A 121,896-nucleotide genomic window follows, 5' to 3' on the forward strand; every position below is an offset into this window, starting at 1 on the left:
AGAGTTAAGGGGCCAATACAGAATAGTGAGGCCCCTTGGGACTGGATCAGGCCTGAAGGGCAAGGGGAGGAGATGGTGTGGCTGGAAACTGTGGGAGCTAGAGTCATGGGACAGGGGCCTTCCGACAGAAGCCAGGGCCACAGACGCATGTGATTGCTGCCAGAAGCGCAGTAAAGCAGGCAGGAAGGCAGTGGCATGGAGTGGGGAATATGTCAACCTGGGATCTCTTCCCAGTGCCTTCCATTGGCCCCACCCAATAAGAAGCCAAAGGGATAGGGAGCCTAGTGATGCAGTTATAGAGGACACAGAGGGCAAAGAGCAGGGCTGGGAAGGGATGGTGGAGGCATGTGGAAAAGAACCAGGGCCCAAATCTCAGGTCTTACCCGGTCTTTCCCCCATTCTCCGTGGGAAGACTTTGAATGGCTTGGACCTGGTGGTACACTCCCACTGAAGTCCCCAGCCATGTGGGTGACAATAGGAATAATGAAGATGGTGACGTTATATTGTTTATATAACCAGATTCTCCCGCAATGATATCTGGTTACCTGGAGCATCTTGGACAGCATCTGAAGGAGCCAGGGTGAATTCTTGGCATCTTTCCTTTGAGATTGCTTTTAGATACAGATTTGGACCCTGTTCTGCCTTTTTCCTGAGTGGTAACACTAGCTTTCTGTCAGTCCTTTGAGAGTTAGAAGACTGGGATAAATTTAGACCAGAGAGTTATTGTACCAGAGCCAATATTTTAAACACTTGATTTTTTACATGACCTTGACCTCTGTGCCTTGTATAACCACTTATTTCTTGTCCTCGGCTTGACCAGCTTCTCATTCTCTCGCCCCCATGCACATGTGTCTCTCCGTGCCCCTGGCAGCTCTGAAGAGTTGGTGTGGTCAGTGAGACTGGATGTTGGGCTGTGCTCAGTTCCCACTCCATCAGATACCATCACTGTCAAAACAAAGTCAGCTATGTGAAAGCCCTCACCATTCCCCCTGCCTCCTTCTGGAATGCACTGTTCTGACTCCACGTAAAAAGCAGCCATTTATAAGCATGAGTTGGTACAGAAAACAAGACACAAAACCACAAAAGTGAATATGACATGGCATAGCATGAAACCGGAGCTGTAAACAGGGAGACAGAGATGAAATCATAAACAAGATGCCTTTTCAAGATTAATACCCATGAGATATGAGGGCCAAAAAATTGGACCTCAGGTATTTCTTTTACTTTTCTGCATATCCACACTCACTATGGAATTACTATCAATAGCTGACTTGCTTCTGGCATTTAAAAAACTCTTTAAACAAATGTGACCATGCCTTTTAGCATTACTGAAAAAGAAAAAAGAAGGGAGGAGGGTATAGTTCAGTGGTAGAGTGCTTGCCTAGCACGCACAAAGTCCTATGTTCAACCTCCAGTACCTCCACTTAAAAAATAAGTAAATAAATAAACCTAATCACCCCCCAAAAAAGGAAAATATATATATATATTTCTTACCCTGCAATAAAAAACTCTTTAATAGGTCATGAAATTAATTTTTAATAGAGTATGGACAGCGTTTTTCAAAACAGTGAAATAGAGTGAAAACCATCATAAGCATCAGAGTGTATTGCACAGAGCAAAGTGTTGGATAATGCAGGCAGGCAAACGTGTGCTGGGTGTGAATGTAGGATGCGCTCTGCCCTGGGCCTCCGTGTTGAGAGTTGGCTGGGTGTCAGGGCACTTGGGCACTGGTTCCAGCACAGCTCTTAAATCTTCCAAGTGGCCTCCTCTAGACAGCTGTCCTCTCTGACCTTGGTATCTTTATATGAAAGTGATACATTTGGACCGAATGAACCATAAGAGCCTTTCAATCTCCCAATTTAACACGTATCTATTGAGTACTTACTAGATGCTAAGTATTGGGGGTTTAGCAGCAAGATCTTGCCCTCCCTGAGTTTGTATTTTGGTGGTGGGGGGGGTGATGTCATACAATAAACAAACAAATGAATAGATAAAATGCTGGGTGGTGATAAGTGCAAAGAAGAAAGATAAAGCAAGATAAGGGAGCTATAGAACAATGAAGGGAGGGGATGCTGTTTTAGATGAAGTGGGCGGACGAGGCCACTCTGATAAGGTAGAGACCTTAAGAAAGTGAAAGGATCAAGGCACACAGATATCTGGGGAAAGAATAGATTCTGCCCAGACTGAAAAGTGCTTGCCTTGTTCCAGGAAGAGGCCAGAGTGGCTGGAGCAGAGTGAGCCAGGGGTAGGGGCAGGGGAGCATCAGAGGGAGGGGCACAGGGCCAGTGAACATGAAGCCTGGAGAGGGTGTGACCTGATCTGACTTATATTGTAAAAGGACGCCTATAGATTGTAGGAGGTTAGTTAAGAAGCTTCTAGAATACTCCAGAAGCAAGATAATGATGTCTGGTTCTAGGATGGTAGAGAGTGGAGGTGAGAGGGATTCTGAAAATATTTTAGAGGTAAAGCAAGTAGAATTTGCCAATGGTTTATATAAGATGTGAGGGACAAAGAGGAATATACAGTGACTTCAACATTTGAGACCTGAGCTGCTGGAAATGAAGAGTTGTGATTTACAGAGATAATGAAGAAGATGAGAGAAAAAGGTTTGAGGAAGAGAGGTGAGGAGGGAGATGCTTATGAGAAGTCAGAAATACAAATCTGGAGAGAGGCCTTTGGGAGTAATCAGCACAAGATGATATAGAAAGTCACAGGGCTTGGATCGGTGACCTAGGGAGGAGTCGAACAGAGATTACAAGAAGCCCCGGGCCCCTCCTACATAGAGACCCAGAGGATGAGAAAGGACCAGCAAACTTGATTTGACCCTGTGACTCCTTCCAGAAGAGGTTGCTCAATGAGGAGAGGCAAGTCTGGAAAATGTGAATTTTGTTTTGAAATAATGAGTATGACTTTCCTATCAATCATTGCCAAACCCATCATTCCTGATTGCAACAAACATAACATCTTGCGCCAACCTAGGTAGAGGACTGCTGGCAGGGTAAATGGAAATATGTATCAATGGACTCGGATTTTCTTCCAGTTTCTTGGTGTTATGAAAAAACTAGGTGAATTAGAGCTTATTTGCTTTCAGCAAATGATTCCCAGCTGGAAGACATTGATTTCCAGGGCTTCCCCAGCAGCCCCCAAGCTTTGCAGGGAGGCTGCAAGACTGGGTTTCCCCATCTTGGCTCCAGTCAATGCCACAAAGATTAATTGCAGTACCAAGTTGTGAACTCTCCTGAGAATTCCTCTCTTTCCCTGAAGGCCAGAGAGACCTGCCTCGTGATGGAAGCTTCAGCACATGCTGTTTCAGTGCTTTCTCAGGCTGCAGAAAAAATTTGAAGAGAATCAAATGTAACCCTTGATTCATTAAAATGTGTCCTGGGGGAGGGGTGGTGGTGTGGGGTATAGCTCAGTGGTAGAGTGCATGCTTAGCATGCATGAGGTCCTGAGTTCAATCCCCCGTACCACCATTAGAAAAAAAAAAGTCCTCTGGAAAAAGGATTCCAAAATGTAATGTTCATCAAAACATGTGGGACTGCAGGGTGTGTCTTTCTGTTAGTGCTGGATTTCGACTGGAATTTCTGTGGGCCATTTGGCTGCAGCAGCAGTTGGAAGGCCGTGGTGACCACGCCAAGATTAGAGGGGAGAGCCACGCATGGCTATATTAGGAGCAGCCACAAAAGGAACTAGCAATTTTTGCACCTCAGGAAAACTTCCTAAACTGCTCCCCCCAACCCAATTGATTGTCCTTTGCTCTTTGGGCCTCCTTCCTTCCCCCTAGCAACAAATTCTCTGATTCAATTGTGACTTCTCTAGACACCTAAGCCAGGATGCCATGTATCCCAGAAACTGTACCTTGGGCCTCACCCTGCCTCTCCTCACCCTCTTTGCCCTTAGAGCACCAAACTCCTGAAATATACTACGCCTGGCCTGCAAGATGGTTGACTAGACTTGGAGGCTCACCACCTAACAGACTCAGTATGGTTAAATATTGCCCAAATCAAAAGTGAAACCCTGCTGAATGTTCTCCAGCCTTTTGAGAGCATACTTGTCAGGGTGAGGGGATAGCTGGCAGCTCTGCTCCCCTGATCAGAAGGGTGGACAGAGAACAATGTTGGAACCAATCTACAGCCCAACAGAGAGTCTGTTTCTGTTCCTGGCTGTACTGCCCTCCCCAGACTAGGCATTATTTTAAAAAGTCCTTCCCTAGTTTCCTGTTGCCTATAACACAGGGGCTGTCCTTGGTGGCCTCTCACCCAAATCATTACACCATTTAGACTTTCCATAATAGTAAACCCATATCCTCTTAAATGTCCCCTGGGCACGCATGTGCTTGCGTGCACATACACACACACACAAACACTCATCTAACATTCTATTCACTACAGCCTCAAGGTCTTTACCCCCAAAGTCTTCCCACATCTCTGGGCCTTTGTCCCAGTCTTTTCCTTGTCCCTTAGCTTTCAAATCCACCTTCCCAAACCCTAAATTACCCTGTCCTCTGGGCCATCAGGGCTTGCCATAGTCTGCATGGCACTCAAGCTGGCTGTGTGGGCCCCTGTCTACCCCCGCCCTCTCCCCAATGTCCAAGCACACGGGAGGCTGAGCTCTTTGAGTGCAGATAGCACTGACATCAGTCACATGTCAGGGGCTCAGGCACTTTCACAGAATCAAATTAAAGGAGACTCTGCTAATTCAAAATGGTACCAGGCTAGCAGCTCCCATCTTAGTTTCTGCTACTTTCCTGTATAAAGACTCCAAAAAAGATAGAAAACCTGGCACGTGGCCTTGGACTTGGGCACATCAAAGGCCCTCCAACTGTGGTTCCAAATAGATTGTGCCCAGGGACTTGGTCAAGGCAGCTACCTGAGCATAGGCTTAGAAAGGAGACCCCCTTTCCTCCCTTTGACCCAGTAATTCTCTTGCTAGGAATTTATCTTAAGGAATAATTAAGTATGCTGATAAAGATTTAACCACAAGGGAAAACAGGAACAATGTACATGCCTACAAGAAAGGACAGGCTGAAAAACTGAGGTAAATCTGTGTGAGAGTGTACTGTATATCCAATAAAAACTATGTTCTAAGGTTATGTTTGTTGACATGGAAAAATGTCCATGATTTATCATTATTAGCAAAAAAAAAATTCAGGTTATAGAATAGAATATGTCGTCCAATTTTTATAATAAAAACCTACCATTGATACATGCAGAGGATAAAGTCTGGAGGAATATACGTCGGAGTGCTGACAGTGGCGATCTCTTGGTAATGGAATTATGGCTAATGGTTACTTGCTTCTTTTAGCCTATTTGTTTACTTCGACAATGAACATGTACTTCTCCATTAATATATAGAGGGTATTAATAATAAATAGAGAAGCAACAGAGTGCCATGCAAGCTGTCTCTTTTCTTCTAAGCTCCAAGACCTGGTCTCTGAGTTTCAATTTTGGCTGTCAGGAACGGGTGCCGATCTTTTGACAGCAGATTTCATCTGCCAATAACTTGCTGCAGGATCCTGGAGAAAGTTCCTTAACTTTTCTTTTTCTGTAAAATGTGCATAAAAATAGTGTCTAAGATGGGGGGAGGGTATAGCTCAGTGGTAGAGCGTGTGCTTAGCATGAACAAGGTCCTGTGTTCAATCCCCCATACCTCTGTTAAAAAATAAACAAAAATAAATAAACCTAATTACTTATCCTGCAAAAAATAAAAAATAAATAAATTCATTTAAAATTTTAAAATTACCTCCTTGCCCCCTCCACCAAAAAAAAAAAAAAGTGTCTAAGGCAATTCTATGGAGAAAAGAGTCTCCCAAACACAGGGTGCTGGAACCACTGGACATCCACGTGCAAAAATATGAATCTAAATACAGACCTTATATCCTTCACAAAAATTAACTGAGAATGGATCATAGACCTAAATGTGAACCACAAAATGTCAAAACTCCTAGAAGATAACATAGGAGAAAATCTAGATGACCTTGGGTATGGCCATGACTTTTCAGATACAACACCAAAGGCAAGATCCATGAAAGAAAGAATTGATAAGCTATATTGCATTAAAATTTAAAACTTCCGCTTCGTGAAAGATGCTGTCAACAGAATGAGAAGACAAGCCACAGGCTGGGACAAAATGTCTGCAGAAGATACAGCCAATAAAGGACTGTTATCCAAAACAAAGAACTCCTAAAACTCAACAATAAGAAAACAAAACAACCTGATTAAGAAACAGATACCTGTGGGGAGGGTATAGCTCGGTGGTAGAGTGTGTTCTTAGCATGCAGGAAGTCCTGGGTTTAATTCCTAGTACCTCCATTAAAAACAAAAACAAAACCAGAAGTACATGGGTATTAGCACTTTCTGCTCAACTTTGCTGTGAACCCAAAGCTGCTCTAAGAAAATAGTCTATTAAAAAAATCTGTACCTCACTGGGTTGCTGTGAGAGTTAAATGGCTTTATTCTCGCAGAGCTGTTCGAATAGCTCCTGGCAAATAGTAAGCATGCAATACATTTTAGCTAAAATTAAGTCAAATCAACACACACATACACGAGAAGAGGTTTTTTTTTTTTTTAATGCAAATGAAAAAGACTTTCTATCTGGATGGAAAAGTCTACGGACTTCATGCCTAAAACTCGCAGAACCTGGCATATTCTAGATGCTTAATTGTGAACAGGTAAGCAAAGGACTCGATCCCTGATTTAAACCTGAGAATAAATGAAATTGCTTAGGGAGAAAGTGTGGCATGAGGAAAAGTGTGGGCCCGGGTTCGGGTCTTCCACCTCTAAATGTCATAATCAGCTAGAGAGAGAGAGAGAGAGAGAGAGAGAGAAACAGGTGAAGGAGACTGAGAAATGGCCAGATGGGAATAAGGAGTGTTTGGTGTCTGAAAACCAAGAAAAGAGAGTGGTTCAGGAAGGAGGAAGTGGCCGGCTGTGCTGGGTGCTCTGCTGAGAGGCCAGAGCAGAGGGGGTGTGAGGGTGTCCCTCAGGTGACAGAGATCTCCATGACTGTGGTAGATGTGGCTGCGGTGGAGTGGGAGGGGCTGAAGAATGACTGACAGGTACTGAAACAAGACGGAGTGAAGACAACTTTCAAGAACCTTGGGAAGGAAGCAAAAAGGCATTAGCAACCAGAAGGGAAATTTAAGACACAAGAAAGTTTATATTTATTTTGCTATTAGGATGGAGTGCCTGAAGCAGGTCTTCTTTGATTTGGGGGGATGTGGAGGTAATTATGTATATTTACTTATTAATTTGTTATTGGAGGTACTGCGAATTGAACCCAGGACCTTGTGCACACTAAGCAAGCACTCTACTACTGAGCTATACCCTCCCCTGCGGGAGCAGGTTTAATCGAACACTGATGAGAAAGGATGCTTTCTCCATGTCCATGAGGGGCAGGAAGAGCATGAGGCAGGTGGGAGGGTGAAACAGTCCCCATCAGAGACTTTTCTTCTTTGTGCAGTAGGAAGCCAGGCCATTTGCAAAGACTGAGGAGAACTGGAAGAGCTGTGTGGTTCAGAACAGGGTGGAGAGGGTCTGACAGGCTGAGCAGAACAGCCATAGATGGCAAATGATAGACTGTGGGATCCTTATACTGCTGCATTCCTTCCCCAAGTTCTTCCCATCTCTGTTTCCATAGCCAAGGATACTGAGACCCAGAGAGAGAAAGCCATTTGTTCACAGTCACACAGCACATTAGGGTCAAAACTTTGCTTGGAGTCAGGTGTTTGGACCTCCAGTTGAGGGCACGGCCGTTCTACGGCAGCCATCACCTTTCCTGTGTCTGCTCTTCACCGAGTGCTGTTCTGTCAGGCTCTTTTCAAAGGACGGGCTCCTGAGTCTTACCTGATGTTGCATCATGCCTCTGCCTTGCCATGCAAAGCCTTGCATAGAGAGGGGACCCAAGCAGTATTTTCTCAGCTAATGAATGATTAGAAATCAGGCTGTCCTTCTATTTTGCTCTTCTTAAAGGCAACTCCTTCCTTATGGAATCCTTCTTCCTCCCTCACCCCTAATTCAGAATCAGCCAAGAGGAGAGCAGAATGAGCACCTCATCTCTTTGTCCTCTAGGATAACAGATGCCAATTCCTATAGTATCTGCTCTCCTACGCTGGGACACGGATGATATATTTACTTATGTACACTTCATCTTGTTCTGGAAAAGATTGAATGTTCCTAGGGTGCATGCGTTGCTAAAAAAAAAACCAGTCCTTGTGTTTATGGCGGTTGTCCCAATGCTCCACATAACTGGATCTGTCTCTCACAGATTCTACTAATTAATGGGTGGCATTTCCTCAGGGGCCTGGGAACTCACTTATGTAAGTGAATGCAAAATAGATGGCTCATTAGAATTCCCACCCCCAAAACTTGTCACATTATAAAGATAGAATCAGGAAGGAGCAATCATTAATTATCCACTCAGGAGGCTAGCTGAACTAATATATACATCTTTACTGTTACACAGAGGTAACCGTATTCAAATGCCAATAGAGGTCCTATAACCTTGCTCTGGTGGGTACTCAGATGACAGAATCAGAGATGCAGAGAGCGTAATAGGGTGGACCTCTGCTCTAGGCTTGGGTCCATCACTATCTTTCTAAATCTCATCTCTTTTGGGTCTGTTTCTTGTTGGACCTGATAAAATGAAGTAAGAACTTTTGTAATACAAACTATTTCTGCCTGTGGACCAGGCCTCACGGGGCTTTGATGTCCCCTCAGGCACAGCAACCAGCCGCTTGTCCTCAGGGCAGTCAGCGCCTATTAGTGAGCCAGAGGAGAGTGGCGCCACTGGTCAGATCACTCCCCTGTGACCTGCGGGAGCTCTGTGTCTGGTCCTGGATGTGCGTCCTGGGGTCTGAAACTCTGACTGGAGCACTGGAATGCAAGGTAAACTGATAGGCGTGTTTAACCTAGTGACATTAAATGTTCCTCATCACTTTTTTTTTTTAATGGAGATACTGGGGATTGAACCCAGGACCCTGTGCATACTGGGCAGGCACTCTACCACTGAGCTGTTACCCCCCATCCCCCCATCTCTTTTTAATAGCTGTGCAGGACTGACTCTGAAAGATGTTTCTAAGAAACTCAGTATTTGAACCTCTCTATAGGTTTGGCTAGTGGATTATATATGAAGATAAGGCAAAGATCAAAAAATAACCTGACTGGGAAAAAACAGTCTTCCTGTACTTCTGTTTCATTTCCATTTCCTGAGCCCCCAAACCCTTACCATGAGCAGGGGACTATCCCCAGGCAGGTGTGCAGGCCCAGGCCAGGGTGGATCAGAGCATGAGGAGCTTGCAGAAAGAGGGGTGAACTATCCTCAGCTGAGGGACCCCCAGCCTCTGGGCTCACAGGATCAGGCTACCAGGTCCTGGGAAGGGAGCTGTTCCTCCAGAGCAGGAATGAGTATTCTGCCTGGAACACACGAGTATCCAGGTTGCCAGAAAAGACTGTTAATTCTGTGGTTGTAGGTAGGACTTTTCCAAGCACTGGGAATTTCAAGGTGGATAAAACATGATCCATGTCCTCAAGGAGTACACAAGCGGCTGGTCCTGAAGACGAGCTCTGTCTAGGCCTGGGAGGTCCCAAGAGAGCATCCAAAATCAAGTTCCTGGACAGGCCAGACCCTCAATATCCTTGGCCCTAGCAGTGTTGTTCCAAGAAGGCCTGGAAAGCCAGTTAGAATTTGCTCCTCTGCAGTCAGTGGACTTTACTGCAGTAACCACTTTCCTCTCTAACCAGGCACAGCTTTATTAGAATGCTAGAAAATTATTGTTTCCTTTTAACTTTCTACTGATGATGACTCCTATTCACTCATTGTCTTTAGTTCCCAATGGAGGAAGGAAATAATAAGGTGCCTTCAGGCACCTCCCCTGCCTTTTAAATTATGAAGTGCACCACATTCACAGAAGAGTCTATGGACGGTTTAACACTAAATAACAAAGGAAAGGTTACCCACGTGGGCCTGAAGCCCAGCTGTGTGCCCCTCCCCAGTCTCTGCCTCCCCTGACTACTCCCATCTCTCTAGGTAACCACTGTACTGATGTTTATGTTAATCATTCCAGTTCTCTTTACAGTTTTTTTTGGGTGTCTGTTTGGAGGGGTTTTTTTGGGGGGGTAGGTAATTACGTGTATTTATATATTTATTTTTAATGAAAGTACTGGGGACTGAACCCAGGATCCTGCACATACTAGGCATGCACTACCACTGAGCTGCACTCCCCCCACTTCTTTGCAGTGTTACTCACCATGTCACACATCCCTAAGCAATCTATGGCTTAGAGCTGAGTGACACAAACCCAGCTGTGTAAGGAAAGAACGTCACTGACACCATCAGATGGGGTTTCCCAGTGAGACAGGCTGACTGGCATCACTGGGGGGCAGTATAGCTTCAGCTCTCCTGAGTTTTCAAAAGCTTCTTCTGGGGAAGTCAGAGGGCAAAGCCATAAGTAGAGGCTGATTCAGGATTTGTGGGGCCTGAAGATTATATAATTTGGAGGACTCTAAGAAGATTATGAGTTCAAATTTTCAAATGTTGAGTTATGCACAGGGCTTTGAGAGGGACACATATGAGTAAGGGGCTAATGGTTCATGAGATGCTGGTAGATAAGTCCCTGGCCATGAGGGCTCACCTGTGTCCAGGCATCTGGGAGATCTGCAGTGTGGGTGAGGCACTGAACAACTGGAAGAAATAGGGTCAGAAGGACAGGGCTGCTTTGTATTTTCTGCTTCTAAGCTTATCGTATCCCATGTCCAGCTCTTAAGAGTAGGTCAGAGAAGAACACTTCAGAAATGGGGGTGTTTTGTGAAGTGAGGGTTCTCAGCTGATCCTCTAGAAGCAGAGCATAGAGAGATGAGTAGGAATTTCCTTAATTATGATGAAGCCATGACAAACACAAACAAACCTGTCCTCAAATTTAAGCGAGGGTGTACTGTCAGTGGGGATTTTGGTGATGACAGTTCTCACCATGTCTGTTTCTTAGTTAATCTCTGTATCTGGTATATAGCTATTATTATGGGATTTCCTTTTACCATCCTCTGGGGAAATCCTTGTCTCTCTCCTGTTTTAGATCCTCCTCCTTGCTTTATTCTGTCTTTGAGTGGAGAACATTCTTCAGTAGCTTCCTGAGAAAGGATAGGTGAAACATTTTGAGATATTACATACTTGAAAAATGTTTTTCCCACTCACATTCTCAATTGGTAGTATGGCTGGGTATAGAATTCTAGATTGGAAATGACATTCTTCAGAATTTTGAAGGCTTCATTGTATTGTGGCTTCTAGTGCCATTCTGATTCCTAAACTTTGTATATGACCCACTTTTTTTCCTCTCTAGAAGCAGTAAAATCTCTTGGTCTCTCAATGGTACCAGCCACTTACGGATTCTTCAATCTGGCAGTTCATTCTATTCTTGAACAATACCATTGGTTGTTTCTCCTCCTTTTTTATCTGTCTTTTTCTGGAAACACTGCTATTTAGATATAAGTCCTTCTGAAATTGTACTCTAATTTCCTCCTTTTTCTCTCTTACTTTCTGTCTGTCTTTTTGCTGGGAAATTTCCCCAATGTTATATTCCAACTGCTGTGTTGAGCTTTTTATTTTTACATAGGCAGATAATTTTCCTTTCATACTTTCTTATCATTTTCTTTCTAACTACAAAAGTATTATATTCACATTATTTAAAAATTAAGTATTACAAAGATACTTTACATAGAAAGGAAAAGACTTCTCTAGTTCCATTTAGTAAATCATGAAACAGGATAGGGTCCAGAAATAGACCCATGCATAATATCCTAAACCTTTGTATATGAACAATATTGCATATTTATTTTCAATAAAGATACTGTGTAGTAATAAATGTGGCCTCCAAAGGATTTTACTTCCTGAGAAGCAACCTCTAAACCCTTGGAATTTCCTGAGCAATAGGGATGTCTTTGTTTTTCATGGTGGGCCCTGGAACTACACCTGGTATTTTATGTCAGTGAGATGACTCAGAGTGCAGACTGGCCATATAAGAAAGACCAAGCATGTTATTAGGGGCTTGGGGCTTTGAGTCACATGATACCAGCCAAAACTCCAGGGATGAGAGGGCTGGAGATGGAAGTCAACCACCTGGGCAATTGTTCAATAAATCATAATGGAACCTCAGTACAATCTCCAGGCACTAAAGCTCAGGTAAGTTTCTTTGGTTGGCAATACTCTGTGCATATTAGCACATATCAATGCCAGTAGGGTCACACATCCCTGATGATGAGAGAAGTATTGTATTTGAACACTCCCAGATTTTGTCCATGCATCTCTTCCTTTGGCTGGTTTTAATTTGTATGCCTTTGCTATAATAAAACCATAATTGTATGTATAAAGCTTTCTTGAGTTCTGTGAGTCATTCTAGCAAAATATCGAATCTGAAAGTGGTTTTGGGAAAACCCCAAACTTGCAGTTATTGTCTGAAGTGAGGGCAATTTTTGGTGACTGTTCCCTCTGACTGTGCAGTTTGGAAAACCCCTTAGAGATGCCAAGGCAATTCAATAAGAAAATGGCATTTGTTCCCACAAGTGGTACTGCAGTCAATTGATATCCATATGTAAACAAATGAACCTCAATACTTGCCTCATACTATATACAAAAATGAACATGGAATGAATTGGAGCTATAAATGTAAGAGCTAGAAATATAATATTTCTAGAATAAAAAATAAGTGAAAATCTTTGTGACCTGGGGTTGGGTGTATATTAATATATAGGAGATCACAAAAAGCAGGAAAAATGGATGAATTGGACTTCATCAAAATTAAAAGTTTTGTTCTTCCAAAGACACCGTTAAGAAAATGAAAAAGGCAAGCCACAGGCTGGGGGAGAATACAGTTTACGCTTGAACAATGCAGAGGTCAGGGACATCAACCTCTTCGCAGTTGAAAACCCATGTAAAATTTTATGTTTGTATCCAGATGTAACTACTGGGGTCTCCTGTGGACTGGAAGCCTTGCCCATAACATGAACACTTGATTAACATTTATTTTGTATGTTATTTGTATTATGTACTGTATCCTCACATTAAAGTAAGTTAGAGAAAAGAGAAGATTATTAAGAAAATCATAGGAAGAGAAAATACATTTACGGCACTATTCTCTATCAGTACTGTAAGTTTAGGACATCACTTTATAACATGAATCATTTGTGTATCAGTACCTGCACCAATATTGTCTTATATGATGCAAAGCACTGTAGATGTTGTATGTATTACCAACACAAGACATTAAAAATGAAAAGATAATATGGAAAAGAAATTCATAGTTACTTAAAGGTATAACAATTTATGCAGTGATAATCAGGAAGCAGCAATATGATTGCTTTGTGGTAGCCTAGTATGGTTGACAGTTGCTTCATGGTAGCCTAGCCTAGACACTAATGAATGAATCGTTATACAATTTTTATGGCATGCAGTATTACAGTCATACTCATAGTACAGGAGTAGAAACATTGTTACATTTTCTAATAAGCCACTTACATGTGATAGTAGGCTGATGCACAGTTACTCCAAGTATGAGAAAGAGAGAGAGGGAGGCATACTGTATAGTAATGTAACTTTTGAAAGCAGATCTATAAGATAGTAAGAAAATGAACACATTATTAACTTTATATTAAGTATCACTCACCTTCTGCCTATGTAAGGATTGGCTATCCACTTCAATACAAGTCTTGCACATGATGTTCTACATAATGAATCCTTAGGTAGTGATGTTGATGGTGACCCAAACACTTCTCATAGCTTTTGCCATGCACTTATTAGGTTTTCATATGAAGACACAACAGATGTTTATTAACTGTACAGCATAATAGTTATTTGCTAGTCATTAGGTAGAAGTGGCTTTTCATAAAGGTCTTCATCCTCGTCGTCCTCAGGTTGAGTAGGCTGAGGAGGAAGTGGAGAAGGGGTTGGGGTTGGTCTAGCTGCCTCAGGGGTAGCCGAGGCAGAAAAGATGGAGGAGGTGGAAGGGGAGACAGGAGAGGCAGGTACATTCAATGTAATTCTACAGAAATATATTGCAATTTCTGACTTTTTTCTTTTTCATTTCTCTAAAAATGTTTCTAGGTAATCTCAATCCTTTTTCTACCATTTGCTTTTGTTTCAATGCCCAAATAACTGAATGGTATAGCCATAAAAGAAGTTGAAAATAGTCTTGAATAATCAGAACCCTTCTGCCGAATTGTCTAATGTCAGTTTGTTTCCTAGCACTGCTTCTTCTGTGTCTTCTTCCTCATCGTCTGGCACTGATTCGAAAGCAGTCATCCCCATCAAGTCATCTTTTGTTAATTCCTCTGGTGTGCTGTCTGTTAGCTCTTGAATGCCTCCAAGATCCATATCTTGAAACCCTTCAACCCCTACCTTTTATTCCACATTCACAATCTCTTTCCTGGTTTCTGTGATAGGCTCTGTCATAAATCCTGTGAAGTCATGCACAACATCTGGGCAGTTCTCTCCAGTAGGAATTTATTGTTTTGAGCTTGGTGGTTAATAATGGCATCTTCAGTGGTGTAATCATTCCAGACTTTCATGATGTTCTCTCTGCTCGGGTTCCCTTCTGGAGTGTTGACAATCTTTCCATAGGGTACCATGTGGAATGAGCCTTATGGGTCCTTATGACCCCTGATCTAGAGGCTGAATTAGAGACGTTGTGTGTGGGGACAAATAAACCACTTTGATGGCTTCAGTATTGAACTCATGAAGTTCTTGGAGACCAGGGGCATTGTCTAACATCAAAAGAACTTTAAAAGACAGTTCCTTACTAGTAATGTACTTCTTGACTTCAGGGACAAAGCATCAGTGGAACCAATCCAGAGAAAGTGTTCTTGTTGTCTGAGACTTCTTGTTATACAACCAAAAGACTGGCAGTTGGTGTTTATCTTTTCCCTTCAAAGCTCAGGGGTTAGCAGCTTTATAGATAAGGGCAGTCCAGATCATGAACTCCACTGCATTTGCACCAAACAGTAGAGTTAGCCTATCCTTTTGTTTTTTTTTCAAATTTCAGACCTTTTTTTTTTTTTTTTTTTTTTTTACTTTTTTGTTTGTTTTTGGGGGGGAGGTAATTAAGTTTGTTTGTTTGTTTATAAGTGGAGGTATTGGGGATTGAACGCAGGACCTCATGCACGCTAGGCACCCGCTCTACCACTGAGCAATACCCTCCCCTGCTGTTTCCAGTCTTTGGCTGTGCATTGAAGGATGAATAGGAGTTAACCAGGTAAAGAAAGGTTGTGGATTAAATGGAATGAAAAATGTGTACAAAGGTACCAAGGCAGAAGAAAGAAAAGTCAATTCAGGGGTCATGTGAGTAATATCAGATGGCTCCACCCAAAGAGCACAGGAAAAGAGAAGCTGGAGCGAGTTCAGGAGTGGATGGTGTGGATGTTTGTTTCCCATTTTGTCTTGTTAAGACACACACACACACACATTGCATTTGGCTTCCCCCACTTTACTAACCTTTGGTTTCTAGTGGAGTCTAGAAGGGGGAATGTTTCTCATTAAGAAGCAATGCCTAGACGTTGCCTAGGGGCCCCCTAGTCAACTCATCAGCAAAAACTCAGGAAAGGTTGAGAGGGATTTATTATGAATAACAAAAGACTTTCCTCTCACCCCCATCACTCAAGAAATTATAAGGGTTTTAGAAGCTCTTGTATCAGGGAACTGGAGATGAAGACCAAATATCAATGTATTTCTTATTATATCACTATGTCACACCTTCCTGTTATTTGCTAAACATAAGTGGGTGCCATTTTTTAAAAGTGAAGAGTTCCTGGGGGTGGGGAGGGAAGGTGGTTATAGCTCAGTGGTAGAGCTCATGCTTAGCATGCATCCTGGCTTTAATCCCCAGTATGTCCATTAATAAATAAATAACAGAAAGGCTTTGTATGTATACACCATAAAATGCTGTATAAATTGAAGGGCTTCGCTCCATTTGTGTATACAATAGACCTAGAGCTTAAAGTGGAGGAGAAACGCTGGCCCTCCTCATTCCACCTGTCCCCCCCATACAATTGGCCTCTGCTGGACATGTTTTCAAGGCAGTAAGCAGTTTCTGAGGGCCTGCAATGTGCCAGAGGCTGTACTGGGCACCTAGGAGGGAAATGGAAGATTGTGAAGACTCTTGCCTTGTAGGGAAGTTTATAGCCCGGGGGAAAGGAACAGATGTATAAAAAAAAAAATCACACTAATAAAAGGAATCAATGATGCATTGAAACAGACATGTAGTAAAGCTATGGAGAAAGGGGGTGGTGCTAATTTTGCCTGGAGCGAAATTGAAAGGAGCCCTGCAGAATGGGAAGGATGTCCAGGCAAAGTTTGTTTCTTTCTCCCTTTTCGTCAAAGGAAGAGAGAATTCCAGGGTTCCTCTACTCTGGACTTACCACCTGGGCTCTGTACCAGCTACTCCAAAAAGAGAAAAGGCCATGTCATTCATTCATCCCTTTCCCCGGTACCGGATGAAGTAGCTAATGTGTGCCAGGAGCGCTGCCCGCTGGGCCTTTTCTGGCTGTTCTCTCTAATTCTGGTAACAACAGAATTGTGGTTGAGTTGAGCATTAGCCCCATTTGCCTAAGGAAACTGGGTTTGGAGCTAGGACTTGTCATGGTCACATAGCTAGACAGTGGCTGAGCCAGACTGGTGCTGACTATAACTTTAAAATCTACTGTCTCCCCTCTACTCCACACAGCTGCCTTGGGCCTGTGTCATAAGGCCGTGCGATGTTGTGTGGTGCACTCAAGCATACACACATAGCAGACGTTTGATACTTGTGTAGTGAATAAATGGAAAAATGAAGAAAATAATAAAAGACTAAACTTCCCAGTATGGGTGGCTCCTAGGAAGCCTGCCCCTGCATCCTGCAGAATGAATTCATCTTCCTTGCTATTGCCATACCAACAGCCAGACCCCGGGGTGCAGAGGGACTCCCCTCAGGCACTGTCTGGTGAAGTGTAGATGTGCCCAGTCAGAAGCCATGCTTGTACCTGAAGAGTCACGGCACCACCTCTCGTCCTTTCTGCTAGACTTTGTCACCATCTGCTCTGGGTTGTCACCACATGTGGAAAGATCTTGCTTTGCCTACAAGGCTATAAGCTTCCTGAAGATAGGAGTCCCATCACTGTTACCAAACTGAACTTGGGTCAGCTTGCCAAATGCACAGCAAAGCCAGTCTGCTGACACCAGTGGGTGGTGATGAAAGAAAGTACAGCTTTTATTGTGCCAAGCAAGGAGAGTGGGGAGCTCATGCTCAAAAGATCCAGACTCCCTGATGGCTTTCAGGGAAGGGTCTTTAAAGGTAACACCATTACGGGTGAGGGTCACAGAGTGCATGAGCAGCTAGTGGACATTCTTCTGATTGGTTGGTGGTAAGGTAACAGGGTGGTATTTGGGGATCTTAATCATCAACCTTCTGGTTTCCACCAGTCTGGGGTCTACATGCTTGTGGAAATATGTGGTCACCATTCTCCACCAGCTTGGCGAGTTGGGGGAGCGTGTCTTAGTTTCTGAAGAACCACCTAAAGACATGCGTCAGATTGTTATCTATGTCCCTTCAGGAGGAATTGGGAGTCCTGTGACTCTGTTTTTCTAATCATTAACTGTTTGAGTCTCTTTTTTGGAAACATGGGGAAGGCCAAACAAAAGAAGCAAGGGAGATGGAGAGGCTTTTGTACCCCAGGGGCCCTGCTGGGTTTCAGTACCCCCTTTTCTTTGATATTCCTCAATCCTGATGGGAACAGGAGTGGGACAAGAAAGGGGATACAGTTCGGAGAGAGAGGTTAATCATAAACTTAGTAGGGGAACTCGGTTTTAGGGGGACTTGGTTTCCTCACCACCCTGCTCCCCACAGTCCCTGGGACAGACACCCAACAGCTGGGGGAACTACAGCAGCTCTAAAATAGGGACCACCATCCACCACATTCGTAAAGATTTACTGAAGCAGAGTTGTGACTTGAAGCCCTTTAAAGTATAATGTCAAAAATGATACAAATTCTATTTACAAACCAAAAACAGGCTCATGGATATAGAAGACAAACTATGCTTACCAAAGGAGAAAGGGTGGGATAAATTAGGGGTTGGGAAATAACAGACATATGTTTACTATATATAAAATAGATAAACAACAATGACCTACTGTATAGCACAGGGAACTATATTCAATTTCTTGTAATAACATATAATGGAAAAGAATCTGAAAAGAAAACACGTATTATGTATGTATATGTGTAACTGAATCACTTTGCTGTACACCTGAAACTAACATTGTAAATCAACTACACTTCAGAAAAATTTGAAAAAAACTATAATGTCAAGTACAACTATTGTTATTATTAGAGTATGCACTTGATAAATGTTTAACAAATGATTAACCAAAGATGTGAAAAAAAGTGTGATGGGAATAAGTGTTCCAGGAATTCAGATTAATGTAGGGGGAAGGGTCAGTGAAGAAGGGAGACTGGAGGGTGGGAGGATTTGTCTGCATAGGAGTATGGGAATGGGAGTGGCAGTGGGGTAAAATTTCCAGAAAGGAAAAAAATTGCACCAGCATTCAGTTCAGCAACAAGCACTATTTGTTGGCAGCAACAGCCTGGTTGCTGGAGTCCTCTAAAGGATCCTATAAGGAAGCTGGGTTTTGGTAGCTCAATGACAGCTCATGCCGATTAAGAGTCACTTTGCGCTGGGCCCTTAGCTAAGTATTTTATGTGGGTGACTTCCTTTAGTCCTCACAACAGCCCCACGAGGTGGTTACTGTTATGATCTTGCTCAACTAAGAGGTCAGGAAATTGAGGCACAGAAGTTCATTAACTTACCAGAAGTCTAGTGAAAGCCCAACCACGCAGTTATTTAAATGCCCAACTAGGACTTTGAACTTCCACAGTGGCAGAGGGGAGCTGCTCAAGGTTCATGGACAGAGAAGTAACATAGTAATATGGGTGCTTCAGGAAAAAAGCACTACAGTTTGGTAATTTGGACTTTGGCAACAATCTACCTGTTTTTTTTTTTTTAAATACACTGCTACATCATTCTTTTTATTTTTTTTTAGGGAGAGGGAGGTAATTAGGTTTACTTATTTATTTAATTAATTTTTAATGGAGGTACTGGGGATTGAACCCAGGACCTTGTGCATGCTAAGCTCACCCTCTACCACCAAACCACTGAACTATGCCCTCCCCTGCTGATCTGGTTTTTTTAAATCCCAGTTCTGCCGCTTGCTAGCTGTGCAATCTTAGACATATTATTTAACTGCTCTGTGTCTCTGTTTTCTCATTTCTAAAATTAGGGTAGTAAAAAATCCAAGGGTTTTATGAGGAGTAAGTGAGGTAACAAATGTAGAGCACTTAGAAACAGTGGTGGCACACATGTGTATGACAACCGTTAGTTATGATTAATATGTTAGTTATCTGCTGGATGGACTGGAGAGAGGTCAGAGGCAGGGAGGCCAGCAGGAGGCAAGGCTGAAGCAGCACTGCCCAGGGTGATGGCAACTGGAATAAAGAGTAATATATTTTAAAGTAAGATTCAGTAAGATTCATTAGCTGGAAATGTGGGATAAAGAAGTTAATAATGACCCTCAGATTCCCAGTCTCATTAACTGGGAGTAAAAGAGCTTCTGATAGCAATAGGAACTCGGAGAGGAGCTAGTTTTGGGGGGCCAAGACCATACTTTGGGAAGCCATGTCAAGAGGACCCTGGGTTCTATTGCTAGCTCTGCCACCAGCCCCCATATCACCTTGGCAAAAGTCTCCTTCCTTCTCTGGGCCTCAGTTTTCCCATCAGTAAAATGAACCTTTTACACTTGACATCTGAAAATTCTCTCTCGACTCCAATTCTACCTGAGAGGGCCCTGAAAAGAGAATGATGCTGATGATCTGGCTCAGGCTTTTTGAGGTTCAAGTGTAGGTGACTGGAGGAAGGCAATAATAGAAAAGGACTCCCCCTTTTACTTTCTAAAAAATTGGATTATAATTGACATACAACACTATGTTAGTTTCAGGTGTACAATGTGGTGATTTGGTATTTTTATACATTACAAAATGATCACCATGATAAGTCTATTTATCATCTGTCACCATGTCACCATACAAAGTTATGACAATATTATTGACTATATTTCCTGTGCTGTACATTTCATCCCTGTGACTCCTTTATTTGGTAACTGGAAGTTTGTACCTCTTAATCCCTGTCACCTCCTTTACTCAATCCACCACCCCTCTCTCCTCTGGCAACCACTTATTTGTTCTCTATATCTATGAGTCTGTTTCTGTTCTGTTTTATTTATTAAATCCCACATATAAGTGAAATCTTATGGTATTTGTCTTTCTCTGATTTATTTCACTGAGCATTATATCCTGTATATCCATCCATGTTGTTGTAGGGGCAACATTTCCTTCCTTTTATGGCTGAGTAAAATATATATACACACACACACACACACACACACACACACCATATCTTCTTTATCCATTCATCTATCAACAGGCACTTAGGTCTCTTCCATATCTTGGCAATTGAAAATTATGCTGCAATGAGTATAGGGGTGCATATATCTTTTCAAATTAGTGTTTTTGTTTTTTTGGAGAAATACCCGGAATTGGAATTACTGGATCATACGGAGTTCTGCTTTTAATTTTTTGAGGAGCCTCCATACTGTTCTCCATAATGGCTACACCAATTTACAATCTCACCAACAGTGTATGAGGGTTCCCTTTTCTCCACATTCTTATCAACACTTATTATTTGTTGTCTTTCTGATAATAGCCATCCATTCTAACAGGTGTGAGGTGGTCCCCCTTTCTTTATGCCCCCTTAAATGTTGCACCTCAGACCCTGCAATAGCATCCTCAGCCAGGCTCTCCAAAACAGCCTGTCCCAAAGATCTTTGCACCTTTCAGGAGATTCTGGGAAGCAGTGTCAGAGAAAGTCAAGTTCAATGTTTATTTGATTTAGATGCACTCTCTACCACTAGATTGGTTCCTGTCTCAAGCTTTGTTGTGCTACCAGATTAGAGAATAAAGGGAAGGTTGTTTTTAAAAGTTCATTGTCCTTAGCACCAGCATCAGGGACACAGCGACAGGGAAACTGGAACCCTCGGTGGTGGCAGCAGCCCAGGAGAGCTCATGTTTACCCAGAGGGCACCCCGACAGGGTGGAGCATCACCTGGCCAGACTCAGGCTGGAGCTGGCCCTAGGCAGGTGCGTGCGGCACACCTTCTGTTCAGACGGGCTGTGGGAGACCAGGCAGGCGCTTCTCTGAGAAGAGCTGCATCTTGAAATAGAGTTTCATATAAAGTAAAATAGAATGACAAAACCAAGGCTGAATAATGAACGTGCTGAATGCAGGCCAATCAACTTACATAGAAACAAACACCTGCAAAAACATTTTTTTCAAATAAAGCACTATTTCCACAACATAGCAGAAGAGTGCTGCACCGAGGAGGCGCCGCCTCCTCCTTTTTTTAAGCTGACAACCGTGCTTAGTCCACTTTCTTCAGGTCGGACAATAGTTGGAAATTAAATTTAGGAATTAAATTAATTCTAACATAGTGATTGATAGTCATTTAAAAACCTCTAATTGGCTCTCAGACTTAATGATTAGAGGCAACTTTGACATTAAGTAGGCTCTTTTAAGTTTACACAGAATCATCACTGTATGTCACTCTTGTCAGCAAATATTTATCAGGCATTTTTGTATTAAATAAGATCCAATTTGTTAAAAGTATTTCAAACACTTTAAAGCACTCTGCAAAGATGTTAGTGTGCTTGATGTAATCAGAGACTCCAAAAATATCATGCCCCACATTTTACAGATGGGGAAACCGAGGCCTTGAGAAGCAAAGACTTACCAACGATCTTTCCCTGTTTTTATATTCAATGTTTTTTTTTAATTTGTATTTATTTATTTAAATTTTAGGGGGGTGTAATTAGGTTTGTTTGTTTGTTTATTAATGGAGGCACTGGGTATTGAACCTGGGCCCTTGTGCATGCTGAACAGGCACTCTACCACTGAACTATGCCCCCCTACATCTTTCCTTATTTTAAATGGTAGTGCCAGGCTGTGATGATTCAAGGAGATGAAACACAAGCAATTGACAATCTAGCTCAAGAGAGAGGTCACTGAGGAAGGAAATCCATGGTGTTTAATTCGTTTGTGCTCCATTCAAACAGCATACCTGATGCTTCTGAGGGTGAACTGGAAACCTAGGAGCCCCAGTCTTCCATGCAAGTTTGGAGAGACAGTAGTGGCACCAAGAGCAAAGAGGGCAGAGAAGTAAACACATGGCTCCCTGGAGAGATGGCGGGCTCCTGAAAACGGATGGTGTGTTTCCTGAAACAAGTGGCCAGTCTCTAGAGAGAGGCCTGGGAGGTCTCTAGGGAGACCAGCACCCACAGGAGACTTCAATGACTGGCTAAGTATCAATACAGAAAACATGGGGAAAGAGTGGGGCTTGGTGTGGGGAGAACCCATCCTCTGCCCAAATCATCCCACTGAAGTCAATCTCAGTGAAATAATCAGAAATATGGATAAAGCTTTATATGCTCCAGAATTCTTTGTAATTGCCTCTGTTCTCCTCATTTCTCTCTTCCCTCCTTTCAGCAGTCATACTGAAATACTTGTAGTTCCTCTAAACATGCTGCATCCTCTTTCATTTCCCTAGGCCTTTATATATATTTCTATCGCCTTTCACTTTTCATTCTTTACCATCCTTCTAGAGTGAGCTAAGTGTCACTTCCTTCCAGAAACATTTTCTGTCACTAAATCTTTCGGTTAAATTGCGTCTCCTCAAAATTCACGTGTTAAGGCCCTGACCTCACCCAAAGCCTCAGACTGTGACTGTGTTTGGAGATAGGGCCTTTAAAGAGATGATTCAGTTAAAACGAGGCCCTTAGGGTATGATCACCCCATCTGACTGGTGTCCTTCTAAGAAGAGGAAACTAGGATGCACAGACACCGGAGGTGCACACACACAGAGGAAAGGCCGCATGACGGCCAACTGCAAGACAAGGAGAGAGAACTCAGAAGAAACCAAACCTGCTGACACCTTCATCTTGGAGTTTTAGCCTCCAGAACTATGAGAAAATACATGTCTGTTGTTTGTTACCCAGTCTGTGGTACTTCTTGGTCCAAACGTTCCTCTTTGGGCTATGGTAACCCCTTGTGCCTCCTTTTGTCACCTTGTTTTAATTGTGGATGTCTGCTTCCCAGTTACTTTTCTTCCACCTTTTGAGTTCCTGGAAGTCTAGACTTACTAGACTGTTATATCCTCAAACCCAGCCCAGTGTCTGACTCCTGAAAGGAGTTTATTAAACTCTTGTTCAATAAATACAGAATGAATTAATTAGTATGAACAAAACCAGTAGGCAATGTAAATGATAAGCAGTGAGGAACAGGGTTAGCAAATTCTAGCTAATTCATATGACTAAAACAATGCTTACAACAAATTTTTAATAATATGGGAGAAGTGCTTATGTTCTTACCTTGAGTAAAAAAAGGTAGGATAACAGATTCTACCTTCAGGATAAGCACAACCCTATTAAAATGAATCAAAAGTAACTCACAGGAAATATGCAAACTGTTCATAGGCTTTATGGATTTGTTTGTTCTAGTTCTTGCTTCTTATTTTGGAAATTTGTACCCATGGTGTTTCCTACTGAAAGTCAATCTGTACTTACTTCCTTTGTTATGGCTCTCTTTCTGTATTTCAATTTTCTGGTTTCTTATTTCTGTTTTCCTAGACTAGACTATGAGCTCCTTGGAACAGGAGCAGTGTTTTTATACTATTGTCTCCCTGGTGCTTGGCACATTCTAAGTTACTAAACATTTAGTCATTCACTAAATAATTCTTCAATGAATCATGGCAACAACAACCATAAAAAAAGAAAGTTTTTTTTTTAAAGGAAGCTTTCATTAAACTTTTTTCCTTATGTCTGGCAATCCAGAAATATGTGAGCAGAGGTGATGATGTGTCGTGATGAATGGAGGCCAGAGATGATTCAAATAACTCTGCATCGAAAAAAAAGGATGAGATTTGACCACAGAAAAGAGCAGGATTTTGTACTCTGGGAAAACTCTCTGAAAGTGCAAAATGCCAGGGATAGAGAAAGAAAACCTGACCATATTTTGCCCGTCTTTTTTTTGTCAAAATCCCTTTACCAGTCAGTTAATTTGTTCATCTAAAACTTGAGGTCATGGTGAGATAATACATGCATGTTTACAATGAAAATTACTAGCAAAACACAGAGCGTTTAGTTGCCACACTAACATTTTTTGCTCTCTGAAGCTTAGCCTCAATTTCTGGTGAAATTACTAAATTTTTGGTGAAATTACTCATTACTAAATGAGTTTAGTATGAATACCCAAATTCACACTTGTAGATGAGAGTGAACCTGTCTCCATAAATACTAGGTTAAAGTCTCCTTCCGAAGTTTAAAAATGGGAGATTGGAACTTCTCAAGCCACAGGTATGGAAACAAGGTCAAGATCAAATCCTGGAAGGACCATGGGCAAATCCTCACACTAAGTAAGAAAATTTATTAGAGTGTTTGAAGGTCACAGGTGATACGGAAAAAATAAACAGTGGGACCACGTATTGTTGAGATTGCTGGTGGAGGGAGTTGCAGTATTAAACAGATGGCCTCATAGAGAGACCAGAGCAGAAGCGAGAAAGTGAGGCAGTTTGCCAAGCAAATGTTTGGAGGAAGCGCACTGCAGGAAGGATGAGCAGAGCAAAGGCCCTAAGGTCGTGTGTGCCGGCTGTACCAGAAGAAGCCCAAAGGGACCATGTGGCAGGTGAGCTGTGAACCTGGATAGGATGGTAGGAGGGGACAGCACAGGAGTAAGCGGGCAGGGAAGCAGATCAGGTAGGCTTTGTAGCCTGCAGAAGGACAGTTTTGCCTTTTCTAGTCTACACAGAACTAGAAGAGGTCAACTGACTGAACAGACAAGTTGGTTCTTTGAATAAGCAGAATGGAATCCCGGGAGTCAGATTTGGACTTTGCTCCTCTACCATTAAGTTAATTTACTCCCCTTGGACAAGGCCTAGTTCAGAGCTTCCATCTCCAGGGTTGAATTAAATCATTCCTAAGGCTCCTTTCTTTCAGTTCTAAGGTCCTGTGACCTTTAGGCAACCGTCTCCAACATGTGGCTTGAGCCATGGGGCAATGTCTTGTAGTTCAAAAATCTCATATCTGCAGCCATCAGACCTAAAGTCTTCAGACAAGCCTCTAGGCCTCAGCCCTTCTGAAGTCAGGGGACCTCCTTGAAAAAACTGGATAAGAACTACATAGAAAGGTAGAGCTACGTTTGCACACAGGTTGGTGCTCCCAGCTGTAAGGAGTTCATGGGGCCCGAGAAGCATAACCACAGACCCCTCACCCACCCACCCAAAGTGATCTCTGGGCTACTCTAAGAATCAGTGTATTAAGGAGGCTTGTTAATTTCCCCTCAACTTCCTATGAAATATGAAAGTGTTCCATACATTCAGAGAAATTGAAAGAATAGTCCAACAAATGCCTTCACATCTTCCATTTAAACTTTTTAAAATGTTAATATTTTACTGTATTTATTTTATCTATTTATCTTCTTGTTGTTGTTGACCTATTTGAAAGTTGCAGGTATCATGGTACTTTATCCCAAAATACATTCTGCAAGATGTCTCTTAAGAATATGGACAATCTCTTATTATACCACAGTGCCATTACCATATCTACGAAAACTAAAACTGATCCAAACGAAATTCAAAATTCCCTTCACTCTAAGAATCCTTTTACATACTACCAGGATTCCCATCAAGGTTCCCATATTGCATTTGATTATTTATCATGTTGGGGGGTGTATTTTACTCTAAAATAGTTTCTCCACGGTTTTGCTTTTGGGTTGTTTATTTTTAAGATACTACATTTTGGAAGAGTTCAGACTGGTTGTCTTATGGAATGCCCCCACTTTTGGATTTGAATGATTATTTCCTACTAGTGTCTAACTCATTCCTCTATCTCCTGCATTGCCTGTAAACAGGAAGTTAGATCTAATGGAAATTTGTGAGTTTTCATTAGATTAAAGTACAATGTAATCTGGGAAGGAGTAATCCATTTTCTAGGTATTGACTGAATTAAACACCGTTTTAAGTTGTTGGCACTTTAGGACATGCATCTCATGCATCTAGGGAGAGAGAGAGGGAAGGAACTTCTGGCAGGGAGAGGAACAGCACTGAGTTTGGAGTTTAGCCCCAAAGTTGATCACATTCCCTCCTAAGTTTCCTCATCTGAAGTTTTGAATGATAATAATTTCCTTTTTACTAAATTGTTGGGCTCAAGTAAAATAATAGATCAGAATATTCTTTTTTGTGTGTGAAATGAGAAAGTAGCTCAGCTTCAGGGACTGACGTCCAGTTCAGAGAGTCCTTGATTCATCTCAAGTGAGCAAAGTATGAATCTATCCATCCATCCATTCGTCCATCCATCCACCCACCTCCCTACCTATCCATCTAGAGTGATGAATTTTTGATGCTTCTTAAGAGTTATTGGAAAGACTGGTGGGGGTCAGTTTTTCAATAATGATTTAAGATTTAATCAGGGGCAATTTTGCCCTCCAGGGGACATTTGGCAAAGTCTGAATACATTTCTGGTTGTTAAACTGGGAGGCTGCTACCAGCATCTAGAGGTGGAGGCCAAGATGCTGCTAAATATCCTACAACACACAGGACATCCCCCCCAGCCCCCAACCAAAGAATTATCCTGCTCAAAATGTCAGTTGTGCTGATGTAGAGAAACCTTGATCTAACATATGGCACAATTAAATATTGAACCTTGGTCCAAAATCCTGGACCAATCTTTCAAATGAATATTGGGATTTGAAGTGACTTACGCCAAAATTCCATGCCATAAAATAGAAAATTATGAATAGAAGAAGAAAAACAGAAAGAAAAAAAAGGAGATAGAAATATGTTAATCATTTCAATCAACATAATTGCTACTGGGTTCAACTGAGCTTTCCCCAAGAAATCACTATCAGTTGTATAATTTTGGTTATTAAAAAGGTTAATTCCCAAGGGACATTGCTTTTCTAAAAATAATTACAAGATATAATTTTCATAAAGTATTTTATAATACAGGGAGCAGTGAGTGACCTGATGATGAGATGGGCAATATTCTCAGTATTTGCACAAAAAACACAGAAGTAACTTCCATATGGCTATTTATGACAGCAACTTAGATAAAAACTATAGGGAAAATATTCAGACGAAACTCCATTAGGGTGATTCTGTGAGGCACTGGATTAATGTAATTCTATTTGGGGCCTTCTGGTCGTCTAATCTGATTAAAGAATTGAGTTCTGGTACCTGGAGGAATATGATTTAAGTAAAGGCACAACTAAACAATGGCCTGGATCCCTTATTATGTTATTTAACACTCTTTGTAAATACACTATTTAAAAAAATAACTTTATTGAGGTATTATTCCCATACCATAAAAATCACCCTTTTAAAGTATACAAGTCAATGGCTTATGGCATATACACAGAGTTGTACAACCATCATCACTAATTTCAGAATATTTTCATTACCCCAAAAGGAAACTCTGTACACATTGGCAGTTACTCCCTCTTTATCCTCCTGGGACCCCCTTCCCGAGTCCCTGGCAAACACTGGACCACTTGCTGTCTCTGTGGATTTGCCTATTCTGGACATTTCATATAAATGGAATCATACAAGATGAAGCCTTTTGTGACTGCCTTCTTTTACTTACCATTATGATTTCAAGGCTCATCCATGTTTCATTCTTTTTATTGCCAAATAATATTCCATTATATACTCATTCATCAGTTGATAGACATTTGGATTGTTTCCACTTCTTGGTTATTATGAATAATGCTGCTATGAACTTTGCCATGAATGTTTTTATCATGAAAGCACATTGAATTTTGTCAAATACTTCTTTTCCGTCTGTTGAGATCATGTGGTTTTTGTCTTTTATTCTTTTAACGTAGTATATCACATTTATTGATTTTTATATGTAAGATCAACCTTTACTTTCCTGGGATAAATCCTACTTGGTCATGGTGTAAAATCCTTTTTCCATGTTACTGGACTTGATTGTTAAGTATGTTAAGGATATCTGTGTCTATATTTATAAGGGATATTGGTCTGTAATTTTCTTGCAATGTCTGTCTGGTTTTGGTTATCAGATTAATCCTGGCCTCACAGAATGAGTTGGGAAATGTGTCCTCCTGTTTTATTTTTTGGAAGAGTTTGTGAAGAACTGGTATTCTTCTTTATTGTTTGTAGATTTCATCAGTGAAGTCATCTGGTCCTAGGCTTTTCTTTGTGGGCACTTTTAAAAATTACTAATTCAGTCTCTACTTGTTATAAGTCTATTTAGATTTCTGCTTCTGCTTGAGTCAGTTTTGACAGTTTGCATCTTTCTAAAAATGTATCCATTTTGTCTAGGTACCTAATTTGTTGGCGTACAATTATCATAATATTCCCTTGCACATCTTTTTATTTCTGGAATATAGGTAATGATGTCTGCTCTTTCATTCTTGATTTTGGTTAAGTTGAGTCTTCCTTCTTTTATTCTTTGTCATCTGGCTAAAGATTTGTCAGTGTTACCAGAATTTTCTAAGAATCAAGTTTTTGTTACATCGGTTTTCTATAATGCTTTTTTATTCTCTATTCAAGCTATTGTCACTCTAGTCTTCATTACTTCCTTCCTTTGTAGGTATACTATTAAATGTTTGCACAATATCCCATCATGTGGATGTGCTATAAATTACATTCAAATTTTGCTTACTATTTTTGGGCTTTAGGGTTTCCCTTCCTCCATTTTTCCCTTTATAAATGATGTCTAAGTGACCAACTCTGTGTAAGCATTTTCTCTGTTTCAAATTTTTGTACAGGGTTGTAGTTAAAAGAGAAGTGGCTTTGAAGGGACATGCTGGTTTACCCCCCTATTTTACATTGGACAAGTTATTTATCCTTAGGTTTCTTCATCTGTGATTCTTTCTTGGTACCTAGCTTATGTTATTAGGTTTCTATCATTGAAATATCTAGGGCAGAGGATGTGAACATTTCTAAAGAAACTTGATACATAAATAAATATTTTTATTAGTTCCTCTTATACAAAATAAGAAAAGGAAATAAATGCAAATATGTTAGGAGTCACTTCCAAAGTTCCAAAATAGGTATTTGAGGGATGTGATGGTCTTTTTCATTTGCCGATTTGGCTCAACTACAGTTCCCAGTTATTCAGTCAAACATTGATCTAGATATTGCTGTGAAGGTATTTTTTTATATGATTAAAATTCTTAGTCAGTTGACTTTTAAGGAAGGGAGATTATCCCAGATAATCAACTGGTTCAATCTGGGGAAAGGTCTTAAAAGAAGAGCTGACTCTTTCCTGGAAAAGAAGAAATCCACCTGAGACTTCCAGCCTACCTGAAAGAAAAAGTTAAGAATTCTAAACCTCCCTCTTCTATATTTATTAATGTTGTGGCGAATTTATTCAGTATTTATTAAATGGCTACTACCTACTGTTTATCGTTCTAGTTGCTGGGGCTACAGGAATGAACAAAATAGAGAAAATATCTGTCTGCAAGGAGGTTACAGAGCAACAATAACAATATTGACCACCTGCTACCACAGCCACATGACGGGGGTAAGAAAGTGCCGAAGACTAGACCTTCTCTCTTGGAGCCTGTAATTAGTCTGGGAATATTTTAATTGGCATGAGGGAGGGTGGAGCTGAGCATGATTTTTATTTGTAGGGACATAACTTCTAGTGAAGAGATAAAATCAGGTGTTTCAGAAACCCAAAGGAGCTATTAGCTATTCCTTGGAGGAATATTTCAGATCTTTAGGGTCCTGAGACTTCTTTAACTTCATGTATATTTTAAAAATGAAACTAAGTTCGTAAATGTATTTAAAGGGATCCTAAAGAAATCACATAAGCTTACAAAATTATAAAGGGAACTTTTAGTAAAGCCCCAAGAGGTTTCACTTTGGTTTTCTTTGCAGGCAATATGAGCTATTTAAGTATATTTAAGGAGTCTAGTGACAAAGAACAACGTGGAAATGGTGAGATGTGTTTGGTATTCTCCATCTTAACGCCTTGCTCTTTTTGTGCCTGCAGCTCTTGTGGAATTTGCAGAACCTCAAGCTGTTTGGACTCTGCTTTCTAGACTGGATTAGATTACAGGTAACTGTGGTGGAGGCATATTTTGGATCAACTCACTTTTCAAATGTTTCTGAAAGGAATTCTTTGTCAATTGGACTTCCATGCAGTCAATACTGTCTTAATTTACCAATTTTGGTGAGGCTTTTTTTTTTTTTTTTTGAGGAAAAAAAAACAAAGAAGAGCAATTTTTTTTTTCCTTTATTACTATAAAGAAGCAACTGTCTTCAGCAAACAGCTGATAACAGCCTTCTGGCAATCTTGAGATACTGACCCATGGTTTATGGTGGGATGAAAATCTATCAGTCTGCATGGGGCAATCACACCGGCCCATCTGAGCTACGATCTTTTCACCTTCACCAAGCAATTCTGTTTTGTTGCTAGGAGCCTAAAGGAAACATTCACCTGGAGCTGGGCTTGTCCCTCCTTTGCTCTTAGAAGCCAGAACTGCCAGCTCTGAAAATAGGTCATGAGTGACTCGCAGTCCTGGAGAGGCTCACAGGAAGTAGCTGCAAAGGTCAGGGGAAGTTTTTAACGACTATTTAAGAGGCCAGTGAATAATAGGCTTTCAGGAGTTTCTCTGCTTGGCACCTGAAACAGCCACGTGGAGGAGTTGCCTCGGAGACAGAATGACACGTGTGGAGATATGAGCCTGATGCCTGGGTTCCATCCAGGAGGTGCCTTTGCTCTGCTGTGTAAAAAGCCCACAACTATATAGAGAAGTCATTTTGCAGAACTCAAAAGGATAATCATGAGGAATTTACAGGATTAACTTCAAAAACCCAATACGATATCCCCAAGTGGAAAGTTAAGGCTGGGATGAGCAATCTATGAATTGACTCCAACCCTGAGATGTTGGGGCCCATGAAGTCAGATATCTGTGTCTATTAATACATATTTTGGTGGATCATTTTTACTGAAGTTTACACCTTAGTGCTATTTCACTGGCACAACTGTTTTAGGACAAATGTCAGGGTATGGTCCCTGGGCACTACTAGGCTCTTAATAATAACCATTGTCTCACCCCTTACAAACAGGCAGGATACCACAGAGCAGGGGTAAGCCAACTTTTTTGGTAAAGGACCAAGTATTATAAATATTTTGAGCTTCTTGGTCATATGGTCTCTGTTACAACTACTCTGCTCTGCAGTCATAGGCAACACGTAAATGAATGAGTACGGCTATGTTCCAACAAACTCTGTAAAATCAGTTAGCTGATTCTGACTGGGGGCCCTAAAGACTGAAAGCCCAGACTTTGGAGCCAGGTTCAAATCCTGGCACTATTACTTGCTAGATGTATGACCTTAGAGAACTTAGTTAACTTCTCTATGCCTTGGTCTTTTCACACCTCTAAACTGAAATAGTACGTACCCTACAGTGTTGTTATAAAGATTAAATAAACAAATGTGTAAAGTACTTAATGCTTAGCAGATAGTAAGTGCTATACAAGTGTTTGTTAGATAATCAACCGTCCTGTGAAGTAGGTAATATTATTCCTATTAGAATTGAAATTCAAAGAAATAAATACATTACTTCTAAGAAGGCTAAGATTTGACTTAGTTTTCCCAGGTCCAGTACAATTGCTCTTTTCTCATCAGAAGTGACATCATTATATCTAAACACATGAAAATTCCCTATAACAGCCTAAAACCACCATTTAAACGGCTGCTTGTATTTCTCCCTTCCCCGTCCACATGAGGACCTACTAGAAGCAATGGACCTACTAAAATCATTAGAGCAGATTGCTAAATTTTCAGGGGTTTTGTGAGCTGCCTAAACTGTCAGTGGCTTGAAAATGGCCATGGTGGGAGTATTTACACCACGAAATTGGCAGGTGCTACAAATAAGTGCTTTTTTCTCTTTTTTTCTCCAGGAGGACTCGTTCACTAGCACATGACTGGCTATATGCCAGCAGTGAGCACTTCTCTGAGCAGGGGTCCTGTGATCTACCCAGCGAGTTGGTAAACAATATTCACAGGCATGTGATCCACTGTATCCTAGGGCACCGTGGCCTGAGAAGAATGCCGGTCCCTGCTTTCTGTCTCGTGGCAGAGACAGAAAAGATTACGTGCTTTGCTTAGCAACAGAGATGAAGTCAGTGGTGGCCCCTGGACTCTGATTTCTAGACATCTGACTCACAGTTCTCCTCCTGTTCCTGTTCCAATACACACACACACACACACACACACACACACACACACACACACACACACACACACACACACACACACACGTATGTGGTTCAAGCTAAACAGGGACAAGATGACCTAGGAGGAGCTAAAGGAAGGAGAGAGCTTGTTAGGCCAACATTATAAAGTACTTTTAATGGTACTTTTTATAGGAAAGGCAGCAAGTGCTGTGGCATGTTTATTTCTTAAGGTGAAGTCTTCCTGAACATGTGTCCTGTAATCTTTTGTGGAAGCAGCAGAAGAAATGCAAAAGAGGGCTGGGGTTGGTCAGAATGACAGTTCGACAAATCTCTTCCTCTTGTGAAGTTGTGAAACTCATCTTTCTTCTCTATAAAATGGGAATCTTAATCATTCATTGTTAGTTTGACATTAGGGTTCTGAAACTCAGTGATCACTTGGTATCCATTTACTCAGCATACTTATTACCAAGTACCATCATGTGCTGGTTCCTCCATTAGGTGCTGAGGATCCAGACATGGGTTAGTTGGGTCCCTGCTCAAGAGGAAATCAGAGTCTGGATGCTTAAACAGATAATCCAAAGAGTTTGGATCCCAGAGGCTGGATCACTATGGCTTCTTTTGGTCACACTGATGAAGAGTTTGACCCTGGAACCAAGTTGCCTGTGTTGAATCCTGGCTTTGTGTTGTTTATTAGCTCTGTGACTTTGAGTGAATTATTTAATATCTTTTCCTATTCTGTAAAATGGATAATAATGGTACCTGCTTCCTGGATTGTTCCAAGGATTAAATGAAGTAACACATGTAAAGCTTCCTCAGTTTCTTAATCTATAAAAAATCCAGATAATAGTAACTACTGCTTTTAATATTGGCATTGTTGTAATGGTCAGATAATGTGTGAAAGTACTTAGAACTGTAGAAACAAAAAGACAAATACAACATAGACAAATGGAAGACAGACACTGAACGGGTACTTATTTGATGTTGTAAATGCAGTGAAAAGGGTGCACAGAATAGGGATTCTTACCCTGAGAGTCAGGAAAGGCATTTAACGGATATGATGTTTGGGATGGTAAATTCATTCATTCATTCATTCATTTGACCACACATTTGAGTGTCTACCATATTCCAAGCTTCATCTAGTGCTGATTCTATAGTGATAAACCAAACCAACTAAGTGTCTACCAGTAGCAGCATGAGAGATGGCTTTGGGGGAGGACAGGCAGAATGCTTTATGTGCCCTTTCCCATAACCCCAAAAGTCCTTTCCCCATTTACATATATGGACAACTAATACTTTTTAAGTCCTACATAAAGTGCCATACAAAAACAGCCTCAAGAAAACCCCTCATTTCTTCTTCCAAGTAGATTGCCACTCTTAAGCCCCTTCTAAAAAAATTATGGGGCTGTAACCCCAGAAGAGCTGTCCTCATCTTCACAAAGTTGAAGTCTTGTGGGAGAGACAGATGTTAAACACATAAACTCACAGGTAATTAAAATTGTGATAATGGTTATAAAGAGGATGAATGAAAATCATCAGAAAATAAAGTAAAGAATGAATAGCCAGGGAAGGCCTTTTTCAAGAACTGATGTATACGTATTTCAGCCAAGAGTTGAACTTGTAAGAGTTAGCCAGGTAAGGGAAAAAGGGAATGTGAGCAAGAGAAGGTAGTGCAAAGGTCCTGGGGCAGGAAAGAGTGTGGCATGTTTGAGGATCGGAGAGAAGGGCTACTGTGGTTGGAATGAGGTGAGATAGGCAGGATATAGGGTGGGAGGAAGGTAAGGGTGCAGGAGTACCAGTGAAGGGGGAGTGATGTGCAGGCCACATCCAACACTGGACTTTGTAGCTCAAAGAAGTTCACATTTTATTCTCAGTGAAATAAGAAGCAATTGAAAACCTCTATCAGAAGCTAGTCACATGCAGTCATACACGCTGGCTGCTGTGCAGCGGAAGCGGGCAGGGTGAAAGTGGGGAACTCTGCTGGGGGCTCAGACAGTAGTTCCAGGTGAGAGATGGAGGTGGTGTGGATTATTCTAGCAGAAGTAGAGATGGAGTGATGTGAAAGGATTTGAAGTGGATTTGATACTGGATTGGAAAGAATGACCCCCAGGTTTCTGGCTTGAGGAGCTAGGAGGGTGACAGTGTTTTTGCTAAGGAAGAGAAAGCCTGAAAAAGTAGCTGGTTTGGGGAAGAAGGGCAAGAGTTGAGTTTTGGGTGAGTGAATTTATGAGGTACACTGAGACATCATGTGAAGATGATATGGACGTATGGTCCAGGGACCCTAAAGTGAGACTTGGACTGCAGGTGTATATATGGTTGTGAGTTATTAATGTACATACAGATGATGTACATTAAGCTACAGTCATGGTGTTTGAGGTCATCTGGGGGAGTGAATGTGGATCAGGGCTCTTATCCTTATTTTGGGTCTCAGCCGCCTTTGAGAAGCTGATAGAAGCTATACTTCTTCCTTTAAAAGTATCTACATTCAGGTTTAAAAAATTTATAGACACCTTGAAGCCCATCCACAACTCTCGTAAGGTCCATAGATGACAAATGAAAAAAAAAAATAACCCAAACAATAAGGCTAGTTTATAGAGAAAAGTGGGCCCTGGATTGAGCCCTGGGGAGCAGCACCATTTAGAGTTGGGACAGAGGGAGTAACCACAAGAGTTGGAGATGGAGTGGACAAATAGGGAGAAGGGTGGGAACTCTCTGAAAGAGAGTTATCAAAAGTAAGAGAAAAGTGTTTCAAGAAAGGGAGATAAATGTTGTTGAGAGGGCTAGAGAGATTAGGACTGGAAAGTATCCATTGGCGTTGGCAACAGCCATGACCTCTAGGAGGACTGTACTTGTGGAGGGTTAGAGCTCTTGGGAGGAGGCATTACCCCTCTGCAAAACCTGGAGTCTGCGGGAGACACTGGATGCAGATGTAGGTTGCTGTGTAGATTTGTGGGGGTTCCCCCTTGATGGTCTGCATTTTTTCAGTGAACTAGGAGTTACCCATTTGGGGTTGTAATCAGGGGTTGGGTCTCAAAGAATTGAGTATGATCAGAGGAGGGAAGGGCTGGGCTCAGCATGTACAGAAGTCAGGGCCCAGAATCATCATGGGCCAAAAATCAACAGGCTTTCCAGAATTTCGCAACACATGCTGCACTCCCTTTCTCTTCATCCTGGACTTCTCCTTTTCTGGCTCATCTGTTCCCTTAGCCTATAAATATGCCTTTCCAGTAACTCAACAACTCCTCCCATCAGTGCCCAAATTCTCTTCTATCCATACCCAAAATATCTGTAGCAGGAAACTTTTTGAAATATTCAATTGCTCTTTTTCTTCCTATAATTTCCCCTTGTTTGGTTATGTGTTGCCTTTCTTTGGGGATTTTGGGTGCTTCTTAAAGTCTGGATCATTTAAAACCTTCGTGATCATTTAAAACCCTGAGTGCATTGACGAGTTCATCCTGGGTGCCTAGGGCGTACATGCAACATCCAGAAGCCAGGGGAACCCCCGCAGGATTTTAAATAGGAGTGCGTTTTAAATTGTTCACTCTGAAAGCAGAGTAGATGATGAATTTGGAGGCTGGAAAAGATGGCTGAAACTTTTGCTAGGGGGAATGGAGATAGAGATTTGAGGATCATTAAGGAGGTGAAATAGATGACTGGATGATTGCATAAGGCAATGGCTGAATCAAGAATGACTTACACTCATTCCCATGATGGCTATGGATGGTGGTGCCAACAGCTGAGGGAGGGGCTGCTATGAAGGCAGAGGATGAGTTCAGTTTTGGACAAGCTGAGTTTGGGGTGCCCCTGTGATATCTAGATAGAGCTGTCTGGCAGGCAGTTGGATATTAGGGCCTAACTTTTGTGGAAGAGGTCTGTGCTGGAGATAGCTGATTTGGTAACTGAAACTGTGAGGGTGAAGGTGAGTGTGGTATGTGTGGTATGAGTGGTATGACTAGAGCTCTGGACTTAGAATGGAGTCTTGCATGTAAGGCACAGATTCACAACTGGTGGCACTTAAGGATGCCATCCAAGGAGGCAGAGGCTTTATGTACTGAGATATGAGAACTGGAAGAGTGTACTCTTCTGGAAACCAAGGCAGTAAAGAGATTTCAGAGGGTGGGAGTCATCTGAGGTGTCAAATGTAGCAGAGAGATCCAGAAAGATAAGGTCTGCAGAATGCCTGCTAGATTTGGGAAAATGGAGGTCATGAGTTATTCTTGTCTGAGCTGGGTGAGGAAGGATGGGGATGGAAACTCGAATGCCAAGTGTTGAGAAATGAGGAAGTGGAGACAGGAGGAGAAACCTCTGTTTAAGAGGTCTGCATGAGAGGAAGAGAAGGGCTTGGAAGCTAACTGGAGAGGGTACTTCGAATGCAGGGTAGGCATGGTAGTTTTGTCTTTAGGACTTGAGCTTGTTTAAAGGCTGAGGGAAAACAGCCAGGAGCCAAGGAGCTGGAGAAGTAGGCAAGGAGGCTTTCAGGGTTCAACCCCCCTGAGACATCTTCTTACAGTTTGCTCAAAACTTCCACAATCCTTATCTCATTTAATCTTTTTAACACCGTGAGGGTGGGAACAGACGCTGAGATTGAGCCCAGGAGTAAGAACAGAGCTGTAGATCCATCTCGCCCAATGACTGGTCCACGCCGAGGTGCGAGGAAGTGCGCGGAAACCGTTCAGCGTCGCACAACCTAGAACACCAGGAGCAATGCGTTCCTGGCTCCTGGTTAGGTGACACTGGTGCTGTGGACTTAGGGTTCTGTGCTGCCCCAGCTGAGGTGTCACCACCTGTCGCGGACCAAGTGTGACAGCCTCTCCCTTCAAGTGTCATCTTGTGTTGTGAACCAGAGCCTGAATGCTCCTCGTCCCCGGCGAAGTGTGCCTAAGTGCGGTGCACCAGAGGTCTTGCGCCTCCTTCTTACAAGAGCTCAAGCAGCTGAGAGTTCTGTTAGCGGTAAGGTGGACGACCCTAACAGTGATGGCCGGGCCTCAAAGCCGCGGGCGAGGTGGACTCAGGGCAGAAAGATGGCGGGAGCCGCAGGCAGCAGGTGGCTGAGCGCGGTCCCCGGGCGCGTCCCCGAAAGGGACACCAAGAAAACCAAATTTGCGATTTCTACATCTGGCCGGGGCCTTGCTCGGAGATAAATCTTCTGGGAAGTATTTAATTTGCATCCAGCGCTGTCAGAGGAAACTCCTTACAGCTGATGGCGGTGGAGTGGCTCGTGGGAGCTTTCTCTTGGGTACGCCTTCCCCTAGTCCTCCGCCTAGGCAGGGCGCACAAAGTTGGTTGTTAAAAGCGAATTATGGTGTTTTGTTTTGGGAGAGGGAAGGGTGCTGCTAAGGAATGAAAAGGACCTGTATTGGGGCCAGGATTTCGCTTCCTATCCTTCAAGTACGAGCTTCCCCCGTGATCTTGGCCCTGGCCAAGTTAGGCTAGGCCCTTCTCTGGGACTCAGCTTCCCCGTTCATAAAATGGGGATTTGGACTATGATCTGGTCTTTGCAGGACCAGGATGGCAAATTCCACCTCCTCCTGCCCATAAAAAATGCTGTCCTTCTTTATTGACACCCTCTTCCCAACATACAGCTCTTCTGTAGTGCCCTCCCTCACCCTTTCTTTTCCACTCCTGCCGGAGAGGGCGGGTGCTAAAGGGGAGGAGGTGGGCGCGGCCCGACCATGGACCCGCCCACTCCGCCGGCCCCGCCCCTCCCGTCGTCCCCTCTGCTCCCCTCCGCCCTCGGCGCGGGATGAGGCAATCACGTGAGCTCACATCCGGCGCGGGAGTCCCGAGCTCGCTGCGCGCGCTCCTCCACTCTCCCGCTGCCTCTACCCGCAGCTTGATCCAGGCGCCACCGCGGAGGGGAGGGGGTCTGCTACGTTGCTGACGGCTGGAGGCCGTTTCGGAGTGCAGACCGCCCCTCTCCCCTGCCTGCTTCCCCCTGCCGCCCGCCCTTGTTCTCGCCCTGCTTCGGCTGCGTACCGCCGCCGCGGGCGCCAAGCAGGAGAGCGCGGACGCCCCTGCGCCCGGCTCGGCCCGGGCTCCGCCGCGGCGCCTCCCTCCCCTCACCCCGAGCCGCAGCGCGCGGCGGCGGCGGCGCCTCGAGCCCGAGCGACCCGCGGCCGCCGGCGCCGGCCGAGGGCAATGGGGCTGGGCTGAGGCGAGGCGGCGGCGGCAACAGCTGCGGACCCGGGCCCCGGCCCCCCGTGGTCCCTCGGCTGCTCCAGCCGGGAGGCCGCCGAGAGACGGCCCGGTGGCGCCTGGTAAGTGGCGCCGGGTTCCCCCGGGCACAGGAGGGAAGGGTGAGCGGGGCGTGGAGTCGGTGGGTGGTGGTGATGGGGGAGCTTGGAGGAGGTGAATGATACTGTCGGGGGTAGCGGTACCAGGTGAGCCTCCTCGGGCTGGGATTGGGCATCACTTCTCGGGGAAGGTGTGTGGGGAGGGGACCGCTGAGACTGCGGAATGTCCGTCTGGGACAGGTGAGGCGAGAAGGAAGGCTTCACGTTGTGAATGTGAAGGCCTGATTGGGATACGCCGCTTGAGGGGACTACGAGTGTGTGTTGGAGTTTGGGAGTGGGATGGTGGTCCAGCCCTTTTAGAAAGTCCAGGAGATGGTGAGGTCGAAGGTAGTGGTAATTGGCAGGGCGTTTGATGGGTTTGTGCGGGTGCTGACTGAAGGAATCTTGAGTTCGTCCTTAGTCACGGAGTAGTAGAGCTCCTTGCCAGTCACCGCATTGAGCTGAGTGAGGTCAAGACGAAAAGTGACTTAAGACTTGCTTAAGGCCTCTCACTTTGATTCCGATAGTGAGGACTAGAACCCAGGGTCCTTTTCTCCAATACTTCCAAGGCCACTTTCCTTCTCTCCGCTCCATTCGCAAAGTTAGTTTCTGGTGAATATGTGACTTTGTTTGGAGGGGGACTCGAGGGAATCTGGGGATTGACAGTAATACTTAAGAGTTTCCCAATTTGAAAAGCTTTTGTGACAGGTGTTTATCATTTCTTCTTCCCAGAGATCTGACAGAAACATCCTTGAATCTTGGTGTCTGGACATAGGAGGTATGAATCACTCACATAATTAACTACTTTTAATCATCAGTGTCTTAGAGCTATATTTGTTGGTTATATTAGTGCAAAATGAATGAGTATGGAGTCGTAAACCTAGAAGCAGAAATCTGTGTTTCCTACACATGATTCCAAGCTAAATGAGTAGAACATTTGTGTATGTAATGACTATTTTAGATCCATGCGTCAGGAAGTTATAATTAAAAAAAAAAATCTAAGAAGTGCAGGAATGTGAAAGATTATTGTAAAATGAACACTTTCTAAAGGCTTTGTTGCTCAAGTGAAGATGTTCTGATTGGACTGTCTTTTGAAGGGTGATTACTTAGTTAAAAGTTCTCTACCTTTGCTTAGAATTCAGCCTCTTTACCAAGGCACATGTATTCATTTTGTTTCACTGGAACATATGTGGTTTTCTTTTCTTCGGAGGATTGTTGCATTGCTGAATAGGCTACAGTTGCCAAAATAAATGTATGTGGGCATCCCATTCTGGTTTAGCGACCCTTTTTAAAGGCAGATCAGTTTCTGAGAATTGCTTGAAATAGTCAGCCTATTGTTAATATTGTTATGGAAGTTTATTTTTGCTACTATCCTTGTTTTGCATTATCCTCTATTAGATCAGGTGAGGGTGAGACAGCTAAGTGCGATTTTGGAAGGTTAGGTTATTGGGTAGGAAAAAATGATGACACTAATTGCTTTAACTTACAAGTAGTACCGTTATAAATAAGTAAAAATATTAAGTAGCGGTTTATTTTGATAAGAAAGCTGACAGGCCTCAATTTGACTTAGTGTTCAGTTATGTAGTAGGAAAGAGGAATTCTTTGTCTAGGCCAACCAGGGAGCCTTATTTGGGGTAGCTCTGGTTATTAAGATTTTAATTTACAACTGGTTTGCGATAAATAGGGTAAATTCCTATATAGATAAGGAAGTAGTTTCATAGTGATTAGAACAGAACTCTATAACCTGAATATCTAAACAGTATTTTCTGATGAGTTTTCTACTTGGTTCTCCTTATTAGATGTTAGAGCTAAAATACTTCTGTTGGTCTAGTTAGCCCTTAATAGTTATTTCATTTAGGTAACATCAGTTCCCCATCTATGTTATATTCCCAGTATGGATTCTTATGTGGATAATAATGTGTTTGCAGCTACAGCACATTGTAGCAGAAAAAGCATGAACTGGGGAATCAGACCTGAGTTTGATTTCTGACTTTTTTTTAGTAGCTATTTGACTTTGATCAATGATAATAGTTATTGAGTAATCTTACTGTATACTAAGTTTTGAAGTAAACATGACCTGAATTACCTCATTTAAGCCCCATTTTACAGGTGGGGAAACTGAAGTTAGAAATACTAAGTTGTGCAGAGTCACATAGAGCTAACCAAGTAAGCCTAGAAACAGAAACTTCTACGTCACATATGGTAAATGAGCGCTAGGACTCTGGCTGTCTATACTGTAAGTTGCTTAACTTCCCTGTTCTTCTTCTTCTTTTTTTTTTTTTATAATTAACAAAGGAGAATTTTAACACTTAGCTCAGAGTTTTGAGGATTAGCTGAGAGCCCGTGTAAAGAAAGGAGCACTCTTCTGTACATAGTAAATAGTTGCTTTCCCCCTTCCGTTCTTTATACCAAATCGGGCTCGTTTAGCGTGGTGGTTTTGTAACCATTGTGAATGTAAGGTTTTAAAATGTGAATATACTTTATTGCTAAAATTGATAGCAGTCCTAGGAGATGGGCAATGATATGGGACATCCTGTGGGACTTTGTCTTTATTCCGTATTTTTTTCCCACTGGTCTAGGTGATGGTAGAAATAGGAAGTTCATACTTGTGAATCACAACAAGGTGGTGGTTGTAATTTCTAAAATCTTAGAAGACAGAATGTAATTTCAAAATGGTATTGGTCACTTGGTTTATCTAAATCTGGGCTTCTGTTCACTGGTATACTTGGCAACCTAAGCAGTAGACCTTGTGAATGCACCCCAAGTTGAATAGGAGTTAGCAGCTTGTTGTTTGTTAAAGACAACATTCTTAAAACAGCTCGTGGTAGTATACTAAAAGAAGATATAGTGTCTGGTGTCTGACATCTCTCTGATACATAACCAGAAGGTTTGTTTCAATGATACTGTATTCTGAACGTGCTGTATAGCTCATCTTGTTGAATCTGGATCTAGGAGTTAGCTGATGGGATTTAGTCTTTGGTTTTGGAACGGAGTTTGTGTGATATGAAGCCAATTGGCCTGTTGGAGAAGAGTAAATCTGTAGCCATCAAAACTGTATTCTAATTAATCTACTTAACTAGTCCAAACAATATGCAAGAAGCAAGGAATTATCATTAAAGTCTTGAACTTTGTTGATCTTCATATTTTGAGAGTAGAGAAATAAGAGAGGATCAGAATTGGGCCACATATTTTAAGATTTAGGTTAAAAAGTAAAAGGTTCTAGGCTTATTTAATCTGGAGAAAAGTGCATATCATAAGGCAGAAGAATATCCTGAAGTTAATGGTAACTAGTAATTACAAAACTTAGAGTTAAAAACATTTGTATTAGTAAGATTAAAAATAGAGGTAATGTGAAATGTCATGAATAAATGGTAGTTGGGAAAAACAATCACTGTTATAATTGTGAATTAAAAATGTTTTTTTTTTTTTTATCATCAGTAAAAAGGCAGAAAAGTGGAATGAAGGAAAGGAAGAGCTGTCCAAATAATCAAATGTCTGAGACTGAGGAAAGTTGAGGATGGGGATTGTTAAAAAGTGTCCATAGACCACTCTCCAGAGAGAACTGTCCCAGCAGCAGACCTCCTAACATCTTAACCCTAAAGGCTCATGTTAGGGCCTTTGCTATGCCTGAGATGGTAAAACGTTAAGTCAGATAGCAAACTTGGAGACTGCCCAAACTAAAAAAGGACTTCTGTACCACACGGTGTCCCCCTGAGGGAAGAGGCCATATAGACTTACGAAACGGAGTCCCCCAAGGCATGCTACTTTGGAAGTTCCAGGTGAAAATGCATCTTTATCTCGTCCTATCACCAAAGGCCGCACACACTAGGATGAGCTGAGAATGCAGGAAGAAATACACTGTTTGAAGTCTATTTTTTGTATATGAGATGGGGTGAATGAAGTGAGTTATAATTAATCTCTTAATCAAAATTTCTCTCCTGTTGACTTTCCCACTTACTTGCTGTGGAACTTCCTTTTCAATGATCTGTTGACACTCAGGTACTAGTTAGGTAAGAAATAAAATTCTGGTTAAAGTGAATTAACTGTGTAAAGTAGAATCTCCTGATTATATGATGTGGACCTTGCTGATGTCTGTAAAATTTTTCTCAGAAATTTTTAATAAAGCATTTATATCTGTCGGGTGGTGGGGTGAAAGAGAGTTCTACCTCACTGATAGCAGGCTAGATGAATTGATTCCTATTTTAAGTTTTTCTTTTTTTTCCACAAAGGAATTTGTGAGTTGGACATAAAAATAGGGAGGTATGAGATTGGGAAATAATAATGCTGAGTGGTTGTAGGTTATTTAGACTAGCCCCTTCTTTTTACAGAAAAAGAAAACTGATGTCTGGAGAGGTAAGTGCCAGCATATGAGTGAAGGAGAAGCTTTGTCGTAGCTGGGGGGTCTTCTCACCCTCGTCTTCATATGCTGTAGTAATGGCACATCTCAAAACTCTATGTTTTGTGCTTTTTTTTTTCCTGTTGAGAACCAACTTTTAAGGATTGCTTTTGATCACTTGACAGACTTCTGTTACATTTTTAGTTTATTTTAAAATAAATCATGGAACAGCTTCCACATGTGTGTCTGGCGTGGCTTCTTTATAGGATCCCTGTTGCTCTATTTTTCCTATTGTGAAATAGGCCGAAAAATATGTTAGTGACATACTTTGATATATAAAAGAAAAAGGTTTTGGTTCCTAATTCCTTCTGATCTAAAGAGCTGAGTAAAGTGAAATCCCCTTTTATGTGGGGGCTTTAGGCCTAAACTCTTATGTAAGGTAAAAAAAAAATCTTGTGTAGTCAGAATTACCTGGAGAAAGTTCACCAGTTTGAAACTTGATTAACTGACATTGTTTTTCAATTCTCACAACAAGTTTTTCCTCCAGCTTTTAGAACAAGTTACTTTTTTGGTGAGCTGGAATCATAATTGGTTATGTGACATATATTTTGACCCATGAATAGGACTTTAGATTGACCAAGGACAGCAGGTTTAGTCTCCATGGCATGCTCTCTCTGCAATAGGGATGTAAGGGTGGGTGTCCTGCCACCAGTATTTAGAGTATTTTTTTCTCTCTTTTTTTTTTCTTATGGCACACAGATAGTTGAATTGATGTAATTAAGTCCACAGATGATGTGATTCCGTAATGTGAATAATGAAGAAAGAAATTAGGTGTTTAAAAATCTGCTATCTCTAGGGTTATACTGGCTGTTTTATATCACACAAAGAACCTAGCATAATTAAAGGGCTAAGTAATAAAGTTGGGATTATTGGGGCACTGTTGGTAATTTTTATAATTCTGGGTTGATACTCACCTACTTTCCGTATCTTTGAGAGTTAATGTCTTCCTTACTGCTAGCAAGACCTGCATTATTTTAAAACAACTAAGTAAGCTGTTCATGTTTTCCATGAAATTTAAAGTATATGAACTCCAACATCACTCTGCGGGTAGCAATGGTAAGAAAACACTGGTCTTGATAAAGAAATGTTATGGTGGTTAAAAATTTAAGTCATATGCCGTGGGAGAGGGCATGGTGTATGGGTTAAAACGTGGCCTCAGAGCCATGTACAAGTGATTTTGAATTTCAGCCTCTTCATTTACTAGCTCTGTAGTCTGGGTCAAGTACTTAACCTTTTTTAGTTTCTTCATTTGCTGAATGGAGGTACTAAAACCTACCTTAGAGAGTTGTGAGGGTAAGAGGCTCAGAAGTCGGTAACTTACTATTATTTGTTAGTTTAATAACATTTAACACATTCAAAAGAAGTTGCACTTGTGTGTGTATGTGTGTGTCATGAGAGAAAGTGTGTGGAGTGTGATTGAGGATTGCTTTTTTAAAAAACTGAAACAATAGGCAACAATGACATACTATTAAATTCAGGCTTTTCATAACAAAAATACCATGATTTTGCATCTTCAGCAACATCCTAAAAAGTTCAAGATGCTAATTTCATGTATCGCTAATGTACTTTTAATGTATATTTCTATCTTTCTCTTTGTGTCTCTGGGCATGTTTGCAGTCTTTTTCTTCCCCTGTCCTCTGTGTTACTGATCCTCTGTGTAACTGTTAACTTGTCTGTCTCCCTGGCTGCATTATAAAATTTAAAAATCTGTTTAATTATGTTTATTTAGTAGGATTTCATGTTCCCTTATTTTCATTTAGAAATTCTGATTAGTGAGATGTGTCTACATCTTTTCTTTGAAAAGAAGACTTGAAACTATTTTAATTCTGTGGCCTTTGGATTGATTTCTTTAAATGTGAGTCACTAGTTCTTCATAGACCAAAGATTTTTCATCAATCTCTAGATTATACTTTAGTTTCTTATCAGTTTTCTAAGATCATATATAATTTCTTTTTGTTCCATGATTACCTATGTTTATCTTTAAAACTTTTTTCCTTATTATTTTCCCAAGTACCCAAGATGGAGTTCTTATTTACATGCTAATTATAATGATACAATTCAGCTTACTAAGTAAAATGTAAAGTACACAGGCAAGTAGTCTAAGTAGCACTTAATTATTTGAAAGACTAGACTAACCTAGCAACTTGTTAAAGTAGATTTTTATTTCATGGGTCCTTTTGATATGAAAATATGCTTTTTATGGTTATCACTACTCTCAGAGTCAGTTGGTGAATAATTTTTAGCTAATTCATGGTTGTTTTCTGTTCAGTTTTTGGTGAGAAAAATAGAAAACTGCATAATTTTGTCCGGTTCAAAAGCATCTTAATGTGTTTTTTTCCCCAAATCTTTTCTCATCTCTAGTACAGTCCATAGTGAATGACCGTTTCCCATGTTCCTTTAAAAGTTGTGGTGATTAGCAGTTATTGTAGTGCAGAAGACAGTAAGGAAGGAAGCTGGGTTAGGGCCTCTTGGTTATGCCCTAAGATTGTGTTAGCACATCTGTTCAACACTTCTTTAGTTCCTGTCTTTGCCAAGCACAGGGCTAAATGCTGGGTATACATTGGTGAGTGAGTTCTGCCTTCTCAGAGATAGACAGTCTAGCAGGTGAACACTGCTGCATTGCACACCGTTCCCATTGTATTCTTTGGGAATGTGGTCCCTTGGCATGGCCTTGGATCTCTTTCAGTTGAGAAAAGTTCAGAATCTCCATCACATACAAGTTAATCCATATCTTTATTACATCAAACAAGGTCTTTCATCATAATCTCATTCTGTTCCATCTTCTCCCCCCACTTAATGGAGGCACTAGGGATTGAACCCAGGACTTTGTGCATGCTAAGCACGCACTCTACCATTGAGCTGTACCCTGCCCCCACTCCATCTTTTTAAACTCCATTTCCCGCCATTCCCCAGAGGCCATCCTGTGCTCCAGCCAATTTAAGTAACTTGTGTTCCCGACATTTTCTAAGATTTCTCACCTTAATACTTCTGCATATGATAATTCCCCTACTTGGATTCCATCTTTCTCTTCTTTCTTTTCTCCTCTTGACTGCTTGTTTGCTTGATGAACTTCACACCTGTCAGGTCTTAGAACAAGGAACAGCGGTTATCTAAAGTCTTTTCTGGCCCTTGCCCTCCTCTTCCTTCCTCCTGGTGTCTCTCTCTGCTCCTATGATACTTTACTGCAGCACACAGCCACTTTGATGTGTGTAATTAACTTACTTGTCTACCCTAGATTTGGCTTCTTGAGGTTAGAAATTTAATCTTTGTAATCTCTAGCATTTAACACATACTTGGCACATGTAGACAATGACATTCTAACAAATGATTCTTTCTTATGAAATAGGAAGTAGTGATAAACCATGATGATTCTTGCTAGAATGCTAATTTAATATTTACAGATAATATTTTGAAATGTACCTGGGCAGCATCTTGGTTTTCTCAATTAATTTGCCTTTTTCTAAATCATACAATGGTCTGGGGTCAGATTTCAGGATACTACTTGGTTAGGATAAAGGCACTGTTGTAAGTTCATCAGTGAGCTTGTTGGTAAAACTTTCTGTCCATAATAATGAAAAATTGACATTGATGGTATCTAAAACAAATAAAGCTTTTCAATCCAAGAAGAGTGGGGATCTATAGGATTGCCGCAGCAGCAGCTCCATCTGTGTCTCTGCCAGTAGCACTCACTGCTGCTGCTGTGCAGGAGTGGATGAAGTGACCAAGTGGGGATGCTTCAGGGAACCCCAGTCAGAAAGACTCCTGTGCTTTCTGAGTGGTGGGACTGCAGTGCCTACTCCCCATATCACCTCCATACTTTTTCTGTTGTTGTTACTTAGAGATTTCATTTTAGATTTGTCAGCTTTGAGATTTGTCAGCTTTATGACTCATTGATGTGTTAACCTCTGAACAGAATAACTTGATGAAAGAGGAATTAGTTAATGCTAATGAACGTAGTACTGTGGTGGAGGTTGCATAGGGTTACATGAGGTCAACAAGGACCTGCGAAGAGGATATTGGGAGATTCCGACAGGGCATAGGGGCGAGATGTCGGAGCATGGCAAAATCAAAATTTACTTTGTTGTGAAATTTTGCCCAGAAAAAGGGAAACGATTTTACCTCTTCCTCACACCCTATCTTGCCCTGTCTGGTTCATTCAGCTATGTTGCTGGGTACTGGTCTGGTTCCCAACTTTTAAAGTTTTTCGTCTGTAAACCTAATATTGAGGGACAAGTGTTCTGACATATACAGAGGAGGGACAAAGTGAGGAGAAGCCCTGTGCTGGAGGGTGGAAGGGACAATCAGAGCTCAGTGGGGAAGATAGTTGACCAGGGTCTGATAGGACTAGCAGGAGCTCTTCAGCTAGACTGAGTTAAAGGAAGGGCATTTTTGGCAGAAGGAACAGCATATTTAAAGGAATGGAATCAGGAAACAGTAGGGCCTTTTTAGGAACTGCAAATTGTGTTCTGTATAGATGGCGATGTAAGGTTTGTAAGAGGTGAATGATAACCATTGGTGAATGGAAGATGGTGTTGACAACTAGGCAGGGCCAGATTCTGAAGGATTTTATGTCTTCCAATCAGTTGTGACCTTGTTCTTGGAGCCCAGTTGGGGCTCTTTTCCACCCCACTTTCCATGGTAGGGAACACATAGTAGTAGTGTGTGTTTTAAGACTTTTCAAAAGTCTTGCTCTGTAAGAGGGCTGCTTAACTTTATTTAATCCAGTATTTTTCTTCAATTTATATGGGCAGGCAATGCCTTAAAAAATTTTATTTTGGAGGGACTTTTACCAGTTGGGAAATGCTGCTGCAGACAGTAGGAAGCGATTGAGATTTTAACCAGAGAGAAATGGTCGTCTCTGGTTTGTGTATTGGTTTGAATGGGAAGGCTAGAGAGGAGATCAGGACCTGAGCTGAGGCAGTGCCAGTGCAGAGAGGGCACAGTGAGATGGGTTTGAGAAAGGTAGAAATGATAAGACTTAGTGTCCAGTTGAATATAGAAGGTATGGGATAGGAAGGAGTCTAGGATGATTTCCAAATTTCCTGGCATGGCTTTTTAGGCAAATCCTATTCTTTTTTTAAATTTTATTTTATTGAGGTATAGTCAGTTTACAATGTTGTGTCAATTTCTGGGGTACAGCACAATGCTTCAGTCATACATGAATGTACATGTATTCATTTTCGTATTCTTTTTCCCCATAAGCTACTGTTCTTTAAAGGAATAGAGGGAGTTGATAGTGGCGGTGGTAGGAAGAAAGATGTTTGGACGAAAGATGAAATGAACCTATTGAATGTTAGCTGTTTGCAAACATGGATAGTAGACTTTTGAATCTGTGGGACTGGAGCTCATGAGAGATCAGTGTTGAAAATACTGATTGGTAGTTGCCACTGTAGATGGGCCAGTAGTGCCCACTCTTTGCCCGTGATACTGTTACAAAGAGAGACGCCTGGAGAGTATTAATAATTAAGAAGTGGGCAGAGGAAATAAAGGCTTGGTAACCTGGCTACCTGCCCCATGGCCCAGGCTAATGGAATAGGAAGTAGAATTCAGCAGAACTGTGGGAGGTAAAAAGGTCATTTGTGGGCTGTCTTGGGAACCTGGTCACTGTTTTCCTTATGACAGTGTATATTTCAAATACATTTTATTTCAGATGAATTTTTGGAAAACAGATTATGCTGCCCGCATGTCACTCCACGCTTGACTAAATAAAGTAGATAATGCTAGTAGAAGTATTTAGTCAACTAAAAATCCCTGTACAAATATCAGTTACTATTATTGTGGTTGACATTGTACCCAAATACATTGATTATTATTATTATTTTTTAATCCTGGATAGTGGATTACAGAATGACCATAGGAAAGGAGGACATTTAGGTTTCTATGATGGTTGTACCATGAATAAGGCCAGTATCCTCTTCCACAACAATTTGAAGTGCTGTATTATTGAGATATTTGTTAAATGTAGATGTTAAGGGCTTTGTACTTCCTTTTTATGCTGAGTCAACATGGGTAGGTCTCAAATTGGGGAAAAAGGAGTAAAGTGGAAAAAGACAAATCCACATAATTTTAAAAAGCTGATCCAAGTGCCTGTCAGTTAAAGTTGTAAATTTGCAGGATTGTACTTTTTGTGTAGAATGGTTTTCTGGTGATTTTGTGCTTCTTTACGGTTGGGTCTTCATAACATTTGAAAGAATGAACTGTGAGCCATGCTGTAGTATATAGATCATGAGTAAAAGCAATTTTGTTTTCTTGCACATGTAATACAGTAATCCTGAAGTGAACTATGCTGAGTTAATGAAGAAAAATTATTTTGAGTTTTGTTGTTAATAAGAAAGATGAGTAAGTATCTCTGGAGTCTCCGTGTGACTCCTTAACATGCTGAAGACTTAGAAGTATAATTCTCTGGAAAATCCTCCTGTTCTTCCGTCTTGTTTTTTTTCTTCTCTGCTCTTTCCTATTCCCCCACCCCTCCTCATCCTAGTCCTTTCTTTCCACTCTGCTTCTCTGTTTTGATCTTTTGTGTGTGTGTGCAAATGATTACTTTTTGTTTCAATATTCAACTCCAGTGTAATACTTTTGAATACTTTTAGTCATCGATTTAAACTCAGCATTGTCTGCCAACAGTGCACTTTCCTCGACTGAAATGATGATGCTATGAACAGTTGACACCAGCTTTGAGCATTGACCACTGCCTCACCACCAACTGCAGCAGTAAGGTTTCATCTAAGCTGCATCCTGATTTTAACTATGCTAAAATGTGGAAAGTATGAGTGTTAGAATTAATGAATGTTTAGATTTCAAAGACCATCTTTTAAATTGCTGATTGAAATGTCAAACAAGTTATTAGAGACTTGGATATAGGCACATGTGACATGGATTTCTATTTGGGATTGTTGGATCAAAGAGTGTGAAGTATGTGGCAGATTTAAATTTTCATATACTGTCAGTTGGTTTCTCACAAAGCTAGTACAGAGTCACTCTTACAGCCATGTATAAAGGTTCTCCTTATATTTTTTCTTTGTGCTGGTTTAATGGGAAAGTAATGTTTCACCACATAATTTCCTACTTTACTTCATCTTGTTCTCTGATAGGATCATGTGCTCTTTAATTGTCACTTGTTCTACAACATTGTAAGTTCCCTAAATTCTAGTCTCAGGTGATTGTGAATTTGGGAGTAATCTTTATAGAGGGAGTAATACACCTGTCTTCCCCTCATTATCATTTGTTTTGTGTTTATTGCATGTCTTCTTTTTCCACTGAGACACATGCAACAGAAGTTCTATTATAAGCAACTCCTACTTTCTCATATTAATATTTCCATTGGTACTAAAAAAAATCTATATATAATTTCTCATTTTCAATCATTCTTGATCAGTGACTGCCCTGTTAAGTGTTGTGAAAACTGTCAGCCTCTTCTTACCAGTGTTGGAATGTCACCTAGTGGTGACAGAGTGCAACAGCAGGCTGTATACACAGGCAGTACTTGCAGAGGTCAAAAACTAATGGTTGGAATGAATCATGAATTATTACAACTGTATCATTTTAGTGGAGAATTTGAAACCAGGATGGTAAAGGAACTTGTGAAACAGTTCATGTTGAATTAACTGACATTTAAGAACAAGTTAAAGCTGACTCTTGACTTCTGTACTGTTTTTTTGTATTTGGGTGGTAACGTTGTATATCCCCTATTCTTCCTAATACAGTAACGAACATGGCATATGTGCTTACTTAATACTTATAGATGAATTAGTTTGATAAAATAATTTAGAATTTGCTGCTGCTTATGCTGTGTCACTGACTAGTACTTATTATCCTCAGTGGAGCTGAAGTATGGAAGAGATATAAAAATGAAAACAGTCAACTGTAGCTTCCCAGAAATGTGCTTGTTTAAAGGAGCCTTCACAATGGCTCCTTTCCCTTGTCTGGGGTAAAGTAAGAGTAAGAGTGAGATCCAGGCAGAGAGAATGGGATGCTGTGATGGAGCAGTGTGGAGTGCTTTGGTGGTTCCTGTAAGTTCAGGCCTACAGTTGGCCATATGTGGTACAATTGCAAGTGTGTACATATACTCAGTCTTCCTTCTTTCTCTTCTTTTTTCTTTAACTGTTTTGAAATATTATTGCACGTAGATGAGAAAAGCATTCAAAAAGCACTCAAGTCTCCCTTATTCCCAAACCCACGCGTTGTCACCCTGGTAGCCATATTTTATAGATATATTTAGCCTTTGTTTGTCTTAGGGGTGGCTGCCAGTTTTCTTTCTAGGCCTTTTGGGGCCATTTTTGAATATTCATTCTTTAGGACTGGTCTTGTCACAATGAGCCTTTCCACTATTTTTAATTGTCTACTATAGCATTTTTCATAATAGGTGGTAAGATTTTGAAATCAATCTAGCAGTTATAACACTTTCATAACTCTCAGGCCTTTAGTGTGGAGTTTTGAAAAGTCTCATACATGAGAAAGATTCAAGGGGAAGTATAAAAGTTTTAAGATCAAAGTAACTTGAATCAATGAAAAAAATCTCTCATGTTAAGTAGACAAGCTTTATTTAATTATGCAAACTTAATTATGTTGTATATAAATGACTTATTTTACTCATTTCTTTTTTTTATAAAGAATAAAACATAGATACTACTTGTCAGGCCAAAGGTACCTTCTTCTATTTTTTACTGATTAAAACTATACAATTAACTATAATACTCAAAGCCATTATTTTCTCTAATGATAGTCTTATGACATGGAGTTTCTCTGAATAAAAGGGTTGATTTCTTTCTTTAAATAGTGTACATATAAAAGTGATAAAAATACATGCAAGTATGCTGGAGTGCAGGCTATTATAACTCTTAATGTTCTTCAGTTGAATCTAAGACAGATAATTGCATTATCTTTCCTAATTATAACTTATTTTTTTTTATAGGTATCACATTGTTTTGTAACATACAAAAAAAGTATAATTATACAAAGACTACACTTTACAAATGTAAATACAGTTTTGGTTTGGTGTATATTGGATACAATGGTCTTCCTTAAGCCTAAACACAGAAACAAAAGCATGTATTATAAGAGAAAGTTCAAGATGGGAAGTGATAAAATGGGTATTGAGTAGAGCTTTGTTAAAACTTAGCTGGTATGCTTGTAAAATTTCCATGTATTCATTAAATTATATTATGTCATTCTTATTGTTAGGAGCTGACTTGAAGTGTTGAGTTTTGCCTTCGTGAGTTGTCACAGTTTGGTTATTGTATTTGGGAGGTTGAGATTTTTTTCACTCTTTTAACACAAATATTTATGTAGATATTAAGGTTGTACAGTGAGTAGAGTTAGTATTTTATATTTATTGGGGCACATCTTATTTCAATTGTAATTAAATTAAGGTCATTTAATTGCTGTAGTAGTTACAAATTTAAAAATAAAATAGTATTCTGAATGCTGGCTGTGCTGTTGATACTTCAGATCTTTAAAACACACTTTGCTTTGTGGTGCTGAAAGATGGGTTTATCAAATCTTTATTTAACATGCATAGGTATGTTTAATTCTCAGGGAAAAAAACCTAGAACTACAAAACAAAGTGGGATGATTCATTTTGTCTTTCAACTATACAAGGTGACCCAAAAGTTTCAGTGCATTTTTATATAAAAAATACTATTTGAGAACTTTTATACTTACTTAGTTCTGTGAATTTTGAATAATACATTTAAAATTTTTTTTCTTACTTTAGTTTCCCAAAATTGGCAAATACCAATTAAAAAATTAAAAATACACAACTCAAAATTACTTAGAGGTTTTACTTGGGTTGAAGATCATTCTCTAAATCACCTTGTGAAATTACCTACCTTGGAATTCTAGGCACATACATAGAATTTGCCTCAAAAGCCTCCACACATACTATTAGAATATTATTACAGCGCATGAGAAACGCAGGTTTTCCATGCTTGTTGAGGCCAACTCATCTTTTAGGAAATGAGGTCTGACTAACTCTTCGTCTGGATTCAAGACTGTACTTTAAATTGTTCTTAGTAATTATACAATGTGAAAAAAATGAGTAAACTTTCACAAAAATTAGCATCAGTTTTAGTGAGATTTATTCCTGATAGCTTCACTTTGTCTTGTGCTGCTGTTTTTACTCACACAAAAAATCAAGTTCATTGTAAATGCAAGGAAGGGTTTGGTTGAGCACAATAGCCTATAAGCTGCTTGCTGTTTAGATAACATCAAGGCTGTGGCGTGCACCGCGGAACTGGGACTTCAGCGTGCTAGCTGGATAGGACTTACTCAAGCAGTAGGAGCTCTGCAGTGGCAGTCAGATGGTAGGGGACAGAGCTTCTGAAAACCCATTTGAAATTGGTGAATTAAAAAACCCTAAATCTTAATATCTTAAATCATTTTGAAAGCAGCTCAAAAAGAACCAAAACAAGTATGTGGCAGAAAATTCTCATTTGAATGGATTTTTATGCTTAGTTTTATTTTATTTTTATTGTTAACAGTTGGCTTTTGAAAGCTCTGCTAATATCAGCTTTTGAAAGGAATGATGATATAGTGTTATTGGTAAGAAAATTTTATTTGTTGTTTGTGATCTAGGAATTGACTTGATTAAAAAACACATGAACTCAAGCAAACCACTGAAGTTATACTTCTGTAAGTTAAATGGATTTTACAAGCTTGATATTAATGCTTCAAATGTCTAATTGGATAAATGGTAGAATACTATTTAATATTTATTTTCATCTTGATAAGCAATGTATTTTGAAATATGTTTATATAGATTTTTATCTTCATGATGTCAGAAATGTTAAGAGCTTTTTACTTATGTACATGTTTTTAACATTTAAATATTCATTTACAGTATGTATATGTTTTAAATGTGAGCTGTTGCAGTTGTTTCATTGGGTTTTACTGAAAGTTTATGTGAAAGGTGAATTCTTAGTAATTTCCTATGAAGTATAATATATTTAAAGAGAATAATAATTGGTGACTTTTAGAGCAACTTTTAATTTGAATTATTTAAATCATTTTTAATATTTCAGCTTTGGTAAAATTTAGTAAAACTTAAGAATTTTACCTTAAAAAATAAGCTAAATTTTAGAGAAATAACCCTTGTAAAAAGAGCAATGATATAATATGGTCAAGAATTGTTTAGAGAAGTATGAAAATAGATTGTTATAGGCAGTGTACCATGTGTGTATCTCATTTAAAATTAACAGGAGTATTTTTTGCTGTGGTCAGTTTTTAAGTGTAGAAGATAAGATGAAAATATAGTTATCTCAGACTAATGTGAACTCTATCTATCAAGAGATATTTGGGGAAAAGATTTTAAATATTTATGAGTATATGGAATGAAAGAAAACATTACATTTTAATGGTAATTCTTTTTCTAAAACTGTGAAAAGAATGTTTATCTACAGATATATTCTGCATTGAAAAATTAGGATTTACAAAAATGGGGAAGTACATCTATATTTCTAGGCAATGGATAAAAGACAAGAGTGAAGAAGAGTTAGATTCTAAACCCAGAAGTAAGAGTTTATAGATAATACATGGTACGTAATAGGTTGTCAGTGGATTTGGGACTCAGAGGCAGAGTCCTCAAGATTTATAGCCCTTGGTGCTAGGAAGGACTATTCTCTGAAAATTTTCTTCTATCTGAGAACTTCAGATGGGTGGCTATTTCATTTATTTTAAAAAAACTTTCTATTGTGGACAGTTTATACATATTAAAGAGTAGAAAAATTAGTATAATAAACTCTCATGGACCCATCACTCAGCTTTTAACTCAGCTTTAGCAGTTATCAACTCATGGCCATCCCCTAATGGATAAAGAGATTAAAATTTTTTTTTCTTTTAGTTTTTTATTTGGAAGTAAGTTCAAACTTGCAGAAAAGTAGGTATGTTTGTGTAAAGTTGTTTGTTAGGTTCCTTGATTATCCTTCTGATATCTGCATAGGCTCTCTTATTCCTGATATTGGTAATTTGTGCCCCCTACCCCTTCTCTTTGAGTTTATCTAGAAATGATCAATTTATTGATGTCAGAGAACTAGCTTTTGGTTTCATTGCTTTTTCTTCATTTTCCTGGTTTTTAATTTTTATTTATTTCTTCTCTGAATTTAAGTATTTCCCTTAAGTGTTTGCTCTGGGTATAATTTGGTCTTTTTCTGCTTTCTTAAGAACCTTACTTAAAAAAAAAAGAACCTTTTAGGAGTATACTTTGATTTATTTATTTTTCCTATCTGAGGACTACTTTTGACATTTTTTTTTGCAGTGTAGTTTTGCTGCTGATGAATTTTTTTCCATCTTTATATCTGAAAAAGCCTTTTATTTCACCTTTGATTTTAGGAGATATTTTTGCTAGGTATAGAATTCTCAGAATAGGTTCTTCTTAGTACTTCAAAGATGTTGCCTCTGTGTCTTTTTACCTGCATTCTTTTTAGCGAGATATTTAATGTCATTTTAAAAATCTTACTTTGAATGTGACGTGTCTTTTTTCTCTGCCTCCATATATATATATATATATATATATATATATATATATATATATTTTTTTTTTTTTTTTTCATCCCAGATTTTGAGCAGTTTGATATACCTTGGTGTAATCTCTTAATGTTTCTTCGTTTGATGTTAGTGGGACTTCTTGGATCTGTGGGTTCATAGTGTTTTGTCTAATCAAGAAATTTTAGGGCCATTATGTAATTACATATTTTTTGCCCCTCCTGTCTTACATGTGTGCATGTCAGGCTACTTGAGGCTGTCTCACAGCTCACTGATGCTGTTATGTTTGTTTTTTCACCCTCTATTCTTTTTTTCCTCTCTATTTAAAAATTTTTGGATATTTCTGTTACTGTGTCTTCGAGTTCATTGATTTTTTTCCCCCTGTAATGTCTAATCTTCTGTTAATCCCATCTAGTATATTTTTCATCTTAGACCCTGTACTTTTTATTTTATGTTCAAGTAAGTTCTTTATATCTTTCATGTCTCTGCTTCACGTGTTCAGTCTTCCTCTTGCTTTTTGAACATATGGACTATAGTTACAACAGGTTTTTTAATTGAAGTAATAGTTTACAAGTGTTAATTTCTGGTATATGGCATAGTGGTTCAGTTATACATATATATTCCTTTTCATATTCCTTTTCATTATAGGCTATTATAAGTTATTGAATATAGTTCCCTGTGCTATACAGTAGGCCCTTATTCTTTATCTATTACAACAGTTGTTTTAATGTTCTTGTCTAACAATTGTTACCTCTGTCAGTTCTATATCCTTTTCCGTCCATTGATTTTTCTCATGGTGGGTTGTATTTTCTTGCTTCTTTGTATGTCTGTTAAGTTTTAATTGGATGTCAGACATTGTAACTAGATATTTGGTATTCCTATAACTCTCTTTGAACCATCTCCTGTGAAGCAGTTAAGTTACTTGGAAACAACTTTATTCTTTCAAGTCTTAAAAGCTTTGCTAGGCAGGGCCAGAATGGCTTTTGGTTTAGGGCTAATTTGAACCCACTACTGAAGCAAGACCCTCTGAGTACTCCCCCTGATTCCATGCAGCTCATGAAGTTTACCACTGTGGTTGGTGGGAACAGGCACTCTTCCCAGCTCCGTGTGAGCCTGTTGCATTTTTCTCCTAATCCTTTTGGTGGCTTTCCCCCTGGTCTTGGTAGTTTCATCACACACAAGTGCTAATCAGTAATTCAGCAGGAGACTTGAGAAGGGACCACCATGCAGATTTTCAGTGTTCCTTCTCTGTACAGATCTCTCCTCTGGTGATGTGCCCTGCGAACCAAGTCACTTTGGTGCCTCCCCACACTCCCAGCTTCAACTCACGAGGCTGCTGGGCTCCCCCTGGGTTCCCTGTCCTACATTTTTTTTTTTTTAATCCTGTAAATTATTCAGTTTGTGAACTGGGACAATTTTAGAGCTCACCTAGATGCTTCCCATTCCTGTATCAGTTTCTTTCACTGTCTGACATCCAGTTCCTTGAAGACTACAGTTTTATATATTTTATCCATTTTGTTGTTTTAGGCAGGAAGGCCAGTCTGTTCCGTGTTTTTCCATCTCAGTTGGAAGCAGAAGTCTCTCCATTTAAGAATTTGAGGTACTTCCTCCTCTCAAGAAATGTATTTTAGATAATGGTGGGAACTGGGGATCAGAATTGTATGTTTTGGTTATTAAAATGGCTCTGGTGAATCCTGAGTAATGATCCTTAGATTCAGTCCAGAACTTAATGAAGAACCACAGCTTAAAGGTTAAGAACCCCAGACTGGGTTCTTTAGTGGGGACAGTGTCAGGGCAGAGTTCCTTTGCCTTATTACCCTTTGGAGGTAGGCATGTGCACATTTGAAACCTTGCAGAATTGGACTATACTTTACAGGTTCAGGCAACAGCTGATCTTTTCTACAGGGAAAGAGGTTGGACTTGCTTATTCTCCCCATAGTTCATAGCAAGGTGAATAGCCCTTGCGAATAACTGCCACCTGGAGTTGCACTGATTTGATAGAACAGTCTTGCAGTGGTGCAGTGACTCTAGTGTTGTGCTTCTCAGGGCTGTAACACTACCCTAGACTGAGAAGAAGTTGTTGCTAAATTGCCTAAAAGTTTTTGTTTGATAATATGACTTGTTTTCCTCTGAGAAACAAGATACCCCTGAGGCTTCTTTTCCAAGATGACACCAAGTCAAGTATGTTTTGTGTGTGTGTGTGTGTGTGTGTGTTTATGTTTGTAATCAAACTCTGGCATTTTATTTTTGTAGAAAGCCCTGACCCTACCTAGCCCTGACCCCACCTCCTGCGCTACCAGAAAGTAGAGAAACTTTGGGTGCCCAGGCAGGAGGCATCAGTATTTTTTATTGGTCATTTTGTTGGTGACATAGCCAAGAGATTTCAGTAGTCTTATGGGGGATTAGTTTGAAAGCCTGCAGTTGGTTTTTACTTGCTATTAATTCATATCATGTAAATGTTACATAGCTATTGCTGTCTTAGCACAAATTCTTTATTCAGTCATTCATTCAGCAAGTATTTTTTGAGTGCTTACCATGTGTCAGGCCTGTGATATACACTGGACAGATGAGTAGTGGTATAACAACTGGAATTAGGAAGGTTATTCCCACTGTGTTCTGCAGTGGTCAGCCTCGTCTAAAGCAGTGGCTCTCAAACTCTTGGGCTCAGGGCTCAGACCCTTTTACATTTTTGAAAATTATTGTGAACTCTAAGGAGCTTTTGTTTATGTGGGTTATATCTATTATTGCCACATTAGTTACAGATATTTAAGAGTATTAATTTGATAGAACAGTAATCGACCATTACATGTTAATTAACATTTTCCCCAAAAACATGTATTTTCCAAAAGCCAAAAAAAAAGAAAAAAGAAAAACTGGCATTGTTTTACATTTTTCAACTTGAATGGGTAGCTGAGTGTCTAATATTTGAATTTACTCTCTTTTTTAGTATAGGAGAAAATTTTTGTCAGTAAGTTTTCTCCTAGACAAACATCATAGTTAGTCCAAAACAGTAAGATTGCTTAGTGGACTTGGATCGGAATGGGACAGTCAATTGAGTGGTTTCCAGTAGGGGTACCCCTGCTGTAGGGATTGACAGTTGGCCAGGGATTGTCATTCATGTGTGAAGTGCTCAGTGGATGAGTCTGGGGGAGTGAAAAAGGAAGATTCTGGCTATGGTAGTTTCTCTTAGAATTTAAATTGCTTTATAGCAAAGCTAGTGCCAGTATAAATTAATTAATGAAATATGCCAAGTTTTGTGGTTGGAAGTCATGCAGGTTCAGGAACTGGCACGGCATTGAAAACGTCATGGGACTCAGCAAACACTTCAGTAACTGCTTAAGATACCAGTTAAACTTGTATCAAAACAAGATTTCTGATAGCATGAAGTTATATGTATAGTTTACTAAGACACAAAATAATGTCCTAATATTTGTTCCTTTCTTCCCTCAGTTATCTTCAGTTGTTCTGAAGCACAAGACCTTTCCAACCACTGTAGATATGGACAAAGAAGAAAGGAGGACTATCAATCAGGGTCATGAAGATGAAATGGTAACCAGCTTTTATAATTTACTTGTAAAATGTGAAGAGTTTGTTTTTCTAGGGAGGTAGAAAACTACATTAAAAAACTGCTAAAATAGATATAGTGAAACAACGACTAAATCAATCTTCATTCTGACTTGTGTTTTTTGAGCTGGGATTACGTAACATCTCTGGTTCTAGTACATTTCCTGTTTCACTTGTGAATGCTTAAAACTTACAGGAAAGAAGTATGTTGTTCCATTTGATAATTTAAGAAGTTACGTTAGCAAATACTTAACTATAATCTCAAATGCAAACCTTCTAATTTTGATTTATTAAAAAATTTAAAATCAGCTTAATAAAAACTCACCTCTTTTTTTGTGGTGTGTGTGTGGGAAGATAGGATTGTCACTTTGGAATTTAACTCCTATCATTTGAAATTTAATCATGTGATGGCCTTGTCCTGAAGGAGATCTATGGCTATAATTTGTGTCGCTGGAAGCTTGCCGTCGTCTCTGTTGGAGTGGTGTGTACTGGGGGCTTTCTTCTCCTGCTCCTCTACTGGATGCCCGAATGGCGGGTGAAGGCGACCTGTGTTAGAGCTGCAGTTAAAGACTGTGAAGTGGTGCTGCTGAGGACTACTGTAAGTCCACGTGTTTACCTGTAGCTAATGATTTGAGGAGTAAGATAATGTTGTTGTGTGTATTTTGTTCAAAATAAAATGTGAGGAGAATATCACTGCTAGGATATAACGAGGAATACTAATCCTGGTATTTTTAAAGCATCTGCGCTTGAAGTGAATATTATCCCAGTGGGTAGAGTTTAAGGGAATCTTAAAGACGATCAAATCTACCCTCTTCTCTAGCTCTTGTTGCACTGAGAGGTTAGATGGACGGCTATTCTGTCCAGGTCACCTGACAGGACTGTATCCCAGATCTCTTCTACTGTGTAGTGCTCCCACACCCCAGGTTCTTAGAAGAAATCCTGATTGGAAGCATTTTATAAGAGGCTCTAATATCTAGTCTTAGTATGTAGATGGGTAAATTACGAAGTTACTCACAATCTTCTTAGATACTCTGTCGGTGAAGTGTAACATATAAAAAGCATTTGATGTTTGAATTTATGCATCTTCGTGGAATGGTTTAACATTTAGTAAATTGGAAGTGATATTTTCTCAATTAAAGATAAGTAAATACCATGTAAAGAATGGAAATAAATATATATAGTTATATAATATGCATAATTGACTCTACCGTTTTCTCTTTTAAGGATGAATTCAGAACATGGTTTTGTGCAAAAATTCGCTTTCTTTCTGTGGAAACTCACCCATTTTCAAGTCCACAGTCTGTGGCTAATAAGATTTCAAGTGGCCGTGCGGTTCACTTACCTGAAAATCTGGCTGAAGAGAATAAAGTTGAGATGAGTAAATATTCACAGACTCAGTCACAACAGGTATTGTGACCTTAGTCTCGAAGTTTATTTAAAAACAAGAATTATTACATTTTATGCTATTACGGATAGTCTGTAATTTTGTACTTACAGTTATTTTTGTTTGAGATAAAATTCTGTGCATATAAAATGCCTATTTGTCGTTGTATATAACACAGCTTAGTTATTTACTGTGAGAAGCAGATTACATGTCATGTATATTTGCTTACATTTTAAATAATTGTTATCCCATATGCTAAATTTGTCTTAGTAAACTTAATTGTTAGCAAGTGATGATAATGCGCTTTGATGTAACATGTATGTATGTTCTACAGATTCGTTATTTCACCCACCACAGTGTAAAATACTTCTGGAATGACACCCTTCACAACTTTGATTTCTTAAGGTAAGTACTTTTCTTTTGTTTGGATTATATTATGAGTATCTTGAAAATATTCTAGATAGAAAAGAGTTCATTTTAGTGTCACATAAAATTGAAGAGGTTTTTATTACATAACTTGTATTCACTTATTCATTAATAACTCTCTGGTATTGTTTGAATACTCATTAACCACTTTAGAATAAGTCCTGTCTGTAACTTGTACCTTGACAAAATTGACATAAAAGTTAGACGCAGTATGCTCCCCAAATCCAGCTTGAGTTTGAGTTCTTTTCTTTTTGAGGATTCATCTCAGAGTGAATTTTGAGTATACCTTTAGCCTGTCAGTGTTTGAATTACCACCTTTCAATTTGCTGACAGTTCCACCCACTTGTACTTGAGGGATGGAGTGATAGACAAACATAAACTTAACTTTAATATATGAATAAGGATAGGACATTGTCAAATGCGTTAAGCCTTGGTTAAGACAAATTGGAATAATCCCTTAAAATTTATTTTTTTTGGAGGCTTCCAGTTATATAAGTACTAAGTTAACTAGGATTCTATTTTTATTGCTGCTGTTAAAGTGATGATTATAAACACTTGTGAAGTATCAATGCTTGAGAGTGCCAAAGGAATTCTTAATATTAGTGATAAAAAAAGAATTGCCTTATGAACATTTAACAAACACTGCCAATGAGCTGTCATTTTTGTTTTTTAAAAAATTTGACTTGGAGCTGATCCCTGCTGCCTTTGGAGAAGTAACGTCAGTAGGGGGAAAAAAAGTCAAACATAATTTGCTGTGTAGTCTTTGCCAACCATACCAACTTGTAGAGTTTAAACTTATCCCAGTGTTAGTGGTTAATTATGGAACTTAATGTTTCTCTCTGAAAGAAGTAGAAAAGGATTGGAGTTAAATGATTCTTTTCAGAGTTTTATGAATAATATCTCAGTTAGAATAAGCATAATTCAAACATTTGGGGGAAAAGTAGATATGTGAGTTGAACCCCTGTTTGAATTGTTCCAGATTTCTGACATTGCCTGTGACTCACACAGATTCTGCACTTCTATCCTGAGTATGTGTTAGAGGAGGGAAGGATTTAAATTGATGCTTTTGTGGAAAGAAAAATAAATGAGGAGGATTTCTTAGTGTAAAGCTTAACATTTTTTTAGGTGGATAAAAAGTAAAAATTTTTTCATCAATAGTTTGGAGTTCTCAAGTTACCCATAACTTTACCTTTAATATTATTAGCTTTTACAGCGTTGGCACAGACTTAAAGGATAATAATACTATTATATAAACTTGAGTATTGCGAGCCATCTTATCATATGATAGATACATTGGTTAACTTAGGCGTTGCCACATTTGAGACTAAGACCTTTCATTGCTGTTTATCTTAGGAATTTGAGATTTAAAAATTCTTATCCATTATCTCAATTTTTGTTAGGGGTTTCTGTTTGTAAGGAAGTCACACTTTAAAATCAGAAATATAGAAAAGTGAGGCATTAAGAAATTTGGATATTTTAAACTTTGTTTAAAGTAAAAACTTTGGATTTATTTAGGGGACTGGATGGAGGTGTTTCTTGTACGTCAATTTATGAAAAGCATAGTGCAGGACTGACAAAGGGGATGCATGCCTACAGGTAATTTTTATCCGACTCAAGTTAGATGTATTATCAAAATTCCTAAATAAAGTAGTATATACAGCCTACCCTTTTACCATATAGTTGTAATATTAACAGGTGTTTAAATATTATAACATAGTCGTTAACAACTTGTTGATATTTTATTTGGGTAAGACCATCTCTCAGTTTAAGAATTGTAAAAATGTTGAAGCTGATATTGAAGTGGATATCCCTGAAAATATACTGTATTTCATCAGTTCAAAGGTACACACTTTCCTGCATTTTAACGTCTTTAAAAGGAGACTGTGCCATACAGTGGGTGGAGTGTCATCCTTTACTTGACAGTGTTTTTAATCTTTCTCGATAGTACATAAAATCATGGTATGTCTTAACAATTGATAGCATCTTAGATTAACTGAAATATTGGGAATTGTAAGCACGAGCTCAAATTTACCACAATGAAAATTTGTAAGTTGGGAGACACAGCCTTTTTTATAGTGTTGTTATTTGCTGAAATATAAAAGTATGCTAGTGTATTACATATTGTAAAGATAAATACCATTTTCAAATTAAATTAGGAATTTTCTTGTACTCCTATAGCATGTTCTTTCAAAGGGTTGAAATATGAATTCATTCAGGCTTCTAATTCATGAAAGGCAAGAATTATTTTGTCATATAGAAAGCACTATTGTAACATAAGGAATTTAAACAGAAGGATTTAAGCAACTTTTTAAAAGCAGTTTTTAAAAAAGCCAAATGTGTAATGTTACATTTTTAGTACAGTATTTTTATTAGAAAAATAGTGTAGGATGCCTCAAATTTACTTAATGTATTCTCTTGCAAAAATAAATTGCAGTTCAAAATTGTTGAGATATATTGTATTCATGGATAGTAAAGAAAGTCTTTTGCTGACATGGTTATTATGGACTAGTGGGAAAGGTACTTGTCACACAAAAAGATAAAATGGAAACCGTATAGTTAGTTATCCAGTATTGACTATGTTGATTTAAATACTTTAGCTAGAGAATTTAAATTGTAGAAGACAACTGTTTAGAAACGTGAATGTTTAAGTTCCAAATTTAAGGAGCAGTCGGTTTGAGCTTCATCTAATGCAATGCCCTCCCTAAATTGTGCTTTTACGATACAATATAATGTAATATTCTTACTATATTTTCCTGTTATAGAAAATTGCTTTATGGAGTAAATGAAATTGCTGTGAAAGTGCCTTCAGCTTTTAAGCTTCTAATTAAGGAGGTAAGACGATTGTACTTGTCTCAACATTTGTGATCAGTAGGTTTGTCAATTGAAAAGGGCCAGCATTTAAGTAATAAGAAGGTATTCTTGGTTTTTTGCTTCCTAACTTCTCTTTGCTTATTTTTTCACTTGGAAGGTCAGAAAGATATTTCTCTGGTAGATCAATAATTCAGGGCGTGGTTATTGTTTTAATTTTTTTGCTTTTCTTGTCTGTAGATTTTTTTTTTTTTACTCAGGAAGTTGTACACCTAAAACTCGCCCTATTTTACAGATGTATACACCTGTCTTTTCTTTTCCCCTACTAATTTAAAAAAACAATTTATCATGTTTTTTTCATGCGGCACACTGTTGGGAACTAGGCATCATGCCAGAGGTTTGGAACAAAAAACGTTACGTGATAAGGACGTTGAGGAACTTGTCTTTTAGCCCGAGAGGAATGCATGTCGGTAGTTTTACTGTAGTGACTGTTCAGTTGTAAGGCCGTGGAAGGGGTGTGAATAAAGGATTGTGAAGGCTCTCCAGCCTTCCCTCTGATTTGGGGCTAAAGATTAATAATTAGCTGTGTTGGGTGAATACTTTTAGTAGAAGTTACTGATTGTTTTCCATCAGTTTCTGAGAGTGGCCATATAATGCTGCTTTAGAGCATAGCAAAGTGTAATGATTAGGAACTAGAAAGACTGGTTTGTAATGTGACTCCATCAGTAACTAGCTTTGATCATTTGAAGACCTTTCTCCCTGCTGCTCCTTTCTTGGTAAAACTGGAGTCAGTCCTTTCTAGTGCTCATTTGATTTTTAAGTAAAATGGGACTATATATGTAAAAGTGCTTTTTGAAAAGTACAGAAGCATCAGTTTTAAAACTTTGGGGGGTTATTAATAAATTGATAAAATACCATAAAATTTGAGTAAACAAAGTCCATTTTCAGGACTTCCTTTTTTTTTTTCATTCAGGTTTTAACCCTTAATTATTTCCTTAGAGAAAGCAAAACAGTATAACTTATCTCATGTTTGTCTTCTCTTTGGACTCTAGTGAACCTTTGACTTACAAGTAAATTATTGTTCCAGTTCATAATAAGTAAACATCTGTTCCATTTGGTTAAAAGTTTTGTATTGTTTAGCAGCACATTAACTATTGGAAATAAGTGTATTTTATTGCTAAAGCAGAATGAAGAACAACTAAATTTACACTCTTTAGCTGTTTCTAGCTGAATGTGTATTTGGGTTTGGTATGAATCTAAATGGATGCAAGTAATTCAAATTAAGCTTATGTTTTTTAATTTTTTTTTTAAAGGTAATGTCTTTTCCTACTTTTTGAGTAGTTATATGTTGCCCTAGCACACTGTAGAGCTTATCCTGTGGTATCTTGTTGGTTATTTCTTAAATCTGTATGGTAATACAGATTTCTTTCAATTTGACTAAAAAATCTTGTTTTTTAGGTTCTCAACCCATTTTACATCTTCCAGCTGTTCAGTGTTATACTCTGGTGCACTGATGAATACTATTACTACGCTGTAGCCATTGTGATTATGTCTTTGGTATCAATTATAAGCTCGCTGTATACCATTAGAAAGGTAAGTCTCATTTATTATGGGTTTCACAACTATATTTGTATTTTTTAATAACATGTACGATGTATAGAATGCTCCTTGGTATAAAGTAAGTACGCAATACAGTTATTCTTCTAGTTATGTGAGAATGTACTCCCTTTCCCTCCTTTTTTGAAGTGGGGAAAGGCAGATGCTTTTTAAAGTCAGAGTGTCACTTGACGGCTTCAAGGCTGAAGGGATCTATAATTGCTTCTCTTAGACTGCAATACTGGAGGGCTGATTCTGCTGTTTTCAGGGCTTGTCTCATTAAAGTGCTTCTTATTTTATCTTGAGCTAAAACATTGAATAATCTTTGAATTTTTTGGTCTTGACATTTTTAAAGGCAGAGTAATATTCATTTATTATATTAGCTTTCCTTATTTTATATTACCCTTGCTTTGTAATATCTTGAAGAGTGGGTTTATGTTAACTAGTTAAAATTTTTTCTTTCCTGATTCAGCAATATATTATGTTGCATGACATGGTGGCAGCTCACAGTACTGTGAGAGTTTCAGTTTGCAGAAGTGAAGGTAAGTACTTCAGGTTGCTGTTGGAAAAATAAACCAAAAAAGATGTCTACTAAACACTAATGTGTAAGCAAGCCCAGTGTATTATACATATTCACTCATTTCCATAAGAAATAAAAATGTGTTTAGGTTTGAAATCATATCTCTATATCAAATTCATTCATTTCTGTCAAATTGTATATTTATATAATGTGATAGGTACTACATTAGGCTTTTGAGATGCAGTGGTTAACTAAGATGGACATAGCCCTTGCTGGCACTGAACTGCAGTCTAGTTGGAAAGACAGATGGTGAACAGACACAATGAAGTGTGATAAAAGCTATGATAGGGAGAGGTCAGGGAACTTAGAGAGAGCTGATTTACTGCAGGTGTCAGGGATGGCTTCTTTGAGAAAGTATTTTTAAGTGGTTGAGTTAGCCAGGTGAAAGGTAGGTGAGAAGGTGGTAAGGTCAGGGTGAGAGAGGGAGAGAAGAGGGTTTTAAGTGCTCAGAGGCCTAGAAATTAGAGAGTTTGGTCATTGTAATAACTGAAAGAAATTCAGGGTCGCAGATGCAGCAACTAGATGGTGGACAGCCTTCTAAGGCCTGTTCAGGAATTTGGACTACTCCAGGTGCAGTGGAAAGCCATTGAGGGGTTTTAGCAGGAGAGTGATAGGATCATACTTGCCTATTTGAAAAAAATCATTCTGGCTGCCATGTTCAAACTGGTTTAGAAGAGAGTAACGTTGAAGGCATGAAATGGATCAAGGTGAGGGTTGTAGAGATGGAGAGTAGTGAGATGGGTTTGAAAGATACTTAAATGTGGGCATTGTAAAAGATTTGATGATTCATTGGCTGCAAGGTGGTAAGAGTGGAGTCAGGCTCGGGGGATGGGTGTTGGTGTCAATTAGATAGGGAACACTGGAGGAGAAGCTGGAGTGTAGGGAAGGATAATGTTTTGGACATGTTAGTTTGTCTGGTGAGGCAGTGAAGAGGTAAAAGGAGATAAAGGGGAAGCAGCACAGTGTCATGGGCCTTGGAGACAGTAGCCACTTTATCAAGAAAACCAAGTCATTCTGCATTCTTTTGGCTTAGTGTACTACATCCAAGTGTAAACCCAGTTTGGCCTTAGCAGGTTGCTTCCTTCCTTGTGCTACTTGGTCACTTGCTACTTTAGCTGGGAACATCTGCCTCCCCTAGCTGCAGCCTTAGTGGTGCTCCTCCCCTCCCAACTCTGCCACTGCCAAAGGTCCTGGGGATGCTAGGACAGGTGTACTGGGCAGTGTGTCTTCCTTGCCCCTTTGCATAGTCCAGCCCTTCACTGATACTTAGTTTCTTGGTACACCTCGGAGGGTCAGAATTTCAAGTGGCGTTAAGGCAGTAAGAGTCAAGTTTTTAAAATAAGGGATCTCATTAAGAAATGAAGATTATTATACTTACTATGTGTTAAATAGCATTAGAATTCTTTAAGTTGTTTGCTCATAGCTTAGTAAACCACCTCTACCTTTTTTTTTTTTTTAAGAAAAGAGTGTCCTACAGGCTAACATCACAAATGGTAGTTTTCTCCTCACCCATCTTTGCTTACAAACTAGTGTCAGTCTCTTCTAACCATAGTTTAATAAAATATGGGGTGGGGGTAGAATGAGAGAGAAAATGCCCAAGTATAAGGTCACCTTTTATTTGGGAAGCTCTTTTAAAAAAGTATTTAACTAACTTGGATATAATACATAAATTTCTAAGGAAATGATGAACTAGGTAAGAAATTAAAGTTCAGTTTATTTTATAAATTTGTTTTAAATAATATCTAAAGTATTTTGGGACTATTTTAGGAATATTGAGAAGACAGTGAGACATTATGGGTAGCAACAAGAAAAAGAATGCTGGTAAAAAAAGAGTTCCAATGCTGTTATCTGTTTCCATGGCATTATAGAAATCTGAGTTTATTTACCTATTGCAGGGCATCCCCTGTGTGGACTCATTGTTCGTTTACTCACAGAGCTGATAGCTGAGGCTGACAACCACCACTGTAATGAGTGCTGAAGCTTCCCACCTGTTAGGTTAGAGGGGACTTGGCATCACCAGTGTGCAATTGGCATCCTCCCTGGGGACAAACTAGCTGACACACTTAAACACCATGCTTTGTTAGCTAAAGGAATAATACTCTTATTTGTCAAAATTTTTCATCTATTGAGATTTTCCAATTGAACTCCATCCTATTTTTAACATCTTATTGCAATCAGGTGACCTTTGGACAGATCTTTGTTTGCTGTATTTTTATTCCAAATTAAAGGATATTCTTTTCAGACTTTTCTTTCTTCTTCTTTCTTTAATTCCAGAAATAGAAGAGATCTTTTCTACAGACCTTGTGCCGGGAGATGTCATGGTCATTCCATTAAATGGGACAGTCATGCCTTGTGATGCAGTACTTATTAATGGTACTTGCATTGTAAATGAAAGCATGTTAACAGGTAAGCTAAATTAAATGAGTAAAAACGAGATGAGTTATTTATAACGATATTAGGGTTAAGTAGTTACTGACTAAGCTATGTCAAAATTAACTACGCTGTTCGTGTCCTTTACTCATGAATGTCATGAATGTGATAGATACTGGAGATTTTTTTTTTATTCTGAGTGAACCAAATTCTGCATTATACTCAACTGTGATACTAAAGCACAGTGCTGGTGTTCACTGCGTCTCTTGTCCTGCTTTTGTCCATTCTTTTGAAAATGAGGAAATGATTTATAGTAAGGGAAGATGAAAGAAATGCTTTGCCCGCAGAGATTTCAGCATATTTAATTCTCACTTTGATGTGCAAAAGTGGGAATAGAGAGTTGATGTTTTTCTTAAATTGTGGGAAAATAGACTTTAAAATAACTTCCCTTCGGCAGTTCACAATCTGGAGGTAGAGCTTTGTATCTTTTTATCACATAACTAATTTTTTTATTGTCATAGTCAATCTGGCAAGAAAGTGATTCCTATATAATACATTTTTGAACTGTTAAGAGTCTGTCTTAAAACACACTCATACACATAAATATCCCCACGCACCTGCTGCCTTTGACACAAGAAGTGTGAATGCTACAGAGCATTACATTTTAATGTTAAAAAGAATTTGGCTGTTGGTTACTGTTGGAGAGAATACTGTACTCCTGCCTTGCTCAGTTGCCTGTTCTCTTCCTACTTGTGTGTGTGTGTGTGTCTGTGTGTATGTATCTGTGTGTGGCAGGGTGGGGGTGGTTAGGAGGAGGAGATCATCATATGTTGTGTGTGCTTGGGGTTGCAGAATACTTCCCGAGTTAGTTCTAGAGGTACCAGAACAGGTGCTGGGGTGACAGCAACAACCTCGTCTTCTTATTTGAAGCGTGTTTCAATTATTTCCAAATGTTTACCTTTGAGTCACAGATCACTTCAGGAATTACCGTAGAAGACAAGATTTGATATTTCTGGGTAAGGAAATTGATAGACAAAAAGCTAATTGATTAGGCTATGTCATTCACATGGGAGGACTCAACTATTGTCGATAGTATGATAACATTTAGGGTATTTAACAACTCAATATTTGTGTGTTTGATACTGATTTCTATGCTTTAATTTATGATTTTTTTTTTAAAGGAGAAAGTGTTCCAGTGACAAAGACTAATTTGCCAAATCCTTCAGTGGACATAAAAGGAATGGGAGATGAATTATATAATCCAGAAACACATAAAAGACACACTTTGTTTTGTGGGACAACTGTTATTCAAACTCGTTTCTACACTGGAGAACTTGTCAAAGCCATAGTAGTTAGAACAGGTAGAAAACATTTAATCTATTCTTGCATGGTTTAGTATGTTTGTTGCCTATTGAATGTTTAAAAAGAGATTTTGTTTTGGGAGATAATCCTCATTTTCTTATAAAAATACTGTATAGTCATTTTCTTCTTTAATTTTTTTTAAAAGGATTTAGTACTTCCAAAGGACAGCTCGTCCGCTCCATATTGTATCCCAAACCAACTGATTTTAAGCTCTACAGAGATGCCTACTTATTTCTACTATGTCTTGTGGCAGTGGCTGGCATTGGGTTTATCTACACGATTATCAATAGCATTTTAAATGAGGTATGTATGTGTGTGGGAGCCTTAATTATCACATGTGGCTGTTGAGGATTTGAAATGTGGCTAGTGAGATTGAAAAACTAAAATTTTAATTTAATTTAAATTAATTTAACTGGGAAAAAAAAGCCATATGAGACCTGTAGCTATTATATTAGAAAGTGCAGATATAGAATATCATTATAGCAGAAAGGTTTGGTTGGCTCTGGTTTAGATGGTCTACTTGCTCTCTTGTGACTTAAAAAAAGGGAGGGGTGATCATATACCGAAGGCTTTCTTTTTTCTTTTTTTAATCTCTGATGTATATGGCATTAAAATTATTTGTAGTTACTGAATTGGAGGTATTTCTAAGGGACCTTGTCAAATTTCTCTTTTCTGTCCCCTGTAGAGGCTGGCGTAGTAGTAAGAGTCAATATCTGACAAATGTTTGTTGAACTTTGAAGTGTGTAGTGTATGAAGTATGTAGGGCTATTAAAATAAGATTCTCTTTAAAAATAGCTCTCATTCCAGAGTCTGTTGACAATTCATTGAGCTTCCTATTTTGCAGAATCTCTAAAGGGAAAAAAATTACAAATGGTTAATAGATGTATATACATACACACTTATTATGTATGAAATTGAAAATGGCCTACAGATTTTTCACTAAAGAAACACCCACATTAGATTAGTAAATATTTAATATTGGGGTCCTGACATTTATTTTTATGTTAATTTTAGGTGGAAGTTGGGGTGATAATTGTTGAGTCCCTCGATATCATTACAATCACCGTGCCGCCTGCGCTTCCTGCTGCAATGACCGCAGGTATTGTGTATGCCCAGAGAAGACTGAAAAAAGTGGGTATTTTCTGCATCAGTCCCCAAAGGATAAACATCTGTGGACAGCTGAATCTTGTTTGCTTTGACAAGGTTGGTTCAGTTTAATTATCATTCTCAAAGGTCACTTTGTAGCTTTTAAATATTCAGGTTAATGGTTTCTGTATTCTTTATGAGCTAATTTGCACAGATTTTTTTTGAATATTTCTTTAATTTTCCTCTTTTTCAACTTATTTGGCACATGTATCTTTGTATATTTCTTCTCATTTTTTTCAATGTTTAATACTTTGTATATTATATATTTGCCCAAATCTACAGTTGACGGACCATCCGTATCCAACATTATGCCTTGCGGTGGTGGTAGTAGTGAAAGTTAGCTGCTCTTTCATGTTTTTAACAGAATGGGCTCCGTACAGGTTTTGACTGGAATGTTCTTGCTATTAAGCATATACGTTTCACGTTCGCTCTGTGACTTTACTGAATGTGTTTCAGATTGTGAAGGACGGTGATTATTTGATTTTATGTGAAAATGACAAGTTTTGTACCTGTATGACATGTACCTTGCCTCTTACAAAGGGGTCTCCTTTCCTCACCTGGAATTAGTTTTCCTCAAAGTTTAAAGAATTAAACCTTGACCAAAAAACCTTTCATCTGACTCTTTGTGGGTAATTGATATAAGAATTAGATTTTTATGCATCTTCTGTATTAAAGAAAAAAAGATGTATTTTACTAAAAACAATAAAAGGTCATATCCCATGGCTATGTTGCATATTGATCTGTTCAGAAAGTTTCACTTAGGCTTCTCTTTTTTGGAAATGTATTTAAAAATTTTAAGCTAACCCAGAAGTGGACAAAAAGATACAAGTATCATAAAGTCTCATTTGCCCATTATCCATCTTAAACAGTTACTAGCAGTTTGTTAATCTTACTTCATCTGTCCCCTCATTTTGAAGGTGCCAGTGTCAGATGTTATTTTATCCATATACTTCAGTATCTCTAGAAGGAAGATAAGCTGTTCAAAAAAAAAAGAAATTACCACAATACCACTGTCACTGCTTACTAGACTTAAAAGTAACAATTCCTTGGTATTGTCTAATATCCAGCTCATATTCAGATTTCCCTGCCTTTCTCAAAGATATTTCAAATTTTTACAATCTGTGTTTTCAGTCAGAGTTGAAATAAGGATTGCATTGGTTATAATTAATCTGTGACTGTAGCTTGTCTTGCCTCTTATTTCCAATTGTCTTATTGAGGAAATCGGGTTATTTGCAACCTGAATTTGGCTGATTGCATCTCTTGATTTCATGTAACTGGTTCCTCTTCCTTTTTGGCTCCCGGTGCCCTAGTCTCTCCCTCCTTGTTGGCATCCTTTATTGATTGATAGGTTGATTGGTACGTTCCACTGTTTGTTTAATGATAAAAGCACATAAATATACAGTTCTACACATACCTCCCCCAACCCTGCCTCACTCACATAGAGGAACCATACCGTAAGGAGCATTCTACACTCTTTTCCCCACTTTTTGTCCTGGAAGTTATTCTGTCAGTACACAGAGATTTTACTCATCCCTTGGCCTCCTCCCACTTTTAACAGCTATCTAGTACTCCATTGTGTAGATATAATGTAGTTTTTCATGATTTTTTTGTTTTTGGAGGCATTAGCTACACTTTGTAAATGTGTGCTTTTTTTTTTTTTTAAATAGACTGGAACTCTTACTGAAGATGGTTTAGATCTTTGGGGGATTCAACGAGTGGAAAATGCACGGTAATTATTAGCTAAACTAGATCACTTATTAGTTACTTTTTAATAAATATTTTTATATATGAAACATTCAAACATATAGAAAATAACATAACAGACAGCTGAGATTAAACAGTTGACATTTTGCCATATTTGCTTCAGATCTCTTTTAAAAGATTTCAAACATTTACAGGTATCGCTAAAGTCTTAACCTATTTATTTCTCCATCTCTATTATCTATCATTCTGAGGTTGTGTTATTATCTCTCCATGTTTTTATATTTTTGCTTCATATATATCTTCCTACAAACAAGGTCTATAAGTAAATATACGCAACTAATCTTTACTGTACATGTTTTTGCTGCCTTTCTGCCTCTTAACATATATAGAGATCGAGTTTATTAATCTTAACTGTTGTTTAGTGTGCTATTAAGTGATTAAATTATAATATTGTTCTTCAGCTAAGGGACAATTTCATTTATTCTCCCTTTTCCCTTCCACTTTCACAAACAGTGCTGCAATTAAAATTCTTAGGGGCACAAATTCCGTGGGCATGTGGTTGAGTTTCAGTAAACTAGCTTCTTTAAAGTATCAGTGCTGGGTCACACAGCACACGCGTGGCTACCGCTCTAGTAGGTGTTGCCTAGCTGCTCTCTGAGTGATGGTGCAGAGTCACGCTGTCTCCTTCAGTGGGCTCCACATCCTGGACAAACTCAGTACTGTCAGATTTCTCGTTTTCCCAGTGAGAAGATGGAGAAATACCAGATGATATCTCACTGTGGTTTTGTTTGCAGTTTTTTCATTACTTACAAATTTGAGTGTATTTGCATGTTTTTGGAAGGAGGGTCATTTAACATTCTTCTCTGTATTGTCAGTTTATATCCCCATTTTTGGGTGTGTGTGTTGTTTGTCTTTTTTTAGTCCCTTGTTAGAAGTACTTTGCATTTTCTGGGTGGTAATCTTTTTCAGTACTATCCATTGCAGAAATAGTTCACCAGTTTCTGTCTCATCTTTTTACCTTGTTTTTGTTGTCTTTTGATGCTTAGAAGTTTTACTAATACAGTTGTGTTTTTGTCAGTTTTTTCCTCCTAAAAGTTTGTGGGATTCTGGTTTATAGTTTAAGAGACTGTTGTTTGGTTCATGTAATATTAGAGTTGTCATCTTCTTGGTAAATTGTATGTCACATTGTGACCTTCTTTATCCCTAATAATGCATTTTTGCCTTAAATTCTGTGTCGTCTAATACTTATATAGTTACACACCAGCTTGCTCTTGCCTAAGGTTTCTCTAGTGTATCTTTTTTCCATCTCTGCTTTCCAATCTTTCTGTACCATTGTGTTCACATTTATTGTAATTTCAGGTATATTTGAAATCATTTCTCCCATCCCTCACTCCAGTTCCCTATACATTTTCTCATATTTCTCTCATTTTCCTCACAATTTATGCATCCTAATCTTTTACTAGTCCTCAAGTTATTCATATTCATATTTAGAGCCAAAGTCCATGGATGTCTTTATTGGTTTCTAAACACCCCAGAAACCCATGGATTGTAGACTGCTTTTAATTTGATTATTCCCCTCCCTTCTTATATGTACCTGCTACATAACATTTTGTGATTATGATTTTGGTTTTCTACAGTCTGCATGCTAAGATTTACCTAGGTTTACAAACATCTTTGCTAACAATTGCTTCTTGTATCCCATTCCTCTGGATTTAAATTGTCATTTTCTGTAACTACATTCATTAGTAGTTCTTTGTTTTGTTATCCCCCTTCAACGATGGTGTAACTATATAGATTCCTAGGTTGACAGTTGTGTTCCCTCAGTGCCTTGAAAGCGTTATTCCATTTCTCCTGACTCCTTTTGTTATTGCTGTTGAGAAGTCTTAGTCTTCTCTAGTAATTTCTTTTCTCCTTTGCTGTTTGAAAGGTATTTCCTTATGCTTGATTTCTGCAATTTCACCATCATCTTTCTGTTTGTTTGTGTAGGACCCATTTTACTTCCTGATTCCAAGGATTCATTTCATAAATTCCAGAACATTTACAGCCTCTTTCTATTCCATTATGGCTTTTCCCCCATTGTTTGTTTTGTCTCCATCTGGGAATCCTAACCATATCCTGCACAAGAAATTTCATTTGGTTCTTTCCAAATCTGCCTCTTCCCGCCATGGTGTCTAATTCTTTTCCTAAGTCTGTAATTTTAAAATGCCTTCTTTGCATTCTTTCAGACTGCCATTCTATTATCTCAAGTTTATGGGATTCTAATTCTGTCTTTGTTGGGCCTGCCTGTTGAGTCTTGAGAATTGTTTCCTGGTTCGTTTTCAACTTATAGACTCATCCTTAGCAGGATTTTTCTGTGAGGCTCCTTTGTGGCTGTGTTGTGGGAGCTCCTCCCCTAGGAGTTTTGACTTTCCTTGGCCAAAAGCATTGTCAGTGGAGCCAGACAAATTTTGATGTTACTTTCATAACTTGGGGATTTCTGGACTAGGCAGTAGTGAATAATCAAGTCCAAATCCCATCCTGAGTAGTGTATTGGTTGAGTTTAGACCCTAAAACTGAACCTCCTGTCTTTGAATCCTTACTTTGCCACTTATATGCTGTGACTTGACAAGTCATTTAACTGTTCTGCTTCAGTTTCCTCATCTATATATAATGGGGATAATAAAACACCTTTCTGTGGTATAAAGGATGAGGTGAGTCAAATATATTTAAAGTTCTTAGAACAGTGCCTAATGCATAGTAGATATTATATAGATGTTAACTATTTTCCTGAGCTTTGGGTGGGGCAAAAGAGATACGCTTATTCTTAGTTATGCCTTTGGGTCTATAGATAACAGACCTGAAAAGGCCTGTTAGAATGTTGTCTTCAGTCTTGGGGTTTATGAATCTGACTCAGTGTATTTTCTGTTTAGTTTTCTTTTGCCAGAAGAAAAGGTTTGCAGTGAGATGTTGGTCAAGTCTCAGTTTGTTGCCTGTATGGCTACTTGTCATTCACTTACAAAAATTGAAGGAGTGCTTTCTGGTGACCCACTTGATTTGAAAATGTTTGAAGCCATCGGATGGGTAAGTTCAGTGTTTTAAAGTACAAGTAACTTTAGGAAAATAGTAAAAAACTCATTTACAGAAGGATTGTTTCTTCAAGTTGTTTTGACGATAGTCTATTTTGTACCATAAAAGGAAACTACATAATTTCTAGAGATACATCGCTGAGAGTTATTTATGATTGTGTAAAAACTCTGTTGTAGTTAAATTGATTCATTCAAACAGCCTTTAATAGAGGATGACCTGCTCAGGCCCCCGCTTTATGTTTACAAGAGAAAGCGGGTGTCAGTATCTTGGGACCATAAGCCTGAGTTAGTAAGATGATCTCAGTGGCAAAACTCATTGGCCATAGGTAAAATGTATAGAGTGGTCCTGTGTCTTTGGTGTTCTTTTGTCACCGTCTTTACTTCCTGTGTCCTTACACACACACACACACACACACACACACACACAGGTTTGTTTGTTTACAACTTCCTTCTATTTGTTGTGCCATTGATAATTTTAGTTTCTGAGTGCTTACTTATATTTTCTGTTTCCATTTTACAGCATCCAGTTCTTTTATAGATGTAATCATAGTTTGTTTTTCAAGTTCCCTTCTTCTTTCTAATTTATTTATTTTCTCTGGGTCAGGTTTTCTACCCACGTTCCTACACTTAATCTTTTCCTTCATGCCTTTTTTTTTTTTTTTAATTCAGGTATCATTGACATCTCCTTCGTGCTTTTTGGTTTTCATTATACATCTTTTTTTTTATTGCACATTTTAATTTTCATTTATTAAAAATTTTTTTTTTGTGTGGGGGAAGGAGGTAATTACGTTTTTATTTATTTATTTGTTTGTCTTGGAGATACTGGGAATTGAACCTGGGACCTTGTCCATGCTATGCGTGTGTTCTACCACTGAGCTATTACCGCTGCCTCTCCCTGCCCCCATTATACATCTCAATGGTACTTTCATACATAAGAATGAAGGTGTGATTTGATAATTCTGGGTAGCTGCAGCAAGGTTTTTATCCTTGCCCATATGTATGTTGGTCTATTTTCCTGAGAAGTGCCTTCCCTGAATGGGAAGGCTGACTGGGGCAGCTTGTTGTATGTGGAGGATGGGGCCTCAGCAGCAGGCATTCTTCAGTTTTAGGGGAGCAGAAGTAGTTTTTGCTCTCCCCACCCACTCCCCCCAATGCTTGCACAAGCAGGACTGTACTCTGGAATGCTGCCCTGCCCCTCATATTAGCATCCCTTCATCCTCTCGGGGAGGTAGTATATATCTGGAGCATGACTCCTGGGTTTTTGGGTTTTTTTACTTTTTTTGCTTTGCTCAGCTATTCTGGCTGATAAGAAATGTTCCCACCTCTCCTGTGTGTCCTTTTGTGTTTATTCCGGCTACTGTGTCCTTCATTGCTATATCCATCAGTATCTCAGTTTTCCTTTGTCTCCTCTCCCTGCTTTGCTTTCTGTTTACTTTGACAGGGTTATTTCTTCTTTTGTGTCCTGTTAATACTTTGAAAGGGAGGGAGATGAATGAAGAAGTACTCTGCCATCTTCTAAAGGCCTACAATAAATACTTATCAAATTTAATTCCCCAAAGGAGGCCCACTTCATTATAAAGAGTAAAACAAAGTAGAGCTGGTTCATCTCTGATAATCTCTACAGCTTTTCTCCAACTGAATAGATTTTTAGTAGATTTATTGTGTGTATGTGAATATTTAAAAAATGGGTTAAATAAGTAAGTTTGTGTAATAGCATGCTTTTTTTAACTCTGAGATGCTTTGATGCTTGATTTTATAGGGTGTCTGGAATATTTTCATACAACTGGGCACTACTGTTGTTTGATGTGATTGATGCCATGTAAGATACACCTCAATTTCAGAGCTGTTAAAATATTTCTTAAGGATTGTGTAAAATGGGCTACTTGGACATAGCTCTCTTCCCCATCATTTTCCCACTGATGATTTCTTCACTTATAGAGTCACATTGGTTTATGCATCTCGTATATATGTATTTAATTCAAATTTTTGATTGGAGTTATACGCCAAAAATTCTTTTTAAATTAAATTTCAAATGGGTTGTAGTAGTAGTACATTAATTAGAAGTGTTCAAGTGGGAAAACTGCATTCACATCTTTGTACGTCAGTGTGCTCTTGCCCAGTGATTCTACTAACCCTATCTGAGCTCCATGTATTTCTGAATCCTGTTCTGTTAGCAGAAAGGAATCCCTGGATGATAGACTGACAATTTTTTGGAACTGCAGGGACTTTCTGTACTTTGCTGCACTAGTCTGAACTAGTCTCTCAACCTAACTGGTTGTAGGAGCAAAATTTCTCTATTTCTTTATTCCACTTCTAACTTCTGCTCCCCTCTCCCATGGGTTGTGAGGACTTTAACTAGCTTTGTTTATATTTTGTTTTACTTATGTTAATGATCTAGTAGTGCTCATTTATTCCCCGGACACCCTTTTCTTTTTTTTTTAACACTTCGCTGAAGATAGCCAGAATGTTTCATTTTAAAGTGGAACCAGTAAATTGAATTTTATGAATCAGTGCTTTGAATATTTTCCTTTCAGATTCTGGAAGAAGCAACTGAAGAAGAAACAGCACTCCATAATCGAATTATGCCCACTGTGGTTCGTCCTCCAAAACAGCTGCTTCCTGAATCTACACCTGCAGGAAACCAAGAAATGGTGCGGAATCACTTCAAGCTAGCTGATACTGTTGGCACTCATGTTTTGTCCTCATTTTGAAATACTGCTGGAAGATGAAATCATATTCTTTTGTTCACCTCTAATGCAGATATGAATGTCTTTGTTGCATTGATCAGAAACTATGCCTGGTGTGTTGCAGGCATTCTTTGTAAAACATTGAGATTTAATTCTTAGTACTCTTTCTTTTCATTCCTATTTACTGAGCAGTTAGTGCCTTGTGATTTAGATACATGACAATGAAGCCTTTTAAAGTGCATCTGTATTCCTAGGATTTAATAAAAAGAATATGAGAGGCTTTATTTTTAGGTTAATTTTTACATATGTTCCACTTAGTTTATTTTAGAACTTAATATGTTAATATTTCTAGGATAGCAGAATGTTTTAAAATACTCAAGCATGTACTTTTTAGAAATGGGAGGTGGTAGAGAAGCAAACTTGAAACCTGACTTTGAAATATTTAGAGTTCTTTGCTATTTTCCAAATAATGTTTTGTGGATGTATAGTTAAAATTTTTTTTAACTTGAGTGTATTAATGGACTTAATCTGTACAATTACTTTTTTCTTTTTGTCTTATTTTTAGGAGCTGTTTGAACTTCCAGTAAGTGAAGAATATTTGTTTCCTAAGTATATCTTTAAAAAAATTTTTTTTAATTGAGGTATAGTAGATATGTATATTTTAAGCCTTAAAAAATAATAAATGCTTTGTGCTTCTTTTGAAATTACGTAGGCTGTTTATGAGATAGGAATTGTTCGCCAGTTCCCGTTTTCTTCTGCTTTGCAACGTATGAGTGTGGTTGCAAGGGTGCTGGGGGACAGGAAGATGGACGCCTACATGAAAGGGGCTCCGGAGGCCATTGCCGGGCTTTGTAAACCCGAAACAGGTAAGGAGGCAGCTAGGCTTTGAGTGAAATTCTGGTATTTGTGTAAGCTGTGGTCACAATTGTAACAGTGACCTTTATTTTCTCCTTTTTAAAAGTTCCTGTTGATTTTGAAAAAGTTTTAGAAGATTACACGAAACAGGGCTTCCGTGTGATTGCTCTTGCACACCGAAAATTGGAGTCAAAACTGACATGGCATAAAGTGCAGAATATTAACAGGTGAGGTTGATGAGTGGGTTTTCTACAGTTTTTCCAATAAGGCATCATTTTTGTTTCTATAGGTCTTGTACAGTAATTTATATTCAATTTATCATTTATTTACTAACTATATTGAATGTATGCAAATACATAACATTATGCAAGGTTTGTTTTCAGTGAGATAAAAGTACAACTCTCTGGAACTACTCTTAATTTATTTGTTAAATATTTATCAAGCGCCTGCTATGTGTCAGGCATATTCTAGGAACATAATTATGTTTTTGGTAAACATAATTAAATAGAAGTGTATTTTTCCCAAATGATCTACAGTTACTTCTTGGTATCTATAGGGGAATGGCTCCAGGATCTGCCGTGGATTCAACCATGGATCATATAGTACTGTAGTGTTTATTGAAAAAGCAGCCATACTTGCTTTTGCCCAGTGGTTGAAACAAGTGCTTATTTGGTCAGAGTATCATGAGTCACAATAACCATACCTCCCACCCCGCCCCCAAAGGTCAGATGGCCATTAGCAACATCACATTTACTTCCAGGTATAGCTGTGGGTTTCACGTTGCAGAATTGTCACTTTTACTGTAACCGGTATAGACCAACCTTTTGAAGATAACACTTTTGTTTAGGAAAATTTCATGGTGTATTTAGCATTTTGGAAGCAGAAAGAAATATTTATTGGCTCTCCTGCTAATTCTGCCTATGAAATAGACTCTTCTTCTCACTTTCCCCGCTGCCATAGTCTCTAATTTGGGGACTCAGCTCTTTTCTCCAGTCTTTACTGGGTCTAATCTGTGTGCCACACACTATGTCCAGAGAGAGCTATTTAATATTCAAATCTAATACCAGTCTTCTACTTGGAATTCTTATAAATGGCTCCCAGTCACCTTCTGGAGGAGTTCACTATCAGGGATGTGAATCAAGAAAGAAACAACAAACCACATACTTAATTTAAAAAAAGGTAAATGATGCAAACAGATAATCATCAGAAAAAGACCTACAGATAGCCACTGAACACATGAAAAGGGTAAGACAGTTCAGTTCTTGGGGAACTACAAAATTAAACCACAAGACATAACTTCTTAAGATATATAAAATTGAAAAGATTGGTAATATCAAATGTTAGTGAAGGTTTGAGAAAACTTTTAGCCACATACTGCTGCTATATACTATTATAAATTCATAAAGAACATGCCTAGTGCCTATCAAAATTTAAATTTGCTTGTACAGTTTGATCCAGCAAGTGCAGTTCTAGGAATCCCCTATAGAAGTATTTCTATGTGTGCATAAGGTTCATGTTTAAATAGTGTAAATAACATAATACTAATATGGTAGTGGTTAAATCATGAGCTATTAATACTTTGGTTAATTATTCCAGGTATGTCAAGTGAAAAGGGTAGGACAGTGTTTATAGTACATTCCTGTTTCTCTGGATGAGAACTAAAGGAGTGGAGTGGATAGCCAAATAACTGAAAGGAAAAACAACTTTAGGAAGTCTGCCTATTAAAACAGTATTTGGGGGATTTGGTCTAAGCAGGGACATTTCAAGAAAAAAAAAAAAAAAAAGAGCAGTAACCTAATGATCTGATGCATATGTGTGATTGGGAGCCACACATGTAAAAGATTATACCCTAATTCCTACAAAGGGCATATTAAGGTCTTTCTCCGTAAGTCTTGTCTTTTATCACTTGCTTCCCCCTCCCCCCCATAAGAATTGAATTGCCTGTGGTTTTGAGTCTGTCTTTCAGGCATCCCTCCATGCCTTGGATAGGCTGTTCCTTCTGCCCAGAATACCCTCTCAACACTTCTCTCTCTCTCTCTTCCCATTCTTCCTCATCTTTAAACCAAGACCTCTCTGTTTCCATTTTACTTGTAGGAACAGGTTTTGGCATTTCTCTTACAACTTGAACCTCTGTATCTTGAATTGAATATTGTACTATTCATTAACTAGAGGGCAAGATTTCCATGACCAATACATTCGTAGGAGAGTTGGAAACCAGCAGCAGCCAGAAGCTAGTATCTCACAGGAAAGTGGTAACAGAACTTTGATGCAGTAGTTTCACGTTGGTACAGCTTTGTGCTTTGAAATGCATTTTCATCTTGCAAGGCTTATTTCTCCTGTTACCACCAGCAGTATCATTTGTATTAAGTTTTCTAACTGTTCTGTAACATCGTTACCATCCACTGTATGTTATATAATTTCAAAGATGTTTAGGTTTCATTGTTGTTTACTTTAAGCACCTTTATTGTTGAATTGTGTAGAAAAACCACTTGGTTATTGCAAGTCTGAAATTTGGTCCCTAACCTCAAGCCCACCGCCCCCTCCTTCTCCATTGAAAAGAATATTTCTGTGATATAATTTTGATAGTTTTAGATTTCTTAAGAATGCAACTATCACTGGATAGACTTCATCTCCATTATAGTGCTGAAGCACATATTATTTTTGTACGATCTCTTTGCTTGCATGTCTGTTTCCCCACAAAAGGGTCTTGAGAGTAGAGAGCATGCCTTTTCATCTTTGACCTCCCAGTGACCAGAGTGGTACTTGGTGCATTGTAGATGCTCAACTATTTGAAGGAATAGCATCTTGATAAATATTGAATTTAATATTCTAAAAGATCCATCTGTGGGTCCTGAAAAAATCTCATTGTCGGACTGCTAATATTTTTTTTTTTATTATTCCAGGATCAAGAATTTGGTCATGAGTTTTATAAAATTCCTCAAAAACTTAATAATGAATCTAGTATAATAACTGTATCAAATCTGCTTGTGGTACAGTTTTTTCCTTTTCTCTTAACATTTAAATTAGGGTATGTTGTATAGGGGGCAGTAAAGAATAGATGTATTTTATGCTCATTCATTTGGTAGGTAGGATACAAGATAGTTACTCCTTAATACTAGAAGTGTTTAGTGCCTTACAGAGACACACATTTCTAAATGATCCTTATATGCCGATGTTTCTGGGGGTAAAGTTTAATTTTAAAATGTATTTCTTGGAAATTGTTTTGGCAGATTTAAATTTCTTGAGATTGAACTCATAAACTTACACATTATGGTTTATTTGGCATATAAAGTGTTTTAATTTGTAATTTATGATTATTTTAAATTGCCTTACCAACATAAAGTAAACAAATACCTATTCTCTTAACTAAACTATTATGTTAAAATTTCTTTTTCTGCAGAGATGCCATTGAGAACAACATGGATTTTATGGGGTTAATTATAATGCAGAACAAATTAAAGCGAGAAACCCCTGCAGTACTTGAAGATTTGCATAAAGCCAACATTCGCACTGTCATGGTCACAGGTTAGACTTCATGAAAGGACACAGAAAAAATTGACTGTGACTGTTAGAGTTCAAGTTATCTAATATTGAGGAATGATAATGATCAGTTAGTTATAAAAACGTTTAACTGTTACTCTATAGCTCCATCTAATACCATACTTATTAAAACTGTATAATTCAAGTAACTAAATTTGTTACATTGTGGCTCCATCTTACATTGTCCTATTTCAGCATTGAGTATTTTTCTGAGATGGAGGACAACTTTGCAGTACACTTTGGAGGTCTAGCAAATCTGTTTATAATAAGTATAATAGTGAAGGGCACACTGTAAATATTTAACTTTGCTCTTTTTTCTTCTCTCTTTAATCATCTATTTCTTTGAGTTATTTTACCTTGTCTTGTGTTAGTTATTTGTAGATTTGTTTTCTGTACTAGAAGATTCTTGAGAGTTAAGAATATATTTTACTTATTTTGAGATCTTCTATAATTTTTAGAACTGTGCCAGATACATGGAAAATGGTTAATAGATATATATTAGAATTATATTTTTGTATATAAGATAGTACGTTTATCATTGCTTGAATGTGTAATTGTGAAAATAGCTGTTTTTTTGGTTTGTTTCTTGACTGCTGCATCTAAATGATTCTCCAAGTGTTGTACTGTGGATAATATTATATAATTCCCATTTCTTAGCTATGTGAAATTGTGGCAGCTCTTAAGTTTTTTTTTTTTTTTTTCTTAACAAATAATCAGATTTAAGATATTCACTTAATGGCATTTATGTGTTCTGTAAGACATGTGGAGAAGGTCTGTGTACATTTTTATGTTTTACACTCTGAGGTCCATCTGATACCATACTTACTACCTGTAGCTCAAGTAACCAGATTTATTAGCATCCCAGCAATTCTTGGTTCTAATCATTCTGCTTCAAAGTACTTTCTGTCTGTATATCTCTTTGCCCTTGTTTTCCTGCCATGACAGAATATGGCTTTGTGTCCCAGGAGAGTCTGTCAGGTCACAGGAACACAGGCATGGAAATGGTGTGTGGGAATTGGGAGGAGAGACAATAGTGCCCTTCAGTTCTGGTAGCAGTGGGTGCCCTAAACCTTTGCTTGCTTCTCCCGTACATTTATATTTCCCTCTTTTGATCTTATCCTTATAGTGTCTTCAGTTCTTTCCTCATGACTGAAAAGTTATCTGTCTTGCTTCTCTTTATATCTTGTAAAGATTGTGTTCTTGTTACTTCACTTATCTTTTTGTTTTGTGTGATTTGGCTTTTGTAATTCACTTTTTTCTGTGAAACTACTCTCATATGCTTGTACAGACTACCTGTCACTCCTCAGTTATTTCAATAATATTTATTGAACATCTGCTCAGGTGCCAGGTGTTGAGTGGGTACCACTAGTGCGTGACTCAGAAAGATTGAGAATGTATTTTGCTTTAAAAATTGTGGGTGAGAATGTTCTAGTTAGCGTCTATGTGCTTGAATTCTTTGAGGCTTTCTTTGATATGTATGTCCTGATTTTATTATTTTTAAACTCTAAGAGTAAGGACCATAAATGACCAGATGACCCAAATGACCGTATCTTTATTTTGCCCAGCCCAATCATGGGGACTGTAATAGATTCTCAGTGACTACTTGTTTAATACATTCATGTTTCCATTTTAATTTTAATGTATTTTCAATGTTTTGAAAATCAGGTGACAACATGTTGACTGCTGTCTCTGTAGCCAGAGACTGTGGAATGATACTACCTCAGGATAAAGTTATCATTGCGGAAGCATTACCTCCGAAGGACGGGAAAGTTGCCAAGATAAATTGGCATTATGCAGACACCCGAACACAGTGTAGTGATTCATCAGCAATTGACTCGGAGGTACCGTCAAGTAGAATTTTTTTTCGAAGCTTGCTTGTTTTAATTTATTCTGAAAAAATTTAAAGTGATGCATTAAAATGCAACAAAACAAAACATAAAAACAGAAGCCTGAGCATCTCCTCACAGGTTCTGATTCATTAGGACTAGGGCAGATGCAGGTATCTCAGTGTTTCAATTTTGATACTTAGCCGAAGTTGGGAAGCACAGTTTTAAAATACAAGAATCCCAAACATTTAACCTATTTAACCTATTTTAAATGTAGTAGCAAATGATGCAGGTGGATCATTTCAAATTGAAGCTGATATTTAGCCTTCCTTAAGTCATATTTTTTAAATAAACAATAAAGATAAATTACCTTAAAATGGAATTTTCTTTTACTTCTAATAAATGTTAAACATTCAGTGTCTTACATAAAATATGAAATGAAAGAATTTAGTTTTGAATCAAACATGTTTAAAATACGATTGGTTGCTTGGTCTGGCTGCCTGCATATTGTTCTGAATGTCTTATACGCAGGCTATTCCAATTAAATTGGTCCATGATAACTTAGAGGATCTGCAAGTGACCCGTTACCACTTTGCAATGAACGGAAAATCATTTTCAGTGATACTGGAGCATTTTCAAGACCTTGTTCCTAAGGTTAGTGATTTGGGCTTATGTATATATTCACATGAGTACATTGTGAACAATGTTTTGAAGAAATTCATATTTTTTCCAGCTGATGCTGCATGGCACGGTGTTCGCGCGTATGGCGCCTGATCAGAAGACACAATTAGTAGAAGCGTTGCAAAATGTAGAGTAAGTATTGGTGGTTTTGTTTTTTAATTCTTAGGAATTATAGTTTTGTTTTCAAAACCAGAAAATTAATGTATATAAACTTGTCACCTGTAAGACAGGGAAGGGCCTCTTTAAAAGAGGCTCATGTGCTTATCTATTTAGCTCACGTCCAGTATCCACATTCCTTTTCTGGGTGATGTCTGTGAGGTAGAGTCTGTTCACTCAGCTTGACGGAAGTGTTGTAATAGTTTTTAGTAAATAACTGTATTTCAAGTTTTTAAGGGAGAAAACTTTGCTGATAACCTTAAAAGTAAACGTACTAAACACCGTGCAGGCCCAAGTCCTTTGCTCTGAAGATTAGGAAATGGAGATGCCAAAATGATAAACTGATTGCCCGTTTTGTGACAGAAATAGGACAGTGACCTAGGTCCTCTGACTTGCAGGCTGGTGGTGTTTGCAAAGGAACGTTCTTGTGGTTATTGTAATGAAAAGACTCATTAATTCCACTGGGGGAATCGTGGTCTGTTAGCTCTTCATAATACTGTACTGGAGAAAAATCTTAAGTTAAATGTTGTGTATTTTAAGAAATCAAAATCTTAAAACATAATTTTTGTCTCTTAGTTACTTTGTTGGGATGTGCGGTGATGGTGCAAATGATTGTGGTGTAAGTATAGGTTTTGTGATTTTATAGTTCTTTCTCTGGCCTAAGTCACATGCACAAAACTCAGGCAATTTTATTCTTCAAACCATCAGGCTCTGAAGAGGGCACACGGAGGCATTTCCTTATCAGAGCTCGAGGCTTCAGTGGCATCTCCCTTTACCTCCAAAGCTCCTAGTATTTCCTGTGTGCCAAACCTTATCAGGTAGTACCCGTTGAAAATTTTCCCATTGTCTCTTTGTAACTTGCTCTTATAATATAGGGAAAAATGTCATAGAAAGTAATAGGAGTTTGTTTTAATGGTATGTTATTGTAAGTCTTTAGCAACAGATTGATGGCTACTCCCCATTTCTTCCGATTCTGCTTTGGCTTAGTTCTTTTGGTAGAAAAGTGCTTTGTTGTAACTGTTGAATGTTGATGTTCATCTGTCAAGATATAATTGTGGTTTGGAGGAGGCATTTAGAATGCTTCTGTTCACATGCCAACATTTGTTTTCACAGGGAAGGCCGTGCTGCTTTAATGACTTCCTTCTGTGTGTTTAAATTTATGGCTTTGTACAGCATTATCCAGTACTTCAGTGTTACTCTGCTGTATTCTGTGAGTACTGAAGTTGCTTGCAGAGATGGTACTTAGTGTTAAGATATTTAAATTAAGATATCGAGTATATATATTTCATTTTGAATGCATCCATGGTGGAATTAAATAACTAGCATCTGTAAATTTTTCTTTAATTTACTATATTTTGAGTAGCAAATTGAAAGTCTCATTAATCTGGAATAGCATTTTCCATAAGGCCAGCCACTGTGGATTTAGCATTGTGAATAAAAGATGACTGTATTCTTTTTTGCCTTTAGCATGTATTGGACATCTCTTTAGAACTCTTCAAAATGTCAAGCTGTGACATATTTTAGAATTGCGGTTAACTTTGCTATACACTCACAAGGAAAGGCCAGAATGCGAGTGGATGTCTCAGCTCTAGTTTAGAACTTAGCGTTTGGAGAAGAGGTGTGAACTAGTGGTATCTGAACGTACACCATGGATTTTATAGTTGAAGTGTTTTCACTTTAGATTTTTCTCTACATGATCGTTGATGACATCTCAAAGAGTCTTTGTGAGGCTACCCCTTTCTATCATTGTGGAAAGTATTAGGAGGGATGGTGTTAGATAATAAGGAGGCTTCAAGATACTTATTTTCAAAAATATTGAATATTGTGAGTAGAAGTTTATGTTTTCTTTTTGCCAAAAAAACTTTCAAAAGGCTTTCATTGGATGAGTTTTGGGGCACTACCTTTTATACTAATATATTAAATTGAATTTTGCAAGTATGTCATATTTCATTAATTTAAAGGCAAATACGTTCAGTTTTTAAGCAGGTCCAAGTGTCATTTTGAAATTGTCATTATTGGGGGAAAAAAATTAAAACCAGAGAGGAAAAAGCTAATAAAACCAGGGGGGAATGGTATAAAAGTGGTACAATAAAAATAGTTCCTGAAAACTAACTTTTAAAATAATTGCTTCTGTAGATCTTAAGCAACCTAGGGGACTTCCAGTTTCTCTTTATTGATCTGGCAATCATTTTGGTAGTGGTATTTACAAGTGAGTATTTTGCTTTGTTACTGTTTTTAAAGTGTATGAAATTCTGATGTGGCTTATTAAACTTTGGTAAATTTATGTGAACGATTGTAACACAGTACATGTCTCTCCATTTTTCTTATGAATATGTTCTTTTATTATAAGTTGTTTATATTTTGCCCTATTTGTTTTATTCTTTCTCCACTTTTTCCTGAAATATTTGGGAATAAGTTCATGTTATCATGCCCCTTTGCCCCCTTTGCCTCTGAATATTCTAGTATATATTGCCCCAGACAAAGTTGTTCTCTTATACAGCTAAACACAGTTATAAATGTCAAGAAGTAACATTTATATAATATTACCTAATCCATACCTGTATTCAAGTTTTGTCATATGTCCCAATAACATCCCTTATACCTATTTTTCCCTGTGGTCCCCTTGCCCAGGATCTAGTCCAGGCTCCTAAGTTTCATTTAGTTATCGTATCTCTTTAGTCATCTTTAATCCAGAATAGTACATCAGCCTTTCGGGGGGCTTCTTGACATTGATGTTTGTGAAAGAAGATGATCTGGTTATGCAGGTTTGTTTGTTGTATTTTCATTAGACTCAGGCTGTGCATTCTTGGCAGGAGTATCAAAGAAGTGATGCTGTGTCCTGGGTATATCGTATAAGGAGATAAGATGTTGATTTGTTTCAGTACTGGTGATTTTAACATCAAAATAAATAATGATGGTAATGGGATATGACTTACTTAATCAAGTAAAAATTCACAAGTCCATAGTGGAAATAAATAAATGATTGGGAGAGAAGGGAAAGCTCTTCCTTACAGTAAAATGCTAACTAATAATATAGACAGAATGATTGGCTTAGACCATGGAAAGACTCTGGTCCTGCTGACGTTTAGGCCAGCTAATTGTTTATTGTTGGGGGGGACTGTCCTCTGCTTTATAGGCTGCTTACCGGTATCTCTGGCCTCTACCCACGCCCCCATTTATGATAACCAAAAATACCTCCAGACATTGCCAGGTGTTCTTTGGGGTCCAAAATCATGTTGGTTGAGAACCACTGAGTTTGACAGTCTTTAGTGGATGCTAAAACTAGTGAATGAAAGTTGAGGAACAGGGTTTTTACACAGTCTCAGTGTCTTTCCACAAATTACTTATTAATTACAAAGAGAAAGACATAACTTTACAGTGGAGAAACTTGGTGGACAGAAGTGATCAAAGCCTCTTTTATGTTACTGTTATGTTTATATAGCTTCAAACCTTTGTTAATATCTCCTTAAGAAAAAGAAATATGTGTTATTTTAACTGTGGCTTTACAATTACAGATTCAGAAATAAATTCTTAGTTAAGCATATAAGGTTGGTGATGATATATGCTTGTCTTTAGTATTCTTTTTACTTGTACTAGGGTTTCCTTTGAATTTCAATAGATTAATGTAAAAAGTATTCCTGAGGCATTTTTGAAAAAGCCTTTACAGATTACTTAAATATGTATGGCATCTGGCTTGGTTTTTGGACATTTTTCATATTAAAGATTTGTTGGGAAAGAAACCCAGTTTTTTTTAAGTTCCTAAATGAATCTGACTTTGTAGTGACAAATTAATTTAGATATAAACTTTTCCTCTCTTTCTTCTTAATATAGTGAGTTTAAATCCTGCCTGGAAGGAACTTGTGGCACAGAGACCACCTTCAGGTCTTATATCTGGGGCTCTTCTCTTCTCCGTTTTGTCTCAGATTATCATCTCTATTGGATTTCAATCTTTGGGGTTTTTTTGGGTCAAGCAGCAAGACTGGTATGATAAATGGCATCCATATTCAGAGTAAGTTGGTCAATCCATTAAAAAATAAGTGTAAAGTGAGTGCAATATATATGCATGTAAGAATAAGTTTAAAAATGTATGTAAAAGTTTGCATGCAGCTTGGTTAAACAATTAAAGTAATTCGGCCCATATTTGACTTCATCTGTAAGAAGGTGGTCAGGCAAGGTCCTAATGATCAGATCAAGATGGGGACATTGGACCAGTTTCTTCATTTGCTGCTGAGCCTTGGCTTTCCTTATCTGTAATATGAGGAAATTGAAGTTAATCACTAGGGTTTCTTCTAAGCCAGAATGTTTGTGTTTCTAACTTCTCTACCCCCAGTTTGGGAAATGACATTTTAAAACCTAAAAAAATTTAAGAAAAGGTATTAAGTGCATCTTGTGTTTGTTTATGGGCAGAATGTCTTCAAGTTCACAGATTATGGTAATGTAATTTTAATTAATTATACATAGGTAAATGCAAAGTCTGTTTACCTTTACTATGCTAAAGTTACTCCCTAACTTAAAAAGTGGGAAGAGTTTATTAAAAGTGAGAGGGGCTTATTAATTAATGAGGTCTCTTACTTCCTTCTGAATTTTAACTGATTGGAATGTGACTAGAAAGAAAAATTAGTTTCCTTTGGGAAATAGATACTGTGTTTACTAACACAAGATTTTTTTCTGTGTTTTAGTGCTTGTAACACAACAGGAAGCCAATATAGGAATTCTTCAGATTTAAACAATGAAACTGATTCTGATTCACATAATATACAAAATTATGAAAATACCACAGTGTTTTTTATCTCCAGTTTTCAGTACCTCATAGTGGCAGTTGCCTTTTCAAAAGGAAAACCCTTCAGGCAACCTTCCTACAAGAATTGTAAGTTTGGCATTTATTGTGATTTCCATCCTGCTTCCCTTCTATAAAGTAATGTAAGAATTGAGTTAAAGCTGTTCTTTCAAAGTAAAATGGGTCTTCACAAGTAGAATGAACCTAGTGATTTAGATGTTTACTGTCTTGTTTTATTCTCATGGTAGCTGCCACCCTAAGTTTAAAATTAAAGACAGCAGTTCTACACATTCCTGGTTTTCACACCCTGTTACTTCTGGCTCCAATTTTTATTTTTACAGCCCATTGCAAAGAGAGTTAGAATTAAAAGCAGGAATAGAAGTTCTTCAGTTTGAACAGTGGGTATTATACTTTCCTTCTGGGTGGTCTGCATGGCACCAGCTGTCTTTTCTCATTTTTGACACTGTTCCAGCCAATATTCACCTGGAATTCTTCACTTCTGTCACCTTTGCATCCACAGCAGGAGGGGCCAGTAGAATGGAGGCTTATGCCTGTGTAAGCTTGTCTGCCTGTGGCAATAGAATACAGCATTTGGATTGATCAGTTAGGGTTCTTGGGAAAAAAATCATTCACTGTATATAAATTGCTGGTTTTAAGAAATTGAGGCTCTACTAATTAATATATGGAACAACTTAAAAATTATTTTTTCCATATAGAACTTTAAGACTTTTACAGTACCTTGGTGTGAATAGTAGTTATTCTTCTGCTGTAAAGAAATGCCAGTGTTCTGGTTGGTAAAATGTCAGGTCACAGATTTCGCTGTGGCATAGGACTGATAACTGCTCACATCTGTATATCTCACGTGAGAATTTACAAAGCATGTTCACATACATTATCTTGCTTATTCTTCTGTGTGGTTTGTAGGACAGATTTTGTTACTTTATATTTTGGACAAGTAAGATTTCAAAATATAAGTAACCAATAATAATTGAAATCTGTTTTTTACTTTTTTTTTTTAAAGAACTGATATTTCTTATCTAACAAATGGAAACTTTAGCGAATCATATTAAAACCACGTTGTGGGACAAAAAGCTTTGCATAGTAGGTGAACTTAATAATTAAAGTTGATGTACATGTTTTTTGGTTCACTATTTCAAAATTTCAAGGAAATATTGAGCATGCCCAGGGGTAGCTAAAATATCTTTCAAAGAACAATACTTTGTTTACAGAAAGAAAACTGACATTCAGACTTGTTGGTAAGCAAGACAGCTACATCTTTTATATTATTTTGGAAAACTTCAAAAAAAATGAGAGGCTTAAAGTGTTTTATATTCCCATTTAATTTCGGATTGATTTAAATAAACTCAATTGTTGATCACTGGACTGTTTTTTTAAACATGTGTTAAAAATTATATTTTAGCAGAAATATAGCCACCAAACCTTTGTCCTTAAGCTAAGCAGCTTGTGCATGTCTGTTAGTGGAGACAGAAGTGTGTGCTGTCATAAGACATGCCTTCCAGAAAATACAATAAAGTCAGCGTATTACTTTGCTGATTTTCACGTCTTTGTCTGTCTGTCTGTCTGTCTGTCAGTCATTGGAGTCCCCTAATCTTGGAATATAGTTGTTACTGATGAGTAAAGAAAGAGAAGTAGAGAAGAAAGTAAGAAATGATAGAAATAAAGTATTACTGTATAAAGTGTTAAACGATGTGAAGTATAAATATGGATGGAGAAGAGTGGGGGAAAGGTTAAGGCTTTACCAAAGCTGTCATCAGCCTTTCCTTTCCTCCTCAGAGTAGACAGTTCACAGATCTTCACCAGACCTGCTAGTTACTGTTCTCAGTATCTAAACTGTGTAATGTGTTATCTATCTTGAGCATATTATTTTAAAGGATTAATCTCAGTCTTAGCTATTTAAGGTATCCTCTACAGAATCTGTTGCTCTCCTCTACTGGTTCTGGTTGAGACTAAGTAAAACCTGACTTCCGTCTGTGGTCACCCATTTTCACCTGAAGCGCAGTTATTTTCTTGCTTGACTTCACTGTTATTTCAAGGGCCGTGATCATATGGACTTAATTCTGACACTCTTTTAACCAGATGTGATTTCTTGTGATCTGGCTTCAGTTTTTGCTGGTTTTTTTTTTTTTTTACTTGATGCTTATCGTTTGCTGCTTGTGAAATCCAAGTTCTTTCTCTGTATGAAGGCATTATTACTGAACTGCCAGCATCTCTCCTGTTCAGGCTTATGTATCTTTTTCCAGTTCATCCCCATATCCGAAGTGGTTGGAGCAGATACCTAGGGGCCCTGCAGGCTGAGGTGGCCTTTTAAAGACAAGTAACTGAGTCAGGAAGAGGGACTAGGAATAAAAAGACTTTAAATTTGTGGTTGTAGGTCAGAAGATCCCAGTTAGTATTTTTGAGGAGGAACAAGAGAGGTATATATCAGAGCCACAGACAAGTATTGCAGATTTATTTACTCTCTGTAAGTTTTTACTTTTGAGTCACTTACTGAGGGGAATATAAGGGAAGTCCTTTATAAGGTTCTTATTTTGATGCCAGATTCCATCAAAGGGAACTGGTGTCATTCAGTTAACAAGTCTGTGATGCTGTTGCTGGGACATATTTAATAATAACTTAAATCTGCTCTTCCCTTACAGGATCTCATCTTATCTGTATTTTACGGTTAAAATAATTTGACTCTGAATGACTTGGTGATGTTCACCTAGCTTTGTGGTAGCATCTGAAACAGAATCTAAATCTTTAACTTGAGGAACATTCTTCCTCGGCCGCCAGTCACCACCAGCACAGAGTTTGTTTTGATAGCTGTCTTCAGTAGGGTTAGTAAGGAATCACTGACCATGCCAGGAGAACCCGGAGCTGAGAGCATGGTCTGCTAGAAACTCATGCCTCTCTAAAATGAGTACTCAGTTTTTCGATTCTTGTTTGAAATCCTTATTGATCTTTTCATTTTGGTGGTTATGTAAGTCTGCCAGCCTCTTTTTCTTTCCTGGTGAAACAAAGGAAAGACTCAAGTATTTATTTTCTCCTTCAGATGGAAATCTTGGCAGATTTTTAGAGGTGTGATCAAGGGGGGTGGTTATAGGAGAAAGATGAAAATTTGAGAATTACTGTTGAGGTAAATGTCAGAAGTTTCCGAGCCTGAATTTAAAAAAAAAAATTTTTCTTCTGGCAATATGTCAAGACTAGATTGCAAATCTATTTTTGCTTATTGTTTTAAAAATGCAGTAGGATTTGAAAAACGTTCAATATGGGCTATTATTTTCTTGAAACAAAACTTTCTCTGCTTCCATGTCTCTCTTTGGCATTTGTATCCTGACCATTTTTTTTGTGTGTGTCCTTTTTCTGGTTTTGTCTGGGGTGTGTGTGAGTGTGTTCATGTACTTCCAACTAGCACTTTCCAAACACTTTAAACTGACTCTAAACATTTGAATGACTATATAACATGTATTACTCTCTGCTTCATTTATGGAAGAGAATATTGCATTACTTTTTTGTAATTTAGTAGAGTGTTTTAAAAATAAAAGTCTGGAAAAAATTCCTTTTTTATCTAACTGGATTGCAAATTTTTCATCCTGTTGGTCAGTGGCTCATAGTAAAAAGGTTTCCCCACTTTTGGCATGAATGTTAGCATAACTTTCAGTCTAAGCTGTTAGAACAGTAAATATGTGTGTGTGTGTGTGTATATATATATATGTGTGTGTGTAACAGTAAATATATCAGAATATTATTTCTGTTAACTTCTTGACACACTCTAAAGTCTTTATGATAAAGTTGTGGTTATATGTGGTCTTAGTAAAGTTTGAATTTGAAGCCAGCCACTAATAGGAGCTTGGAAATAAATACCCAGACCAAGAAAAAAGAAAGAAAAAGTTTGGGGCTGTTAATATAATTGAGACTTTTTTTTTTTGGATTTGTGATTTTGTTTTTAATTCTGAGACTATTTCTGAGCTTTCTCATGGCTCATTATATATAAGGGTGTGCTTGTATATGTGTGTGTGTGAATGTATGTATGTACACAGTTAACAAAATGACCACAAGCAGGGAGTTTTATTTTTGAGTTAGGTAAGTGATTCAAAGTGCTGATGGATGGAATTTACCATTCTTAGCTACCACAGCAAGCCACTGGCTTAGCCCACATTTGAAATAGTAGATCAACTCAATTTCTGGGTCTTGAGCTAGCATTTTCTATGGAAATATTTTCACAAAGGAAATCAATGAAAAAGTGGGATTCACTTAACAGAAATATACTTAAATTCAACTTAGAATGCCTGTTTAGGGTGATAACATACCCAATACTGAAAATAAATGTTATTCAGCATTTTTACAGTTAGCAATAATTTCATTGCATACATATTTTAAATGATAATCTCATTTTTCCATACATAATCTCCTATTTGTGAATTGTATAGTGGCTTATCCTATAAAGTAGCGTGAGAAGAACAAATAAATGTCCATAAAGGTTTGTCTTGTATTTTTGTAAATGCAGATGATTTTCACATTGTGTAAATGAATCCTTTGGGCCTGCATGATGTATTATATGCTAGGAAATATCACAGAGCACACATTTTATATACTGAATCAGCCTAAATAGAAGTATTCAAAACTAAATTTAGAATTGACAGCGAACCAGTCATTACATTATATGCCTTTTTAATTTAAAGGAACACCCTAATTTAATTGTTTTACTTTCTTTTTCAGATTTTTTTGTTGTGTCTGTGATTGTTTTGTATGTTTTCATATTATTCATCATGTTGCATCCAGTTGACTCTGTTGACCAGGTTCTTCAGGTAAGGTGTAAGCACATCAAGTTATTACTGGTTGTGCGGGAGTGGTGGTGTCTGGGGCAGCAGGGGTGAGACAGCAATGGAAAACGGCACTTGGTATACACGGCCCAGTGAGACTTCTGGATGCTTGCTAGGACTTAGGATCTGTCCCCTTCCTCTACTTTTGTGGAGAAAGAGACTGAACTGTTTATGTTTCTTTTTTCCAATATCTCTTATTTCCTAGTTTTCTAAGTTAAAGAATAAGGAACATAAATAAAACAGCAACTTATATTACCCTGCCTGTTATTTTTCTTTCCTGTTTCTTCAGTCTTTGCTTCTAATTCCATTTCCCTTTGTCTACAAACAAATGTCCCTTGGTCTTTAAAAATAAAGAACTTGGATCCTGCTATTTGACCTCTCCCTTATCAGCCTGCTCCTTGGGTCGTCTGCACCCGCTGCCTCATTTTCACTGTCCATTGTGTTCTTCATGCTTGTTCTCTTTAGAAACTTTATGAAAAATGAAATACTTATTTTATACAAAAGAATGTGCACACAAATTAAAGTTGTTAAGCATAATAGTAATAAAATAACACCCATGACTCTATTATCTAGCCTAAAAAAAGCATTACCAACACCAGCGAGACAGGGCCGTGCACCTTTCTCCAAACATCCTGAGGGCACCACTACTTTGTTGTCTTACTTTTCACTGTACACTTGCCGTATATGTATAAATCTTAAAAGATAGTTTTGCTTACTTTGGAACTTTATGAAATCGGTGTCTTGTGATCTCTATTTTTCTGTAAGTTGCTTTTTCCCATCAGCCTTACTATGTTGACACATGCATTTCATTTTCATTCTATGTAGTATTCTATTATAGGAATATACTGTAATCCACTTCTCAGTTCTCCATTGGTAAACAGCTGGTGGGTGTATAGTCTTTTCCTGGATTGATGGTGCCGATGTAAACATTCTTACATACGCCTCTTAGTGTAAGGGAGTAAGTGATGGTGCACCAAAGAGTTCATCCAAGTGCAAGCAACAGGGGGTGGTGCAGTGCTGTAGAGAATTTAAAAACAGCAGTAAAGCCCGCTGAAAGTCCATCTGCTGTTAAATATCACCTTGTCCTGGGAATTCTAAACAGTGTCAGTGGTAAAATGCTCCTTCCATTAGCAGCAACCCTACCTTGGTCTACCACTACGGGCAAAGGGGTCCTCTGGTATATTCTGTTACAATTTTGAGCTTGTCCCCTTTAGCTTTCTGAGGTTCCAGTTGCTTTCCAAAGTGACTGAACCTCCATCAGTGTATAAGATCTTGTTCCATATCATTGCCAACATTTGTCTAGTAGGTTAAAATGTCATATATCCTGATGGTTTTAATTTGCTAATTATATTAATTTTAAATTGCCAATGGTATTAAGCATTTTTTATGCTTATTGGCCATTTTTATTTCCTCTGTGAATTGTTTGTCTTTTGCCCATTTTTTCTATTCATATGATGTCTTTTTCTTATTATTTTCAGGAGTTTCTAAAGTATTTGGCTATATATGTGATGAATATCTTCCAACTTGTGGCTTATCCTTTTGCTTTGTTTATAATATCCTTTTTAAAAACAAGTTTTTACAGTAGTCAGTTTTAACAGTTTTTTTTTCTTTACGTTCTGTGCTTTTCATATCTTTTCATATCTTAACTTGGCAGCTTGTCCTGTCTCAAGGTTACAAAGAGACTAACTCTTTCATAGTTGGTCTTTAATCCACCTGGAATTAATATTACATATAGCCTTTGAGATGACGATAAGATTTCTGTTTTCCTCATGAATACCCACTTGAGCATTATTTATTGAATAGTCGTATCTTTACCCACTGATCTTCAGTGATACCTCTGTCCTCTATCAGTTTTCAGTTGAATGTGTGTGTGTATAAACTGTCAACCTGATAGGGGTGCTGCATTTTTTTCTTAGGTCTCTGTATTCTCCTCTGTGCTAGGACCACATTGTCCAAACTACTGTGACTTTATACGTAATTTTGATATATGATTGGATAGGACCCCTTATCCCCCACCTCATATTGTTCATCATGATCTTTTTGGCTGTTCCTGAGCTTTTCCTCCTCCATATAAATTTTAAGGTTAGCTTGTCAAGTACTGGGAATTTTTATTACAATTACAATGGGTTTATCAAAAATTGAGTTGGAGAATTGATTTAGTCTCCCTTTCCATGAACAACATCTCTGTTTCTCTAGGTCTTCTTGAATATCTTTCAGTAAAGTCTGACAGTTCTCTCCCTAAAGGGAGACAAGTGTTTGTTAGATTTTTCCTGTAGTAGTATGATTTTTGTTCTTCTGATAAGTATCTGTTTAAAATTACATGTTCTAATTCTTTTACGCTGGTGCACACAGTGCAGTTATCTTGGATAGCCATCTGATCTCCAGCAGCCTTGTCAGACTTTATTCTTGCAGTTTTAGATTCTCTAGGATTTTGTTTTAGACAGTTTTCATCTATAAATAGTAACAAGTTTTTTGTTTCTGACATTTCAGTCCTTATGCCTTCTATGTATTTTTCATGTCTGTTGACACCACATTCATGTTGGCTGCATGACAACGAGGCCTGTCTTGTTCTGACTCCTCAGGGAGTGCTCCTGGTAGCTCACCCTTGGGTGTATCATGGGCTGTAGGTTTCTGGTATATACTTTTTATCAGGTTGAGGAAGCTTACTTCTTTGGTGTTGTTAACGTAAACAGATGTTTAATTTTATCTAGTGCTATTAAAATGATCACATAGTATTTCTCCCAGGAGATTGTGGTGAATTACAGTTAACTGATAAATGTTGAACTAACACTGCATTCCTAGAATAAATCCAATTTGTTCATGATGCATTCTTTTTTATATCCTCTGGATTTGGTTTGCTGTGATATTGTTTAGGATTTTTGCTTCTCATTGCATGAGTGAGATCAGACTTCATTTTCTTGTATGTTCGGTTATATGAACTTTATGCAATGAACATTCCATTTCATGGATTTTCCAAATTTTAACTAATCCCCTTTTAATGGATATTTAGGTTGTTTACTATTTTCTTGTTATAAACAATGCTATATTGTGAATTCTTGTACGCTTCATTAAGATAACATGCATTTTTAGAGGTTAATGTGCAGAAGTAGAATTGCTTGATCAAAGAATATCTAGAATTTGGGTTTTATAAATACTGTGTTATTGAACTTTGAAGAGGTTGATGGTTTATAGTCTTACAAGCAGTGTATGAGCATCTGTTTCCCCACATGCTTCACTGAGGGATTTAGATAAGCACTTTAAGCAAAGAAGAAAACAAAACATATTTATTATTTCCCTCTTACTACACATGTCTTCTGCTTCACAGCCAAATTATGGTTTTGAAAGAGTGCTACATTCAGCTCACCTCCCACACACTCATCAGCTGGTCTGGCTTCTACTCCTGCCAGATCTGCTGAGACTGCCCTTGCCCAGGCAGGTAACAGCCTTCCTGTGAAGTCCAGTGGACTTGTCCCCTTGTTTATTTGTTTATTTTTCCCAGTCTTACTTGACTCCTCAGCAGAATTTGATAGCTAGCCTTCCCATCATTCTTGACACATTCCCCCTGGAATGTTGTGATGCTTTGCTCTTTTCTGGTCTTTTCCTACTTCTGTGACTCCTCATTTTCATTCTCCATTGTGGTTCCAAACCCTCTGCCTGTTTCTTAAATGTTAATGTTCCCACACATGTGTGTTCTTATCCCTTGTCCTACTGTATCCATTCAGATGACCTCATCCTCATCAGGGCTACCTGTAGTTGCCGTCTATGTGTTGAAGACTCCCAACTTTATACCCTTAGCCTGGTTCTCACAATTGTGCTTTAACCTGCATATCCACTGGCACACTGAACGTTATATGTGTGATTCACCCATCGGTTCTCACATTCAGCATTTTTAAAGCTAAGCTCATCATGTTCTCTCTCAGTCCTGCTTCGACTATTTCTTGGTACCACCATTTATCCAAGGCAGAAGTGTGAGTGTGTGTATGTATGTGTGTATGTGTACATGCACTTGTCTCTTCCTTTTCTCTTCATAGCCAGTCTGTTTCTAGATTCTGTCAGTTTTCTTATTCTGAATCTCTGTTTCTCTCTTTACTCCAATCCCATTTGCCCCCTAAAAGGAAACTGTTGTTTCTTGCTCACAACACATCTGACGCCAAATGTGTGGGGATTGTTCCACACCAAACAGTTCTCCAGCACTCCGGACACTAACTGGGTATCTTGCAGTTTAGTTTTAACACTAACTACCTGGAACCAGCACAGACCCTGCAGGTTGAGGGCTCTGTCCCATAAGGCTGCCCCCACTTCAGACATCAGCTGCAAGTTCCAGGTTGTCACCTGTATTTCTCACCAACCAGCTATAAGTCAGGGTTCCCACAACCTCCTCCTCAGGCTTGGTAATTTGCTATAATGGCTCACAGAACTCAAGGAAACACTTACGTTAATTGGTTTATTATAAAGAATACAATAAAGATACAAGTATACAGCCAGATGAAGAGGTACATAAGCCAAGATCTGGAAGAGTCCCAAGTGCAGGAGCTTCTTCTGTCCTGTGGAGTTGGGATGTACCACCCTCCCAGCACATGGATGTGTTGACCAATCCAGAAGCTCTCCAAACCCTGTAGTTTAGGGATTTTTTTTTTTCCTTAGAGGTTTCATCATATAGGCATGGCTAATTCTTGAGTCAGTCTTCAGACCCTCCCCGCTTCCTGGAAGATGGGGGAGTGGAGCTCAGTCTTTCTGGTGACCAGTCCCCATCCTGAAGCCATCCAGGAGCCCACCAAAGTAGCCTTATTAGAAGTGAAACACTCCTGATACCCATGAAATGCCAGAGAATTTAGGAGTCTTGTGTAAGACGCCTCTATCTCCCCCATCACACAGGAAGTTAAGAGTTTTAAGAGCCCTGTGTCGGGAACAGGGACAGAGACCAAATATATGTACCTTATTATTCCCCGCACCAGTCTAGTGTGGGCTCCCATCGACTCTTGCCTTATCACTGGAGCAGTCTGCACCCCTCAAATCCTTCTTGCTGGAGTCGTAAATATCTTTCTAAAACGTGTTAGATCATACTGCTCCCCAGCACTTAGCACAGTATCTTAGGTGCTCAGTCAATATTTGTGTACTAAAGGGATGAATGCATGAATAGGATTGTTTTTCTTTTTCTTTTTTCTTGTCTTTTATAGGCCTTAGAAAAGAATCACAGATTTTAAAGTGAAAACTTACTTAAATTGATCTGCATAGTTCTTTTATGAATTTGTCTTTATAACAGTGTGGGGTTTTGAGTAGTCCTTTAGTATTAGATCACTGTCTGCCTTTTATTATTTAAAGGTAGGACTTTATTTTAAAATCAGGGACTTGTTAGATATTCATGATTTAGTAGAGCATGGACTTTGAGTCTGGATTGGATTTGGCTCTAAGCTCAGCCACTTCAATGCATTTTTTAAACCTCCAGTTACTCCATTTTGAGTTTTATCATCTGGAAAGTCGATACAATATCTACCATGTGGCATTGTTGGGGATTGAAATGGTGTATGGAAGTGCTTGGCATATAATAGGAATTCGATAAATCTGGAAATTACAATATAGTGCTATAATATCAACTGCATTAACTTAACAATTTTTGCCTTACAGATAGTGTGTGTACCATATCCGTGGCGTGTAACTATGCTCATCATTGTTCTTGTCAATGCCTTTGTAGCGATCGTGGTAGAGGTAAGCACATCACATAGTCAGATGGCACCCTTGCTGCTTTGAGATTCTTGGTGATTTAATGGTAATGGGGGAGGAGGATAGATAACATTATGGAAGCCCACAAAGAGTTTCAGTTTCTTTGTAGTTAAATTCATTTAGCCTCCTCTTCTGATCTTTTCCATGAACTGATAATAGCCGTATTAAGAGATATGACTTAGCTGCGCTCATAGAGATGGGAGAAAATATGCAGTTAGAAATCAAAAGTTAGTAATTGATAGAAAGGAGAGAAGATTGGTGTTTAGGTGGCCCATAAACTGGTAAACCAGTGGCCATGAAATCAGAGTACCACCCGAGTCTCCCATTTAAAGGAGGAAAGGGAGGGGGCTGTCTCCATGAAGTATAGCAAATGTGAATAGTAAGAACGTTTATTGTCAGTATAAAATAGTGGCCATTCTGAATTTACCCAGTCTCACCACTGATTGCATTGATTGCTGGAACTGCCTCCTTGGTGTTAACTTTTAAGTTTCCCCTGGGGAAAGAGGCCTTAAGTGCTCTTTGATCCATTGTATACTGTATAGTTATTTTCCTATTCGGATCGCCTTTAGGTCGGCTTCTCTGAAAGGAGATAGTAAGTTCTCACTTGCTGCTTATTAATAAAATGTAGTCTCTTCTCAGAGCTGCTATTATAATTCACTCCTCTGGTGGCAATATATCAAACGAAGAAGGAGATACAGTTGTGATTTTTAAGTTAAGGGTTTCATAGAGTAGGCTTTTGAATTTAGGTAGTTTATGGGACATACGTGTACTTTAGAAATAATAGTTCTAGACTTGGAAATTACATGTAATTTGTTAGCTTTCTAAAAGATGACTTGGTATTTAAATTGGGGCCACAGTAGGCAGCATGATTATGTGGTACTGATCTCTTCAAGTTGTCCAATTTAAAGTATTTTTGCTATTTTATGGACACTAGAAGGCACATCCAAGGTATTATATTTTAAAAGCTTTCCTTTTTCTATAGTTTAAGTTCACCTTTTCATTCAAGTGTTATTTCAGATAAAATCTTTTTTAAAAACAATTTTTAGGTACTCTTTTCTTAATTCCTCTTAATTTATTCTTGCTCACTATCAAAAGAATTGTTTTGGACTTTGATGAAATCATACTCTTTTAGATACAAATAACTCACTGTTAAGAGAAGGGCTTGAGGTTGTAAGTATTTTAACATGGGAAAGACCCGAGGATTCAGATAAAAGCCATATTTTGTAGAAAATTTAGAGGCCCCATTTTATCAAGAATTTTTATGATGATTTCTATTTGTTACTAAAGTCCTGTCGTTATTTATCCTTTCGCAGTAGTAACTGAAATTCTCTATGTGAAAACCAAATCATGTTTTTTACTAATGTTCAGCATTGTGTGAGCCTTTGTAAATGTATGCATTAATAAGGAATGACATGGTCATTTTTAATTCTTCACTCACTGGAATATCTCTCAGAACTTCTTCCTTGACATGGTCCTTTGGAAAGTTGTGTTCAATCGAGACAAACAAGGAGAATATCGCTTCACCATCACACAGCCTCCGCAGGTTGGAAATCAGCCCTTTTTCACGTATATCTAGGCTCTGTCAGTTGTGTGCTCTGCATCGTGTAGGGTGAGATTCTGTTGTGTGTTGTTCAACCTTTTCTTCTGTGCCTGGCATTTCATTTTTTTTGTAAGGAGTCCTAGAAAACTCATGGTGAACATTTGTTACAGGCTTCTTAGGACTTCAGAAGTTTCATAAGTCTCTTCTCCATTCCAATCCTTACCTTCTGTTTTTGTGAAGGTCTTGTGGTGTAAGAGTTAATTTTCCATTTTTGTCTGTCTTAAATTTTAAGTTCTAGTTTTGATGAGTCCTATTAGAAGCTAAATGAGATTCATATAAATAAAGTTATGAAATGGGAATCTTTCTTCACGAGTCAGAGTTGAAAGGTCAGAATTCTGAAGAATTATTTCTGATTTCTTATCAGTTACTGTTCCTCAATTTTGAGTGGCTCTTTTGGTTTTCCCCAGCATGTCTCTCATTCAGAAAAATTTTCAGACCATGCTTTTTTTTTTTTTTTTTTTTTTTTTTTTTTTTAATACAAACCATGCTTTAGGACTTTTGACTTTTTTTGAGGTAAAAATAAAAGAGAAACAGATGAATAAAACCTATTTTTTGGTGTTAGGCTGACATTCTTCATGGAAAATATGAGTTAGTCTTATTTTTTTAAACCAGTACTGTTGAATCACAGCTCTGAGCCAGCTTTTTGAGTATAGAGAACTTGACGATATAAAGTCTCACACCCTCATTATTTTGCCCGTTGCTGTTTGTAGCTGGGTGATATGCTTTACACTCATGAGTTTAAACCGTTCACTCATCCTGGGCCACAAGGAAGCTTGTGGAATCCAAGAGGATTCCCTGGCATGGGTCACTCACTCATTTTAGCCTTCTTTTACCTGAGTAGCCACGTCCTGAGCTTCACTTCGGTAGTTCATTAGGCTTGATGCCTGGTGTGGCATCACGGGATCGGCTAGAGGTCCCGGAGAGCACCATTTCGTTTTCTAAAGCTTGATAATGAGTAGGAATAGTTTTGTAATGATGTGATGAGTCCGGCATCCACTTTAGTTTCTTTTTCTCAAGGCAGTGCCTAGTAGTATGACCAGAGCTGTGTTAGAAGCTCGAGTCCTTGAGCTAAATCTCCTCTGTGTCTTTTTTTTTTTTAGCTCTTGGTGCCTCATTCTGTTACTTCAAAGGGTTAACTTTGGCTCATATTATCAGTCCTCATATAAAAAAATGTTTGTATTGGCAAGGCCTAGGCCAAGGAAAACATTTACATTGAATTTTTAGCTTTTCCAAAGAGGTCTCCAACTATTGATCTAAACAGGGAATGTGGGTTCTGAAGAGTTAGATCCTGATTTAGTCGAAAGTGGGTATCATAAAGCTCCTTTAAAACATCTAAATTGGAAAACCCTTCTCACTTTTTATCCAAAATTAAGTGGCAGAAAATTCTATCACTGGCTACGTCTGTTTTCTAAAAATTTATGAATAAGTATGTGTCCTTATTTCTAAAAGGCTATGTTTTTCATGTGAAGTTGTACCTCTAAAAGTGTCCTGCGGAGAGAGTGGCCTAGAGCAGGGAGGCTCCAGCAGCTCCCAATCTTTACTGGTTCTGAGCATCATTGCGTAGACAAGAATTTCAGCCTTCAGTTTCTGTGGTCACAATTAAAGAAGCATTTTAAAAATAATTGGCTTTAGAAAAGAGAGTTTGTATAACCTCTCTGCACGTGAGGCGCACTGGCTGTTCACATTCATGACCCTTCAAGAGCTGAGCAGTTGGTAACGTTACTGGAAGGCTGAGGTTCTCAGTCAGGGGTAATCTCCCCCCACCCCACCGCCACCCCCTCCCGGGGACATTTAGCAGTGCCTGGACACATTTTTGGTTGTCACAGTTGAGGGGGTGGTGCTGCCGCTGGCATGTGGTGGGTGGAGCCTGGGGACCATGTGGTGGGTGGAGCCTGGGGCTGCTGCTAAGTAAACATCTGACAGCAGCACACAGGCCAGAGATCCCTGCCGTAAGCTGAGAAAGAAAGTAAAGGCGAGAGTGACTTCCATGGCTGCCACAGCGCCCCCTCACCACAAACCCCCGTTTCACACCCGCCCGTTCTGTGCTCTTTTCTACCAAGAATCTCATGAGGTCTTCCCAGACTGCAGCTCCCAACCTTCTTTTACTTTTGGGGGAGCACAGCCATGTTTCTCCTTTTCCTTCCTTCCCATATAGACCCGGAGACCAGGGTTGGAAGTTTCAAAGCTAGAGACCCTGGACTAGGCTGCAGGTCTCACACATTTGAGTTGGGAAGCCAGGAACCTCACCTGGAAGTCCCTAGTAACCATATCCCAAAATAACCTGGTGATCGACAAGGCAAGCTATACAATGCCTCCAGGATCCTTCCTATCTTAAGGTGTTTCCAGCTTCGTTTTATACATAAAGAAACAGCATTCTGTCGACATGCTCTGCTTACGCAGCTCATGAATGGCAGAGCTGGGAGTGGAAGCCAGGGTTTCTGATTTCAGGACTGTTTTTTCCACTGTGCCACACTGCCTTATGCTGTGGGGCCGCAGAGATGCAAACGAATGCAACAATCGGGTGACAAAATGGAGACAAACAGTAGCCACTGTTTTCAATACCCACCTTCTGTGGTGGATGCTGCGAGGCATTTTGTATAAATTCCCTCAATTGTTACAACCGCAGGAGATCAGGATAGAGAGACTAAAGATACCCCTTTCTTCACAGATGAGGAAACAGTGTTAGAACTGGAGTTCAAATTCAGTTTTATCTGGACCCAGGACCATAATATTCCTAGAACAGAAAACTTCCATATTCTTTAAAGAACTTTTAAGTGAACTTCAAATGAACTTTTAGGCATCATTTTTATTTAATAGTAGACATTTTAGCTGTTATGTTTATTTGGCCCATTGAACATTCATGCAGCTAACCTAATACAGGAAAGATGTTTACGTAGTAGTAATTTATTTCCCGTAGTGATTCTTTTTCTTTCTCATTTGGCCTCAATAAGTGTCCATTGAATCAAATTGAAAATAGGTTAAATAAACCGTTTGTAAATAATCAAAGTTAAAACTTTCACTTAGCTAAGTTTTTTTTTCCTATAATGATCTTTAGCAGCCCAGATGCTAATACTTATTCTCTGACTGAAAAAAAAAAAAGATTCTTAAGATAGTAATATTCAGAAATGCCTTAAACTCCGCTCTGGATCTGCTGAATGAGAAATCCTCAGTGCAGGCGCCGTCATCTGTGGTTTTCTGTAAAGCTTTACCCGGGTTGGAGAAGATCGGTGCTGCATATTCCCTTACGGAGACGCATTCCTGCCTAGCCTGCACCCGCTAAACCCAGGCCGCTTAGTGGTAGATGTGGAGCTGGAGTCATGAACCATTATGTATTTTCATAACACCTGCGAATTTGCCCTGATTAAGTTTTCCTTTTTGGGGAAAAATCCAGATGTTAACTATAGTCTTTATGCTACTTAGGATATTATTTCAGCTTATTTAGACAGAATGCTAATTCTGATTGTCTTTGTGTTATATTCAGGATTGGTATGGAGGAAGACTTTTATGAAAAACTATAGTACCATTATAACACACCCCCCCCACCACACGCATGGCTATATGTCTTACATATTACCCATGAAATCCTTTCCTAAAAGACACTGCTACTCCAGGAGTAAGCTGGCATTGGAGTTCTAGAATGAACAGCTTGGACTGGTCTAAGAAGCAGGAGAATTTTAGCTGTAGATCTTTTAGAAAGTTCTTTGTGGTTTTTCTGCTGGACTGTGATAGCCTCTTTCCCTTCTTTAAGGGATATGCTTGATTATTTAACCATTCTTTCCAGGAGCAAGTCACAAGATCCAGTTGTTGGGGCTCCTGTGATCTCCTGCTTCAGGGACGTAGCCCAGACTGGGGAGACCTGGCTGCTCATTCTAAGCCCCGCAATGCTCCAGCTTTTCCCTCTCCTTGCACATGCTTGCCTCTCCCCTCTTGCCATCGTCTGCTCTCCCTTGATTTCGTTGTCATTCTAGCATGCCGGCAGCTCCTTTTATTTCTGCTCGTGAATTAAATTGTGGCTGAGGATGTGTGTGGTATGCTTGTGTTTGTAAACTAACTTAACGCTTGCTTACAGTGTATTTTTTGTGTATGATATTTGGGGAGGTGTGGTTACAAGGACAAAATATGAGTCTAATTACAGTGGAGGGGGGATCCCTAGTGTTCCTTGTGACTTAGTTTATTTTTAAAATTATAACAAGTGTTCGTTGCTTTTAATAGGGACGTGAGGATTTTTTAAAAATGCACATTAATATAAAAAGAATACTATTTAGTCGTGATTCTGTTCACAGTGGAATTAGTTTTAATTTTATTGCTTGCCTTACTTTCCACAGTTGGGGAATGATGGATTTAATTATGTGTGTGTGTCTTCTATTTAAATATCCTTGGCTTAACTCAGCCTGTTACGCGTTGCCTTCAGCCCAACTGGCTCGTCTGGATATACAGACAAGGCCCATGTGTTTCTGCCCTCTTTTTTAAGTCAGCATTTCTGTTACCATTTTCTGTGATCCTTTAACAGTACTACTTGCTATAAAACAAAAAGTGACAGCTTTCACATTGATTTAGGAACAGTGATTTTTTTTTTCCCTGCAATTATATTGAAGAGTTTTAACACCTTAGGGAGAAAGATAGATCCAAGTAGTGAACTGTCGCCTCAGATTAAATACTAAAGTTTGTCATGTGTGTGCTTGTACTGGAAAGGAATTATTTGTTATTTGGATCACCTGAAGCATCCTATACCGAGTCTCTTCTGTATCTGTCCTAATGCTAAATATTTTCTTGTGGACTTCGTTTAAGGTGAGGGTAAAAGCTCTCTTTTTAGCTATGACAATAAAGAGGCTACCAGATGAATAATCTTCAAATCTGTATCCTCACCTACCCACCCCCCACTCCCAATCTAATGTAGCTTCCTTGTGACAAATCACAGTTTTTGCCTTCAAGTTCTTAGTAATGGTGCAGCTTACTGTGTTTGGTTGATAAAGTAAACTAGAAGGCATTTAAAAGCACATAGTTACTGGGTATCGTGCCCTTGGCACTGCCACATGCCCACTCCAGTTTTGAAGGAGAGAGTAGTGGGTGCCTGGCGGTTGGCTCAGTAAGATGAGACCTACCAAGTCAAAGTGTGTAAATGTTTTAGAGAGTTTTCATTTTTAAGTATGTTTGCTGTTTTCCACTGGCCAATTTAGAAACATGTGTTCAGACTCTGTTATAGCAAATTTGCCTTTCTTGATCATGCAGATATTTTGAGTGTCGACATTAGAATGCCTGTCCCAGTTACATCTTGCCTGCATTTTGTGAGATTACAGTTGACGCTTGAACAGTGCCAGGGTTCAGGTTGCTGACTCTCCCTGCGGTCAAAAATCCGCTCTAATTTATATAATTTATGGGCCCTCAATATGGAGTTCCTCCACATTTGTGAATTCAACCAATCGTGGATCATGTAATACTGTAGTATTTACTACTTATAAAAAAACAATCCGTGTATAAGTGAACCTGCATGGTTGACCAGTGTTGTTAAAGGGTCAGCTTTACATCCTTGAGATCTGACCTGGTTGCAGCCTGGATTATATGTTGATGGCAAAACAAAACAACCTGGGATTGAAATTTTGCTTTTGAGGAGCAACAGCCAAAATAATTAAAAATTGACTGTTCTTCAGAGGTGAATATAGCTACAGGTCTCAGGATAGTCATTTAGTTTTATTTCATTTATTTCCAACTTCAGTTAAGACATGTTCTGGAGGTTTATATTGAATTTACATTTTTGTACAATAACCAGGGACTCTGCTTACTTGTTCTCCAAGAACTGTTTATCTGAGATCACATTCATTAAAAACAGGGTTGATTAGAAGGATTTCCGTGACAGTGGAGCTTTTTACAATAAAATAATACCAAGAAGTAGTACTTGCTTTATGCCTTTCTATGTGCCTCTTTCCAGTTGTGGAGCACCAAGGGGAAACCATCATTATGAAATAAAATTGTTGTTTTTCTGTTGAATGTGGTTTTAAAATAAGTAAATGACATTAAGCATAATCTGAGTTCTGATTTTGACCTAACAGTATTTACATACTGCTTTGAAAGGTGATATTAACAATAACAATGGTATTTGTACACCGATCAGGTGCTTAGGTTGCTAGAAGCAATGGAACCAAAAGATAGTTTGGGATAGAATATGAGGGTTTTCACATTAAATATTAAAAATGTTTTCTCTTTCTGAGTAACGTTATTCTTAATGCACTAGATGTTTTATGTTATAGAATCACAGACTCCAGATACGCAGGTTATCTTAAGAATGTAGCTGTATACAAGAGGAGACAGGTACATGGAACTAAATAAAATGAAGTAAATTGCATGGATAATTTAAAAATATAATCTTAAAAAAGTGTTCCTAAATAATTGAAAGCTGACTTTTTTTTTAACATGGACTTTTCTTCATGTGTTTGTTGTGCTCAGCAGTCATTTCCTCTTATTTTTCTGTGCTGATGAACTGTGCTTTAACAAACTAGTTAAAAACAGCAGCTCTTAATCTACCAGGATGTTCTTCTTTTTCCTTATTTTCTTAGGAGTCAGTGGATTGGTGGGGAAAATGCTGTGTGTCCTGGGCCCTAAACTGTAGGAAGAAGATGCCAAAGGCCAAGTACATGTATCTGGCTCAGGAGCTCTTGGTTGACCCAGAATGGCCACCAAAACCTCAAACAACAACAGAAGCTAAAGCTTTAGTGAAGGAGAACGGATCATGTCAGATCATCACCATAACATAGCAGTGCATCCGTCCCAGCGGTCTTCCAGCAGCAGTTTTGAGGAGAATATAAATGTGGGGCTTTATCTGATTCTACGTGTCAGAGTGGCACTCTTTCAGTTTATGTCCCTTCCAATACAGTAGCTGATTTGAGAGCTTTTTTTTTTTTAAACGAAACAAAAGGAGGTTCGCCTGTCAGTTAAATTAATAATCAATCTATAAAGTCTTATACCGTCACTCAGTAACTCTAAATATTATACATATTTCCAGAATTTTCTTGCTTGTTACCCTCAGTAATAATTATAGGGTACAGAAGAAAGTTGGTATTTGGAAGATTTTTAGACATTAGCTTCTAAGACTGAGTTTATGCCTTTACATTTATTTTCACAGCCCCCTTATTAAAAGAAGTCATCATTTATATATAGGTCCTAAATTTGTGATTGATAAATAAAGTAGGTGTTAATTAGTCTCCACTGAAAAGTGGGTAGAAAGCCTATTTTCATTGGATTTCAATATTTCTCCCGAAGAAAACTCGGTGTACATGCATCAGTTCCCTTTGGTAGCCTAGGCTTAGGGGTGAGTTTTATGGTGTTGCTTATAGAACAACTCAGGTAATTTCCATTTATGAGTTTATATTTTCTGTAAAACTGCCTGGGTTTTATTTTTCTAATCAGCAAGGTGCTTCACTGCCTTCTTGAGATGTCCCTCAAAGCTATTAAATGGATCTTGTGCTATGTCTGGTGTCAGTAGTGTAATTTGCTTTAGTTAAATATTGTAGAACCTTTTCAGTAGGAAAAAGGCTGATTTCTCTTGGCAGTAGTTATAGATCTATCCTTCTAATATCTTTTCTTATCTGTTCTTTCCCTCTCAGGTTTTATATTATTTTAAATGTCTTTTTATTTTCTTCTATGTCTTTAATTACCTAAAGGTAATAGTGAGTTGTTTTGGGTTTTTTTTTTTTAGTTTTTTGAGTTAGAATTTTACCTCCCAAATTTGTAAAGGTTTGACGTATGTCTCTCCTATCCATAATGAGGCTTAAAAAATGAGTGATTTTGAATGCTATTTTTTCAAAGCAATATGAACCCGGTGAGTTTGTTTTATGCCATTAGGTGGCGCCAGAGGTCAGAGTCACCGTATTTTGAATTGGATGTTTATGAATGAGCATGTTGGTTATGGAAATTTCTGGGAGAAAAAGAAATTGAAACAAAGTTAAAAAGTTCATTGAGCCAAAAGAAATGTGGAAGATATTTTTCACGTTTCTTTTTTGCCTGGGAAATGTTTAAATTCTAAACAAAATTAAGATAATTTATAAATACCTTTATAGGTAAGATCCAGCAGTTTGGCAAAGCCCAAAGAAAACTGATATTGCTGTAAAATGGACACTAAACTACTAAGACTGTGTGATCTTATCCTTTGTTCGTTGTTAACCAGTAGCATGCCTGTGCTTTCCACATCCAGCTGATCATTATTTTCTTGATATATATTTACCAATTTGATCAAATGTTATCCAGAACCGTAGAACCAAAGGGTTCTCGTTTTTTATGCTGCAGAGACCTGATGATGTTTGGTACCTGTAGAAAAATGTAAGTTACACTCAGGATCACTGTTATTGCTACAGCCACTGCTGATTCTGACAAAAATACAATCGAAGTTTTCCATCAGAAAGTATGATACTATATTAATACATATTAGCTGATAAGAACAGTTATTCCAGGAATGATTCAATGAAGCTATGCATTTAGACCTCTTGAGCTGTGAATTAGCACTGTTTTCTATAGTTATTCTCTTGATCATTTTATAATTTCCACATTCATTTCCAGTACATACAAGTGTGAGTCTTCAGTGATCTCCCAGAACTGTAAAGTTTTTCTTTCATTTAAATACTGAAGCATATAATTAAAGTAATTGCTAAGTAGCAGCTTAAAAATCAACTATCAGATTGTATTTAACATCTTTAAGAGCATGATCATAAAGAACTATATTTTTGACACCCTCCCCCCTTTTTTAACATTTAGATTTTATAAGGGTTTTATATCACATCTGTCCATATTGTTTTTCAAAGGAATGAGGTTTTTAGATAGGTGGGAAAAGCACTTGTAGAAGGTTAGATTTGAAAATAGACACGGTGGGTTGTTCAGGTTGTAATTGATGGCTTCCTGAATGTTATTTGAAGAATGTCTGTGAATCCAGATGTGTGTCCTACTCAGTGCCATAGGTAGATGAGTCTTCTCTCAGTAGGTCACCATTACATAGTAATTTTGATTCTGAATTTCACAGTAAATTATTTGAGTGTATACAGACCTAAATTTAAAAATCTGTACATATATTATTTTGATGTATTAAGAGTAATAAATATTGCTGATTTAAATTTTATTTATGCACATACTTAAAGGACAAAAATGTCCAGGAAAGTAATTGTTAAATAATATGTAACTTTTTAACTTTTTAAATAAATAACAAGATTTTTAATGTGTGTCTCCCTCAGGGTTGTTTAAAGTTTTTTTTCCTCCCTCAAATATAAATAGTGGTAACTATATGTTTTATATCTTCTAGCACCAACTGCTGTAAAGCAATGCTGCAAATAATGCTTGAATAAAAGTGGCTAAGCCAACAACAAAATAAATACTTTTTATATTAGTTTTATAATCCTTACATTCGAAAGCTTTCCAAATTGTACTTGTGTTTAAACCAAACTCTTGCAATTTTTACTGTTTGTTTTGTTTCCCATGTTTATGAAAATACTGCACAGTTTCAAAGGCATGGTGAATTATATCAGCATTTATGTATTCTGTTCCCCAAAGGCTATGGATCCAATGTCCAGAGAAGAGCAAAATTTAAGCTTCAGAAAACATTCTAAGATTTCATGCATGTAGTTTTGACATATCTGAAAGTAGGTTTTTGTATATTTATGGTGGGAGGCGGTTGGGAACTTTTAACAAAATGTTAATTTTTGTACAGTCTGTGGGCATTTACACATATTTTTAATGTATTAAGATTTGGTAATTATGTGCACATTAATAAAATAGTTACTTCCTGTTATGATTTGTGAATTCCCTAAGACTTTGGATTTTTTTTAAGTAACTTTATATCAGAAATGATACTGCATCTTTATATTTTTAAAATTGTATTGCTGCTCAAGAATGGTACCCTGATGTCAAAAAGGCATACATTGAGAAGTATACATTCAGCACTGTAAATAACCTTATGAAATTTTTTGATTGAAGCTGTTCAAAATAAAGATTTAAGTGAATGATATAACATTTCTTTTTTTCTGTGTCTTTATCCGTTTGTTTACTTTCTAATTACATGAATATTACCCTCTCTAGACTTAACTTTCCTGCTTAATACTTCTCCCATTTCCTGTTTTTTTTTTTAACTTCAAGTTTTTCACAAAAATAAATACAATTTCCACATATCATCACATCATGTCTGTGACCATCTCCTGGAAGCGCATCACTCAAATGTAAGTGTCAGGAGGTCTGAGGGAAATGGTGAAATAGAAGACTAGGACTTATCTATTAACAGTTGGGAAGATCAAACCAAAAGCTAATGCCATGCGAGCCGTAGTTAAGTCTGAGGTAAAGTGTCCGTGCGTGCAAAAGGCACTCCACGGAGAGAGAAACCGTGGAGCTGACTACTGGCTGTAGGAACCCCAGAGGGCAGGGTGTGCTGGGCCTCCAGCTTGGGTAGGAAGTGTTTCCTTGTATCAAGTTCTGCAGGAGGCACGTGTCCTGCTGCGGGCCATGTGGATGGGTTGGGTGGTGTGAACTCTAGTTTGAGCCCAAGTTCTTCCCACTCACTATGGATTGTGTAGCAAATGATTGTGTCCTTACAGCCTGCCGGTGGTGGCACAGTTCTTCAAGCTCTTCCCCTGTGAACTGCCAAGTGCTTTATTCTGGGTATATATTACAAGGAAGGGCACGGGGAGTTCTAGGAATTTGAATGAGACTGTCCCTGTTTGACGGGGTTGTGATTACTCCACAAGTACAGAGGGAGTCCCACTGTGCCCCAGCCTTAGTGTCTCCCCTATGAAGGAAGAAAAGCATCTCTCATCTGAGCAGATACCTGCTTCTGCATGGCCAAATCCTGTAGGCCAGTGTTCTATGACTTTGAAACAGAAGATGCCACTTAGGGCCGTAGATTCCTGACCTGTTTCATGGATCCAGAATCCAAAGGGCTTGAAACACTGGAGCCATCAACTTCATTGCTCAAAGTACTTCTCAATACCTCATCAGTCAGTTCAGTGGATGAATTCCCAGTGTTCCTCCACTGTCTGCAACTTCTGTGCCCGGCTTTCCCTTTTTGGGCCATCGTAATGTCTTCTATTCAAAGAATAAAACTTGGAGATAATTGTCATTGGAGGTCTTCTGGGGAAATAGACTAAAGTTTCACTGGAATTTGACTTGAAGTCTTACTCTGATGATCCCAGAGTACCTCCTCCCAGTCCTCTGGAGCATCTGAGAATGTTCTTAGCCTTACTATTCCTAAAAGGGGGAGAGGGGACCTAGATTAGAATGGGAGCAATGTGGCATGAAAAGGAAGACTCAAAGGAAGTGTGGCCCAAACAGGGGCATGGCTGCTGCAGTGATCCAGCTGCATTACTCCTGCAACTTCTGTGTCCAGTTTTCGCTTCTGGGGAGAGTCATATTGTGCAATTTCTCTCCCTCCTACTTTTATCATTCAGCTTTGGCAGTAGGATTCAGGTTAAATATGATCTCTTTTTCAAAGTTGGAAGATATGTGTCATTGAAAACCAGAATATGCCCTCTGAGATAGGGTTCTTTCCAAGACTTTTATTCTGGGAAGGTCTTTATCCTCAGGATGCAAGGCTACCTCCCTCTTCCTTTAAAAAGTGCAGAATCACACGCAAAGCTCTAAGCCTTTCAGTTGCTTTGGGTGCAGCACCATTTCAGGTAAGGCTAAATATTTTAAAATTTAGTATGGGCAACTGGAGGGCTCAGTTTAGTCTGTGTGTGCATAAGAAATAGAATTTAGTACAAGAAGCAATTAGTGTAAAATTACGTTTAGGAAACATTGTTTTGGCAGATTAGTATTACTGTGTGAAGTTGACAGATAATTCAATGCCATGATTACTAATTTTTAATTAAGCATCTTAGAAATGACAACTCTGCTTATGGCTCAATCAGAAATACTACTCTCAAATTCCAGCTCTGTGACTCTGGTTAAGTTACTTAACCTTTCTGTGCCTTACTCTCATCATCCTTTAATTGGGGATAACATCACCTACCTCATAGGGCTGTTGAAAGGATTAAATGAATTAATTTAAATAAAGTGCTAAGAACAATACGTGGCATTAAGTGATAGGTATTATTACCTACTTTTCTCAGTGTAGCTAACAGGGTGTTCACGGTTTTGGTGTGTCCCTGTTTTAGTAAAGTAGGTACTGCAGATTCAGCATGATTGTGATAAAAGGAATCAGATGGTGATTGCTGCTGTTTTAACAGACTTGGCTGTTCCCTTCATGACTGTATGTTATAGCCACCTCGGGCTAACTTATAAAGTCAGAGAAGCAGGGCTCTTTTCACAATGGGCACAGCTCTGTGATGCCTGTGAGCTTGATTGTGGGGAAGATTAGCTGAATTCATTCTCTTTATGTAAAGGTGTAAGGGTATTGACTTTTGTATAGTTTGAAATGCTTTAATTTCAATACTTTGAACTGAGAGTGGAAAATCAGTAAAACAGAAGAATGAGACTCCCATAGTGTAGAATGAACGTCTTTTCACCACCGACGAAAATCAGCACTCGTAAGAGGAGACGTACTTGTGTGTCTGGGTAACATTCAAAGTCAGTGATAATCCTGGCGAAAGGATCATGCCTCTGCAGGGTTACGAGATCGAAATTCGAGCCTTTGCTCTTTTGTGTGCTGCCCACAGATCTGTCACTGTCGCCTGGTTTCAAACATGCTGAGGAGCGCTCTGCTGTGCGCGGCGCTCGGGCTCCTGCGCGTGCAGCCCTTCCCCTGCCCACCCGCCTGCAAGTGTGTCTTCGGCGACGCGGCGCAGTGCTCGCCGGGCAGCGTGGAGCGCATCGCCGGGCTCGGCCTGCCCACCAACCTCACGCACATCTTGCTCTTCCAAATGGGCCGCGGCGCCTTGCAGAACGACAGCTTCAGCGGCATGACGGTCCTGCAGCGCCTCATGCTGTCCGACAGCCACGTTTCCGCCGTTGCACCCGGCACTTTCAACGACCTGATAAATCTTAAAACTCTGAGGTTGTCGCGCAACAAGATCCCTCACCTTCCAGGTGCGTTATTGGATAAGCTGGTGCTCCTGGAACAGCTATTTTTGGACGGCAATGAACTCAAGGGCCTTGACCAAAATATGTTTCAGAAACTGGTTAACCTGCAGGAGCTCTTTTTGAACCAAAACCAACTCGCTTTCCTCCCTGCTAGCCTCTTCACACGCCTGAGGAACCTGAAATTGTTGGATTTATCGGAAAACAATTTGACGCATCTGCCCAGGGAATTGTTTGGGGCCCAGGTTAACCTTGAGAAACTTCTGCTCCACTCGAACCATCTCGTCTCTCTGGATTCGGGGCTGATGGACAGCCTGCGCGCCCTGATGGAGCTGCAGCTGGACAGAAATCACATCCGTTTCGTCGCACCCGGCGCCTTCGACCGGCTGCGAAGCCTGAGCTCTTTGACTCTTTCCAGAAACTGTCTCGATTTTCTGCCCTCCGCCCTCTTTCTTCATTTGCACAATTTGACCCTCCTGACTCTGTTCGAGAACCCGCTGGAGGAACTCCCGAAGGTACTCTTCGGGGAGATGGGCGGCCTGAGGGAGCTGTGGCTGAATGGCACCCGGCTGCGCACCCTGCCCAGCGCCGCCTTCCGCAACCTGAGCGGCCTAGGGACCCTGGGGGTGACACTGAGCCCGCAGCTGAGCGCGCTTCCGGAGGACGCCTTTCAGGGCCTGGGCGAGCTGCGGGTGCTCGCCCTGCGCTCCACCGGCCTGGCCTCTCTCCCCGCGGGCTTGCTGCGCGGCCTCGGCCGGCTGCGCCACCTGTCGCTGCGCGGTAACGGGCTGCGGACCCTGCCCCGCGCGCTCTTCCGCAACCTCAGCAGCCTGGAGGTGGTCCAGCTCGACCACAACCAGCTGGAGACCCTGCCTGGCGACCTGTTTGAGGCTCTGCCCCGGCTGGCGGAGGTTCTGCTGGGGCACAATCCCTGGCGCTGCGACTGTAGCCTGTGGCCTTTCCTGGAGTGGCTGCGGCGGCACGCAAACCTCGTGGGTCGAGCCGAGCCGCCGCGGTGTCACGGCCCCGGGCCGCGCGCCGGCCTGCCGCTCTGGGCCCTGCCTGCCGGAGATCCTTGCCGGGATCCGCGGAGCCCGCCTTCCCTCGGGTCCTCCCAGCCCGCTGTCCCTGGTCGCGCTGCCTTGCGGCCCAATCGCTCCGAGTCCGGGGCGTGGGCCCAGCCGATGCCCGAAGGCAAACATCAAGACCGTAGCCTGTTCTGGGGTCTTTATTTTCTGCTTTTAGGGGCTCAGGCCGTAATAACCGGGATCATTATGTTTGCTATGATTGAACTCGGCAGGCTCTTTCGGAAATTAATCAGAGACCGCGCTCTTGTTTGAGACAACGGGAAAAACTTGCAATTAATTAAAACGTGACCAGAGTATTGTCAGACATGGATCTGGGGAGAGTCCAGATCGTTTTCCTCTCCCTTCTTACTCCTCCTCCGCCTTTCCCACCTCCTTCACTCCATCCCTCTATCTCCCCCTCTCTCCCACCTCCCAGTCTCCCCGCCAACAGTATCCTTTACTGTTGTAAATTGGGACTGCCTGCTTGCCTCAGTTTCCCCCTCCACCGTGTGCTCCCGGGGGCTTGGACTGTGTCAGCCCCTCCTTGTGCTCTCAGCGCCGTGCGGGGCGGGAGACGGGTCTCTTCAGCGTGTACAGGGAGGGTGCAGAGGAGCCAGCCAACTCCATGCCAGGGCCTGCCTCCCGCACCTGGTGGGTGACTGGTAAATGTTTGTGAAATCAATGAATAAAATGAATACATGGGATCCAGTGATGATGGCTTTTCCTAGGGGAGAGGATGGATTGCTCTCTTCATCTGCTTTATTTGAAAAGCAGAATTCTTCCAGTTCTTTCTTATCTGTTTCTCACTATATGTATCTCTGATCTCTGGGGTTCGGGAGAGAGCTCTGAACTCCATTCACGCAGAGCATCTTTTCAAAGTAGATCTACTCTGTGATAGGCTGAGAGAGAAAACACAGCCTGCCCTCCAGGATCTCAGCACCCATTGACAGAGCCCTTACAACGGGGTCTGGGCTGAGCGCAGAGGAGCGGGGGAGGGGCGGGCAGGAGGGCGAGTGGGACCGAGGTTGAGGCGGGTGGGTAAGGGTCGCTGATCCCCACTGTCCCCAGGGGCATGCCCGGAAAGCACTGCTCTGCTTGTTCACGTGGTCGGTGAGTTTACATCTGCTTCCTACAGGGGTGAAGTACGTCATTTTGACACTCGGTTGGTTTTCTTTTCCTGGAACTAAACGCTAACTCATTTCACAAGCATTTATGGAGCACCTGACAGTGACAGGTGTTCATGAATGTAATGATAAGCTTGGTTTCTAGTTTATTATGCTCAGATCACGTTCTCATTTATTCCAATTGAAAGCAGTAAAACCCTTGTTGCTTTAATTAGCTGTCTGCTTGTGAGACGCAGTGGTTAATACATGGGCTGGAGAGTCAGCAACCGCACGTTCAGATCCCAGCTCCACCTACTAACTGCACAGGGCTGTGGGCAAGAGACCTAAATTCTCTAAGCCTTTCTTTCCTCATCCCTGGAAAGGGATAAATAGTACCTGCCTCACAGAGTTGTTGTGAGAACTAAAGGCAATAAAGCATCTGATGACTTAGCCCAGTGCCCTGCATACAGTAAATGTTCAATAAATGGTAGCTTTTATTATTAAAGGGCAAGGAATTATTACTGCTGTCATGATTTCTAAAGAGCTTTGAGCTGTTTTTATTTTTTTCCTTTGTATATATAAAGGTGAGAGCAAACATCTTCAAATAGGAAATTCACTCAAGTCAGTTTGTCCTGCCCTGTGTGATCAGGCTCTGTGCTCACAGTCCAGAGAAACAGATGCTCCAATAACAACCACTGGATGTGGAGCAGGAGTTGCTGGATTCCTGGCATTTGTAGGTGCCCTTCTCCTTCTAGGCCAAGTTCAAATGGCTCCTGGTAAAGTCTTCCCTGACTGCCCAGGCAGACTAAACTGTTCCCTGCCGTGGGCCCCACTGTCAGGCTATCAGGCACTAAGCATTCACCCACTGCCTCTGGTCCTGCTCACCATTCACTCTAGGGGTGTGTGTGTCTACGAGCATCTTTGTCTTATTTAGTTCCACTGCTCCAAATTGTGAAACTCCTACAGCAGAAAACTCAGACTTTTTTGATGGAATATGGACTCTAGTCCTAACCACTATGCTTTTTGGCAAGCTTTCTAAGCCTCCATTTCTTCACCTGTAGAGAGAGGTTAATAATGGTCCTTGCCATCCTTGCAAGGATGAAAAATAATACAGGCCAATGTATATGGGTCTCTGTAGAAGTCGGCTTTCATTATGATTCATTCTTTCAGAACACACCATGTTCTAGCATGTGTCAGTGCCTCTGCATGTATTCATTCACTCAGCCGGTAGTGGCTCAGTATCTCCTCTGTACCAGGCACTCTCCTAAGCAGAGGGAGAAAGCAGTGGGTAAAACAAAGTATATGCTTCCACAGGATTTATATTTTGGTGTCCCCTCCAACTAAAACATCTCCCACGAACTCCTGGATGTTATCATCAAACATTCAGAAAATTACAGAGAACAACTTTGGACACCTCAATCAGCTATGTGCAGTCTTTATACTTTGCTATATTTGCTTCAGATTTTTTTTAACCAAATAAAATACAACAGACAAAGTTGGAGGCACCTGTTTCCATCTCTTCCTTGTCCTTGGTCCTCGCCTCTCCTCTCCTTAGGGGTAAGCACATTAATAAATTTGGTGTTTCACACCCCTAGACGGGTTTTTATACTCTTCCTACAGCTCTAAACAATCTGAAATAACACTTTGCCTGTTTTCAAAATTTTATATAAATGCTACTCTGCATATAGCATTCTTCAAATTTATTTTTTCTGGGCTAACACATTTTTGAGATTTATCCATGTGAAGCATCTGGCTCTAGTTCATTCATTTTAATAGCTGCACAATATTCAATTGAGTGAATAAACCACAATTTATCCCTTCTCTTGTTGATGGACATTTACTCCCAGTATTTTTCCTTTTTATGCTCCATTATTCCGCATTCTCACCAACTCTTGACAATATCTGAATTTTAAATTTTTATCAGTCTAATAGGTAGGAAATGACATCTCATTGTTGTTTTATCTTACATTTCCCTGACAACTAGTGAAGTGGAGCTTATTTTTAAGTATTTATTGAACATTCAGATTTCTTCTTCTGAGAATTATCTGTACATATACATTGACCAATTTATAATGGGGCATTTTGTCTTTTTCTTATTGAAATGTAAGAACTCTTTACATATCCTGGACACTATTCCTCTGTAAATTATGTGCTTTGCAACTACCTTTTTTCAGTTTGAGTCTTCTTCTTTCACCTTATTTATACTGCCTTTGTAAAGAGCAACAACTTTAATTTTAATTTAGCTAAATTTAGCAATCTAACTTTATGTTTTGTGCTTTTGAAAAATAATCTTGTTTTAAGAAAGTCTTCCTACTCTCAAGTCATAAAGTTACTCTCCTGTGTTTTCTTCTAAAATTTGCAAAAGTTTGCTTTTAACATCTAGGTCTTTAATCTACATGGAATTTATTTTAGTATGTGATGTGATATAGGGAAACAATGGTATTTTTTCCCAGATGTACATCCTACTGTCCCAGACCATTTATCACATTGTCCATTCTTTCCCTACTGGTTTGCAAAGCTAGTTCTGTCATTTATCAAGTTTCCTTCCACACACGGGTTGGCTTCTGGGTTCTGGAGCCTAAACTGTTGGCCTATTTATCTAGTCTTATACTCACTGTCTTCATTATTGCAGCTTCAATACCTCTTGGTAGAGTCACCACTCCACCTTGTTGTTCTTCAGAAAAGTCTTATCTGTTCTGGGCCCTTTGCAATTCCATGCATATTTTAAGGTCAGCATGTCCAGCTCCACTGAGAAACCCTGCAGGGATTCTGTAGGCAGCTGGCATCCCCCAGAGTGAGTGGTTCAAGAGAGAGCTATCAAGACGGAAGTCAGTGTCTTTTATAACTCAGCCTTGGAAGTCACATTTCATCGTTTCCTCAGTCTCCTACAGGTATTGGCAGGTCAGGCTCTTCAATGAGGGAGGGCACAACGCTGAAGTGAGAACACCAGGAGGCAGAGATCACCCGGGGCCATTTGGGAGACTGGCTGCCACACATGTCTAAGTTTGTGTGGCTTATTCTTAACTACTGCTTTAATTTAGTTCAGTGGTTATAGATCTGTTCAGTCTTCTATTTCCTCACTATCATTATGTTACATGTTTTTTAGGAAATTGTTCATTTTGTCTCTAAGTCTTCAAGTATATTAGCCTAGCGTTTTTCATAATATTTTAATTTCTGTTTTGCTTTCAAATCTCTGTTGTATCTATTGTTGGCCCCCTTTTTTCATCCCTAATGCTGTTTATATCCATCTCCCTTTTTTTTAAATCAATCTCACAAGATTTTTTTTTTCTATTTTACTAATTTTACTAAGAACAAACATTGGGCTCTGCAGCCCCTCCCTAGTGCATTGTTATTTTCTGTTTCATTCACTGTCAGCTTTTATCTTTATTATTTCCTTCCTCTATTTTCTTGGAGTCTGTTTAGCAGTTTTCTCTTCATGACTTCTTAGGTCAGATACTTAGCCCATCGATTTTTATTTATTCTTTCACCTTTTGGGGGATATAAATTTCCCCTAAGGACTTCTTCAGCAGCAGCTCCTATTTTAAGCTGTGGTATTATTGTTAATGTTAATTCTCTGCTATTGTTCAATTCTGTATTTTCTCATTTCCATTATGATTGTTTCTGTGAACTGAGTTGTCTAGAAGTGTGCTTTTAATTCCAGTTTTTTTTTTATACCTTTCTATTATTGATTCCTAACTCAGTTGTGGTCTGTATGATCCCCATTGTTTGAATCCTTTCCCCTGCTCTCCTTTTCCCTCCCAATTTCTGTCAAGGTTGATGACTTTTATGCTCTCTCATAATTAACATTTTGATAGTTATTGAAAATGAACAGAAAGGAATTGATGTTATTGTTTCTTTGTAAATATTATTTACTATCGTGTCAAATAGAACATTGTAATTACATTTCCTTTCTAGCACTTCCTTCATTTTCCTGGAATTTGTAGAAACCATTCTGAGCAGGCTACCCAGCTGTCTCCTGGAGCTTCTCTTCATGGCTTTCCTTGGTGGCTGCCACTGCCTCCTAAATTCCACATCCCTCTCTTTCTAGTGTGCTCTCTCATCTTATAACTCAACTTGCTAGGAGAAGGGATACAGAGGGTATCCCCTTTTCTGAGTCCTTAGCTGAAAATGTCTTTATTCTCCTCTCACACTTGGTTGCTAGTTTAGCTGGAAATAGAATTCTAAATTCAAATAATTGTTTGCACCAAGATTACCAGTGAAAATTCATTGTTGTTATTTACAGCTGGCTCATTTTTCCTTTTTGGGAGCCATTAGGATCTTCTGTACATCTTTTGGGTTCTGACTTCAATGTGATGTGCTATGGATTCCTCTTTATTTCACTTACATGGCTGCGAACGTCCAGGGTCCTCTGGAGACCTGTGTCCTCAAGTTTTGTGAAATTTTCATACACTATTTCCTTGATAATTTTTTGCCTCTCTTTTAAGCTTTTTTATCTTCTCTTTTCTTCTGTCTTTTAAATATCTCTCTTCTACTTTCTGGAGACTTCTCAACTCTATGTGCTAACACTTTAATTAAAATGTTAATCTCTGCTGTTGTATTTTTAATTTCTGTGGTTGCCTGTTCTTTAATTGTTCCTTTTTATAGAC

General features: G+C 38.9%; 2 protein-coding genes across 6 annotated transcripts; both read left to right on the forward strand.

The window, feature by feature from the left end:
• The first annotated feature begins 38,484 nt into the window (after nt 1-38,484).
• ATP13A3 (ATPase 13A3) lies at nt 38,485-112,125 on the forward strand. 5 transcript variants are annotated; one of them, XM_010959275.3, is made up of 35 exons: nt 38,485-38,579; nt 39,327-39,372; nt 56,995-57,067; nt 58,918-59,016; nt 59,456-59,629; nt 60,256-60,438; nt 60,750-60,820; nt 62,357-62,437; nt 63,604-63,673; nt 65,108-65,242; nt 65,718-65,787; nt 68,100-68,231; nt 69,377-69,556; nt 69,703-69,860; nt 70,572-70,760; nt 72,371-72,432; nt 75,317-75,467; nt 78,007-78,123; nt 78,725-78,742; nt 78,872-79,025; nt 79,121-79,241; nt 82,415-82,539; nt 84,220-84,395; nt 84,912-85,034; nt 85,114-85,193; nt 85,794-85,836; nt 85,926-86,035; nt 86,331-86,427; nt 87,354-87,426; nt 89,049-89,226; nt 89,897-90,084; nt 94,714-94,802; nt 100,443-100,523; nt 101,992-102,081; nt 108,690-112,125. In XM_010959275.3, the coding sequence occupies exons 4-35, from the start codon at nt 58,966-58,968 to the stop codon at nt 108,885-108,887; spliced, it is 3,768 nt and encodes a 1,255-aa protein (XP_010957577.1). In that variant the 5' UTR covers nt 38,485-38,579; nt 39,327-39,372; nt 56,995-57,067; nt 58,918-58,965; the 3' UTR covers nt 108,888-112,125. The 5 variants fall into 5 exon arrangements, with proteins under 5 accessions (XP_010957577.1, XP_010957581.1, XP_010957578.1 ...); XM_010959279.3 differs by lacking the exon at nt 101,992-102,081; XM_010959276.3 differs by lacking the exon at nt 56,995-57,067 and having other exon boundaries at nt 38,498-38,579.
• A 280-nt stretch (nt 112,126-112,405) lies between these two features.
• On the forward strand, nt 112,406-116,883 carry GP5 (glycoprotein V platelet). The gene has a single exon (XM_074365639.1). The coding sequence runs from the start codon at nt 114,786-114,788 to the stop codon at nt 116,457-116,459; it is 1,674 nt and encodes a 557-aa protein (XP_074221740.1). The 5' UTR covers nt 112,406-114,785; the 3' UTR covers nt 116,460-116,883.
• The last annotated feature ends 5,013 nt before the right edge of the window (nt 116,884-121,896 follow it).

Source organism: Camelus bactrianus, chromosome 1 (genome assembly GCF_048773025.1).
Source record: "Camelus bactrianus isolate YW-2024 breed Bactrian camel chromosome 1, ASM4877302v1, whole genome shotgun sequence".
Taxonomy (NCBI): domain Eukaryota; kingdom Metazoa; phylum Chordata; class Mammalia; order Artiodactyla; family Camelidae; genus Camelus; species Camelus bactrianus.

Coding starts and splice junctions, on each gene's coding strand:
- GP5 (XM_074365639.1), top strand. CDS start 114,786: ATGCTGAGGAGCGCTCTGCTGTGCGCGGCGCTCGGGCTCCTGCGCGTG.
- ATP13A3 (XM_010959275.3), top strand. CDS start 58,966: ATGGACAAAGAAGAAAGGAGGACTATCAATCAGGGTCATGAAGATGAA. Junction 85,194..85,793: donor GAAGCGTTGCAAAATGTAGA/GTAAGTATTGGT, acceptor TTTGTCTCTTAG/TTACTTTGTTGGGATGTGCG. Junction 90,085..94,713: donor GCAACCTTCCTACAAGAATT/GTAAGTTTGGCA, acceptor TTTCTTTTTCAG/ATTTTTTTGTTGTGTCTGTG.